The 144179-nt window shown below is 43.3% G+C and overlaps 1 protein-coding gene across 3 annotated transcripts; it reads right to left on the bottom strand.

The window, feature by feature from the left end:
* Nucleotides 1-42856: 42856 nt before the first annotated feature.
* Nucleotides 42857-140325, bottom strand: DPY19L1 (dpy-19 like C-mannosyltransferase 1). Of its 3 annotated transcripts, none has more exons than XM_006269102.3 (23): nt 140018-140323; nt 139390-139458; nt 130521-130545; nt 129016-129103; nt 128119-128256; nt 124212-124332; nt 122209-122302; nt 104472-104529; nt 96875-96966; nt 95705-95804; nt 92880-92957; nt 89304-89390; nt 87031-87090; nt 84589-84669; nt 81356-81457; nt 79471-79542; nt 78674-78723; nt 74122-74146; nt 73242-73361; nt 67107-67281; nt 49893-49992; nt 45615-45740; nt 42857-44918 (listed from the first exon to the last, which is right to left on the bottom strand). In XM_006269102.3, exons 1-23 carry the CDS (start codon nt 140241-140243, stop codon nt 44762-44764), a joined length of 2244 nt encoding a protein of 747 aa, XP_006269164.1. In that variant the 5' UTR covers nt 140244-140323; the 3' UTR covers nt 42857-44761. The 3 variants fall into 3 exon arrangements, 2 of the variants coding, with proteins under 2 accessions (XP_006269164.1, XP_059584671.1); XR_009462542.1 differs by lacking the exon at nt 42857-44918 and adding an exon at nt 47151-47252 and having other exon boundaries at nt 45662-45740; nt 140018-140325; XM_059728688.1 differs by lacking the exon at nt 89304-89390 and having other exon boundaries at nt 140018-140324.
* Between the last annotated feature and the right edge of the window lie 3854 nt (nt 140326-144179).

Raw genomic sequence — 144179 nt, 5'->3', positions numbered from 1 at the left:
TTGGTGCAGGGGTTTGGGGGGAACTGCACCCAAATTCTTGAAAGCAAAGCTCATGTCACGTGTATGTATTAAGCCAAAGTGGGGTCAAAACCACAGGGGTGGTAGCCCCTGATGAGGCCACAAAGTCTGCCAAATTTCAAGGTGATAGGTACAGGGATTTGGGGGGAACTGTACCTCAAGCTGCTGACAGGCAAAACTCGTGATATAGATGACCCTGTGTGTGTTAAGGTGAAGTGGGCTGAAAACTGCAGGGGTAGAAGCCCCTGCTGAGGCCGCAAAGGCTGCCAAGTTTCAAGGAGATAAGTGCTCAAGCTGTGGACAAGCAAAACTTGTGACATGGGTGCTTGTGCAACTGTGTCTGTCTTGGGGTACTGGAATGGGGGGAACTACTGCAGGTCTGGCTGCTAAGCTACTGTGTTACCAGTTACCAAGTAATCATGATTCACTCAGGGGCCAGCTCAATACACAGTACCTAGCTACTACATAATGACTTAACGAGCATGAATTAACACTTACAAAACCACAGACTAAGGTGAGGAAATAATCAATACAGACAATCAACTGCCCCAAGACAGACACAGTCAGTTGCACAAGCACCCATGTCACGAGTTTTGTCTGTCAGCAGCTAGGGCTGCAGGGCCCCAGAACCCCCCTGCACCGATCTTCTTGACAGCTGGCAGGCTTCGTGGCTGCAGCAGGGGCTAGCAGGCCTGCAGCTTTCACCCTGCTGCGCCTTAACACATGCAGTGTCACCCATGTCAAGCGTTTTGCTTGTCCGCAGCTTGAGGTGCAGTTTCCCCCAAACCCCTGCACCTATCTCCTTGAAACTTGGCAGGCATTGTGGCCTCAGATGGGGCTATCATTCCTGCAATTTTTATCCAAATCAGGCCAGAATGACAACGTTATAGGCTGTTTTCAGTTTCCCCATTATAGCCTATGGGCGAAACATCGAAACAGCGTTGAAACAGCAAAACTGTTTCAACAAAACAAAATGGAACAACGGTTTAGAATTGAAACAAAATTCAAAATGAAACGCTGTTCCATTGAAACGTCGAAATGCAAGTCGAAATGGAACGGTGCCATTTCGCACAGCCCTACTAAGACCATCACTATATACGTAAAGACGGACAAACTAGTAATGGTATTCCTGGATCACTGAGGGCACATCTTTGTGCATTAATGTGCCATAGGTATTGTGCATTAAGGTTAGCTCCTGAAATAACAGGTACTAACTGAATGCTCAGTAACTGGCGCAACTGCGCAGTAGCGCTAGTACATGCTTTTTTAGTGACACAACTGCGCAGTGGACTAATTTTACTGTGCATTAGTGTAATAGCATGGCTTCTGCCATGACATGTTAATGCACAATGGAATTAGCCTACTGTGCATTTACATCTCATATACATGCACCCAGCACGTACTAAAAGATATTTCTTGCAGGAACTAAAGTCAATAGTAGGAAATCAATGTCAATCCTTACTGCACAGTAATTAATTGATTGAGACTCGCCCCTGAGAAATTTGAAGATACTGGTTTGACTATGTTCATGAGGCCTGGAAGCAGTGGCAGCCCAACGTGGGGGGGAAATGGGAGGGGGCCATGGGTCCCGGGTGCTGGTCTGTGGGGGTGCGAGCCAGGCCCTTCAGAGTTCTTATTGCATGGGTAGTGGCCACATCTGCCGTTTAACCCACCTGCCCACCCTGAGGTTTGGTGTTTACTTACCTGTTCTGGCTGGAAATTCAGGCTGCCACCCCTCCCCCCCGTATCCGATGTGCCAGGACTTTCATTTCCTTCCCAGCCAAAAAAGGTAACCAAACAGGACCGGTGGGAGAGGAGGAGTTTCTGGTGCAAAGGATGCCATACAGAAGACCAAATACAGCCTAGTAGCAACTAAGGAGAAAAAAGGATTTTTAAAGAAAAGGATAAGAGGGCAGACAAAATGGAATAAGATCAGGATCCACTACTGCTTCCCTCCTTCTGCCCTAGAGCCTGAGCCAGGTGGTATCCCCTGGTGCTGCTCTGCTCTGTGCTCTTTTTGGGGTATTTTCTGCCTTTCCCCAGGTCAGCCTCCCTCCACAGCTTGGTACCTGTGAGAACCTGGAGTAGGAAGCCTCAGCCACCTCCGGGTCTGCTATAGCTCCTTTGGGAGCGAGGTCATCCCCTGGACACCGGTGCTGATCATGACCAGTGCGGAGTTTATTCTCTGCCACTTGGGGTACCTCTCCCCAAGCATTATCTGCCCCCTTGTACCGGGGCCGTTTCCTGCCAATGCAGACAGCCTCTGCAGCCTCCACTGCTGCTCTCTGGCCCAGATTCTTTCCTTCATGCCGGCACTGTCTGTTGCTGGCATGGAGAGCCTCCACAGCCTCTGCTGCCTCTCCCGCTCTCTCCGTTTCTGTTATGGCACTCCCTTTTATCTTTGCCGGCTGGTGATTGCTCCTGATGTCACTCACCAGCTCCAGCTGTATATAGGCACGGCTCGTGAACCATGCAGGCTTCACTCTTTATTCTTTCGGTGTCTGGTGTCCTGTAGCTGGTAAGTAGTTTCTTTTTTTTTTTTTTGGGGGGGGGGGGGTGTTCCCACAGGGTGTGTAGCCCCCATCCCAGGGTCCCCCGAGGGAAGGGTCTTCAGCTCCCCTGTGGTTGTGCCCCTGGGACATAACCCCCCCCCTTCAAGATGTCTTGGGGTGCTTCATTTTCTTGTTTTGGTATCCTACCTGTCATCCCTGGCATTCCGTTTGATTGGTGTTTGACGTCACCATGCTTGGTCTCATTTCTACATCTGGATAAGAAATCTGCCGCTATGTTACTTGTCCCTAGTCAGTGTAGTATGTGGAACTTAAATGGCTGTAGTGCAAGGGCCCACCTTGTAATCCAGGCATTATTGGTCTTGGCAGTGCTTAGCTATCATAAGGGAGCATGGTCCATTATCAGCCTAAACTCCCCCATCAGGTAGTACCTGAAGTGTTCTACCGCCCAGCGGATTGCCAAACATTCCCACTCTATGGTCGCATACCGTGTTTCTGCAGGCAGTAATTTTCGGCTGGTGTTGGCGACTGGCCGCTCTATTCCTCCATTTTCTTGGGTTAGGATGGCCCCGATGGTGGTCTCTGATGTGTTTGTCTACAATGTAAAAGGTTTACAGAAATCAGGTGCGTGTATCATGACATCTTTGCGAATGGCCTTTTTGAGCAATTCAAAGTTCTGTGTCATATTGATCGTCCATTTTATGTGTCCCACCTGCTGCCCTTTTAAGGCTTCTGTAAGAGGCATCACTAGTTTGGAAAATCAGGGGACAAACCAGCGGTAATAATTGGTCAACCTCAAAAAGGATCTAAATTGTTTGCTGGTTTGGGGTGCCTTAAAGTTGCGGATGGTTTCCACCTTGTCAGCTAGTGGCCTGATTGTACCTCGTCTAACCAAAAATCCTAGATATTTGGTTTGCCTCTGAGCCAGCGTGCATTTTTTTGGGTTCACTGTTATCCCTGTTTTTCTTAGTTCTGACAGTACGGCCCGGAGAGTCATCTTATGCTGAGTTCAAGTTTGCATGAACACGACAACGTCATCGATGCAGTCTGCAGCGTATTCAGCGCGTGGTGCCAGGATCTGGTTCATTAGATGTTGGAACGTCACGGCTGTCCTATGAAGCCCAAAAGGCATGCGAACAAACTCGTTTAGGCCCCAAAGCTGTCTTGGGCTGGTATCTGTTGGCCACGGGGATCTGCCAATACCCCTTTGCCAGGTCAAGCGTTGCAATCTATTGGGCATTCCCAATGCGTTCCACTAGTTCTGAGATGTGGGGCATAGGGAATGTGTCAAAGACTGCCATTGCATTTAATCCTCGGTAATCAAGGCATAACCTCAAAGATCCATCTGGTTTTGGGACAGGGACCAGTGGGATTCACCAAGGACTTCTGGATAGGTGTATGATCCCTTGCTCTAGCATCTTCTCAACCTCTTTGCATATCTCTCCAGAGAGGTGGTGAGGCACCGGCCGCCATCTCTCCCACACTATGGCTCCTGGTGGTGTCTGTATTGTATGGTATGTGCCCTGGACCCACCTGGGTTCTTCTCGGACTACATCTTTAAATTCCTTAACCACAGCCTGCATCTCATACCTTTGTGATGTTGACATTTCTTCCCCTATTTGGACTTGGTCCTCTATTCTAATCATCCCTTTCTCTTGGGGTGCTCCTTGGGGTTCCAGGTCTTCTGTATCCACCTTCATAAAGGCTGCCCATCCCTCTGGTTCCTGCCATTTGTGCAAGAGGTTGACATGATATATTTTTTCTCACATAAATGGCCTGGTCGGTGAACCTCATAGTCCACTGGTCCCACCCTGCAGGTTTATCTCAAATGGGCCCTGCCACTGGGTTAGCAGCTTACTCGAGGACATGGGCAGCAGCACCAACACCCTGTCCGGGTTTGAATTCCCGCTCTTTGGTGTGCGCATAATACCTCTCTTTCTGACGATGCTGTGCCTCCTGCATGTTATCCTTAGCCAGGTCTCGGGACAGCTGTATCCTTTGATGGAATTCTTGCTGATCAGTAATTGGATCTCTCACATTACCCATATCTTGTTCCCAATCTTCTCTTAGGGCCTGTAGTACGTCTCTTGGATGGTGACCTAATACTAGCTCAAAGGGAGAATATTTAATCAACTCTTGTGGAGTGTCCCGAAGCACAAAGAAAACTAATGGAAGAAGCAGATACCGTTTTCGTGGGTCTCCTCTTATAGAGCATCGCAACATTCTTTTTATTGTCCCATTGAGACATTCTACCAGGCCATTAGTCTGGGGGTGGTATACAGATGTACACAGGTGTTTTATCCATAGGGTGCAGCACACCACTTGTAACACCCCTGACATGAAATTACGTCCCTGGTCAGTGAGGATTTCTTGAGGAATCCCCATCCTTGCTATCCACTTAATGAGTTCTTCCGTGATCCGTGGAGCCATTACTGCCCGCAGGGGCATGGCATCCGGGTATCTTGTGGCATAATCTATGAATAGTATATTTTGGTGTCCTGTGCTGCTACGGGGATGTGGTCCAACCACATCCATGGCTATCCTTGAAAACGGGACATCAATGATAGGCGTGGGTCGAAGTGGGGCCCTTGGCAGGCAATCCTCTCTGGCCTTTTGACATTTGGAACAAGCTGTGCAATGATGCGCAATATCTTCCCCCAACCCTGGCCAGAAGAACCACTGGGACACTCTAGCGGTGGTCTTACCTCACCCTAAGTGTCCTCCCATGGGGTTGGAATGGGCCAATCGCCAAATGATTTGGCAGAAACGAGTGGGCACTACCAATTGTGTCCTTTCAGGCTCCCCTGCCCTTCCGGGTTCTACGCAATATAAGAGTTTGTTCCTTACCTTGAATCGTGGGGTTCCTTCTGATGCTGATGTCTGACTGGTGGTGGTGTTCAGGATCAGTGATCTAAGCCCCTGAAGTCCAGGATCTTTTTCTTGGGCCTCCCAGAACTGCCGGCTACTGGCTACATTGTGGAGGTCAATTTCGTCCGTCTCGTCTGTTGACTCCTCACTTTCCTCGAGTTCACCGAGCCAACCTTCACCGTTCTGGATCTTTCTTCACTCAGCCTTTGCACCCTGGACTCTTTCCAGCGTATTGTATATTGGTGTCCAGCCTTGTCCTAGCAGCATGTCGCAGGTTAAGTGGGGCACTACACCCACCAGTAAGTCTCCCTGGTGTTCCATCACCCTGAGTCGAACCCACTGGCAATTTACTTGTTTGGTCTCCCCATGAAAACAGACCACCTTCACCGGGTCAGCTCTATGATCATGCTGAGGGGTGATGAGATCCGCCCTCACCAGGGACTGGGCACACCCAAAGTCCAGGGTAGCCTGAATGGGGCGATTTCCATGTTGCATGGGGTATATTGTCGGACCCACCATTGCGTACGTTCTCTCAGGTCATTAAGAAACTGCTCCAGCAGTACCTGGTTGGCCAGGGCGTCTCGGTCACATGACGCAGGGTTTACCCATTTATTAAAGAGATCCCACAGCAACTGCAGTAGGAGCCTGGGCTGTTTCTCCTCCAGTCCCTTCTTCACCCAGAACAGCTGTCTATAGGGCTCTGGGTTGATTTCTAACCTATACAGGATGATAGTTGCGAGCCTCATCCCTTGGGAGGGCCTGATAAGCTGCCTGGGGTTTACCCACAATGAGGGCTCCAAGTTGACTGGCCCAGTATCCTTTATCGAGTCCTGTCATTATGGCATGTCATTCAAAGGCCTTGATATAGGTCTACGGATGATCCTCTCACATCATCTTGGGCATTTTAAATGCAGCTAAGCTGTGACACAACCAATCCTGTTGCTGATCCATCACTTGCTGCTGGATATCAAGAATCTGTGTCAGGGCTTGTAAATTCTGACCTAGTACATCTGGAGGGGTTGTGGCTGTGGGTTGCCTGTTGGGATGCTCCTCTTAAACCGGGCTTTCCTTTTGGCTCCCGGCCAATGCACCACTTTGTGCCCGCCTCGCTTTGAATATCTATTCATGCACTACCCTAGTGCATGAGCCTGGTGGTGGGTGCGGTGAGGGTTTGTGTGGCCACTGAGAGGGACCTCAATCATCCCGGAGAAAGCCCCTAAACTCACCTGCCATGAAATTGAATGTATTTCCAGTGGAGGGGTCTTCCTCTGTAGGTCCCTTGGGGTCACTCCTCCCGGCGGATATTCGTGGGGCTCCACCTCCCCCACGTCTTCCTCACACCAACCTCCAGCAGGCCACTTGATGTTAATGTGGCCGTCCCTCCAGTTTAGATGACCTTTGATCTGCACGCCCTCTTTGGGATTGGTTATTAACTTCATTTCTTTGATAAGCTATGGGCCTACTGGATAAGCTCATCTTGTATATCTTCCCCATCATCAACGGCTATTTGCTGAGCCTCATGATCACCCTGGTGGTACGGTGTCAGCCAGCTCCCCCTTGAGGCAGACCTAACCACAGAGGCACCCAAAGACTAAAAAAAATACAGACCACAACTGCCACACAGAAGACCAAATACAGCCCAGTAGCAACTAAGCAGAAAAAGGGTTTTTTAGAGAAAAGAATAAGAGGGCAGACAGAATGGATCCACTACTGCTTCCCTCCTTCTGCACTAGAGCCTCAGCTAGGTGGTGTCCCCTGGTGCTGCTCTGCTCTGCACTCTTGTTGGGGTATCTTCTGCCTTTCCCCGGGTCAGCCTCCCTCCATGGCTTGGTAACTGTGAGAACCCACAGTAGGAAGCCTCTGCCACCAACAGGTCTCCTATGGCTCCTTTGGGAGTGAGGTCATCCCCTGGACATGGATGCTGTTTGTGACTGACATGGAGATTATTATCTGCCACTCAGGGTACCTCTCCCCAAGTGTAATCTGCCCCCTTGTACCGGGGCTGTTTGCTGCCAAGGCAGAGAGCCTCTGCAGCCTCCACTGCTGCTCTCTGGTCCAGATTATTTCCTTCATGCTGGCACTGTCTGTTGCTGGCACGGAGTGCCCCTGCAGCCTCTGCTGCCTCTCCCGCTCTCCCTGTTTCTGTTCCAGCACTCCCTTTTAACTTCGCTGGCCGATGATTACTCCTGATGTCACTCACTGGCTCCAGCTATATATAGACACAGCTCGTGAACCGTGCGGGCTTCACTCTGTTCTTTTGGTGTCTGGTGTTCTGTGGCCAGTAAGTAGTTTCTTTTTTGGGGGGGGGGGTTCCCACGGGGTGTGTAGGCCCTGTCCCCAGGGTCCCCCGAGGGGAGGGTTTCCAGCTCCCCCATGGTCATTCCCATGGGACGCTGACCTAACAAAAGAGGTTATTTGACTCAAGTTAAAAACTAATATGGCAGTGTGACCAAGAGTAATAGGCCCTTTGAGAGGACTTGAAATATTTTAATTCTATTAAATAAGGGTCTCTATGCACAACCTGGGCTATTACCATGTAAAAGAGAGATTCATATCAGCTGTTTATTGTGTTGATACATTTTTTTCTGAAACACTTTTCTTTTGAATTAATAGCACTTTACTTCATGAGATCTGACTGGTCAGTGACTCATTGTCCCCAGAAGAACAGTATTACAGCTGCTAAACTCAAGTTAGACCTTTCTTAAGTTATTCAAATGAACCAAAGGGGTTCTTTCCCTCTGGGTGCCTGCCTCAAAAAAAAGGCAGCCAAAGCTTGTGGCCATCAGAGCATATGACCATTATTCCCAGTTTAATTGAGGCCTCATTGTGGCCCCAATCCTTTAGCTGCCAAGTTTTTTTGAAGATACATGTCAATCTCTTGTCCTAAATTTTGGCCCTTTTGGACCTGGGTTAGAGAAAGTCTGAAATCTAAATTTTGGCCAATTTCCTCTTCTCCTCCTCCATGATTGTAGTAAAACTACAAACAATATAACCTCCTTGCTAGTGTTATTTGAGATAGTAACCACTGCATCACTACAAAGTGCAGAAATCCATAGAAGTCAAACCAATATCATCATACTGGAAATCTCTAATGGAAAAACTTACTACTTGCAGGTTCTTCCACTTTCATTCTCTTCAGTCTATGGCCCTGGAACTGTTCCTGTTGCTTTTGGTTTTTTAACCTATTTGTTCAGCAGAGGATGTTACGAAGGCACAGATATCCTCTGCTATGATTGTTAGCTGCTCAGTGCTAAGACTTCTCCATCTGAAAATCTGATGGTTTAGGATGACTCTTTTAGGTGGTGGGTCCCTCAGTGACACCAAGCGGAGGACTTGTTGGTGTGTTTTATGCTTCTTTCATTTACAATAAGTGTTTTATATTCCCCTTCACTGAAATTTTAATCTGGATATAAGATTCTATATTCTTAAGAGCCATGCAAAATGTATAGAGGGAGGAGAAAAAAAAAATCTGTGATGCTGAAAACATGCACTCATATCAATGTATTGCCCTTGAGACCTAATAGGTGAAGTATGGAAGACCAGCATGGAGAGAACAGGCAGTAGGTAAAATTGGCTGTTGGTTTAACTACATACAAGACAGTGAATTCTGAAGCTTGGGTCCAGTTCCTATGAAAACTCTGTGGCCTATACATAATTAATCTTATATTGCGTAGAAGACCTCATCAGTTTGAAGGCATCAAGTGTGAGAGGCAATCACTCAGGTAGCAAGAGCCAGAATCCTGCAGGGCTTTGAAGAAAAAAAAAAAAAAATCAGTACATCGAACTTGAATTGGATTCTAAGGTCGTGTCCACATGAGTGTAGACTTTTGTTTCCCCAGGGACAAGAAGCACTAGCACACCTTGTGCCACTGCTTCTTGTCCCTGGGAAATGCCTATGCCATGCACCCTGTGGCACATGGCAGATTACCCTGGGTGGGAGAGGAGAGGCTGGGGCCAGCACTGGTGCCACATACCATACCGTTGCACTCATCTAGACATGGCCTAATTCACTGAGGAGTCAGAATAGAGAACAGTGAACTGGGGTTATTTGTTCTGTTTATAAGCAGATAGTTGGCATTCTTGACTAGCTGTAGCTTTCTCAGGACACTGAGATATGGTTTCAGCTACATGGCATTGTAGCAATTGAGGCTGGATGTTACAAAAGCATGAATCTTTGCCATCAGATCAGTGCCCAATAGGAACAAAAAAGTCCTGTGACTAAAAACAAATGGCAGGAAGTAGGAGCTGACCAAAATTTGTGCGTGGAAAATTTTGCCTCTGAAATATAGGAAAATGCCAGTTCTGAGGGAAAATTTCAGTTTGTTCTGGCAAAATTTCCAAAAAAAATGTTTCGTCTTGAACTGAATCAAAAGAGTTCCAGAGTAAAAAACAGTATTTTTATTTTTGCAGATTAATAATTCAAAACAGAATTGAAAATAGGACTATAACATGCAAAATTACTGTAGGAATAAACCAACTATACCACAGCTACTGCTCCAGGAAAGTGGTGACAGATATTGTCTCTGTAACTAAAATAACTTATGGGGAATTATGACCCCAAAACCTCTCAGCATTTCTTAAAACTTAATAAAATAGATAAAAGGAAACCCCTAAGCAATGAGCCATATCTCCATATGCAGGCTTCAACAGATTTACAATCATCTGTTCTTCCAAAGATTAGACACTGGGTATGTCTAACACATGCAAAAAATGCAGATCAATAAACTCCAGTGCTTATTGAGCTGGAGTTTATTGCTCCCAAGTACACAGTTTGAATGTGCTCTGACCTGGCTCAATATGTTGCAGAGGAGCTGGCTGGGGCATGAGGGTGCTCCAATGCAGGACTAGTCAGTGGGCAGTCCTTACACTGAAGCACCCTTGTGTCCCAGCCAGTCATGTCAGCATCTACAGGTGCGGTGCTGCAGGATAAAAAACTCTGCAGCAGGATACCACTTGTATTTATAAGTACTATACTACTGTGAAGTTTATTAGTTTACTCCAGCCTAATAGCCCTGCATATGTAGATACTGAATATTTACTGCGGAGCTCATTAATCAACTACACAGTAAACATCCCATGTAGACATGCCCACTGAGAAGGAAATAAAGGTATTTAAAACTGGAAGACTAGCAATAGCTCTAGCCCTTTAAAAAGATACTAAAGAAAAAGCTTCTTTCACAGAAGTGCCCATGCAGCAGCTGAGCTGGATCACTACCTTCAGGTCAGAAAACTATTTGCTGCTGGCAACTTAAGACCAGACATAGGCCTTGTTAAATCTGAAATAAGTTACAACTAGCCACTTAACTCCCTTCTTGTTCCTGGGAGGAAAAAGGGAAAGTGAGTGTTCTCTTTCCATGCTCTCCATTCAATGTGTTTCTTGTTCTTATGTTTCCCAAAGCAAAACCTGTTACCCATAGGAACATATAGATGTCATTATTAGGTGGGTTTTCTTGTTGGAAAATAATACCTTGCTGAATCACAGTGTTTAAATGGGTTTCTAAAAGCAAATATATATGAGCAGTATTTTGCTCAAAGAATCAGATCCTGCCCTTTTAAGAGACTTTGCTTTAAGTATGTAAGGAGGTGCTAATTTGTGGATTAAGGTCTGATTATGTGGCTTTTCCTACAATACTATGAAAATCAAGACCATTTTAAGTACTGTTATATAACTGGTAATTCTAATGAACTGAACACTGACATCCTGTTTAAACACAGCAGTTGCAGAGTAAGGCATCTGTGAGGAATTAAACACTTCTAAGTTTGGAGTTAGTTTGGGCCTGACAAGTGTGCGTTGAAGTGCAGGGCTGTGTTTAGCAGATGCCTGCCCACAAGCACCACAAGATATCTACTTTTGATACTTCCTGTACTAATGCCAAGGCTACCTACCACCTGGAACAGTGAAACAATTCAGAGGGAGAAAAAACTTCTCAGAAGCTGAACCCAGAGGGTGTGTCCCCAGGAGCAGGAACATGAGTTTCTCCGGGGACAAACTGCAATGGTACAATATGCGCTGCTGCTACTTGTCCCCAGGGAATGCCTGTGTATATGGCATGTTGCCCTGAGTGGGGTAGGGGAGGCTCAGGCCAGCACCTGGGCTGGACCCAACAGGCTTCCTTGGGATCCTTTGGTGGCTGCAGTTGCAGCATTCCAGCAGTAGGGAGGCTGGCCAGCAGCTGGAGTGTGCCTCCACCTGGCCAGGCTCCCGTTTCAGGCAGTGCATGCTGCCACCACATGCTCTGCCCCACTTTTCTTTAGGTGCAAAGTAGCAGTATACGGAATGTCTTTTTTTTGTCTTTTTTTCTTTAAGGAAATGTTTTCATGTTCCAAGCCAGATCAGTCAAATCCATTCTAAATTCATGAATCATTCAAGAATCATATATGGCCCTATTATTGGCAAACATCCTCCACCCCCACCTGGGGCTTCAGATGTTTCTAAATTATTTGGCAGGCATCCTATGTGCAAGCCCAGAGACATGGGGTTCAGATGCTCCCAGGTTTTGCTTACCTGCATATGAGGCACTGCAGACAGGTCTGCCATGCCACATGTGCACTCTTGTCTGGACATACCCAGAGAGTCCATCTGGTTAGCAGAGCTGTGCCAAAGTTTGCCAGATGTTTCATTTTGACACTGTTTTGACTCATTTTGAGCTTGAAACAGTGAAATCAAAATGAAATGAAGGGCTTTGAAACAGCCTCGAAACTAAATGAAATATTTCATAAGTTTCAAAAGATTTTGAGTTTTGAAGCAGCCAGCAGCCAGGTGGTGGGAGACAGGGGAGAACCAGGGCTGTGCTCCCAGTGGCTCCACAGCCCCATGTGGCTTAGCCAGGAGTGCAGCCCTGGCTCTTGCTACTTCCCGTGGACAGGCTGTGGGAAGCCGATCGCAGCACGGGGGAAGGGAACTGAGTCCAATTGCTCAGTTCCCCTGCCCAGCACTGCAATCAATCAGGCTGGGAAAGGGAAATGAGCCCAGCTGAGCTGAGTTCTCCTCCCCAGTATTAGGACTGGGCTGGGGAAGGGAATTGAGCCCAGCTGAGCTGAGCTCCCTTCCCCAGCCCAATCCTAGTGCTGGGGAGGGGAACTCAGCTCAGCTGGGCTCAGTTCCTTTCCCCAGCCAGATCAATTGCAGCACTGGGGAGGGGAATGGAGTGATCAGGCTCAGCTTCCTTCCTCAGCTCACTAGTCCCAGGTAGCAGCACCCGGCTTCCCTCACTCATCTGGCAGACAGATCAGGGCCCCGCAACCCCGGGAGGACTGGCACAGCCCCCGCAGCCCTCCCAGAGTTGCGAGTCCCTGATCTGCCTGCCAGATGAGACAGGCTGTTTCGAGCTGTTCAAAAACAACGGTTTTGAATCCAAATGAAATTTGAAACGAAATGCCGTTCCCTCGAAATACAAGTCAAAACAGAATGGTACCATTTCACACAGCCCTACTGGTTAGTATAACAGTGGCGCTGCAGGAAAAGAATCTCAGACTGTTTCCTGAATATACTGTGAATTGGAGCTATCAACAACTGCATTTTATGTACTGCTTGTCACAGGAGACAAGATGCAATGCAGATTTTCAGATTTTCTCCTACCACAATCCCTTTCTTTGTAGCTTTCCTCAGTGATGCATCTTCTGAGAGGCTGCTAGAAAAATTGATTTAATGGATTGCTATTGACTGACTTGTGTAGTCATTCACATCAGTGCAGAATGACTGGGAAATGCAATCATTCTGATATGGGGCATTTTAGACCATCTATATTTTCTTGGCAACCCTATAAAATATTTCTCAAAGGTGTGAGACAACAGAGCTAAGACTACCTACTCTGCTCTTATCAGAAAGCTTCTGTTAGACAATGCAGAAAGACTAATGATTTTATACAGTGACTTCCATTTCTCCAGTTAAAATATTAGATCATATTTTAAAGAAATCGTTGATCTTTTAAAATGTCATTTTATTCATTAAAGCAATTTGAATTACTAAATTCAAAATATTAAATACTATTAGAAATGAGTCTTTAGCTTTTTTTAAATGCCATTTTAGTAATTCTTATTCTTATTTACCAATAGTCTTATTTACCAGTCCTTGAATGTTAATTTTATTTTCAATATGATGGATCAAAAAAGTACAAGTTCTGTCCAGCTCTTGGAACTCTTATTATCTATCATCATTTCCAGGGACTACATTGTATTTTTTTTTCATATGCTGTTTCTCTCTCACAGTATTTGTTTCTTTATTTACATGTTTAACGTTAAATAGTAAAAGGGGTGAAATATTGTGATTACTTGAGTTTATTTGTATATTATGCATACATGCATGTATCTAAGAATACACTGAATAAAGCACAAAATGTGCCATGGAAAAGCAAACATCCTTCTTTGGAGAGAGATTACAAATTCTATTTCTACTCTGGGTTTAAAGCAATCCAGGTGAAGTACCGGTGAGTAAACTGACTTCAGTAACTGAAGCTTCGGGAAGTGACATGGAGGAGGAGAGGCTGGGACTCCAAACAGCTAAAATTCAAACCCACATGAATTGAGAAAGTTACTTCAAATAACCTGATATCCACAAGAAGGTCCAAATCTTTGCCATGAGCAAAACACTCAGTCAAGAGGGATTTTAAAGATTTGTTTCTAGATGCTGTTGGCAAAGGTTTAAAGCTTATTTTTGGAGTGCTTGACACAGTCTTTCAGTGTTCTTCCTCTTTATTTCACTTTGGAGTCTCTCTCTCATGGCTAAGCACTAAATCCTGTCATGGGGGACTCAGTGCCTTCCATCTGTGATTCTTTTAATGAATTCCCAGCAAAAATCAAGCCAAGTAACTGTGATTATGGGAAGATTGCCTGACTCATGAGACACTGAACTGTTCTTAATCAGTTCTTCCAAGTCCTTGAAAGTGTCAATTAGCTAGGTTTATGTCCTTGTGAAGGAAACGCTTGTCATCCCCCTCCTGTTTTTTTCTCTCCATATTTTATAGTCTTTTCTAACAAGACAGCTTCTTTTCCTAACTTACCTAAGAAACTTAAGAAAAGGTATGTTTATCAATGCACAAACTATATTGCATCAATAAACACTTATGCTAACATTCTTATGCTAAAACTACAACATCCACTGTGTTTGGGTTATTTATCCCAAGGTTTTCTTGCAGGCTTTTTTGCTTGATTTAAATTGTGGAGTGAAGAACTGCTAACTTGGTAGGATTGTCTGTGCAATACTCAGGGTCTGGATGGGGATTTACAGTTATTTGACTGCTCTATGGTTTCTCATATGTACTCGTTTGCCACACAATAAAAGAAAACTAACCTTCAGTTCTTTACCATTTAACTCCATGGGGGCTAAGTTACTGGAAAGTAGCTTTCTTTTATGGTGGTGTAAGATCCTGCATAATGGGAGTTATCACCGAGCACACAGCTGACTCGTGGTAAATCATTGCCATTGTTTAAATATGCTTCATTTATGTGCCTATGCCCTAAATTACATTAGCCAGCCAGCTAAAAGGACAAACCATGGTCCTTTAGCAATTTTTCTTAAAGCTTAGAGAAAATTGTACTTCATTTGGAAGATGTATAAAGAAATGCCAAGGTAAAAGGACACTTTCTGGTAAAAAAAAAAAAAATATTGGTGAAAAATAGACCCTAGAATGGTTATCTTGTTGCAGACTAAACCATAGAGCTGCAATTGACTGACTCCATAGCTGGGTTTCCTATCTACATTTCACCATTTCACCTCTTTCAACTTCTGCAAATTACATATCTGATGTGTGGATCCATCAATATTCAACTCACACCCATAGCACATTCAGAGCATATTAATTGCTTGAACCAAGGAGTTAGAAATGACTACTGGAAAGGGAAAATTGTCATATTCCCAAAGGGAACTTTTTTCACATTTACTTCCAGAGATATTTAAGACCAATTTAAAGAGGTTTTTAATTTTCTTTACCTTTTTAGCACTGGAGAATTGGATCCGTGCAAAGACCTTCTTATGGAGGAAAATAGATGGAATTATCTCAGTATAATTTTAACTGCCATCTAAAACACTTCCAAAGTTTGATTTTTCCGTATAATACATGCAGTATGAAAGGAGTACATGAGGAGTAGTATAAATAAAATGCTTCAATGAACAAGCCATTAGAATTACTTATATAATTCAGGAATTGATCCACCGTTATGTAAAGAAATGGATATATACATATAAATTCATCATATCACATCCAGAAAACTATAGAAACTTGGAGCTCCTATTCACATGCAGGGAGGCTGCTCCAACGCACTGTAACTCGAGCACATCAGAGCAGACTCTATTAACTGAGTCTCCTGGAGCGTAGAAATTAACGCACTCCAGCAGCCTCCTGCATCACGTGTATCAACATCCCTGCACTTAAAAGTGGTGGTGGGACACTTTAAACTGAAGCTCATTTGATGAGCTTTAGTTCAAAGCACCTCCCTGCCATTTTTCAGTGCAGGGACGCTGATACACATGATGCTCCAGGCACTTTTAAGTAGCATGGCTCTTGGAGTTGCACTAATTAAAGCACACGCCCTCCTTTCCCCCCCACACACACCTTCAGGAGCACTTGTATAATTGCCCATGAAAGTTAAAGACATACTCCGAAGTTAGGAAGTGTCTGAATTAAGATTGCCCATGCAGTCTTAATTTGATGCCTTTCGTTACATGATCACGTCATGTCCCTACATCCTGCAGTGCACAGGATGGATACTGCACACAGTGAGAGCAGCCACCGAATATTGCGTTTTGTTTTCATTGCTCGGTGTGCGGCCCCATGCCACGCTTCCTACTTGATATTCAAACCATGTTCTGAACACAGAATCAATTCCCTCATGCACTTTTCTGTAGCACTCATTACTGTAGCATCAATACACATCACAAAGACTAATGAAATTATAATCATAATGTGCCTGAAAAGTAAAAGGGGCATGACTATTCCCCTGTTACAGATGAGGGACTGAAATGTTGATGTTGAAAGTTGCTGTTAAATAAGTACATGTAGAGCACAGCTCCTACTGACCTTGCAGCTGTATGTGTTCAGCAGCTCCACAAATCAGATTCTTGTCATTTCAAAGGAGGCACCCAAAAAAGGAGGAACACACAATTTGTGACCCCCTTCAAAAAATGCTGTGACTTATGACTTATCCAGCATTACACAGGAACTCTTTAGCATAGGTAGAACCAGAAATAAGGTTCTCCAGACCAGGTAGAAACACCAATAATTCAGCTTGCCTGACATTTTCTGTTTTCACTTGCTCATAACCTTGCCAAAATGTAACTGTCTGCCTTGACAGGCATGCAGCAGGGGCTTGTTTCAGCTTGTTTTATTTAGTGAGCTTAAATTTCAACAAAATACTTTAACCTTTTCCTAGAAAATGGCAATGAAATAATACCCTCTTTTATCTCCTCTCACCAGTTCCATTGAGAAGTTTTAGCAGCTCCGTGCTTTGAAGCAGGGATTTGAAATTTGACAAGAGATGACTTGGTAGGGAAAGGTCATCAGGACATAAAGGATTTGAATTTTGACATCCCTGTGAAAAATGAGCAAAATTTAGCCAAATTATTAGCTTTGCAAAATATCTTGTCATTCCACATGCTTAGTAGAGACTTGTTAGATTTTGTCAACTAGGTTTTCTAAAGATCCTCTTTCTCCTCAGCATGCTCCATCCCATGGCTGTGGTGGTTGAACGTGACTTTCCCTGCAACTACTGTTCCTGTTTGCTGAATGCTACTACAGTGCCAGGGAAATGTCCTCTCCAGCATTTGATGTGTAGGGAGGGCACGGTGGGGCTCGTATGCACCGAAAGCGAGTGCTCCGGCTGGTAGGGGGGCCACAGAGCGCTTGTGCCCCCCCCCCTGCAAATTGGCTCTGCTGGTGGGACATGCTGGCCATCCCCCTGGTCGCTGGCTTCCCTAGAAGAGGAAGATGTGCAACTCAAAAGCAAAGATCTGCTGAAACCAAGACTGGCTGATCAAGAAGGCTGTCACAAAGATCATGGCCATGTCCAGATGTGCAGGGGCATATGCTTGCAGTAGCAAAAATGGTAGCAGCACAAATTTGTGTCACCATTGTGCTGCAGTACACACCCCTGCACGTGTGCTTTGGGGAGAGACAAATTGTCCCACTTCAGAAAAACTGCCTGTGCCTACCTCCTCCTGGCTCCCAGTGTGCTGGAGGAGCCAGGGCATAACTAAAGAAGTAGAGACACTCTGGCCAGCAGCCAGAGCATCTCTCAGGGGGACTAAGCCTCCTTGTCTTTGGGCACACACTTCTGTTGTGCACGCCGCATTTTTTCCCCAGCGCTTTTTTTTGCTACCAGGATTCCCTGGTAGCAATTTTTGCCCCTGCTTTGCAAGTTTGCTGTGCAGGTCAAGTTTTAAAATTTCCTGAGTGCAGTTGGTGGTGCCACAAAGAGGTTTGTGGTACCACAAACTGTACACCCCTGCTCATCTGGATGTGGCCCCTTGTGAAACTCACTAGCCCAGAAAACCTACATTCTGACATTTTCTAAACTGTTGTATGCTTGACTTGGTAACCTTTGTGCTCTTTTAATGTAACTGTGCAACACAGGCATACATGTTAATTTTAATAAGCTACATTGATTTACATCAGCTAAGGATCAAGCCCTATACACTGTAACACTAGATATGTGGTATCATTACCTCTAACTTATATGTTGTAACAAGCTTCCACTTTTATACCGACCCATCTGCATGCTGAGGTGAGAAAATAACATCTTCTGGCAAAAAACCATGCATTCATTTGTTTTAAAAAAAAAAATCCCTCCTACTTAGCAAAGCTGAAGACTGAATTGTAAAATAACTGAACTGTAAAAACCTTAAAAACAGTAAACTACATTTAAGATCTCATGCTGACGTTTGCATTTGTCACTAATTACCAGATTTAAACAAACCTTTTTTCTCTCTCAAATGATCTGCATTCATGTTATTTTTAATTGCTTGCCTCATTTAGGAAAAAATGAATTCATAACTTTTGCTCCCAAAAATGCAACTCGGACTGTTGCATTTTCCATCAGCCTTTTAAGTTGACACTGAAAAGGGGCAACAGACTATATGTGTAGAAAGCAACTCCTTTTTATTAATGTGTTCCAGACCATAGCTGCTATGGTTCATCAGTTTCTGGCTATCCCTAGGGATGATAGGTTGCCACAGGTTGTTGAAAGCAGGCACATCTGGGAAGGTTTAATTTATACACCTCAATGCTCCTCTAGAAATAAAACCGTCCCAAACTGATGCTCTAATCTAAAAGTATGCCAGCGTCACTCAGTTGATGGCTTTGAATCCAAGTGCCAAATGGTCATTATTATCAAATGAAGCCAAATGCCATTCAGCATTAATCACTAGGATCTATGCTGTCTGCAAGCCGCACAGGTTGTTTGGAATGGCAGCCACATTACAATGCTCCCTGGGCGGTATTTGGCTTGCCCCTTTTATGCTGGCTAACTGCTGAAAGAAATCCGGTTTATTACAGATGGATGAACCCAAATGGAGGACAGTAGGAAGAGCATGTATGGTCTCTCTTCCATTCACTGTCTACCACAAAGCCCAAGTCTCTCCTGTTTCCCTCTCATTTGCACCCCAGATCCTCTCCTCACCATAAAGGAAACAAGTTAATGCAGCTACATTCTGCATATTGAGAGTTTAAAATGTATGGTATCAGCCGTGCCCTGCTGTCGGCATAGAAGTCGGGGTGGGCACGTGCCTATGAAATGCCTCACACCTACATTCTGCCTGTTGAACCCCTAGTAGCAGTGATCGTTTCCATGGCATTCTGCATATTTCTAGCTTGACTACATCTTGTAGTCCTTTTTCCTCCTGTTGTTTCCTCTCCAATTCTGTAGATGCAAAAACTAGCGTAAGGGGCTTATCTGAAATAGCACACACACCAAATATCTCTGCATTTGCAACTCTACTAGCTTTCATACAAGAAACACAAAGAACATCAGAAATAGCTCAACACAAATGCTGGCTAGGAACAGTCTCCCTTTTGTCTTTCTTCATTATAAATAGCATTGGAGGAAACTGTCTCTATTCGTGAAGCTTTGTTTGTATAAGTTGTATAGGGCTTTATGTTTAGTTCTACCCCCCACACTTCAGAGTGAGGAGTGAGTCAGAAAAGGAAGTGAGAATATTTCCAGGATGGTGATAATGTGCAAAGAACATAGGAGTGTATAGAGCAAAAATTTCCAACGAGACATATTTGTTTCATATACATTCAATTTAAACCCTTCAGCCACATGCTCTCTGGGCTGAATTATCTAGTATTCAAAAGCTTTGAAATATTGCAATGGAACAGGCAGCATGACAATAATGTGATAATTAAAGATGAAGTGGAACATTGCAACAGGTAATATGGAACACAGTGATCCAAAAGCCTCATAAAATAATGGACAATAGCAGCAATGTGCTTATGAAGATAGTGTTTGCCCAGCAAAATCCATGTGGTCTGGGGGATTTATGAGCAAGTCAAAAAGTAGACTGATTCTAAATAGATGACATGGCTAAGCTGTGAAATACTGCTTTTGTAAGATAGCTCTTCTAGCAACAGCTAATTTAACTCATTTTATTCAGCAGCATTTTGTTCATGTACCTCATCAGCTGCAAATACAGTAAAACCAGAAGGGAAGTTTTCAGAGTCCTTGAGTTCCACTAGTATAAACCTATTATAAAGTTTGTCTGAGTATTACTAATCTCTCTAACTAACTACATGTATAAAAACACAGACTCTTGCTTCTGCATCAGCCTCTATTCCAACTTTTCATGGTCCTCTTGGACTAACTCTGCCCCGGGCAATCATTTATAAAACCTGATGTTACAATAGACTTCCTTTAAAGGGAAACCTTTGAGATGCTCTCAACAGATCTAAAAGCATGGCAACCTTCTCCAGCCCTTAGGCTGCCTCCAGACAAACACGGCTGTGCAGTATGCAGCACCACAAACACATCTGCAGCACCACATGCTGCACATTCAGATGTTCTCCATGCTGCAAGGGAGCACTGCCTGTACATGCACTGCTCTGTTGTTTTTCTTCCTCCACACAGTTTTTTGACCACTGGATATCCAGGGGTCAAAAAATCCCGCAGAAAAAAAAAAAGCAGAGCAGCACATGCACAGGCAGTGCACGCCACTCAAAAGCAGAGCTGGGCTACCAGGAGCCACGCTGTGGCTGCTGGCCAGGCTCTGCATGGCAGCATCGCTGCTACTGCTGCCCTAGGAGGCCCTCAAGACCCCAGATAAGACTGTGGGGGCCAGCCCAGTGCTGGCCCCAGCCTCTCCTACCCCATCCCACCCAGCCTCACAATGCACCAAAACATGTGTGGCATGGGCGTTCCCTGAGGACAAGTAGTAGCAGCACAAGGTGCGCCGCTGCTACCTGTCTTTGGGGAATCAAATGTCCATGCTAGGGTGCATCTCCATGAACGCACACATGCATTTCCAGTGTGCATCTCCATGAGCACGCATGTGCATTTCCCAGCAGCTAAATAGCAGCGGCACATATTTGTATTGCTGCTAGTTGTCCCTGGGCATGCCCCTGCACGTGCATGGGGAAAATTGCCCCGGGTGGAGTAGAGGAAGCTGGGGAGGTTCTCAGAGCCTCCCAGAGCAGCAGCCAGTGATGCGGGTGTTCAGAGCCTGGCCAGAAGCCAGAATGTAGCTTTGGCTGGCCGGGCTCCCTTTTTGGGGGTGCACACTGTTGTGTTGCACCGGGTTTTTTTGCAGCTTTTTTTTTTTTTTTTTTTTTTTTTACACCAGGATCTCTCTGATGCTAATTAGCAGCGCGGCAAACACATACACATTCACTGCATGTTGTTTGCTTGTGGGGACATGCACTTAGAGCAGGGGCGGGCAATTATTTTGGGCAGAGGGCCGCTTACTGACTTTTGGCAAGCCATTGAGGGCTGCATGACAAGCAGCCCAGGGCAGATAAATATTAATTTTCTATCTTTAGGGGGCCCGTGGGCCAGATAGAATGGTCTGGTGGGCTGCATCCAGCCCCTGGGCCGCATTTTGCCCACCCCTGCCTTAGAGTATCATAGAATCATAGAAAGTCAGGGTTGGAAGGGACCTCAGGAGGTCATCCAGTCCAACCCCCCCACTCAAAGCAGGACTACCCTGAACTAGATCATCTCAGCCAGGGCTTTGTTGAGCTGAGCCTTAAAAACATGCAAGGATGGAGATTCCACCACCTCTTTAGGTAACCTGTTCCAAGTGCTTGACCACCAAAACAAAGGAATAAAAACATACCCATGGTTCTTGACTTAACACGCAGGTCTTTTGCACTGACATTTATTCCCTATCACTTCCTGCAACTTTTCAGAGATCTACTGTAATTGTATTGGATAAATGACATGAAGTGGGCCATCGGTGGCAATGCTGGATAACAGAATTCTAGATACAAGATTCATCAAAAGTGGGCTAGTTTGAGTAACTGGATTGGGCCAGCTTAAAAGGATGCAGTGTTTTGTGCAATTTCTGAAAAACAGGCTTGTCGAAAGTATCCCGAACATGTAAATCCAAACATGGAGGCACTAAAAAATCATCAGTCACTTGAAAATGTTGTCCCTCTCTCTTCTGTGCTAAGCTTTGTCCCAATATTCCTGAACAACAAACCACATCAGGAAACTGTTCACCCTGCTTTTGTGTACTCTCAATGAATAATTACATTGGCAACCATTTTAAATTACATTGTCATTCATCCCAGGTTCTTTTCATAGTAAGCATCTGCAAAGTATCAGCCACAACAGAAAGTCACTGGGCTCCAAAGCATCTCTTCAACTACCTTCCTTTTTCTTGCTTTGGTGCATCACATTTTTGGCTTCCATACATTCTCTGTGAAGGACTGCCAGGTTATAGTGTATGATTTTCACACTCAGGGCTCTGGAGTTGTAAGCAGAGTATCAGGAACTTTAATCACTACCAACCCATGGCACACATGCTGCAAGTGGCACATGCTGCTGCTGTGTGTGGCACATGAAGGCTTCTGGGAGTGAAGGAGAGACAGTTGGAGGAATGGTAGAAGCAGGGCTGGAACAAGGCTGCAAGTAAAGAGGGGAGGGGAAGACAGGGGCAGGGTCTGCACTGCTCATGTTGACCTGTTTGGTTGGCCCACAGTAAACTCAGCTCTGCTGGAGAGGCTGGGGGCTGTCCAGCCGGAGGGGCCAGGTGCTAGACACAACAGTAGCAGTGACAGCAGCTGGGGTCTTTGCTTTCTTGGGAAAGATCAGACTGGAACCACCCTTCCTCCCTGTCCCCACTTTCCAGTCTCAACAACCCTCCCTCCACCACAGAGCACAGCAGAGTTTTGCCTAGGTTGCAAAACTTTTAGTCGTGCCTCTGCCCTGGTCCAGCCCAGCCTGGCAATTACAGCCCAGGACCTGGATGCCCACAGCAAGCTCTGAGTCTGGGGAGCCTAAAGCAAGACTGGCCCTGCTTACTGCCCCTCACCAAGCCCATTGTGTTGGGTGCCCCACAAAACAGGGCAGGACACTACTTCATGTAGCCCCATAGACCCTGGTGCTACCCCACACTGAACCGTCCATCCTGGGTGCCCCCAGTTACATCCAGATCCAGGGTTCCAACATCACTACCCCACACAGAGTCCCAAGACCAAGATACCATGGGGTGACACTGCCCCATGGAATTGCCTGGACTTTAAGGTACAACTGGGGGCAACCCCATTAAGGGAGTTCCCTCTGAAGGGATGCCCAGTGAGAGGGGAGTGGGCTGATCCAGGAGACCCCAGTAACAACCTGCAGGCAACCTCTGGCATGCAGTTGCCCAAGATGCCCGGTCAGTGTTACGGGTTCTGAAAGTGCCACCTCATGAGGCATTGCAGATGTTAGAGTGCTGCTCCATCTGCAGGCCTTGCTTGTTGCCATGGGCAAAGTGGGCCATGAAGCTGTCCCAGGGCACATGGCAAACCAAGCACTGAAAACATCTTAGCTGCAGCCAAACAAAGTGCCTCAACTGTGGCTGTCAGAGGGTAAAAACACCTGGTACTGCTGTGGCTATAAAATAGTAAAGCTATCACAGCAGATAAAGGACATGGACACCCCCAGCCCGGAGACTCCCTTGACAAAACCCTGTGCACAACAGATGCACAGCAGTGGCTTTCCAAACCTGTTCAAAATGTTTACAAGAAATGCTTTTACTTTATTTTTATTTTTCTTTTTCTTTCTAAACCCAAGAAATGCAAAACAATTCAAGAGGGGTGGCCAACCCACAGCACGTGCGCCTCAGGCAGCCACTGTGAAAGGCAGCATGTGAGCCCCTGCTGCTCAGTAAAGAGTAAGCTGGAATGGAGGCAGTGGGCCTCAAACGTCTGGTGCATGGGGTGGAGAGATGGCAAGTGGTGTCCCACCAAGAACCGGGTTAAGACTTCTCTGGTCCTGCTGCTGCTGCCAAATTAAAGGCTTTGGATCTGCAGGAACAATATAAAATTGCAGTGTTTGCAGAGACAGGGAAGGGTTAACCTGGCTCTTGGCTATGACACCTCCGCATACACCAGTATCCTACCATTGCACCTCTTCATGGGGCTGAAGACTCAAGCCCCCTGCTGCTGTTCTGGTGCCCCAGGGTACAAACTGTCAGTATCTAGGGGCAGGGATCAGAGTAGCACCTTGCTGGTGGATAGAACAGGATGGGACAGGACAGGAGGGGGGAGGCGGGGGGGGGGAGGCTTCAATTGTGATACACCCACCCAAAATGTTGGCCACCACCGTGCTGTAGCATCCCTTCTGTTGAAAGAGAAGTTTAAAATAAAACTTAACCAACACAAATCTCCAGTGTCATTTATTATTTGTTTATATCACCACCAAGTTTAGGCCTTATGTAGTACTTAAAAATTAGATCTTGCCAAAATAATAGTCCAAGAAACACATATGGAATAGGCAAATGCACAGGTTTTTGTAGAAACACATATTTCTCTTTCAGTTAGCCAACACTATCATATACATTTGGACATCTGTTTCATAGGTATTTGTTTAATACTTGTAACCTGAGGGGAATCAAGAAACCTATGATATGGAGCCACCTACTGAGGCTGGAACTAATTCCTTGGTAGTTCATAAAGCTCACAGATAAAGCTCTGTTCAGACCATCAGAAACAGGCTTAAGACTTACTGGTGAATAAATTTATACACAGAACTTATTCATTTTCAGGTCATTCATTTTTGTAAAAACCTTTGCCTCCCATTGATACAGTGACGACTATCAGCCACCCAAAAATAACATGGAAACCATATTCCAGGCTGATCTTAAGAACATGCTTCCTGTAAATAAATTATGATAGACCTTGAGCTTGCACATTTTTAATTTTTTCCAATTCTTGCTACTAACAGGGAATTGATTGCTTCACCATTTAGTATGCCAAATTAGTCAAGACAATACACATCAGCAAAGACAAGTCCATTTCTCTCATAAAATTCAGTTCTGAATTCATTAAAAGTTCAAAGGAACACAAGCTCCAAAAGTAATGGCATCTTTAGAATAACTTTTTAAATAATGCATAAACTTAAAGGATAAATCCTGCTGTTATCTAGGGAAATAATAAAGAGCTTATGAGTTCAAATACTTACGCAAATTCTGCCAGTTACGCTGAGTGAGTAACCCTACATAAAACCCCATTGATATCAAAGCTTCAAAGATTTCAAGGGGAAGTAGAATCTGAACCAAAGAAGGTAAGTTGCTATAAAGAACATAAGAGATTATAGTAGAAAATCTAATTTGACATCATAGTGTGTTATTTCTGTTTCCAAAATTATTTGGTCAACTTAAATTGACAAACACTAGATGATAGGAGAAGCAGCTTCCAAGAAGTTAAGAGAACACTAAACTATGGTTAACAATAGGTCTGTGAGAAGTGGCAAGTATTCGCTTTGGATTCGGATTTGGCTGATTCAGAGGACAGCGATTCGATTCACTGTCTTGATTCGATTTGGCCGAATCAGATCTGAAAGATTTGGCACCGCTTCAGAGATTTGGTCATAGACTAAATAGGCAGCTGACACAGCTGCCTCCAGCTGGTAAGTCTGTTGGGTTTGGGGGAGGGAAGGGGCATGAGGGAGAGAAGGATTGGGGCCAGGACAAACTACCTAGCTGGGGCGGGGGGTGCGTTAGTTGGGAAGGGGGTGGGGGGACGCAGGATGCAGGTGCGGCAGCGCTGGGAGCAGGGACTCTGCCCTGCTTCCACTTGCCCAACTGGGGCGGTGGGGGGGCGGGATGCAGATGTGGCTCACTCTGAGTGCAAGGGGGCAAGTGGCAGCAGGGCATAGCCCCTGCTTCCAGCGCTGCTATGACCACATCCATGCCCCCCCGCGCCAGCTGGGGGGGGCAGCGCTGGGAGTGGGGGCTATGCCCTGCTGCTGTTTGCCCCCTGCTGCCTAGAGTGAGCCATATCTGCATTGTGCCTCTCCCCCCATGCTGGCAGGGCCAGTGGCACCAGGGCAAAGCCCCTGCTCCCAACACCCGCATCAGCGCTGGGAGCAGGGACTCTGCCCTGCCACCAATTGTCAGCTGGCATAGACAGGTGGGCACTGCTGCTGCTTGCCCAGTTGGCATAGTGGCATAGGAGGGTGCGGGGAGGGGGGGCACTGCCACCCTATTGCCCGACTGGCACGGGGGCAGAGTACTGCCGCTGCTTGCCAACCAATGCAGCATGCGGGCACAGCAGTTCTGGGAGCGGGGGCTCTGCCCTGCTGCCACTTCCCCCATCCACCCAGAGTGAGCCATGCCTGCATCCCACACCCCACCACCCTGGTTGGGCAAGTGGCAGCAGGACAGAGTCCCGCTCTGAGCACTGCTGCACCTGCATCCCATGCTCCCCCACCTCCCTCCCTGAGTCCCGCATCCCCTGCTCCAGGTGGGCAACTTGTCCCAGCCCCAATCCCTCCCCCACCCATGCCCTTCCCTCTGTCCTCCCCCCAACCCCAACAGACTTGCCAGCTGCCTGTTTAGTCTATGGCTGAATTTCCAAAGTGAAGCCAAATCTTTCGGATCTGATTCGGCCAAATCGAATCGGGACAGAGATTCCAATCTCCAAGTCAAATCATCGTCCTCTGAATCAGCCAAATCCAAATCCAAAGTGAATACTTGCCGCTTCGCACAGACCTATAACGCTAATCAGCAGGGCCAACATCCAGTATTGGTGCCACTCTAGGCAGCTCTGGGTCCATACCCGCATGTAATTGAAGCAAACAGTGGGCCTGGGCCCAGGCAGATGGAAGCAGACGCATGGCGGGGGCTAGGTCAGGGGCTGCTGCAGGCATGAGGCAATGGTGGACCTCCTCCCAGGCCCTGGCAGGGGCCTACTTTGGGGCACAAAGAGCCTGATGGAGGACCTGCAGGGCTAGGGATGCAGGCCAGGCTGCGGGCAGCGGGCAGCACAAAGACGACACCAGGCCCTGGACACTGTCCAGGGTCTGATGGTCATCATGTCACCTTCACTGCCTAGCCTAAGATGATGTTCTGCTCCCACAGGACCTGGATTCACTCCTGATCCAGGGCCAGGAGCTTGCCCCAGAATGCCAAGTCCTCCGCCTGCCACCTGTCCTGGAGGGCCAGGTCCTCCTCCCACCACCTCAACTCCTGGGCCAGGTCCTCTTCCCACTAGGCCTATGCAGTCTCCTTCCACTCTTTAGTCACCACCACCAGCTGCTGAAAGAGGAGGGTCCAATCCTGTGTGTGCTTCTGGCACACCTCCACATCTGGTACAGGACCATGAACTACAATGGCATGGGGAACAAGCTCAGGCTGCCCCGAGCCTCTAGCCTCCACCTGGAGGGCTACCTATGTCAGTGCTACATGTCCTTGCCCCCCTGCTGCCAAGGAAGACATTGCTATCAGCATTGACACTTTCCTCAGGGTGTGAGGCCTGTGGCCACCTAGCTGTGGAGTATGGGATGTTCAATAAAGTTTTGCACTGCGTCCCACCTCTCTGTGTATTGTGGGGAGGAACCCAGGGCCAGGGGAGTACAGGTGGGCCAGGCAGGGAGAGGAGACTGGGGTAGGATCAGGGAGGGCCCTCCCCCCAGTATGGGAATTACCACATTGCCAGGGCTGGCGAGGCTGGCAGCTCAGCATGGTCCTCCCCATTGGCAATAGCATCCAGCTATGCCCATTGTCCTGGGTGCATGGTGTACAGATGCCTGGCTGGGGGCCCCACCCAGGGAGAAGCTGGCACTGCTGACGGCTGGTGATGACATGAACGGCCATTCCTCATGGCAGGGTGCTGGCCAGGGCTCCCTGAGCTGCTGGCAGACTATATTGCTGGGAGGCTAGGCAGGATGGGATGGTGAACGTCCGAGAGTCCCTCCCTCGGTGATGTCAGCATAGAGGGCAGGATGGGATGGGGGCTCAGGCAGGCTGTCTGTGCTAGTAAAAAACAAATAGTTGTGCCCTGGGTCCCAGGATGCCAAAATGCAGGTCAGGTGCTGCATAAAGAGCAGGATCTTGCGGACACAGTTGGATCAACAATTGTGGTAGGTCATGGCCACCCACTGTGCCCACAAGGCTTTGATCTTTATGTGGCACTGCCACACTAACCAGTCATGCCCATGCTCCTGTATCCTGCTTAATAGGGCCTTATAAATGTGGATATTCAAGCACCCACCCTACTCAAATCGGTGCTGTATCTCTGCATTGCTCCAGAGTGCCACAAGGTCACCAACCTCTTTCTGGTTCCAGTTGGGGCCCCAGGTGAAGGGTATGGGTGTGCACATGTGGGTGATGCCAGACCTGAATGGGGAGGAAGAAACCATCGTGGGCCTTGCACCAGCTCTCTGGGTGCCTCCATGCCTGTCCTGCTGATCCCAGCACTGGGCAGCTGCTAGGAGTCCCCAGCACAAGGGCACAGCCCAGGACTGGCAGCCACATAGCAGAGGCTGACCTGCAGGAGTTGCAGGTACAGCTTAGGCTGCTGGAGGTCTACATCAGGCCCCAGGGTGCTGGCAGGCTGGCCAGGGGCTGCAGAGCCTGCAGCAACTGTTCGGCACCCACCTGGCCTGACAGCAGTACCCTGGCAGCAGCGAGGCTGTGCAAGGCCAAGCAGCAGTAAAGGACTTCAAAAAGGCAGGCACAACTCAGCGGTGGCCTGCCCAGGTGGGGACACAGACCCTGTACTGCCCTCAGGTTGCCTGTGATGTGTGCCACAGGGCTCAAAGTGGCCGCAGGCTTTTATAGCATGCAGATAGGAGCTGTCAGAAGCAGCCCAGCCCTGGAGCAGGAGAGGCTCCTAGGCTGAAACCCTGGGGCTGGCCTCAGGCCAGCTCCCTAGTGGCTGCGCAGACCCAGCACCAAATTTGCTGCTCGGTTGCATCTACACATGCATTACTGCACAGTTATTAATTGTGCTTAAGTTTGCTACCTGCATTTGCAGGTAGCAAATTTAATTGAGATTAGGGATTTTGACTGCAGCAAGCACACACACGTCCAGACATGCATGCTTACTGTGCAGTAAACTAGGCAACAGCACAGTAAGCATCTTGTGTAGATACACTCGCACACCCATTCACACTCTGCACACAGCCTCCTGACAGTCCTGAAGCCTTGGCCCTCCAACCCCTGTTCCCCATAGACTCACTTGTATCCAGATACCAGGGCTGCCCCATCCTGCCTGGCTGTATGCTGGCCACATGTGTGCACACACGCACATGGCTTCCAATTGTTCTCCTCCTGCTCCCCTTTACAGGTTGGAAGGCTGCCTTCAAAGGGGAAAATCAGTGTTTTTCTCCTTCAAAGGAGGAAATCCACATTTTCCTATGGAAAACCCAGATATAGAGGAGACAGGACAGAGAGGAAAGGTGGGGGGGTTGTGCTGTATGTCAAAGAGCACCTCACATCATCAAGGATTAGCTTTGGGTTAGAGGAGGGTCGGGCAGAGACACTGTGGGTCAAACTACAAGGGGGGCGTGGTGAAAGGGACCTTACGGTGGGTGTCTACTACAGACCACCCAACCAGGGGGAAAAGCTGGACCAGGACTTCTCCAGTCAGCTTATGGAGGTGGTTAGGTCAGGAGATGTTATTGTCATGGGTGACCTAAACTACCCAGACATTTGCTGGGAGGAGCAGACAGCCAGGTCTGACCGCTCGTGTAGGTTCCTGGCTGTATTACAAGACCTTCACCTTATCCAGGAAGTGCACAGCCCCACTAGGGGTAATGCCTTGCTGGACCTGGTCCTGGCCATGGGAGATGATTGGTGAGGGGACTGCAGGTTCTTGACCACCTGGGCAATAGCGATCATCACCTGCTGGATTTCACTATCCAACACAGGGTGTCTAGGGCTTACACCAAGGCTAAAGCCCTTGACTTCAGAAGGGCCAACTTCAATGAGCTTAGGAAGCTAGTGGGGGAGGCACTGAGGGCCCAGAAGATAGAGGAGATGGAAGTCCACGAGGGATGGTCATACCTTAAAGGGGCAATCCTCCAGGCCCAAAGGGAGAGTCCCTGAGAGAAACAAGGGGGTAAGAGTGCTCTGAAACCCCTTTGGCTCAGCAAGGGCATTCAGCAATGCCTGAGGACTAAAAGGGGGGGGCGTACAACCAGTGGAAGGGAGGAGCTATCACCAAGGAAGAGTACTCTTCCTCGGCCTGGGAGTGTAGGAGGGCTATTAGGAAGGCCAAGGCAGAGATGGAGCTCAGGCTAGCGTCCAGGATTAAGAACAACAAAAAGTCCTTTTTCAAGTACATTGGGAGCAAGAAGAGGGCACCAGGCAATGTAGGGCCCCTACAAGATGCAAACGGTAATCTTGTGGCTATGCCAGACAAAAAAGCTGATATTTTTAACAGTTTCTTTGCCTCTGTTTTCTTGAACAGGGACTGGGATATCCCACCTACCAGAGGTAGGGACAATCTTGGGGATAGCTCTGTCAGGCCTTCAGTCAGTGCAGATATAGTTAGGGATCTTCTGGAAGGGCTATACATTTTTAAATCTGCAGGTCCAGATGCCCTCCACCCAAGGGTGTTGAGGGAACTGGCAGGGGTCATTGTGGAGCCCTTGGCCCGGCTGTATGAGCATTTGTGGTCATCTGGCCAGATGCTGGGGGATTGGAAACTGGCTAATGTGGTCCCAATTTTCAAGAAAGGGAGGAAGGACCACCCAGGTAACTATAGGCCTGTAAGCCTCACCTCAGTGCTCAGGAAGATCTTGGAGAGAATCATCAAGGAGCACATCTGTGGGCAGCCTGCAGAGGAGATCATGCTCAGGGGCAATCAGCATGGGTTCATCAAAGGCAGGTCCTGCCAGACCAACCTGATTGCCTTATATGACCACGTAACTAAATCCTTGGATGATGGTGTCGCTGTGGACGTAGTCTTTCTAGACTCTAAGAAGGCCTTTGACACTGTCTCTCACCCCATCCTCATCAATAAATTAAGCGACTGTGGCATTGATGCCTGCACAGTTGGATGGGTAAAAAAATCGGTTGATGGGGCGCACCCAGAGAGTAGCAGTGGACAGGTTGTACTCAACCAGGCGAGATGTGAGCAGTGGGGTACCCCAGGGCTCGGTCCTTGGGCCTACACTGTTTAACATTTTCATCAGCGACTTGGACAAGGGGGTGGAAAGCACACTGTCCAAGTTTGCTGATGACACTAAGATGTGGGGCAAGGTGGACACACTTAAAGGGAGAGAGAGGCTGCAACTAGATTTAGACAGACTACAAAAGTGGACAGATGAGAATAGGATGGGGTTCAATGTAGACAAATGCAGGGTGCTGCACCTTGGGAGAAGGACTCCACAGCATACATACAGGCTGGGGAGTTCCCCTCTTGAAAGCACAGAGGCGGAAAGGGATCTTGGAGTCATTATTGACTCCAAGATGAACATGAGCTGCCAATGCCAGACTGCAGCCAGCAAGGCCAGCCATACCTTGTCATGCATCCAAAGATGCATCACCAGCCAGTCCAGAGAGGTGATACTCCCCCTCTATGCGACTTTGGTCAGGCCGCAGTTGGAGTACTGCGTCCAGTACTGGGAGCCGCACTTCAAAAGGGATGTGGCCAGCCTGGAGAGGGTTCAGAGGAGGGCCACCCGCTTGGTGAGAGGGCAGCAGGACAGGCCCTACGAGGAGAGACTGAGGAACCTGTTCAGCCTCAGCAAGAGGAGGCTGAGGGGGGACCTGGTGGCTGCCTACAAACTCATCAGGGGAGATCAACAGCAAATAGGTAGAGCCCTTTTCTCCCCAGCACCACCTGGGGTGACAAGGAACAATGGTAATAAGCTGATGGAGAATAGGTTTAGGTTAGAGATCAGAAGGAAATATTTTACAGTTAGGGTGGCCAAAATCTGGAACCAACTTCCCAGGGAAGTGGTCCTCGCCCCTACCTTGGGCAAATTCAAGAGGAGGTTGGATGATCACCTGTCCAGGGTCTTGTGAACCCAGCATTCATTCCTGCCTGTGGCAGGGGGTCAGGCTAGATGATCTGTTCTGGTCCCTCCTGACCCTAGCTACTATGAAACTATGGTAATAATAAAAGAAAATGTCTGCCTTTATCTTTCATATAGCTTTGATTTTCTTCAGCAAAGTTAGCAAAGCAGAAAAGCTACAGATACAGACAGCTCTGAAACAGCATTACTTGTCACATCTAGTGCCAGTAAAACACCTGGGAAATGTATGAATTTTCTTAATTTACTATACAAAGCATTTCCTCTCTCCACAACCAGCATTTTTCTCCTTACATGGCATCTCTACAACTGGAAGCTTGCAACCTCATCTGTCTATTCTGCAGTCCTCAGTTAATTTCTTTGTGAATGAATACCTGCTTTGTTCTGCCCATGACATCATATCATCCAAAGATATTTCCTTTATACCTCTACATTTCTGTTTCATCTTTGAGTGTTTGCAAACATGCAGAATTAATTTACCTCCTCAAAACAGATGCAATGCACTTGCCTTATTGAAAGGAGAGATGCATGTAATAAAACACTACATTTTAGGGAGTTTTAGCATTACCTCGATATTGCATATTCTCTTGGCTATCTAAATAGGGGACAGGGGGCTCATCAAAATTTTCAGACAGCAGTTAATAAAAGCTGGGATTTTTAGAATTGATTGGTGTGTGAGTAGATTTGCCCAAGTTAGCCAAGGTCATGAGGATATAAGCTCCCCGTGAGATGAGATATCCAGTTAAAGGACAATGTAATTTAGGGATTCAAGAAAGCCAACTTTAATAATTAGGAAAAAAAATACTACCATCTAGTCCCCATCTAGTTCTAGTGGAAGGCAAGAATCAGCACTGTCTCTATAGTGAACTCCCCTCTAGTCCCTAGAGGTCTTGGCTTCCCTGCTGACCCTCCACAAGTTGCCTCTGTCCCATCAGTCCAGACTTTTCAGTCGTAGTCCCCATGTGACAGACTCCCACCATCTCCACTATCTGGGGGCTCCCATAAGCAGGCTTCCATGGACTCCAGAAGGCTGCAGGCTGGCAGGCACTTGCACAGCCCTGCACAGGCACATGCGCTTTCCGGTTCCCCTGCTGCTCTCTCCTTCCTCAGTTTCTAGAACAGTGATCACCAACCAGTTTATCACAGAGCCTCTTCCAGTCAATCTGAGGCTAGGGGTGGAGGTGAGCATGTGTGTGCATGCACCCCTCCTCCCCCCCAGCCCAACAGGTCAGTCTGCAGGGGAGGGAAGGGGCTGGGGCCCGATCAAGGTCCCATGGTGAGGGACAGAGTATGGCACATGCAGGAGCCGGGGCTAAGGTGAGCAGGGCCCTAGCTGGACCAGGTGGTGGGAGGATGGGAGCCCAGGAAGCTTGTCCAGGGGCACGAGGGGTTTCTACCACTGCGTGCAACCTAGCGGAGACCCAGGGTGGGCCACGTGCCACATCTGTGTGCAGGGCAGATGCAGCTGCTGCTGCATGCACCACTTTGCACCTTGAGCCCTACTGCAGCTGCCTCAGAAGCCACATGATGCCACATGTCCCACTGCTGAGTGGACAGGGGCGAGGCTCAGCCCAGCAATAGGACACACGTGGTGGCACATGCCCCCCCTCAAACATGGGGCAGCGCAGGTGAGGGAAAGGGCGCACACAGTGATGAGAGGGAGTAGTACTACGCCAGGCCTACAGGGCAGGGCTGCAGCCACCCAAAAATTTGCGATAGCTCCCGCAACTCTCCCTCCCAGTGCAACAGCTGCCTGCCCTGAGTGCAGCATGGCCCAACCCCGATGCTGGGAAGAGCCCAGTGCAGCCCCTGAGCCCCAGCCCGCAGTTGCAGCCCACCCTGCCCCTACACCTTGCTGGTGTGTGCGCAATGGCAGAAGCCACCACCCCCTCCCTGTGCCGGGCACCCCCAAACAAGCCGCTCACAACTCTGTCCCGTGTTCCACCCCTGCTGTGCAGGGCCTGCCCCTGCCCCACTCCCTCCCTTACTGCTGTGGGCGGGGGCCAGACTGAGGCCCTAGCAGTGAGGGAGGTTGAGGGGCAGAGGCAGGAGCAGGGGCTGGGATGAGTGGGGCTCTGGCCAGGCTGGGTGGCGAGACAAGCAGGGGCCCAGAGTCCTACTCACCCCAACCCCTGCTCCTGCCTGTACTCCACTCCCTCCCTCCCTCGCCACTGGGACCTTGATCTGCCCCCCCACCCCCACCCCATGGCCCTTTCCCCTTCCCTCACCTTCCCCCACAGACTTACCTGCTGGGGGGCGGGTGCCCCCAAGTAATTTGTTCTCCCTCAGATTGACCTGCTGGGCAGGGGAGCGGTAGCAGCACACGGTAGATCCTGGATTGCTTTTTAATTCAAAAAGTGATCTCCTACTTAAAAAGGTTGGAGACCACAGATTTAGAAAGAGCCAGAGTTCTTGGGAAAGAGGTACTTTTCCTGCACCATCCAGAGGTGAGAGTGCAATTTCAGCCAGGCTATACCCAGCCCCTCTGCAATTCTGCCACTGACCCTTTCCCTGCCAGAACAAAACCCATTAAAAAAAATGTTCAACATATAAACATCAAATCAAATAATCAAACCACATAATCATCACAACTGTTTATTTAAGGTCCTCGATTTCAGTCGTCAGTGTGATTTTCTGAGCCTGGGTTCTTGGCCCTTTCTAAAAGTCAAACCCCATTAACACTAGGCATTTCTAAATCGCTAATCACTTAGGAATCTTTTAGTTGAATATGCATCCATGCAGTTTCCTTGACGAAAGTGCTAAGGAGCCAGCTGCTCACTTGATGAGAAATTGAGTTCTCAGCGCTTTTAGGTAAATCGGGCTACTCCAATAACAAAAATCTAGATTTATTTTGGGCACCTAATTTGAAAACCTTGGCCAACAAAACAGGATTTACTATATTAACTTGCCCCTTCCTGAAAAAAAGATGGCTGACATGTGGCTGAAGTGTTCCGATTATATTCTCTGCATGAATTGATTTGGATTTTAAGCTCAGCATTTTGAGATTCTACTGTGTCAAAAACTGGATTTCCCCCTTCCAAACAAAGCAGCAACATGCAATTTGGACTCAATAGACTTTTGCCTCTTGTCCCTTAACAGCAATAAGGGACTATAGCAAAATGGATGACATTGCACTTTTTGGCATGAATGGGGAGGACAAGTCTCAAGTAGCTTCAAGAGTTAACACTGAGGGCCTGATTCAAAGCCCACATAAAAGATGGTAAGGACAATACTTTAGACATCAGGAAGAGACAGACTACAGGAAAAGCTTACTTATAACCTCACAGATCAGCAGCCAAACTGAAGGTTTACCGTTTCTTGGGCAGCCACTAGCTGCTGTTTCTAGTTTTATAGCAAATCAACTGCATTTCATGTAGCATGTTTTCCTATTTGTAACTTCACACTAGATCTCTTGGCATCTACATGTTCTAATTGGAGATAACAAAGCTGTTGAACTTCCCAATGATAAATCCACTCAAACAGCTGGTCTGTCCATTTTGCACATTTCTTGCAGCTCATTTACAACTGAAACACAGCACAGGTTGAGGAACAGATGCCTGTTTACTCAGATGGAGCCTTTGAAACTGGCAGATGTATTTTCAAATTTATTTAGATATCAAGTTTTGTGTTCAAAATAACTCTGTATAATGCTCTATTCTTTAGGGAGAAAAACACAGCTGGGTAAGCAAGACGTTTTTCAATTGAGAAAATTAAAGTCTGATTTTTTTGCCACAGACACACACACATGAAATTCTTCCTCCCTCCCCACCACTGTAGCTCCTTCCCTGTTCCCCAAGATGACTGCATCACTTTGAAGTAGCCATGGACTAGTGTGTGCTATTAAGCAGAAATAGGATCTATTCCAACGTAAGAACAAATGATGGATTGAACATTGTTACAAAATGAATGGAATATAATTTTCATCTAACATAGGAGGGATGGTCTAAATCAATATATATATATATATATATATATATATATATATATAGTTGAAAAAAATCATGAAATACAAGGAAAAAGATAAAAGCAAAGAATAGGTCATATGATGACCTACAGACAGTCCCACAAATGGCAGAACCATTCCCAGACATTTCCTATATCTCAGGTGGTAGAAAAGGAAAGAGAGGATCCACACATTCAAGGAATAAGTCAATTGTTTCTTTAGTAGACTTTTCAACAGTGCCCAGCACAATGCAAGGAGGGGCCTCCAGGGGTCTCTTGTAATGTCAATGGAAGTTTTTCTATTGACTTTAAAAGGGCAATGGATCAGACCCTGGAAGGAAAATTAAAGATAATGTCTTGTTAGTTACTCTAAACTATAAAATGGATTTTTCAGGAGTAACTGGGTAAAATGTAACGGCCAGTAACACAGATCAGAGTAAGTGATCTAATGGTTCTTATATCAAATAAAGCTGACTGAAACCCAACATTTCTTGTACAATACTTATCACACAACTTGCCCAAGACATTTAATATTTTGACTAAACAACGGGTACAAATAATGTGCATTTATCCAATCTTCCTGTACTGCAGGAAACACATTCTTTTATACTACAAAGGACAGTGAAAAACTGAGTTAAATCTACAGGTTGTCCATAAAGTAGAACAATCATGTAAGACTATAAGGAATTATTTTTCTTTCTTCCTTCAGCATACACTTCCTTGATGCATCAGTATAGCACAGATGGCTGTTTATTAGATGCATCAGGGGACAGCACATGTGACTAAATGAAAATGGCTGTTAGCATCTCAAAAGGGTGCAGATTTAAATATCAGGATAAATTTGTTTATAATTTGATTATATTCATAATGCTTCAGTAGTTTGCTTGCAAGGAACAGAAAAGCCTTTACATTTAAATGAATCATTTTACTTTAACTGCAGACATTGCTTCTGTCAATACAAACTGAACAAGAGTTCTCCAAGGCAGGGAAAGCTCTCAGCTTCCAACGACTTGCATAAAAAGTATTCTGTACCTTGCAAGATAAGGCGGTTAAATCCGCAACATGCAAGACATTTTTATTTACCTCAGACTCAATAAATGTAAGACACACATACATGAATGTGTGCACGTTACTCTAGAGCACCATAGTGTGCACACACAAATACTTTTGACATAATGATATGAAATGATTACCTAACTGAACAATGATTGGAATAGCCTCAATTCTGCATTTTTGTGCATAAAACTGCTCATTAAAACTGGTGGAACTACTATAAGCACCACTACTGGTGTTCAACAGGATTGGTCTATGGTTTCCTCCTAAATCCCTCGCTTTCAAAATTGAAGAACAGAACAAATAATCTCAATCACATGGTCAAAATCAGCAATACTTCACGTTGGGTCAGTAATACTGAACCTAAACCCACTTGATTAAAAATTTAACTAACTTGTGGGTGTTTAAAAAAGCTACAAGAATTGTAGCTGACCAGGAACCAAGAATTCTTAACTATACTGAGACCTTTATACCACACTCCAGCAATACCCAGAAGGCTTGAAGTGCCTATTTATTATTTTACATCTGCCTTAAAGACCCGTGGTAAGTGCCAAGCCATTGCCAGGGCCACTCTGTAATTAAGAATCAAATTCCAAGACCCCAACAAAGCTCCTGAACATAGGTTTCATTCAGAAATGGACACTCATGCTGTAATAGGATTCTACAAAATGATATATATTCTCATGTCATGGATGTTTATCTCTATAGATTTTTCCCACAGTACCACATCCTTATTTTTCCATTATGAATCCAGTATTAGTGTAAAAGGTTTAGGTATTAGATTAAAATAATTCATTCAGGTATGAAATCCTTGTCTCCAGAAAGGCCAAAGAGAGAAGGTAGTTTAATAAAGGATTTCCTTGTATAGCAGTCCATCCATCTGACATCAGTCAGTGATTGTGCTTGACCAATCCTTTGAATAACCATTGTTTGAACTCTGTCTAAGAGAGAATGTGATAAGTAGTAATGTGACCGTAATTTATATGATGGGCAAATTTACTTTCAGAGACCATTCACTTTCAAAAGATGTGGGACAGAACATTTTCCAGTGCTTTATTTTTCCATGGGAAATTTTCCATTTCTAAAAATTTATTGTTTCATAAAATTCATTAGTAACAATGAATGGATAACAATACAATATTAGGCAAGCTTGGCAGTTTCAAAGTAGTAATTAATGTTTTTCAGGTGATTATCCCTAGGAAGTGACAGAAACAGAGAGCGCACGCATATATATTTTATTGATTGTAAACAGGAGAGTAAATACACTCACATAATAATCCAAACCAAAAATCAGGTTATGAATTCACCTAATCGGCTGTGCAGGTCAAATCAAAACCATAGCTAAAATTCTTATTTCATCTCAGACTGCAAGTGAAAGCAAAACCAAAACTAAAACTGTGATTAATTTTCATTTCACTTTCATTTCAGCAAACACACAGAGCAGTGTCTCATTCCTTTTCTTGAGCTGGGGAAGTTGGAAGTGTTTGCATAAGATCTGCTGTTTTTTAGTGCTTTTGATTTGAAGTAGTCATAATAATGCCTAATCAGAAAAAAACCACTGTGTGGCATTATTATAGTGAAGTTCAAGCCACTAAAGGAAGAAAGTTGGTAGATGTAAATATCACAGGCAGGGGTATGCTAACAACACAACAAGAATGAAGAAACCTTTTATAACATGTAAAAACTGTCCTGAAAGGAGTACGAGTCATATACAGAAAGCTAATACAACCAAGTGGTGGAACATCATCTGAGAAAAGTCTATTTCAGGAATCCTACATAAATAAACAAATTAATACGTTAAACAACACACTATATAGACTAGCATCTATATTGTTTTAAAACATTATACAATTTTAAAAGTTGTTAATGCAACTCTGGACTATTATTTATTTTATTGATTGATTTAAAATATTTGTATCCTGCTTTTCTGCTTGCACTAAGCACACAAAGTGGCTTAAGCTTAATAATATATATATTTTTAAGAGTACATAAAAGATAAATAGTTAACTATTTCAACCCAGCAGATTGAACTTAGTCCTCTGGCTGATGGCAGAGGCTAAACTATGCTTCCCTTTGACTCTGCAGTCCCAGGGCAACCGAGCAGCAGTGTTTTTTCTGGCAGGGAGGGGAGAAGGAAGCTCCCTGCTGCTTCTCCTTCTCCTTCTGATGGATGAAGCCAGACTAGAATAGGCTAAAATAAAAATATTTTCTCCCTTTTGTTGCAGGAACTTGGTAGCTCAAGTGAAATAGCCGATTTGCAAAAAATGGAAAATGAAAATGTTGAGTTCCCAGGTCTGGGGGAAGAACCAGCAGGATCCTTGCTTTCAAGATCACAGTCACCAGGTATGTGATCCACCATGAGTAGCTGTTCAAGACAACCAAGCTTTTTATCAAGCTTTGTGGACAAAATGTCAAAAAGAAGATCAAGAAAAAGCAGATGAGACATTAGCTTGAGCTATATTTGTAAGTAGTACACCTCTTTCCATATCTGAAAATCAACACTGAAAGGAACATTACAAACTAATTCACCCATCATATAAATTAGTCACATTACTACTTATCACATTCTCTCTTAGACAGAGTTCAAACAATGGTTATTCAAAGGATTGGTCAAGCAGAATCACTGACTCTGATGTCAAATGGATGTACTGCTATACAAGGAAATCCTTTTTGAACATTTTGTTAGCAACACCTGAGCCAATATTCCTGAAAGCAATTAGCCAAATTACTGAGTCAAGAGATTGAAAGGGCAGGTCCCTCCAGGGTACAAGCCCTTGTAACTGATAATGCAAGTAATATGAAAGCTGCATAGCAAAGTATCCTAAAGGCAAAGTATTCTCATTTAATAGTATTTGGCTGTCTTGCTCATGGGTTGAATCTTCTGGCAAAGACCATAGTAAGTGTGAATACAATGAAGATAATATTGGCAAACTGCAAAGCAATTGTGAAAGTATTCAACAAGCATCATGTTGCTAATCAGACTTCGAAGAAATTACAGGAAGAGAAGCAGGAGAAGGAAAGTGAACTTTTTTTGCCAGGAGAAACTAGATGGGGCTTAGATATAGAGTGTTACATAGTTTGCTGCACACAAAGAACTGTTTGCAGCATGCTTCAATAGATGACACAATATCCCAGATCATTCCCATGAAGCAGATTCTCAACAATGATGTGTTCTGGGTTTGAGTTCAAGGAGCATTCAATTTGCTACTACCAGTTTCAGTGGCTATCAAGAAACTTGAAGGAGATGCACCAAGCCTGTCAAATATTCCAGAGACATTCAGACAACTGAATGAACATCTAATTGAGCTTTTGCCTTCTTCACCTCTATCCAAAAAAGTAGGAGTAGTAAAACAAATGTTTTACTAAGAGACCTGAATTTTGCTCTCATCCAGTTAGTCTGGCAGCAAACTTTTTGGATCCTCAACACAGAGGACATTTATCAGAAGATGAATTATTGACTGCTCCCGATACAATTATGGTAGTTAAGAATGTCCCCAACATCTACGAAATAACTGTGATGACAGTCATTGCCGAATACCACACAAAAGAAAAACTTTGGGGCAAAGACATTATTTGGCAGGCAGCAGAAAATGTCTCCTCTCACATGGTGGAAGGGATATTGTAACACCCGACTCTTGCCCAGGATTGGTCTAAGGATCCTAAGCATTCCACCAACAGCAGCTTCTTGTGAATGGAACTGGAAGGCTTTCAGCTCAATCAAGACAAAGAAGAGGAATAGACTAACAAATGAACACACCACTAAGCTCGTTTCTATTTCTCAAAATCTCTTGATTCTGGAGAATCAGTCAGAAGCACAATTAGTGAAGAAGATGCATTGTGATAAGTTGCCATTGCCCATAGACCCATTAGTAAAACCATTCGTTAGTGAAAGAAAATGTGGTTCAAGTAGTTCTGAATCAGATTTGCCTCGATCTGATTCTGAAATAGTTTCATAGTTCGTAGGGTCAGAAGGGACCTGAACAGATCATCAAATCTGAAACCCTGCTGTGGCAGGAAAGGGTACTGGGGTCAAATGTTCATCCAGCCTCCTTTTAAAGACCCCCAGGGTAGGAGCCAGCACCACTTCTCTTGGAAGTTGGTTCCAGATCCTAGCCGCCTATGACTGTGAAGTAGCGCCTCCTGATATCTAGCCTGAATCTACCCTCTGCCAGCTTGTGGCCATTATTTCTCGTCACTCCTGGGAGTGCTTGGGGGAACAGGGACTGCCCCAATGCCTGCTGGTACTCCCTGACTAGTTTGTAACAGGCCACTAGATCCCCCCCTCAGCCTTCTCTTGTGGAGGCTGAACAGGTTCAGGTCCCTTAGCCTCTCCTTATAGGGCCTGCCCTGCTGACCCCTGCTCATGTGGGTGGCCCTCCTCTGGACCCTCTCCATGCTGTCTACATCCCTCCTGAAGTGCAGTGCCCAGAACTGGACGCAGTACTCCAACTGCGCCTGACCAGTGCCGCATACAGGGGGAGGATCACCTCCTTGGACCTGCTTGAGATGCATCTGTGGATGCCTTCCTGACAGCATCCCCACATTGTCAGCCCATGTTCATATTGGCCTCAATAATGACTCCTAGATCCTTCTCTGCCTCTGCACTGATGAGAAGGGAGTTCCCCAGCGTGTGGGTCTGCTGCTGGTTCTTCTTCCCCAGGTGCAGTACCCTGCACTTGTCAGTGTTGAAACCCATTCTGTTCTCTTCCACCCAACCCTGTAGCCTGGAACTAACAAGTAGTGCAAGTGATTCTACAGATCGTGACAGTGAAACTGGAGGTGCCGCAATGACATCAGCGGAAGAGTTAAGCTCTGCTGAAATAGATGAGTGGACAACCATGGCATATCATGCACAGTTCTTTGGGTGCTAAAATTAGTGTCAACAGTTTTTAGTGCCTTCGTGTTTTTTCCTTAAATTTAAACAAACAATGTAAGGGAAGTACATGCTATTGTGTATGGTCTTCACATTTTTTTTTCTTCACATTTTTACAAGTATTCCAAGAAAAATAATTTCTTTCTACATAAAGCTTTAAATTTGTTTGACTATAACATTTAAACCACATTAAATGTGCTGTATTTAATTTTGTTCCTGATCAAATATTTCAGTTCATACAACTGTGGCTATTGGGACATAAAATTAACATGGGGGTAATTTTTAGCTGTTTACCAAATATAAGTAAAATAAACATGCTAAATCAGATCACACTCTATTAAGGGCATTGGAAAAATTTCCAGAAAACGTACATCTCTGTTCACTTTCAAAGAAAAGTATACCTCAATAAAAATAATGCCTGGGAATACACTCATTTACATCTACAACTGCCATTACCAAATGAGTAGGGTCTTTTACTGAAATGTACAGAATTTTTGAAGACTACGTTTTCTAAAATGTTTCTTTGAAAGTTGAGCACAAGCATCGATAAACAAACTGACTGAACCTTAGGGTTTAGGAACAAATTTCCACAAAAGCAAACCAAACATTTTACACTGGGCTCAAGACTGTTTCGCATCTACATTATCAGGCCCCATGTAACAAAACTGAATATAGTATCTGCTAAAATATCTTACTACCTCTGATTATTAGGATTTTGGTATGCCTCAAATCACCATTTCACAATTATGATCCCCCATAGCTTCTAACAATTCTGTTTAAGCACACAAGTTAGATGAACATTTAAAATAATATTTAGGTATTCTCTAGAAAAATAAGTTCTCAACCCCAGGCCAGCATGTCTGATCCGGCCCGTGGAATCATGTTATTCAGCCTGCAGGGATCCCCGTGAGTCCAAAAATGTGGTGGTGGAAGAGCGCAGCTGCACTGTCACTCCTCTGCTGCCAAATTTTAGAACCCCTGGAGGCCAAACAGTGTGGCCTTGCATGCTAGATTGGGAACATGAGGCCCATCAGAGGTGGTGCGAGGCCCGACCCTGGTGTGCACACTAGCCTTGTACCATTCATCCAGCCCATAGGCCCAAAAGGTTGAGCACCACTGATCTAGAAATAAGTCATATCCGTCGTGATAATCATAACATATTTGTAGTAACCTATGTACAGTAAAAATATGAACACACTTTCAATTATTTTTTTATTTAACCACATATAAATACATCACCAATTGGCATAAACTCCATAAAAATACAGTATTTATTTGTGCTATAACACTGTTTAGTCACAATGTTATATAAAGATATCCTTTTACCACTTTCTTGCATCTCAAGAACTTTTAAAAATGTTACTTCCTCCAAGCCCTTTAATGTGATAGTTTCCTTATAGAAACTTTAAAGTCTTTTTTGTAAAAGTTAAAAAAGTTAACCTATGTATTTTCAACTCTTCACCTTCACCCTGACAAGGAGGCAGATATTAAAACTGGCAAATACTTATTATAGTGAACAGTTCTCTTCAAACTTTTTTTAAACATATGTTCACATTCTATTACTACTGTCACAGCTGTAGATTTTTATTTCTACACCATCCACTACCACTAAGGTGCAGTCAAGGCTGAATATGCAGTACAGGCACCTAGATCACTGTCCTGTAATTTAGCTGCTGACTGAGCAGAAAAAATAAAAACACTTATGACATTCAAATAAGCTATCAAATATTATAAACTAAGATTAATGCAATGCTTTCCAGGGGCAGTAACAACACACAGAACATATATGTGCTAATCGCCTTTATAAATTTCTTGCTGAAATAAAGGGAAGTGAAGACTTCTGGGAAATTAGAGCCCTGTCTATCTACGAAGTCAGGGCCACATTCAGATGACAAAAGTATCAGCAGCAGGAAGAATAACTATACACTACCTGGTAAGACAATTCAAACAGAGTATATTTAAACATTTGTTGTAGTGATTATATTTACATAATTTCTGACCATGCTCATACCACAATCAAGTTAATTTTATTACAAAGTTTTCTTCACTATTGTTTAAAGGATTTTTTTCCAGCAATTTTAACACAAAAGCATTATTTTAATGAAACTAGATGAACAATATATAAGAAAAATCAAAGAGGGCTTACATCACTGGGAAGAAAATATGACATGAGCTAGGAAAGATTTTTTTTTGATACTACGTTAGTCTGTAGCTCTCGTTAAGGCAGATTAGGGTTTATTCTAGTACTTTAATAAGGCTATACAAATATAAATGATAGATTTTTCCTGAATATTCCCCCCTTTCCATATAAAACTTCATATGTGTATCTGGTTATTTTAAATGCACATGGATGCTAAAAATTCTCAGACAGCAAGATGCTAAACTATTCCTCAGGTGTGAATATTCCTCTTAATAGTCTAACTTTTTAAAATAATATCCAAGTTAAGGTTCCAGTCCAAGTACATGCATTGTGTACACCTAAATGATAATGTTTAAACATTGTTTAAAAGCCTTTCCCTTAGAAGGCAAGTTTAAATCATGACATGTTTTTAAAAGGGATCCAGGACTGGCAGAGACCTATTTGAGCTTCTCTAAAAAGAAAAGAAAAATTCCTTCATATAGGCATGGCTAATGAATTGGTGTCACTTCTTTGGAAATACGTGATCAGTATCATGTTATCCAAAAGGAAGACTGGGGTGGTTAACATTATTCTGTGATGGTGATGGGAAAATCTTGATGCTATAGCACCATCCCTTAGCACCAGTATTTTAAATAAGCTTGCTTTGCCGAGACATACTGACAGCCTTGTTTCACAAATTCATTGGTTTTGAGAGTTGTAGTTGCTTTCTACAGTCATTTTAAACTTTTTTTGGATCAGTTTTAAGTAAAGAGTGTATAATCATTTGCATAGCAAATTGTTAACCCTAAAACAGAAACCCACACTGTCAGGTTTGAGCACTTCTAGAATCAGAATTTGTTTAAAGTGATAAAAGAAAGAACACAGATCTTCTCATTTTGAGTCTAGTATAAAAGACGTTTCTAACAAGGATTTTTATAAAGTTACCAGCTTAAAAGGTTGAGACAGTTTTTTGAACAAAAGTTAGTCCTTTATTATCTTCAACACTCTATAAATACTGTTGTGGAATACTGTGATGAAATATGGCCTGGGATCTTTACTCATCATGTTACATAAGGGAATTTTTCCAACATTGACAGGATCTTCCACATCCCAAATTTCAGGCATGCTGCAACCAGGCCTAGAAAATATTTGAATATATAAACAAAAATAATGTAACAGTAAAGAAATATAATCAAGTACGTGTAATTAAAGTTTACAAAGGGGTTAAATGCAAGAGACATTCCTAGGAAGTCTGGTGCCACAACACTAAATACAGATATTTGCTGTGATGGCTGCCTCCCCTCTAACTCAAAGCCTAGGGCATCTACCCCATTCACTCCCCCCCTCACTGGCAAAAATGTCTCAGAAAAAATTCCCAGAAAAAAAAGTCTCATTGTTTTTGGTTCACCCAGTACAAAGGTATTCATGTAGGTTGAGGGTCTGTTTTATATTAAATCAAGCACTTCACACATTTCAAGTTTAATGTACAATCAAAAAGTATCTATTCTGATGAGTACCATAATTCTATCATCAACTTGACACTTTGAAGATAAGATGTAGGTTATCTTAATTTAGATGTTATAAAGTATACTGATATACAGAGACGACCCAAGCAGAGTGTGGGGCCCGGGACAAATCAGCCTGTGCAGGACCCCACCCCTGGACGCGAGGAAGCCAATGGCAGATTTGGCGGGAGTGCGGGTAGGTGCCGAGCAGCCGGACATGAAGCTGGCGGCAGCATGGAGTTGCTGTGGCCACTCTGCCCAGGCCCACAAAGCAACGGGGCCTGGTGAGGTTCGCCCCCGCCCAGGGACAGCCCTGCTGATATACTCACTTAGCTCTTCTTATGCACCATGACTCTTCCAGAACGTAATAATTGACTCCCAGTTTTAACAACCCTTCCTTCACTTCTTTTGCTGGCTTTCGACTATACATGGAATATACTATTTTAGTTCTGGCCCTTTGAAAAGAAAAAGGTGTTAGCAAATAGCATGGCAGACAGGACAACATATTTCTTGACAACTGTCAATCTACTGGATCATGGTATACATGTAAGCAGTCTATGCAACCATTACACCAAGATCTTCAGAGCGTACATCTAGGCAAGAATATAGAGTGGAGGCTGCCCTAGATCTACCAGCCCTCCTCTAGATCATCCAGACAGAATCCAAAGGCCAGACTGAGTCTGGATGTTCAGTGCCTTGATGGTTGTAGCTTCTGCCAGAGAGCAACAGATTAGAGCTGTTGCTGACTCCCTCAGCAAGGGCACATTTCTGTCAGGATGATATCCCTTAGCTTTTCTCCAATCAAGGAGTACCCACAAGGCACTGGCGGCTAGGGGTTTCAGGTGCCGTATACTTGTCTTACACTGGAGGCTGCAACACTGCGGTATTTTATAGGAGCTACCCCCACCATGTTGCCACCCAGTCCTCCAGTCAGATGCGGTTTACAGTCATACCCATGACCAACAAGATATTAAGTATGATTAAAATGAAAAGCCTAAATACTACAGTGACAGGCTTATTATAATTAGGCAAAGAACAGTGGATAAAAAGGCTGTAATAAAATTATATTGATGTCGTTTATGTAATTTGGCATAATTTAAAATAGAATAGCAAAAACAAAAGACTATAATGTGAATTGTGCACCAGCTGGATCAACAAAACTGGGAATTAATTCTAAGATAGACTTTACACAGGCACATGAAAGCAGAAATGGCAAATAGCAAGCAGATGTTAGGCTGTAATATAAAATGGCTACAAAAAAGCCAATAGGCTAAGGAGACAGATACATATCACAAGAAAATGGATTTGAAATAAAGCTTATTAACCACAAAATGAACATGGGCCACCAATGCAATGCCATAGCTGGCAGAGTTCATCAAACACTGGCACGCATCTACTGAGGCATCTCGAGCGAGGCTAAGAATGTCATCTTCCTGCCCTACTTGGCCTGGTGAGATCACAGCTAGAGTACTGCATCCAGTTCTGGGTGCCGCACTTCAGGAAGGATGTGGAGAAGCTCAAGAGAGTCCAGCGGAGGGCCATACACATGATTAGAGGCCTAGAGACTACGTCTTAAGAGAAGAGGCTGAAAGATTTAGGACTGTTCAGCCTGGAGAAGAGAAGACTCAGAGGGGACTTGGTGGCAGCCCATAAGTATATCAGGGGCGTACATCAGGGCCTGGAGGAACATCTATTCACCAAGGCCCCCCAGGGGAGGACAAGAATTAATGGGCAAAATCTGATTGAAGCTAGACATAAGGAAAAATGTAATTACAAGTCGAGTACTGAGGGTTTGGAACAGGCTCCCCCCAGAGGTAGTAGAGTCACCCATCCTGGCAAACTTCAAAAAACATCTTGACGCCCACCTTGCTGGAGTCATCTGATCCCAGCAGTCTTTCCTGCCCAAGTGCAAGGGGACTGGATCCGATCATCTGTATGGTCCCTTCCAGCCCCTAACATCTCTGAAACTATGAAATATGACATCTGAAATTCCCCCTTAATTTATATGGCAAATTCTTCATGACCATAAAAGTTATTGAGAATACTGTACCCAGTTGTCCTGTCTTTGAATTGTGCAGAGTTTGTTTCCTAGAACACAATGAGAAGCCTTCCTACAACTTTGGGTGCCTGGATACCAAACATGGGTAGCTGTGAGCCCTTGCCACACACACAGATCTGGGAGGCAGCCTGACTCCCTTCCTCACTATGGAGGGGCCTCGATCTGCCCCCACACTCCTTCCCTCCCCCTGCTCCTTCCCCTTCACAGACTTACAGGCTAGATGCTGCTTTCCAAGCTGCCGGCTGTACACCTGGCCAAGTGCATGCTGCAGCTTGGCACATGCACATGGCATTTATCGGCAACATTATTGGCCACATCAGCCAAAAAAGCCGACTGAGATAATGTCAATTTTCCTTTTATCAGTGCCGATATGAACTGGAGTGATATATCAGTGCACCTCTTATGTACCCCTCCTGCTACTGCATTCAGCTACTTTTAAAATCTATAGCTCTTGGGGATCCACATGCTAAACATTTCAAGTCAATAATGTTTAATGTTTAACAATCAATATTCATTGGCAGGAATAAAAAGGAAGTGTATCAACTTGATTCTGGAAAGTTTCCAAAAACAAGAGCCCATTCTTATGGACATGATCCAAGGAAAATTACAGCCCATTATTTCACACCTACTGTATTATCAGTGTTTTAAGGGAAGCAATTATCTTCTGGTAAAATTAAGCCTATTCTTGCAAATATGTTCAGGGAAGATTTCATTCAGGCATCTTGTTTTAACTTCACTTAAATCAGGATGCATGCAAATTTAGATAAATTTAATTTTGGTTTAATGAAAGTAGAATTTGCAAGTCCATGTTAGCAGGAAAATGAATTTTTTTTAGTTTTATAAAAAGAAACCCCAATTTTAATTTCTTTCCTTTTCCTACTAAACTAAATTAAGATCATGTTAAATTCAAAGACTAGAGGGTTGGGAGATTACCACTAAAAAGCAAAGCCTACATGTATGGTCCTTTAATATACTAGATTTACATATATAATCATGCAACCTTACGGAACATACTTCCCATATAAAAAGCTTGGTCAATGGCCAAAGATACAGAAACCATTCAATAATCCATTTAGAATGATCTCCACAAAATCCTTACTTCAGTTCTGTGCTTATCATTTTGTAATCAAGGAATAAAGAAAAATAGTATTTTGAGGTTTTTCTCAAAATGTAATTCTGACACCATGCACAGCTGAAAGATTAAACGGAGAATCCTGGAAGTAATTTATATGCGTTCAGATAGTTTGCCTTTTTTTTTTTTTTTTTTACACCATACCATAAATAACCCAAAGCAACTCATATGTTCTCCAGTTCAAATAAACTCCATCATGCTCTGGTTAACCCAAATTCTGGAGATTATAATTGTAGCATGCACCTCGTCAACTGAAAGCATCCAATACTGCATCTGTATTACTTCTAGAAGTGGAAGTACACAGCATGCATGTCCCTTGTCACCTTCCAGCTGACTGTGTAAGGCTGGCAGGAAAATAAATATGCAGATGCTTACATGCAATTATCACTAAACCCTTATCGTCTCTCCTCAAGATAAAATTACAAAGCATTGTTGTCATTCTACTTTGGCATAACATAGAAGTTTATCAACTTAAGCAAAAATAAGTGAATTAGACACACATTTACAAGAGTTCAGATTTTTTTAAATTCCACGAAAAACAAAATAAGACTTCAAAAGCCACGTGAAATGATCTGGTAAAAAAGAAATTGCAAAATTGCAACCACTGTAAGCATTTCCCAACTTAATCAACATTGCTGTAAGTGAAGGCAATATCCAAAGCAAAGTAGTCTTTATCATAATTATACCTCACATGTTTTTGATTGACAAGTCTGTAGCAAAATCCTATTATATCCACTACCCTGCAGAGGTCTATCATTCTCTAAATTGTTAATAAGTCTGAATTCTGAAAGAATGACTTTAAAATAATTCTAGAACTTTGTAGGACTAAAAAACCCCAACAAATAGAACTTAAGAAGTGTTGTATTGGCTCAAGACCAACAGCCCATATAGCTCAGTATCCTATCTCTCAACAGTGGCAGAAGTGGATACTCTACACGGATAGCTTTGAACTGAAGACCTCTGGAGTGATCTATCCCCTATTCCTTACCCTCCCTGGCATCCACCACTTATTGGGTTAAGAGATGCTAGAGGAAATATCTCCAACCAACCTGTCCAATAACTATTAACTGATCTATCATCCATGAACTCATACAGTCCCTTTATGAACCTGGCTATGCTGTTTGCCTCCACCACCTCCCGTGACAATGAATTTCATAAGTCAACTACATGTGTAAAAAAATACTTTTTCTTGTTCGCTTTTGACTTATCACTTACTAATTTCAGCAGTTGCCCTCTAGATCAAATACATGAGACTTCACAAACAAGCTTCCTATTCACTTGATCCATACCTTCGTGATTTTATAGACCTCCATCACATCCTAATTAAATTAAAAATGCTGAGTATGATTTGCATTTCTACTGAACATTATAAAAGTTAATTTTAGTAGAATAAATTGTATGAATTTTGAAATTTACCTCAGCCCCACATCTTCATAATGGGGATGATTTACAATAGGGCGAAGTGTAGACAACTTGATACTTGCCATTGTAGGCATTGCTCCTGCAAAAACAGCATCTGAAACATATATATTTAAAGAAGGATAATGAAGTAGTAAAAAATAGAAAGTGAGAAATGCAAGTGAGAAAATTTGCATTTTAAATACTCAAGATCATATAAACGTAGACCAATATAAGAAAATATAGGGAAGAACATAAAGTTGCTTTTTTGCTTAAGGAATTTCTTTGGAAGGGGACAAAGTCAAGCTGTTGGGCAATACAAACTGCCTGTAAGGAGACACTCTAAAAACATAGGTCATGATTTTCAAAACTGAACTATGATTTTGGATACCAGGTACCCTTTAAAAATGTCAAGTAGGGCACTCAGAAGAACACAAAAATAACAAGTTATTTTTAAAAACCTTGACAACGTCAACCTTAAGTAATTAAACCACGACATCCATAGACTTAAGATGTTAACTAATACTTTCTGTCAGCCTTAACCTTCCTATTTTTTTCTTTTGCTCATGGAATCAGGCACACCCTGCAGCACCTTTGAAGGACTCTGGTCGAGAATGACTGGACTAGATGAAGGGCTTGTAAATGTACATATGTAATTGGTTGGATCTTCATGGTCAAAGAACAGTCATAAATAGCTCAATATCCAAGTTTGGAGAGGTATCAGATGGGGGTTCCCAGGGGTCTGCTCTAGGCCTGGTATTATGTGTCAAATTATTACTGAAAATACTAAAGTGGTGCCCATCTCACTAGGCCCCATGAGCCAGATGAGTAATAGAGCCAGAACCAGCCTGCAACCAGGGAGTCAGCAAACAGGACAAGAGAGAAGCCTGGCACCAGATCCTGCCCAAGAAAGGGAAGTGATCCAACTGCCTGTACCTTTGTTTTTTGCTGAGTGTTTGGTGGGTTGTGTCTGGGGTGTGTGATCTGAGAAACTGGGAGTGACTGCTGACTGCTGAGTGAGTGCTGACTGCTGTGTGATTGCTGCCTGGGTCTGGCAGAAGCCCAAACAAAGGGGCTAAGTCAGCCCAGGCCCAGAATGGTATAAAAGGAGATTCTCCAGGCGACCAGGGAGCCTGTGACTCAGGGAGCCAGCAAATAGGACTGCAAACAGGGGAAGCAGTTCGCAGGCCAGTCTGTGGGTAGTAGCATAGCCTATTACCACACAATTGCTCTCAGCCATGGCGGTGACTCGCCGTACCTGTTGGCATCCTGGCATCACTGAGACCTTCACCCAGAGAGAGCCCAAGGCCCTGGACTGCCGAGGCTGTCTGGCATGGTTGCTGGCAAGTGAGCATGGGGGCACCCCCATTTGTGGGGTGTGCTCACTGGTGGAATCTCTGGAAGGCCACGTATGGGAGCTTGAGGAGGAGATACTTCAGCTGCAGACCATCAGGGCCCACAAAAACTTTATTGATGGCTACTGCCAGACCCTTCTCCAGAAGGAAGAGACGGAGATGGTAGCCAACGTGATGGCTAACCAAGAAAACCCACCTGGAGTGACCTGGAAGACAGTTACCTCCAGGAAACCCAGGGCTGCTTCTCCTCTGGCCCTGCACAGCAGTATGTTCCCCTCCCCACACATGAGGAGGCTCCGAAGGTGACACCAGGAGAGGAAGGTAAGCAGCTTGCTGCCACCCACAAGAGGCAGCGCAAGGTGGTGGTGGTGGTGGTGGGGGACTACTACCCCATGGCTCCTCATCCATGTGGAAACTACTGACATGGCCAGGAGTAATCCAGACCAGGTCATAAGCAACTACAGGGCTCTGGGTGATGGGAGCCCAGGTTTTCTTCTGTGCTCCGTGTTGCAGGTCGTGGTCCCAGAAGGACAAGATGCATCGAGGAAGTGAACCAGCAACTCCAATGCTGATGCCACTGAGAAGGCTTCAGATTCCTTGACCGTGGTGCACACTTCAGGGAGAGGACTCCTGGGAAGGGATGGCATCCATCTCATGAGGAAAGGTAAGTCCCAGTTAGCCAATCTTTTGGACAGAACTTTAAACTAAGATTGCTGGGGGACTGGGATATAGAAATTCAAGCATGTCCAGGGACCAACATACAAGCCCAGTAGATAGGGACACTGGGAAAGCCACTCTTGCGGGAGCTGAGGGAATAGTTCACCATCAGCAGGACGGGAAGACAACAGCCTCAGTAGTAGGCATGAGTCCTCTATACTAATGCCAGGAGCATGGGGAAACAAGCAGGAGCAGCTAGCCCTCCTACTCTCCAGTGGGCATTATGACCTAGTAGGGATTAGAGAGACCTGGTGGGACTCCTCACACAACTGGAGTGTAGCTATAGAGGGCTACACCCTGCATAGAAGGGACCGGGGTAGGGAAAAAAGGTAGAGGCATTGCTCTTTATGTGAAAGAGCAGTACACCTCCTTGGAGGCCAACATCGGCTCCAAAAATGGACAGCATGAAACCCTTTGGGTCAATTTGCAGGGAAAAAGGGGGGGAAGGGGGGGGGGGCATGGCAAGAGAGGCCTAACTGTAGGTGTATACTACAGACCACCAAACCAGGGGGAGGAACTGGATCTGGAGTTCACCTGAGAATTGACTAAGGCTGCGTGCGCACATGACATGGTCGTCATGGGTGATTTTAATTATCCAGACATCTCCTGGGAGGAACACTCGGCCAAGATGGAACGGTCGTGATCCTTCCTGACCTGTGTTGAGGAGTTCCTCCCAACTCAGGAGGTGCACGGGTGAACCAGAGGTTCTAGGTTCTGCTAGACTTGGGCCTGGCCAAAGGAGACAACCCGGTGACCGACTTAAATATAGGGGGAAGTCTGGGTGACAGCAACCATGATGTTCACTGTTCAACGTAAGGCAGACAAATCAGATAGCAGGACTGAAGTCTTGGACTTCAAAAATGCAAATTTCAACAAGCTTAGGTCACTAGTAGGGCAAATGCTACGGGACCAGGGACCGAAGGTGAAAGGTGTGCACAAAGAGTGGTTGTTTCTTAAGGACATGATCCTTAAAGTACAAACGAAGTCCATTCCCGTGCAGAGAAAAGGTAACAGAAGGGCTGGGAAGCCCTCTTGGCTAAACAGGGAAACTGTGGTCCTTTTAAGAAAAAAGAAAGAGGCTTATAAACAATGGAAGCTAGGGGCAGGCCCCAAGGAGGACTACTCCACAACAGCCTGCATCTGCAGGGAACAGGTAAGAAAGGCTAAAGTAGCAACCGAACTTAGATTAGCAATGGGAATCAAGGACAACAGGAAGCCCTTCTTTAGGTACACAGGGAACAGGAGTAAAACAACTGAGCGTGGGGCCACTGCTCAACAACTCAGGAGAGCTGGTTACCAGCACCCAAGAGAAAGCTGAACTTCTGAATGACTACTTCGCCTCAGTCTTTCACCAGACCAAGGGGAAAACCACGTCAGGTGGAGTAGAGGATGAGCACAGTAAGAATACTCACCTTCCTACTCTTGCCATTGAATCGGTGTATGACCAATTAATAAAATTAGATGTATACAATTCAGCAGGACTAGATGATCTTCATCCAACAGTGCTAAAGGAGTGAGCTGAAGTTACAGCGGAAACCCTGGCAAAGTTGTTCCACAACTTGTGGAGATCTGGAAAAGCCCCTGAGGACTGGAAGAGGGCCAAAGTTATGCCCATCAACAAGAAAGGCAGGAGGGAGGAGCCGGGTAACTATAGGCCAATCAGCCTAATTTCCATCCTAGGGAAAATCCTAGAAAAGTTCATCAAGGCGTATCTGTGATAAGCTTGCAGAAGCTAAGATTCTGATCAACAGCCAGCATGGCTTCATCGCAGGCAGATCTTGCCTTACCAACCTCATATCCTTCTATGATCCAGTAACTCACCACCTGAACACGAGGGCAGGTTGACATTGTATACCTTGACTTCCAAAAGGCCTCTGATCTAGTATCCCACAATGTCCTCGCGAGAAAACTGGAGGACTGTGGGCTTAACTCCGAGACCCTCAGTACTTTTCAACATCTTTATTAACGATTTGGATGTCGGGGTGAAGAGCTGGCATGCAAAATGATACAATTTTCTTAACTCTGCATTCATCCATGCAGTGCAGAGTGGAATAATACCTTCGGGTATTGCATGATCTGGGATACAGGAATGGCATGAAACTTGCCTTTTTTTTTTCTTTTGTAACAGGACCAGTTTATTAATTCATACATTGCAAGGCTGGAAGGGACCTTGGAAGATCATTGGGTCTAACCCAGTGCACCAAGCAGGAAAGATAACTGGGGGTCAGGTGACCCCAGTAAGGTGACTGTCCAGTCTCCTCTTGAAGATTTCCAGGGTAGGTGATTGCACCACCTCTGCAGGGAGCTTATTCCACAGTCTGGACACCCTAACTGTGAAGAAGTGTTTCCTAATGTTGAGCCTGAATTGATCTTCCAAGAATTTGTGGCGATTACTCCTGGTTTTCCCTTCAGGTAACCTGGTGAACAGTTGCTCAGCAAGCCCTTGATGTACTCCCCTAGTGTAGGGGGTAAGCTGCTACCAGGTCCCCTCTCAGCCTTCTTTTCCTCAGGCTGAAGAGTCCCAGATCCCTCAGCCTTTCCTCGTATAGCTTGCCTTTTAAGACTCCGATCATACGGGTGGCTCTTCTTTGGACTCTCTCAACCTTGTCCACGTCCTTGTTAAAGTGTGGTGCCGAGAACTGGATGCAGTACTCTAGTGGTGGTCTCACCAGTGCTGAGTAGAGTGGAAGAATCATCTCCTCGGCTTTGCTGGAGATGCATCGATTGATGCATGCCAGAGTATTATTTGCCCCACTGGTTACAGCATTGCACTGCCAGCTCATATTCATACTGTGGTCTATTATGATCCCCAGGTCCCTTTCATTCGTGGTGCTAGTCAGTTTGGTGGCACCAGCCTGTAGATGTGTTGGGGGCTGCTCGTCCCGAGGTGGAGCACTTTACATTTCTCAATGTTGAACTACATCGGGTTCTGATCCACCCAACATACCAGCCCATCTAGGTCCACCTACATCTGCAGCCTATCTTCAAGCGTGACCATGCTTCCCTATAACTTGGTGTTGTCTGCAGACTTGGCCAGTAAACTCTTCACTCCCATATCCAAATTGTTAATAAAAATGTTGAAAAGTACTAGACCAAGCACCAATGCCTGCAGGACACTGGCTGCCCACTTCTTACCAGGATGACACAGATCCATTCCCTACAACTCTCTGGGTCTTATCCTGCAGCCAGTTTCTCACCCACCTCGCTGTCTCGGAGTTAAGCCCACAGTCCTCCAATTTTCTTGTGGGGACATCATGGTGTAAGGTTTGACCTAGAAACTACTATGCAAAGCCTAAGCAAAAGTGAATGTTATGTGTCGAATGCCCATCTGCAATGATAAGGAGCAGACAGTCTTAGATAGAGGAAACCTGAAAACAAAAAACAGAATCAGAGGTACTGAAACAAAGGGCTCATTATAATACTAAAAATCACACCCCAAGGCGGGGAAGATATATGCTAATGGAACATATATGTACGTTAATAAAATACATAGCAAAAACACAGGTATAGAAACATGCTCAGTAAAGAACTCCTTGCGTCATTCCTTTATAACCAATTAGCAAACAAGAATGCTTATGAAAATTCAACCTCTGGTATATAAGGGGCTCAGTATTGAATGTGCTTGTGCTTGTCTTGTAAAATTATTCCGCTTGCACCTTTTATTGCTAGCAATAAATCTTTTTTATACTTTCACCCCTGGTATCTTTATTGGCCTTTGCATACCGGGCACGAACCCAGACTTGAGCTGGGGCCTAACAGTTTTTGGCGACCCAGACGGGACTGCCGTAGATAGCTTTGCCTGGACTAACTGACGACCAATTTATCTGCTTTTTCTTATCAAAAGTCGAGCGCGCCCCGGGATTTCTTTTCCCGGTGAGACTTTTGTTTCAGGAGGAGCTGGATCGCTGAGGCGGCAGTAGCCTAACGGTGCAACGCCATAGAGTGAAAGTATCAGTAACAGACACCTGGGTGAGAGGGTAGAAAGGGCATAAGGCCTACCGTCAGTACGTCTGCCTGGGATTATCTCTGTAAGTATTCTGTCTGGCCCGAGTCCAAGACCAGTGATTTTTTCCCCTGTGAGGACAAGGACTAAAAACAGATCCCTGGATCCCAGGTAAGTCGGATGGTTAGAACCAGGAAGGCAGTCCTGAAATGGGTACTATTAACAGTAAGGTTAGGAAATGTACCCCCCTCTCTTGTGTGTTGAGACATTGGGCAGAGTTTGGTGAGGATGCTATGACTAAGAAGAAAGCTAAATTCTTCTGTGAAACTGCGTGGCCACGCTATCAGCTAGATGATAAAGAATATTGGCCTTGGGAGGGAAGTGTTAATTATAATACCATCTTACAATTGATTTTGTTCTGCCGGCAGAATGGTAAATGGGAGGAATTGATGTATGCGCAAGCGTTTATGTCTCTTTGTAGAGATAAAAAAGTTTTGGAGGAATGTGGATTGGGGGAGGGGGTTGGGATCTTTGAGATGGTTGTGGCTCGACCAGCTGCAAATCCTGTCCTGGACTGTCCAGAGCCGGAGGCTCTTCCCCCTGTGTTGCCTTTACCTTATCCTCTTCCTCCTCCTCCTCCTCCTGATTCATCTGATTCCTCATTGGCATCTGCTCTTCCTGCTTCTTCCCCCCCTGAGGCAGAAGTTGTAAATACCCCCCAACATAGGGATCTGGAACAGCGCCAACCATGGCCGTCAGGTGTTTGGCAATCTCCAAACTCCCCGACTTCTCCTGATATAAGCCCGGGAGGAGGATGGAGAGTACAGTTAGAAGCAGACTCCGGGGTTAAGGGAAAATATCACAGGGAATCTGATTCTGGCCGTGGGAAGGGAAATGGGGTATTTCCCCTAAGAGAACAAGTGGTACCCGGGCCTCTCGAAGATGACGGTGAGCCAACCTACCGTCGAACCTTTGTGCACATTCCTTTTAATACCTCAGATTTGTATAATTGGAAGAACAATAACCCCAGCTTGAGAGAAAATCCTGAAAAGCTACAGAACCAGTTTAAAACGATTTTCAAAACCCATAACCCAACTTGGGCAGATGTTCAGTCTCTTCTAGATATCTTGTTGACACCAGAGGAAAGGAGAATGGTAGTGAACAAAGCGCATGAGTACGTGGAAAAGGAAATTATTGCAGGGAACCTGCAAGGAAATAGAGACGATCATGTCCCCATCCAGGAGCCAGATTGGAAACCAGACCAAGATATGACCTCCATCCGTGCCTATCGAGAATATATCCTCCGAGAATTGAGAGATGCTGTGAAAAAACCTCAAAATCTCAGTAAGGTGTATGAGATTCGACAGGAGGCTAATGAGACCCCGAGTGCTTTTTTGGAAAGAATTTACAATACTTTCAGGCAATACACTCGTGAGGATCCGGAGGATGCATCGAACGCTTGCATGGTAAATATGATCTTTATGGGTCAGAGTGCACCAGACATTAGAAAGAAGTTGCAGAAGGCAGACGGAGCAACAGGTATGCCTATTTCCCAACTAGTAGACATTGCTTACCAAGTATTTACTAACCGAGAAAGTGTTCAGGAAAAGAAACAGGACAAGAAAGAGGAGAGAAAGATAAAAATGCAGGCAGCCCTAGTGGCAGCTGCAATCATGAGAAAACCTAGAGATGAGGGATCCTGGAGACAGCCGCAGAGACGGGGTCCATTAGAGAAAGATCAATGTGCCTTTTGCAAACGAAAAGGACATTGGAAGCGGGAATGGCCTTATCGAAAAGTTGGGGAAGGTGAAAAGAAGAAAGAGGAGAGCAGTGGATTGTTCGCTTTTGGAAGGGATTCAGATTGAAGGGGACCGGAGGCCCGGGAGGGAAAGATAACCCAGATCCCAGTGTCCCCTGACGAGCCTCTGGTTAAAATGCAACTAGGGGACAGAGATGAATTGGTAGATTTTCTTGTAGATACAGGTGCTGTCCATTCTGTCTTAACTCAAAAACTGAAACCTTTAAGTAAAAAGACTGTGCCGGTGGTAGGGGTTACAGGGAAGGCAGTAACACGATCCCTTCCTACAGCCAATGACCTGTAATATTGGGCAGGCCGAAGTTACCCATCAATTCTTGTACATGCCAAACTGCCCCGTTCCCCTTTTAGGGAGAGACCTCCTCTGTAAACTGCAAGCTACGTTGTCATTCCAGGATGGGCAAATGTTTTTAACAGTGCCTCCTGAAAAGGGGTGGCATTTACAGGCTTGCCTTCTCGGCCTTCTCCAAGAGGAGAGTACACCGGATATTCCTCAACCCCTGCTCGATGCTGTTGTTCCATGGGTATGGGCAGGTCACCGACCCGGGAAGGCTAAAAATGCTGACCCTGTGAAGATTCAACTTTTGCCAGGGGCCCAGCCTCCATGTGTGAAACAATATCCAATGCGGATGGAAGCCAGGAAAGGACTGAAGCCGTTAGTTGAACGGTTCCTGGAGTATGGTCTTCTCCGTGAATGTACATCAGCTTTTAACACACCCATCTTGCCTGTGAAGAAGCCTAAGAGTAATGAATATCGTTTCGTCCAAGACTTGAGAGCTGTAAATAAAGTGGTTGTGAGTATATACCCGGCCGTGCCTAATCCGTACACCTTGCTATCTGCTTTGAACCCAGATCATAATTGGTTTACGGTTATTGATTTAAAAGATGCTTTCTTCTGTATACCGGTAGAGAAGGGATCTCAGGAAATATTTGCATTTGAATGGGAAGACCCAGATGCTAGCATTAAGACTCAGTTGTGCTGGACTGTTTTACCCCAAGGATTTAAAAACAGCCCAACCTTATTTGGCAATGCATTAAGCAAGGATTTATGCAGGCTAGAATTGCCACTGTCCTGTGCTCTTTTGCAATATGTAGATGACTTGCTTTTAACAGCCACCACTGAAGCAAGCTGCCTGGAAGGAACAATTTGCCTCCTTAATTTTCTGGGTCAACAAGGGTATCGCATTTCCAGGAAAAAGATGCAGCCCATATCCCAGAAAGTCACATATTTGGGATTTGAATTACAGCCTGGTCAGAGAGCCCTGTTGCCTGAAAGAAAAGAAGCTATATGCCGGCTGGCACCCCCAATAACAAAGAAACAACTACGAGGATTTTTAGGTACAGTAGGTTTTTGCAGGATTTGGATTCCAAATTTTGGGGTTATTGCAAAACCTCTATATGAGGCAACACACGGAGATGAAAAGGTACTTGAATGGACTGAAGAGTGTGAGCAAGCATTCTGCCAGTTAAAGCAGGCTGTCATTGAAGCACCCGCCTTAGGACTACCGGACACGAGTAAGCCTTTTTCCCTTTTTGTGCATGACCGAGGTAGGGTAGCCGTGGGAGTCTTAACACAGAAATTGGGTAGCTGGCAACGACCAGTAGCATATTTTTCAAAAAAATTAGGCTTTGTGTCATGTGGATGGCCTGCTTGTCTCCGGGCTGTTGCTGCTACCTGTCTGCTAATACAAGAAGCTGAAAAATTAACCCTAGGCCATGAAATGATTGTATATATTCCTCATGCGGTACTTACAGTCTTGGAACAGAAAGGAGGGAACTGGTTAACTCCGGGACAAATGGCTCGATATCAGGCCATCCTCCTAGATAAGCCTGAAATAAAATTAGCCATTTCTCGCAATGTAAATCCAGCAACACTGTTGCCATCTATGGGTGACACACCAGATCTTGTGCATGACTGTTTGCAAACATTGGAAACTGTTTATTCTTCAAGACCAAATTTGAGAGACAGACCTCTTGAAAAAGCTGACCTGGAGTTCTACACTGATGGCAGCTCGAGTATAGAGAATGGAATTCGAAAATCCGGATATGCTATCGTGACTGCACAGAATGTGATAGAAGCAGGACCTTTAAACCCATCTGTTTCAGCTCAAAAGGCTGAACTCATTGCTATGACTCGGGCTTTGCAATTGGCGGCCAACAAAACTGTCAATATTTATACTGACTCTAAATATGTTTTCCTTGTTTTACATGCTCACGGAGCGCTATGGAAAGAGCGAGGTCTACTTGATTCAAAAGGAACAGGCATTAAACATAGCAAGCAGATAAAAGCCCTCCTTAAGGCAGTCTGGGAACCAAAAGAAGTAGCGATAATGCATTGCAAAGCTCATCAAAAGAAAAATGATGATTCATCCACAAAAGGTAATCGATTTGCTGACGCTACAGCAAAGAAAGCAGCTAAAAAACCTCAGACAGACTTGCTGCCCGAAGTAAGTAATCTGTTACCTCTCCTCCCAGACTTATACCAGCCTGTGACACCACAGTACGGGGAAAGAGACAAACAATTGATAAGAGAGTTTCAAGCAAAGAAGGGGGAGCACAGGTGGCTAGTAGCAAAGGATGGCCGCATTATCATCCCAGCTGCCTGGGTTCATGTGGTAGTGAAGAGCGCTCATCATGGCACCCACTATGGACCCAGGGCCCTGATAAGGTGGATCAGTCACTATGTAACTGGAGTGGGATTGAGAGAGGCTGCCAAGAAGGTATCAGAGACATGTGAGGTCTGCCAGAGAAATAACCCAAAAGGAGGGAGAAAAGAAACTTCAGGACATCAGAGAATAGGCAATGGGCCAGGAGAAGAATGGCAGGTGGATTCTACTGAGTTACCCCGGCAACAGGAGATGAGGTATCTCCTTGTCTTTGTAGACACTTTCTCTAATTGGGTTGAGTGCTTCCCATGTCAGACTGCCCAAGCCCGAGAGGTGGTCAAGGCACTCCTACGAGAAATCATACCTCGCTTCGGACTTCCAAAAGGAATAGGGTCAGACAATGGCCCACATTTCATTGCACAAATTACTCAAAAGGTTTCTGAGTTCCTGGGAATCAGCTGGCATTTACACACCCCTTGGAGACCCCAGTCCAGTGGAAAAGTGGAACGTATGAATCAGACCTTAAAAAGACACCTTGCAAAGATTTGCCAAGAAGCTCGACTCAAATGGCCAGAGGCCCTACCCTTGGCCCTGTTGCGAGTAAGGGTCGCACCACATTCTAAATTGGGATTAAGCCCATTTGAGATAATGTATGGTAAGCCTTACCCTCTGAGTCTGCCCATGGGTACTGAACAACAGTTACATGTTTTAGGAGAGGGAATGATTAGAGAATATGTATGGTCTTTGGTTTCTGTTTTGTCTTCCATCCATCAGCAGGTACGGGACGTGCTGCAGACACAGAACCAGTCTGCTACCCCGGAAAATCGATTATTACCTGGAAGTTACGCTCTTGTGAAAGATTGGAACGAGGAACCACTTCGAGCCAGATGGAAGGGCCCGTATAGAGTACTTTTAACGACCCCAACAGCAGCAAAGCTTGAAGGAATCAAGACTTGGATACATTCCAGTCGCCTAAAGCCGGTGGCTAAACCAGAACAAGAAGAAACTCCTGCAAACTCTGGGACCGGAGGCAGAGAACAGTGGAAGGTGGAGCCAATAAGGGACTTAAAATTCCTATTCAAAAGAAAGGAACTTTGAATAATTTGTCAATCTTTGATCAAGTTTTACAAGCCTTATTATGAAATTGTTCAAGGTTTTAGTGTGGGGCATCCTAATTTGTCCACTCCTACTTATAGGAGGGGAAAATCTTTTACCACAAGAATTTGACCCTCAGGAAAATGTCTGGATTTATCTGGCCCAGGAAATATTAAATAGAACAGACTTCTGCTTGGCAGGAGGGATCAATGCTCATCTGGTTTTTACCTCATGCTTAATTGCAGTACCTACCCCTTTGAAAATTTTACAGAATTATACTATGCTAAAAGATGTAAAGAAGGAAAATACATATCAGGATATATATAAGTGGGGGACTATTGTAAAAGAGAAAAGCAGAGACATGTTTTCTGTACGGGTTCAGGCAACAGCTAATGCTTCTGAATGTTTCTTAATAGTGAATTGTACCAGTAATTGCTTTAAATTGAACCAAGGTAGAAAAATCTTCTGTAATAAGACCAGTCAAATATCCTATGTATATACACATACCATCCTTCCTCGAGGATGGTTTCTGGCCTGCAGGAGAATGATATATTCATACCTTCCAGCAAATGCTACTGGGGGACCATGCACCATTGCCCGGGTAACTGCAGCTCTTCCAAGGAAGTCTGACCTAATGCACACTGAACAAACCCCTCTTGGTGGGAGGTTTAAACGAGCATACACTACTCTCACTGCTGATTGTGACGAGAATGATTCCCCTGGACTATTATCTAAGGCAGAATACATAGCATTAGCTGCATCTATGGTGGGGGTTCCGGGTCTTGCTGTAAGTAACAGCAGAAATCTTAATGCAGTAGCCTGTGTTTTAGCAAAAGGACTAAATGCTACATCTCGAGCGCGCTCAGCCTTGAATGCTGAACAAAAACAACTAAGGGATGCTGTCTTAGAGAATCGAGCCGCTATTGATTATCTCTTGTTACGACACAATCTGGGGTATGAAACCTTAAAAGGAATGTGCTGCTTCAACCTCACTGATAATTCTGTGCTAATTGAAGACAAAATTGGTGCCTTACAACGATTAACACAAACATTGAAAGAAACATCTGGCTTAAACTTTTCCTGGTTAACTTCCTGGCTTCCCAATTTTGGATGGTTGAAGCAGTTGTTTTGTATGGTTATTCTGTTTTGCTTTATAGGGATTATAACCTGTTTCTGTATCCACTGTATACCGGTTTGTATCGCATCTATCTTCAGGCCTAAGGTAAATCAAATGATTTTGCAAACGAAGAAAGCTGAAAACACTAGATTTGTGTTAAGTCAAATTGAATGGAGCAATCATAATTAATAATTATAAATGCTCCAGATGAGGGAAATGTAAGGTTTGACCTAGAAACTACTATGCAAAGCCTAAGCAAAAGTGAATGTTATGTGTCGAATGCCCATCTGCAATGATAAGGAGCAGACAGTCTTAGATAGAGGAAACCTGAAAACAAAAAACAGAATCAGAGGTACTGAAACAAAGGGCTCATCATAATACTAAAAATCACACCCCAGGGCGGGGAAGATATATGCTAATGGAACATATATGTATGTTAATAAAATACATAGCTAAAACACAGGTATAGAAACATGCTCAGTAAAGAACTCCTTGCATCATTCCTTTATAACCAATTAGCAAACAAGAATGCTTATGAAAATTCAACCTCTGGTATATAAGGGGCTCAGTATTGAATGTGCTTGTGCTTGTCTTGTAAAATTATTCCGCTTGCACCTTTTATTGCTAGCAATAAATCTTCTTTATACTTTCACCCCTGGTATCTTTATTGGCCTTTGCATACCAGGCACGAACCCAGACTTGAGCTGGGGCCTAACAATGGGATACCAGATCAAAGGCCTTTTGAAAGTCAAGGTATACAGTGTCAACCTACTCTCTCATGTCCAGGTGCCGAGTTACCTGATCATAGAAGGAGATGATGTTGGCAAGGCAAGACCTGCTCGTAACGAAACCATGCTGGCTGTCAATCAGAATCTTACCTTCTGCAAGCTTAATCACAGATGGACTCCTTGATGAACTTTTCCAGGATTTTCCCTAGGATGGAAGTTAGGCTGACTGACGTATAGTTACCCGGCTCCTCCCTCCTGCCCTTCTTGTGGATGGGCCCAACACTGGCCTTCTTCCAGTCCCCAGGGACTCAGTTTGTAATTCACTATTAGCTCTCAGATCCCTTTACCATACTTTTATCTAGCTAATTATTTCCCATTTTGCATCTGTGCATTTGAATTCACCTTCCTAAGCATGCAACCTTGCATTTATCCTTATTAAATTTCATCGTGTTGATATTGGATCCTCTCTCCAATTTATCAAGATCATTTTGAATTCTGAGCCTGTTTCAAAACTGCTGGCAATTCCTTCTAGTTTAATTTTATCTGAAATTTTTATAATCAGTGGTCTACATTCCATGATTTGAGTCAGTGGCAGACAAACTTTTTGCACTGGCAGGCCAGATTGACCCAGGTTGGACCTTAGGGCACCTGAGTCACTGACGTTACTGCTGCTTCTCCCTGTCACACCACAAGCAAGGCTGCCCACCTCCCAACCACAACATGACAGTGCAGATATAAACCGCTGAGGCTGGAATGTCACCAAAGCCCCACCCCCAAGTTCACAGGCCATGGGTTGCTGACCCCTAATCTAAATCATTAGCAAAAGTGTTGAATAGAATTGAGCCTAAGATTACGTCTACAAAATCCCACTTGAAATGCCCTCCCAGTTTGACAGTGAACCGTTAAGAACTACCCAATGGTTTTTCAAGCAGTTGACACCTACCTTATAGGTATTTCTAAACCCTGTTTCTCTTACTTTGTTTGCAAGAACATCACATGGGACAGTACAAATCCATAAAAATTAGGGGTGCACTGACAGATCTTGAGGGCCCGATACCGATAGCCAATTTTTAAGGAGGCTTATTGGCCGATACTGATCCAATTTCCAATGCACAGCCCAGCAGCTTGAAAAGCTGCAGCCAGCTGGTAAGTTTGTTGTGGTGGAAGGGAAGAGGGAGAGAAGGGGCATGGGGGGGGGGGGACAGATCAAGGCCCCTGCAGTGAGGGAAGAAGTAGGGCTGGGGCAGGCGCTGCCCAGCCAGGGCAAGGTAGGGTGTGGGACAGAGCCATGGCTTGTCTGGGGGACATGGAGTGGGGGGGGGGTGGCTCCCACTGCTGCGTGCACCCCAGGAGGGCATGGGAAGGAGGGGGGCTGCCCCAGATCTGCATGGGGCAGACTGCAGCTGTGGACTGGGGCCGGGGGGGGGGAAAATCAAGGTCCCTGTGGTGAGGGAGGAAGTGGGGCTGAGGCAGGTGCAGTGCAGTGCGCACACTTATCTGCACTGAGCCCCAGCCTGCAGCAGCAGCCCACCCCACCCACGCCCCAAGCAGATTCAGGGGCATACACCCCTGCGGTGCCCTCCCAGGGTGCACACAGCAGCAGAAGCTGCCCACCCCTCCCCACACCCCACAGATGAGCCACAGCTCCTTCCTGTGCCCAGCCCTGGCTGGGCAGTGCCTGCTGCAGCCGCAGCCCCAGCTGCACTCCCTCACCATGGGGCCTTGATCTGTCTCCCCCCCTGCCATCAGACCCCTCCTTCCATCCTCTCCTTCCACCACAACAGACTTACCAGCTGCAAGCAGCTCTCCAAGCTGCCAGGCTGTGCTTCGCACCCCCTACGTGCTGCTCTTCAGCTGCTCACGTGCACGGGTATTTACTGGCCAAATTTTCAGGTCAATTTCTGATAGGCACCGATATAAAGAAAATTGACTATCTGATATTGGACCGACGTTTTGGTGCACCTCTAATAAAAATATGTACAATATTTACTCAATTCCAAGATGAAGTCCTGCCCCTCCCTCTTTAACATGGGGGGAAAAGATCCCTCATCATGGAATTGAGTATGAGACCAGGGGAAGCAGGGGGGGCGGTGGCACAGAAGCAGCAGGCAGCTGCTGTGGCTATGGCTGTGCCTTGACGAAGTGTAGGGGCTAGAGCCACTACTTCCTTCCCCCCGCAACTGCCTCTGCACCTTACCATCTCCACCCCCACCTCCATCTTTTCCTCCTCCTCCTGCAGCCTCTACTCCCCTCCCATCTCACCCCCTGCCTCTTACCTTCACTCAGGCAGCCTCCATCCCCAGTGCAACCTGGAGCACAGAGCTGGTATGGCTGCTCTGAGGCTGGGCTGTGTGCGCTCTGTGCCCCAGGCTGCATTGGAGACAGACCTGCCAGCATTAGAACAAGGGGGAGGGGGAGGGCCAGGTGGCGAGCAAAGGCTGTGGTCGGGGAGAGGTAAGTGGGGGTCCTGGAGACTACAGAAGAGGCAGCATCAGGAAGTGGTGGGGAGAAACAGCAGTGACCAAACTTTTTGACCTCTCTGCACCTCCTACTCCCCCCTCTACCTCCACACTGCCTCTCCCCCTGCAGTAAGAGAGAGAAATTTAAGGCCTCCAATAATTAGGTTTGACTCATGGAAAATTATAACAAATTTATAAATGTTTCATGTATAAAATCTAATTAGTGGGGTGCTGTCTAAATAAAGGTCATCATGGATTTGGGTAAATGCAGTGCATAGATAGATACATGTCCCTCCAACCTACTAGTTCCCCATTATTCACCTAAGAGGAAATTAGATGGATTTGTCAGGAAAAGATCATGTCAAACCAAGGTTGGCTGCTGATCACCTTGTTATCCTTTAGGTGCTTATGAATGGATTCTGGAATAAATTATTAAACTATCTTTGCTGAAATCAAAGCTAGGCTGCCTGATTTGTAATTCACTGGGTCATCTTTTTATTCTTAACTTTTTCTTATTCTGGTCTGCTCTTCTGTTTCCATTCAAAATTCCACTTGCTTAAAAATGTATCTGATCACTATGAATCTCTCTGTGAAGACTGAAACAGAGAAGATACTAAAATACTTCAGACTCAGTTTTTATTTTCTCTCCTTCCTTATTTAGTAATTTGTCCATACTTCTCTTTTTTCACCTCTTACTTCTAAACGTATTTTATAGAACCTTGCTTGCAGCCTTTAAATTCCTTGCTAGTTTAAACGTCCAATTTTGCACCTATATTCCCAAATTTATACCATTCCTTTAATCTTATCTTAAGTGACATACCTTTGTTTCTGTTTTTGTACACTTTTTTTTTTTTTTTTTTACTTTTTGTGCTTAAAAGAGTTTTTTGATGCTGCCCTAAAGGCATCTTATTAAGTTTCCTATTCTTCCCTTCCCTCTATGTTGGGATGACCTGACATTGAGCATTTAATATAATTTATTTTAGTAACCAGCTCTCCTCCACTCCTTTAACCCTTAGATTTTCTTCCCAAGACACCCAACCCAGGATCCTGAGTTGTGAGAGTCAATAGGTTAATGATCTTTTTTCTGCTTCTCCTTCCTTTTGTTTAAATAGCGAATTTATCATTCCATGATCACTTTCACATTTAGATATTTAAATAGGCCCTCTCTGCTAGACAGAACCAATTCTAAAAAATGGTAACTTTCTCCACCTTCTGAAACAAAAAGTTGCAATTCAGATTCTTGGAATGTGCTGAGAACTGTTAAAGACTCAATGTTTTAACAATGGCCTCTACTGAATGTACTAAGACAGAAAAGTCAATAAATGTTACTGCTAAATATTCGTTCAGTTATTGCTTAAAGCTCAATAGGGTTATCATACACAAAAAAACAGCTTACCTTGTCTAGTATTGATTTTTATCCATTCTAAAAGTTCTTCCTGTGGCAAATTGCTAAATTCTCCCACAATGTTCCATTGACTCTGAAGGTTCGCTGATCCTTCTATTGCCATTAATGCTAAAATGCCAAAGATCAATGTTTTGGGCTGGATTTTACAAAAAAGCCATCCAAACAACTGAAACAGAAGAACCAATGAATTGCCAGATGAACATTCTGTAATACAGTGGACAAGCCTGATACTTATTTTCAGTAGAAATATGTTAATGCACATTACAAAAAAAAAAAGTCGGTTGTCAAGTGTCTCGTGCTACTTTTATTGACATTAGCAGGAGTCTTGCTGTCAGCTTCAAAAGAACTAGGCTCTTTAACTGTTTCTTTGTTGACTAGCGCACACTACACCCTTCTTTCTTACAAAATGCAAAGAAAACGTAAATAAGTAGAACCTTAAAAATTGCACGTAAAATAAACTCGAGCAATGTACCAATGTCAACTGCACCTACACAGTATTTTATCTTCTTACCAAATTAAGTGCTTAGTATATTCTTGGATGTTAAATGGATATGATAAAAAAGCAACACTATTTTCAGAACTTTCAAATGCAAATCAGAAAGTGTAACTTTTATATTGCTTTATATCTACTTCCTCCTTTGCTGTGCTGCAAAAAAACTGACTTTACATTAAAATGACTAAGGTAATAAACACTGCAAAATATTATTTTTAATTCTCTATTGTTTGGTTTGACCAAGGACAACTTAATGCAGACATATTTCACCTAAATCCGAGTTCCCGAGGAAATATACCTTGTAATTTTTATCAACTTGTTTAAGTATAAAATGTAAAGCCTTTTTAAAAAATTTACAACACTTGCATTCACTAAAGTTATTCCCATTAATCAGAATTTATGAGGATGCTATCCTCTTGCACCAGGGCTGTCCAACTGGAGGCTCATGAGGGATCAGTTTGCAGCCTCCCAGGCTCCTGCCCGGGCATCAGTCCACCTATTCTTTTTGCAGTGGCAGCCAGGATCCCCTTCCCTGTTCTGGGTTCTAGTTCCAGGGGGTGGGGTAGCACAGTAGAAAGGGGCCAGGCCAGGCTGTCTGCTGCACGCGCAGAAAGGGATCTGTGTGAGCTGCATGCTTGGAAAAAGAGGGAGCCAGGCTGCCCATGCTGCAGGTGGGCTGGCTGCCTGTGCAATGCACAGGGCAGGGGACTGAGGGTGCTGCATGCATGGATAAGGGGAGCTGTGCTGGCACAGACAAGCGTGCAGGGTGTGAAGACCTTGGACTTCTGTCTAGTGTTGTGTGTGGCCCCAGGCTGCCAAGAAGCTGGACCCTGTCTTAGACCATAAATTGAACTGACTCTCTCCAAAGAGAAAGCATTTTGTCCTTCCACTCTGCAAATGAACAAGTTCAGTAGAACTTGAAGCAAGACGAAGTACGCAAAACAAAATGTGCTACTGAATTTTTTCTATTACTGAGAATATTAAAAAAGTGCCACCCAGTAATCAAAACGTTGCATCCTACAACCTTTGCTGTATTAATAAAGGCTTTCTACAAGGGGAGGTTTGCGAGTGGTGGGCTGCACCAATGTAGAGACCTCCACGTGTATGCAATGTTATTTCCAGCAAAATTACTGTGGTGTTTTTACTCCTGTTGGAATGAACAGTAAATTCATCTAACAGTAAGTTACAGGGTAGTAGCAAAAAAAAAAAAAAAAAAAAATTGGCTTCCAAGTGCGGTCAACTACCTATTATACTGTGGTGAGCTGGGCAAGTTTTTGACATGAAAAGCCGGAACTGATCTACATTTAATTTTCAACAGGAGCAAAACAAGGAGAATTCCACTTTGCTTTACAAAGCTGCACCTGACAACAAGGAGCTGTTTGATGTGTGGGAGCCCAAAGAACAGCCCAGAGATAGACATGAACATCCAGTCCACCAGCCCAATTGCTACTCAGTTTTCCACCCTTGAAAATGCTCAAGCTGCCAGAAGCATTGCAGAAGACCTCATTACATATGCCTGATAAGTTACTGAAACACTTGCATTTTATTTCTAGAGCTGGATGCTGCCATCTGATGCAAGGTACTATTGCAAGTTTTACTCCTTTTCTTTCCTGGTTCCCTCCTTTCCTATTAAGTTATCTTCTGCACACTCAAAACAGTGACTACAGTCAGCAAGAATGTAAAACCCAGCCTGTCAGGCACTGTTCCCTCTCTCCTCCTTCAATTCAAGTTCTCTCTCATATCCTCCCTCCTGGTATAACTTCCTCCCTCTGGCACACTTAAAATGGTGACCACACCAATGTATGCCCTTCTGCCAGCTGCCTCTCCTTCTCCAACAGTGGGCTAGCTACTTGCAACAGTGTGTATTCACCTGCTGACTACACAGATTCAAAAGAACACCTTACAGAAGGTAAATTATGGAATGCTTGGTTCTCAAAGAATACCATTCTTTTTGATCAAGCAATTTATGTTCAGACAGTATGTACAGATTATCAGTACAAACTTTACTTGGGCATATGTTTCTCAGTAAAAACAGACTAAAAAGTTACATGGCAAAAAGAAGCAATAAACAGCTAGAAAACACAGGGCATGCCTACATGTGATGCTACATGACCATAGCAACATGCTTCGGTGACAAAGTCTGCCAGCATCTACACATGACCAGCAGCTACACTGCCATAGCAACATTCCCCTGGTATAGCATGCCACTATGGGAAAGTAGCTACTAAAAATAACCATGCATCGCGCATACAGCGCAGTATGGGCTGTTACTACGTCACGATTTAGTACTTCCTTCCTATGGCAGTGGAGTATCGCGTGTAGACACGTTCTGTGTTTCCCAATTGTTTATTACTTCTTGCTGCCATGTAACTTTTTACTCTGTTTGTACTGAGAAACATATGCCCAGGTAAAGTTTGTGCTGCTGGCAGCCTTTTGGAAGTACTAAATCATGGCACAGTAAAAACATCACCATAGTGGCACATGTAGATGCACCCACAGAGACATGGTACCAACACTAATTCCTATGTCGCAGCCCTACTGAAAAGCAGTGTTAATGGCACAACAGAACTTTGAATAGAACCAAAAGAGATATCAAGTGGCATTTTAGATGCAGAAAGTGCTCCAGTAGGGCTCTAATATCACATGGCAGGCCATCAATCTCCCTCATTTTCAAATACATATCTCTTCCAGCAGTGCAGGACAACTCAGGTATATAACAGCAAGAGATTTCTTGCTGGGTTCCCCTTGGCCTTTGTAAATAAGCAATTTCTTTGCTGTCTTGTCACACAGATAAAGAATATTTTCTAAAATTTATGCTGCTTGGGAAGTGTGACTACGATCACTAGCTGGCTCTCTCAGGTCCCTTCTCATTCCTTCCAAACCTATGCTCTGAAAACACTGAGAATAAGGGTGCAAACAGACATAATTCTTGTGCCACAATAAACATTTTTATGGCGGCACAGGTTGTGGGCAAACAGATATCCTAGCGCCTCCTCACATTTCAAGTGCCCAAAAACATTTGCCATGAACAAAGGGAGTTGCAATTTGTGATGTCTTAAGAGAAAAGCATCCATTGAATTAGTGTGTGCCCTAGTAATCCCTTTGCAGGGGATTCCTGCAGCACGTATATCAGGCTGCTGCACGCCGACTTGGGGCACATGCTGGCAAACAGGAGAAGTCTCATGGGGTCACAGGATTCCATGGGGATTCACCTGCTTGCAGATGTCTGCCATGGAAATATCCTGCAAGGGATTCCTGATATGCATATCTTGCTGCCAAATCCCAACCTGAAGTATTGCACTCTAGAACCATAGGATCAGGCCCCTGAAGCCCTAGGAGAGGCAAAAAAAAACTGACCCTCTGGGGCAACAGCCCTGGATGACAGCTGTGAACACCAATGAAACAGATCAACTTTACCAGAACACATGCTGGCACAGCTGATCCCACTTCCATGATGCTTGTTTATACCTTCATCAGTAACCTAATTCTGTTAGCTCTCTACAGTGAAAAGCAGGGCAATCCAACATGCCCCATAAAGTGCAGTTGAACAGCTATTTAGTGGTAACAATTTATGTAAGCTAGGGAGGTTCCCTGCATTAGTTTTAAAGTAAATGGGAAAAAAGGAGGAAAAGGACATCTTGCCAGAATTACTCAATGAAAAGCTCTGAGGATGATCCCTCAAAACTGTCAGGTGAAAGCAATTAGTTACCCAGAAAACTGCAAAAGGACCAACTGGTTGTTAAACTGCTTGCCTTAAGCATTCCACACCTGAGGTGTCCAGGCCCTCTAAGACACACTGCCCAACATCTGGCAAAATAAATATTTAACTAAAATGTTTAGTGACTTGGCAGATGCTTCTGAAAAGTGAGTTCAGTCAACTCAGTTACAGAGGTTCTGAGAATGGAAAACTGCAGGAGAGAGGCCAAAATGGAAGGTTTCTCAGTGACCAGGAGCTGGCAAAGCAAAACTTTGCTGTGACCCAGGAGACTGCTGAAAAAGACAAGATGATGCAAAAACACAATGAAATTAAGGGGAAAGGTTTCTACAATTTTGGGTGCTCAGTATGAGATGACTTATTTTCGGAGTATGTTGCATGTTAATAGTACTGCGTGTGTAAAGCAAAACTTCCATCAGCTTTAGCTGCAACCATTAGCACTCACCACTTCTGCAGATCAAACCAAAATTGGGCACCCAGAAAAAGAACAAAATTAATTAACTCACCTGAACTGCTCTGGTCTAAGTGATTTGCACAGCATTCAGACAAATACCAGGGACAGAACACAAGCCTCCCTTCATCTCAGCCTCACACCTGCCCATATTGGATTTTAGTCTTTTTGTCTCAGTCCCCTGTTATCATCAGCTCCACATCTGGTGTCAGTGTCCCCTGCCCCACCACTTTATTCACCCCTCACTGGCTCTCAGCCCCTTGCCTACCCTATCCCAGTCTCTGCCTTACTCTAGGCTCCCTGTTTACATGCCAAACTAGTCCCAGTTCATCCAGAAGTAAACACCTAATTCAGAAAGTCTCAGCCCTTAAGGTTTGGCAAAGTTATAAGCAACTGTAAAGATGGTCTTATATTGAGACTTGCCAGGTCCCCTGAGCACTACATACATAAAACCAAAGTAGTGTAGACTACGCAACTTTGTACACTCTATACAATGCCGGAGTGAAGTCTATTTACTACAGATTTTTCTATAATTCTCAAAATTGTTGTTCTCTCAGGTTCATTAGTGAAAAACCTACAGTGTTTCTATGCATAACCATTTCTTGCATATATTCCATATCTGGGGAAAAAAATGGTCAATTTCTTACAGGAGGGTATAAACAGATGAAATGTTCTCCTCCAAAGCCTTTTGTTCTGGGATCCTACAGATGTTCCAGTCCACTGGCTGGCTTTAAGTGCTTGTGAAGTATATGAAATAAAATATGCTAATACTTTTTTTCCTGGGACAATGCTGTAAATTAATTGCAGCTAATTCAAGTTAAATTGCCAGTTACTCTAGGGATAAGCTCATTAGGCTGTGTTCTCTCTGGCCACCTACTGGTAGAGAAGCAGTAATATAACTTGAAAGAATTACATAGCATGCCCTGGGTTTTGACCTGGATCAATCAGGACCACCTCAAATGAGACAGCTGTTTATAGCCTGAGTGATTTAAAACTGTAAGTTATATCCTTATTTCCATCAAGGTTTGTCTTCAAAGAAGCAAAATGCTTTCAGCTTCAAGCTATATTCCCAAATTAATAATAAATTACATTAGGTGCTTGAGTAAGTGATTCTAATATTAGAGAAAAATGGAATAATTCCCAAATATTAAAATACATTTAAAAGTTGATATAAACCTGCAATGGCAATGGAATGTATAATTTAAAGTTAATGAAAAAAAAGTACTTCCTGTCTTTTTATAAAGGAAGTTGAGTAACAAGATACAATTAAGTAAACATTTAATTAAATGTTAATATCTGCTTGGAGACTGGATTTTTATTTACTACTTCAGTATTTGCCTTTAAATGCTCCAGTCAAAAAATTCAGCAGTCTTCAACCTGTATACTCATATGATTTTAGACAATATATTATGGTAGCATCACAAGTACTGAGGAGAAGGCTTCAGGGTTAAAAAAAAAAAATCTTACCTGCTTTGAACATATCAAGGAAGCCATAACACACAGGTGAGGTGTCAGAAATAGCTTCAGCCTCATAATTAAAATACCAAGTACAGTAAATGCCACTAGCTGCAATACATGGTATACCAGCTGCAGAGAAACACACCACACAAAAGATAAGCAAACATTCCTATATCTTTTCATTCAAATAAAAGGTTATTTTATTACAATTCTTAAACTGGACTCATTTGAAAGCTTGTCTTTCTACCAAAGTAAAAAAAAATCTTCCAAATTCAAGACAAAGTGTAAATGAGTTTCCTTTTCCTTCTGCTCAGGTTAAGTATGCTTAGATGTGGATGAAATACATAAATGGAAAAAAGGAGGAGGAAGAGCAGCATGAAAAAGATTGCTAGAGAGGTGACTTAGTATACGGGAGGGCATGAAGCAAGACAGGTAGCCAATAATGTTTGAAATGTTTCCTGTATAAGTCACTTAAGTCTCTCTACTGCTTGCAAAGTTATTTAAATATTGGTTATTGGATCGGTATTGGACAATATGGCTGGTTAATAATTGGCTATCAGTATCGGCCACAAAAATCTTTATCGGTGCACACCTAAAATCTAATACTATTGAAAAGGGTACTCTTCAAGCAAGGGGCACACATCAAGAAAATACTGAAAGCTAGACTTTATGGTGGCTTATTTATATTACAAATATCTTTTTTTGTTTCAGTAAAAGCATATAGCTATAAAAAGTCACTCTGGTGACATATGGAAAGCAATACTGAACAGGGAATGGGGAATTAGACATGAAAACTTAGCTTTGAACAAGCATCCAATCATACAGAGATCATCCTGTTTAAAAAAACATTAGGAAGAAGCACATCAAATCAAGCAGATGGAAGCCTTACCTCACCATCATTAAAACGTTCCTCTCTGAATAAAAAGAAAAAAAATATTTGTTCACATTAGAATAATTAATAGGAAAGCAGAAGTTTTCTTAAATGATTTGTGAGATCTATACAATTAAACAGAACTAAATCAATAATACTGGCACAAACATGTTTTTGCCATAGATTTCATTAAAACCAGGCAGAAGGGAAGGCAAGGTGGTACAGATTAAGTCATTCAAAGAGCCATAAGCTTCTGTACACAACAGCCTTTTTGTCAGACGCTATGAATACCTGTGAATACTATGAATAGCAGCTGACAAAAATAGGCTGTCACTTACAAAAGCTTCTGCCTCATGAATTAGTCCCATCCTGCCTTGCCTTTTGACTAACTTCAGACTAACAGTTGCATGCAACTCTTGATACAGTCAGATAACTATTTTCTCTCCATTACGTATTAGTTTATCTTCAAAGGATGAAAAATGAGCTTTACATGTTTTCATGACTATGAATAATTTTACAGATTTAAGTTCTTGGACACTGAACCTAAGCTCATGAAGTAAATATGTTAATTATGACAGTCAGTACTGATTACAAAAAAGTCAATCATTTATACAGTTTCTGGCTCATTTGGAGAAAATGATGGAAGTTGTAACTTAGGTCTCAGCAAAAAAGTAATCATAGAAGAAATTAACTTTGCTACTGAATCACTGCAAATCTATTTTCACAAACTAATCCATATATATATATCCATATAGATACACACACACACACACACACACACACTATATGTATAGCTACTGTGCTCATAAAACTGTGAGAACAGAATCTTGAATCTCATATTTGTTGAAAATTCAATGGAAGACTACATCTGCTAAAACAAACACAAAAAACCTAATAGCAGAGAAACAAAAAAGGGACCACAGTGGGGAAGTAAAAAATTTCTGGTTGCCTAGTTCATCACTGTTGAATGTTGGAGTCAGTGACAGGTAACAAAACAGACTTCAAAATAACATACAACTAAAAATGAAGATAAATGCGGTGCTGGGTAAGGCGGCAGTAATTTGTCCAGATCAAACACCAGCTGTATAGTACAGCTGTGCAAAGCTTTGGTAGCTGGTTTGATTCAGATAAGATTCGCCCCAATTCGGGGACTTAATCTGAATCGAATCGGGAGACCAATTAAAAACTCCAAATCAATCTGGAAAAGCTTTGGCCGCTTTGGAGATTTGGCCATAGGCTAAAAAGAGAGCTGACACAGCTACCTCCAGCTGGTAAGTCTGTTGGGGTTGGTGGGAGGAAAAGGGCGTGGGGGAGGGACTGGGACAAGCTGCCCAGCCCAGCCTGGGGGCAGGGGGGGAGGATGCTTAGGGTTTGTGGCACAGCCCCCACACACACAGTGGGGGGCAGCAGGGAATACCCTAGCCGCCTGGCACCCAAGCAGCACCTGCCCCATGGCGTGTGTACCACGCGGCTCTCCAGGGCGCCGCACGCTGTCTGGGAGCTGGGGCAGCTCCATGCGTCAGCCAGAGCCTGGCAGCACTCAGCCTCAGGGGCCCCAGTTCCCAGGCAGTGCACGGTGCCCTGGCGAGCCACATGGCACCCATGCCATGGGGCAGCTGCTGTGCGGGTGCTACGTGGGGGGGAGGAATGATCCCCACTTGCCCCCACTGCTGCAGGGGGGCTCTGCCACAAGCCCTCAGAGGCTTCAGTTGCCGCTACCAGAGCCATTGAGTGCAGGTCTTTTTTAAGTGCTGGGACTAGGCTGGGACTGGGTCAGGCAACCATGGGGGCTTCTCCCGTGGCTCCCCCTTCCTGGGGAGAGGCAGGCACAGCTGGTGGAGCTGTGGGAGAAGCTGCAGCTGCCCGGCTGTGCCTGCCTCTCCCTGGCCAATCCAAAATCACCGAATCTCTCCGAACCAGCACCGAATCCTTCAAAGCAGGTTCAGCCAAATTGATTCAGGACAGTGATCTGAATCTCTAAATCACTGTCCTCTGAATCAGTCAAATCCAAATCAGAATTGAATACATCCCTGTTTGCACAGGCCTACTGTCTTGTATTTTCAAGATATGCCCAAGCGATTCAGGGACAGGATGAACGCTAGGATGCTGAAAGAGAAGTCCATCACATCAAGTATGTTGCCAGCTGGCTGGCTCTCAAACTTTGAGTGTGTCTACATGGCACAATATGATACCATGCAGAGATGCTCAAGATATGCTACTTCTGGGACTCAAGCTAGGTAGTTCAGGTTTATACATTCACAGCACTGCACTCCCCAATGCGGCCACGCTTTATACCAAGCAACTTCTTTTCCCCACAGGAAGTATATATTTATTGCTGTGGAATAAATCTAGCTATATAGGAAATAAAAGGAAAACTAAATGGGAGTGTGGGGTCACTGCTCAATGCCTCAGGATAATCCAGTCACTGCCACTCAGGAAAAAACGGAACTCCTAAATGACTACTTTGCCTCGATCTTTCACAAGACCAAGGGGAACGACATGCTAGGTAAGGCACAGAATGAGCAGGGTGGGATTGACACTGCTCCCACCATTGCCACAGAACTGGTGTACGATCAATTAAAGAAACTGGACTATATATGTCAGCAGGACCAGATGAACTCCACCCAAGAGTGCTGCAAGAGTTGGCTGAAGTAATTGTAGAGCCCCTGGCAAAGATCTTTCAAAAATCATGGGCCTCTGGAAAAATCCCAGAGGACTGGAAGAGGGCCATTGTCATGCCCATGTTCAAGAAGGGGAAGCGTGAAGACCCAGTAAACTACGGGCCAATTAGCTTAACTTCTATTCCAGGGAAAACCTTAGAAACATTCATCAAAGAAGCTATATGTGACACGCTTGCAGAAGACACGATATTGAATGACAGCCAGCATGGCTTCATCACAGGCAGGTCTTGCTTGACCAACCTCATTTCTTTCTATGATCAGATGACTCATCACCTAGATGAGAGAAAAGCGGTTGACATCATATACCTTGACTTCTAGAAAACCTTTGACCTGGTATCCCACAAGGTACTGATTAGAAAACTGGAAGATATTGGGCTCAACTGTGGGACCATCGAGTGGATGCAAAACTGGTTGCAGGGTAGGACACAGAGTCCAAATGAATGGATCGGTGTCATCCTGGCGAGAGGTGGGCAGTGGCGTACCCCAGGGGTCGGTACTTGGTCCAGTGCTGTTCAATATCTTCATCAACGACCTGGATGAGGGGGTGAAAAGCCCACTGGCCAAGTTCTCAGACGACACCAAGATATGGGGTTGTGCAGACACACCCGGCAGATAGGCTGCAGATACAAGCAGACCTAGATGGCCTGGTATGTTGGGTAGAACAGAACCAGATGAAGTTCAATGTAGAGAAATGCAAAGTGCTGCATCTGGGAAGGAAGAACCCCCAGCACACCTACAGGCTCGGCATCATTAACCTGACCAGCGCTACAAACGAAAGGGATCTGGGGGAACAATAGACCCCAGAATGAATATGTGCCAGCAATGTGACGTTGTAGTCGCTAGGACCAATAAAACTCTGGCATGCATCAATTGATGCATCTCCAGTAAATCCAAAAAAAGTGATTCTCCCGCTTTACTCAACATTGGAGCAGCTGGAGTATTGCATCCAGTTCTGGGCACAGTACTTCAACAAGGATGTGGCTAAAATTTGAGGGGGTCCAGAGAAGGGTCACCTGTATGATCAAGGACTTGCATGGCAAGCCATATGAGGAGAAGCTGAGGGATCTCAGACTCCTCAGCCTAAAGAAAAGAAGGCTGAGAGGGGACCTGATTGCAGCTTATTGCTATTATCAGAGGCATACATCAGGGTCTCGGTGAACAACTGTTTACCAGGGTGCCCTGGGGGAAAACTAGAAAACGGCCACAAACTCCTGGAAAATAATTTCAGGCTGAACATTAGGAAAAACTTCTTTACAACTAGGGTGTCCAGACTATGGAACAAGCTCCCTCTTGAGGTGGTGCAATCATCTACCCTAGAGGTTTTCAAGAGAAGACTGGACAGTCACCTGGCTGGGGTCAGCTGACCCCAGATACCTGCTCATGCAAGGGGCTGGACCTGATGATCCTTTGGGGTCCCTTCCAGCCCCATGGTTCTATGAAATATATTTATTGCTCCATCCTAAACAAAGAACGTAACTATAACAAACATTGTCAAAGCTGAATTCTCTGTTCTGTATCTGAATATCTTGGGGTTTTTAAATTGAGCATGATAATCCAGAAGGAAGAGAGAAAAGGAGATGCTTGTGTTTGTGGGAGATGGAGAGAAAGACAGAAGAGTAGAACAAAAAAGTAGAAATTAGTAATCTAAATGTGTATGGCTAATAGAGAGCTCAACATCAATATCTGCATTGACAAAATATTACTTGTACGTATTTAAATACAGCTCAGCGCAATAAACTGCAAATATTTTACCCTCAAAAACAGTTCTCCAATCAAAGTTACTGCTTAAATTATTATTATATAAATTATTGGCATGTCTCAAGTCAAATGAAAAAGAATACTAATATTTCGTTTACAATGCATAAAGTTTAACATTAAAAGATATTTACCTTTCACAGAGATCTTTCTGAGATAAAACCGAGATGATGTATTTAACTGCCTGAAGAGAGTGAAACTTAAGATGAAGTTACATTTTTAGAAAGCGTTTTCAATATCTGCAACTTATTTTAAGAGGGCAAAATCCCAATCTGAGACAGTGAAGCTAAAAAAAGATGATCTGCATATAATGTTTCAGACAGACATGCAAAAAAAATCTAATTAGGCAAGCAGCTTGTAATTATTCCATCTGTTCTTGTGTTAATTAAATTGTATGTTGTTTTTACACAAACCATAAATAAATCAATATACAAAAACAATTAGTTATAAAAAATATGTATAGTCTGTCAATCTTGTACAACATATGCTCCAAGTAAAATTATAGTACAATTATTATTATTAAAAGTTTCACATTTACATTGCTGTAATTTAAAAATGAACAGGAGAATTAGATTTAACTTTCTATACCCACCCAAAAAGTTTAAAAGAAACAAAGGAAGCTCTAAGAAAGATCAATTTCTAATGTTGCAAATTAAATATGGAAAAATATCCCCATATTCACGCGCACATTTTTTGTTCAGTTGCTTTTCTCTAACTTTGTTTTTTTCCCCCACATGAAAGATCCTTGTGTTTCCAGTAATAACAGATTGAAATTTAGTCATTTACTTCAGCTTATGAAAAACTAGGTCCTTGCTTCCAATCTTCACAGAAAATAATTCAACTTTTTATGTATTTAATAAACATGAATATCAATATATAATTTCCCCCAGAACATACCAAGAGTAATTAACCCACTAAACAAATTGCATACCTTCTTGAAAATTACTCCCAAAATCACAAGAACAACTGGAAGTAGTAGCGTCTTCGTGTACCTTAAAGGAGTCTGAAATACAAATAAACAATTTGATTTGTTTCAGTTATAATTCTGTTTATTAGTCAGCTTGAAAGCTGCTATACTTGATACTTCAAGTAAAATATTCTTCCTCAAGATAACCAGAACTTTCAACATTAGCAGAAACAAAGTTGGTTGAAAACAAGATTTAAGAACGAGCCCCACCCAGCTATCCAGGGGGCTGTATAAATACTCACGTGGCATTAAATTAGGCAACTACGGTATTTATTTGAATAGAAGACGACCCTGATTATAGGATGACTTCCCAATAACACTCCACAACACCTATGAGCAGCACTTTGGTACCTACCTATGTGTAATACAAACTATGCATGTTATTAGCCCAAACCCAAAGGGATAAGCAATTTACCACATCATTTATTGGGTTAGGCCTCAGCAGAGTCAACAGCATGTCAAGTCATGATGACCCCACACCACAGCTCAGCACTGTTTAGTATGTGCGTGTACTCTAAATACCTCTCACAAAGGATTTATATGCCAATTAGGCCCCATTCATGATTAGAACTGGGTATTCTTGTCACCCAGTGACAAAAATGTATATGAAGATGAGGGGCAAGGCAACCTGGTCCAGCTTCACCTCATGAAAGGTAGGGCCATACTAATCGTATAAGTCAGGCTGAGAGAGGGGGGGTGGCAGAGGGATTCTGAATGAACTGTTTAGGGCCCCAGTTGGTAATGTTTGTCAGGCTTTTAAGGCTGGTGCAGAAACAGGAATAATTGGAAATGGAAAAGAATGGCGCAGCTCAACTGTGAGAGTGAAGAGGAAGTTGAAAACATATACAGTGTAGTGGCTCGCTACGATTTTAAAAGAGTTGGCAATGTGGGAGACCGCACTTAATGGGTACTACTGTGTCTTTTTTTCAAATGGGCTGCACTAATCTATCCTTGTGGTAGGTTTCTAACAGCACGTTTGCCCAATGTGGGCTATGTGTTTTAGTCATGCTTAGTGTTAGCTACATTTAGTCAATTTCATAACTGGTTTTCATTGCTGAACACATGCTATTTTTGGCAGCAGTTTAACGATAGAAAATGTAATAAGTGAGATTTCCTTGGATGCAATAACAAGACAAGGGGCTTTTTCCTAATATCAAATGGGGGGGAAGGAGGCATTGTTATGTATTCAAGTAAATATGGTAGTCCTCTGAAGTTTTCAACTTCTATCTTACAATCCCTTTTGGAATCTTTTTTGGAAGTTTCAGTCTTATCTCAAAGCAAGCTGTTATAATGCCAGAATTGGACAGTAGATCACTTCAAACAGAGTCACTTTAAACATTTATAATGTATCATTGCTCTAAGGCATATCTTCAGAACAAGCTTGTTTCTCCTAAAAGCTTATTGACTAGCTTGAACTATTTTCTGCCTAGAGAGCTCAGCAAATGTTTGACCTTGAGATGCAGCTGTAACCAAAAAACTTCATGCTCCTCAACATTTTACTGAGGATTACATAAAACAAAAAAGCTTCACTAAATTTAAAGTCAGCATTCCTAAATAAGTACTTACGCATATGGCAAGTCCATACGCATACGTCCATATGCCAAGGCGCTTTAAATAAAAACAAACATCAAACCAATTCTTTTTCTACTTTCAGAAGGATCTCCAATGGATTTCAGTAACTTCACTGAGCATTTAAAACTGCTTTAAAATATGGAAAGAAAAGTCTTGTTTATAACAGTATGAAGCTATGTGGCTCTCAGATCTGTTGGGGAAAAGGGACAAACTAAGAAACAAAAATTATCACTAAGTTATCACCTTTTTTAAATCATTTTTTCCCCCTCAAAATTACCTCTTTGTCCATGAAATCAAACTCCACAGCACAGGTGTACATCAGTGTATCAAAATCCTTGTAGCCAGTAAATTTTGATTTCAACAGATTACTTATATGAGCCTGGTATAAAATACAAAGAAGAAATGTAATGAAAAATCCGAAATTGAATATTGTAACAAAGAACTCTACCATAAACACTCTACTATTCTGACAAAACCTTAGGAATTATTTTACTACTGTAAATGCACTAAAATGCTATTTAGATAGATTAAGTTAAAGTTAAACAAGGGCAAAAAATGATAAGTGCTTCTACATAAATGCCAGAAGCCTAAAAAAAACAACAGATGGGTGAACTGGAATGCCTACTATTAAATACTGATGTCTGACACAATAGGCATCTCAGAGGCCTTGTGAAAGGATGATGATAATCAAAGGAATATTGTCATACCAAGTTACAAACTATTTAGGAATGACAGAGTAGGATATGCAGGTGGAGGTGTGGCACTGTATGTTATTGATAGTGTACACAGTAACACCATAAAAATCTCATCTAAGAGGAAGACTACCACAGAATCCCTGTGGGCAGAAATTCCATACTTGAATAAGATACTAATGGGGCTGTACTGGTGACCACCTGACTGGGAGGTGAAAGTGATTACAAAATGCTCAGGGAGAATAGAAAAGCTAACATAGGACACAAAGTAATAATAAAACTTCAGCTACCCTCACCACAGACTGGGTAAACACCTCATCAGGGTGTAAAGTGCAGATAACATTTTTGGATGTAACAAGTGACTGCTTTCTAGAACAACTTAGCTTGGAAACCACAAGTGGAGAAGCAATTGTAGACCTAATTCTGAGTGACACACAAAACCTGGTTCGAGAGGTATCTGTTGGTGAGCTACCTGGCAACAGCAATTAAAACAATCACATTCAATATTCTAGTGGGAGGAAGTAAGCCAAAAAGTCCACCACGCCGATATACAACTTTAGGAAAAGTACACAAAAATGAGGAAGATAGGTAGAAAGAAGTTTAAAAGGAGCAGTCAAAACTGTAAAAGGCCTGCAGGAAGCTTGAAAGCCGTTCAAAAATACCATATAATAATAAAGCATGAACAGCATGTGCCCCCAGTGGCTGTGGGGGGCATGGCTGTGCTGGCAGGGCACGGCTGTGCTGGCGGTGGCAGGAGCGAGTTGGAAGCTCCCGCAGACGCTGCTGACACTGTCAGTGGCGAGGGGGAGGGGTGACAAGGGCCGACCAGGGGTTGGTAACCACCCACAGGTGCCACCGGCAGCGGTAGCGGCGGCCAGCGGCGATCATGGACTGCCCGCAGATGCCACCGGCAGTGTTACGAGCGGTTACTGCCCGCAAGTGCTGCCAACACTGTTGGCAGCGTTTTTTTTGCAAGGGGTGCACTGCCACACTTAAGGGGTGCACATGCACCCGTGTGTACCCCCTGTGTGTTGCCCCTGTAATAATGAATAAAATCAGCAGCCATGTAGACAAATAGGAGCTGGTGGGGAAGAGTCAGCTTGATTTTTGTACAGGGAAATCATGCCTCACCAATCTGTTAGAGTTCTTGATGGTATCCCAAGCAAGTGGAAAAGGGAGATCCAGCTGATATAAATATATTTGGACTTTCAAAAAGTTTTTACCACCCTTCACCTCCCTTTTGACAAAATCCCTCAATAAAGGCTTTTAAGTAAACTGAGTTGCTATGAGATTGGAGGAGAGGTTCTTTTGAGGACTGACAGCTAGTTAAAAAATAGGAAGCAAAGGGTAAGACAAACAGTCTCTTTTCAGGATGGAGGGAAGTCAAAATCAATATCGTGCAGGGATCTATGCTAGACTCAGTTTTCTTCAACATTTTCATTAATGGTCTGGAAATAAGGGTCCACAGCAATATCTCCAAGTTTGCAGATGATACCAAATTATTCTTGGTAGTCAAATCCCAAATTAAGAGAGGAGCTGCAGAAAGATCTCACCAAGCTAAGCAAGTGGGCATAAAAATGTCAGATGAACTTCAATGTCAACAAGGGCAAGGTAATACACACAAGGAAAAATAACCTCAACTATATGTACACAATACTTGGTACTGAAGTACCTGTTACAACTTAGGAAAGGGACCTTGGAGTCACTGGTAGCTCTGTCTCTAAAAATGACAGCACAATGTGCATCAGCAGCCAAAAAAGCCAAATGTTGTGATCTTAAGAACGGAATCAAAAAAAGCTGAGAACATGACTTAAGAGGAGACAACCCACTCACAGAACTAAATTTCAATTGAGTAACCTTTTTTGCATCTTTGAAGTGGCTTCCACATAATATTTGGGATAAACATTGGAGTCTACATAGTACGAGTCACAAGAAGATAAGCTGAACAGTGCTAGTTAAATAAGCGTTTCAGAACTGCCTTAACCAAAATGTTTCACAAAAACAGTAAAAGAACTTTCCTATGGGGAGTTGAGCAGTTAGTTCTAATAAAGATTCTGATTCAAGACAAGCACTGAAAGCCTAATGGCAAAGCCTTTGTCGTTAGATGAAAATGAAGTATGAATCGTCTTATGATGGCACTCGGAACCATATTCTTGAGGGATAATCCATAATGAATAATTACAGAGGAGGAAATGGGTATGTAATCCATCTCCCATTTCTGCCTAGAGTAATCCTGACTAGTCCTTGGAGTCTCATGACTATTTTAGATCAGGAATTTATTTCCCAATTTACTTACTGGCTCCTCAGTGGTCTGAATCTAAAAAAGTATCAAATACAGTAACCTCAATTAAGTTACTTCTTACCTTTTTATGTAAGACAAAAGCTTTACTGATAAAATAGGAGTGTAGAAAATGATAGATTGTAAGCAAAATTTATTAATTCAATGGTTTTACAAAGAACCTTTTTTTCTTCAGTTCTGAAAATAGTTCTATTAAATTGTTTTGCACAAACCTGTCAGCGACAGGTAAGTAAAGCTCTGCTTTTTTATGCTGAATCTATCTCTCTCTCTCTCAATATTACAGTGGCGTGATTAAAACAAGAACAAAATAGCGGCTTAGTTTCTAGTTTAAACACTTGCTTAAATGTCTATTTCAATCAAGACAAAAATATAGAATAAATCAAAATCTTAAATATTGCCAAGTTAGAATATTTTATTAATAGAGAAGAAAGTATGTTTTAAAAGGTTAAACAAAATATAAAATAAAAGTAAAGATAAAGGCTATAATAGCTGACATTCAAAAAAGGAAAAAGCACTTACATCATCAGCTACTCCAAACATTAGAGAAGTCAAGCATTTCAAGATCACAGTCCCAAAAAGCCAAGCACATCCCTCAATGAGCTAAAAATAAACAATATAGTCATATTGAAGGAGAAGAAATAAGAAGGTTTTATTGAAGTTGATCAAGAAGTTCAAAAAAGTAATTGGAAGGAAAAGTATGAAAACTGAGAAAAATTATAACTTGAAGTGTTACCAAAAGATTTTCCTATTGGGACTAAAAAAATACAGTGCTTATTTCTGCACATTATTTCAGTGCTTAGTGATGTCCACTACACAGTGCAGTTTAGTAAATAATATCGCTGCACCAATAAAAATTTTTTTGGACGATATCAATGGCCATTTATTAACCGGCCATATAGGCAAATACAGATCCAATTACCAATATGCAGCCCAACAGCTTGGAAAACAGCATCTGGCTGGTAAGTCTGCAGGGGGGAAGGAAGGGGAATGCAGGGGGGCAGATCAAGGCCCCCACAGTGAGGGAAGGAGTAGGGCTGGGCCAGTGGCAGGTGCTGCCCAGATGAGCCAGAGCAGGGAACGGGACAGAGCCACCGGCAGCTTGTCAGGGGAAAGCGGAGGGGGCAGCTGCTGCATGCACACCCATGGGAACCCATGGGGGTCTGGGCACAGAGTGAGGGTGGGCTCGGGGCTGTGTTGGCTTCTTCCCAGGAGAGGGTCTGGGCCAGGACTACACTTGGGGCAGGCAGAGGTGGCGCTGGGAGGGGTGGGCTAAAGGGTGGGCTACAGTCACCCCAAAGTTCTCCGCAGCCCCCCCCCCTCCCAGAACTGCCACTGCCCACCCCGCCCCCACTCATCCTGAGCAGAGCCCCGGCCCAGGCCCCAGCAACAGTTCCCCCTCACCTGGTGCACAGATCCAGGGAGCATGTTCCCCATATACCTCTCCTGGGGGTGCACGCAGCAGCTGGGAGCTGCCCCACGCCTCCACACACCCCAGATGAGCCACCCGTGGCGGTCTTGAGCCCTGCCCTGCCCCAGCTCGGTAGTACCTGCCATTGCCCCACTCCCTCCCGCACTGTGGGGGATCTTGATTTGTCCTCCTATGCTCCTTCCCCCCGCCACAGACTTACCAGACGAATACTGCTCTCCGAGCTGCTGAGCTGCATTCCTGACTGTGTGCATGCTGCGGCTGCGCACATGCACGTGGCATTTAATTGGCAACATTATTGGCCACATCAGCCAATAAAAAAAAGCAGATTGCCAATAACATCAATTTTCCGTTTATCTGTCCTGATATGATACGGACAGATATATCAGATATAGTGCATCTCTAGTAAATAAATATTGGAGCTAGATTACATAGCAGAATGAGTTAGCTATGGTAGCAGGGAGCTCCACGAAGAGTAATTTACCCTGCTTCTCTGCTATGTCCACACTACAGTGAAGTGTACCCTGTTAATGTAACTTTAGAGTGAAGATTTCCTCTTCTCTTTTAGTACTTTAAAGTATGCAGTTGATAGAAATAAGATTTAGTTTCCATAACATTATTTTATAATCTTCTGAAATATTAATAAAAGTCCTGAAAGGATGAACAATATAAAAAAAACCCAAACAAACCTGAACAGTGTTGAGAATGTGGAATGCAAACTGCAGTATGCATGTTTGAATTTAAAAGCTCATTCTAATTTTATAATCTATCCAAGTTTGTTCATCCTTTATGAAAAAAGCTTGGTAGTCTTACAAAAATGGAATTTTTCTCATTTCTCCTGTCCTTGGTAACTACCCTCCTCAAAGGGCCATTTGGCTTTGCAATCAAAAGGATGAAATACATTTACTGGCTGTGTTCAAATGGAATCTAAACAGATTGGCTATTTTCAGCAAAATCAAGACATTTCCTCAACCTCAAAGTAGCAGGAAATTGCTATTATTTTTCAATCAGACCAAGTTTTTAGGAATGCAAGGTAAGTAAATATTTTTTTTTTAAATGATACAACACCCCCCGCACCTGAATTATGATGAGTTTTCTTTACTTTCTTTTGCAATATGAGTATGGTAAAAAGCATTGCTTTTCACTGGTAGTTTCTCCATGATGGTGAGGTTGTATTATTATAGTTACCCAATTCTTTGAAGAAATTTACCAATTTCACATCCTGTTCTCAAGCTGAACTCACATTGTCAAAATGTTTCAGTAGTAAAAATATGTACAATTTATGCTTATTTCAGATATTGGATCATCTGGATTGTATAGTTATTGCATGTTTTCCTTGCTGTACATATTTTTCTTTTTTCACCAAATCTGGCATAATTTCTCAGATGTTGGGCTATTTTACTTGAAAATTTTTAGTTCTTATAAGACTCAGTATTTTAAGCACATTGAAAAAACCTAGAGATTATGTGGCAAAAAAGTAACTAGTAGCCCTTTTATAACCATTGGAGGGAGAGGGGAACCAACACAACACTTACCCATAAAATAATTCTGCTTCCACTCATTTTCATAAATTTGGGCCTCGCTTTAAGAACACCCTAAAATAACAATTAGAAGTGAATGCATATATTTTATAGAATATATCCATTATACACAGTAGCATGCATTTAAAAAAATTTGTTTTTTATATGACACCATATAAATGTCTGTAAAAATTAACTTTCAAACCACTATAATAATTTGAAAATCATAAAATACAATGGCACAGTTTCACTGATACTCAGACCCAAAGATATAGAATCTACAATAACTGTTCTAGTAGTATATTGTGGCCACTCCTTTTTGTTAGATGAAATTCCCTAATCCCAAAAATCATGATTTTGGGATCAGCAGTAAGCTGACTGAGATCTGTTCCTTGGCCAACAGGGACCACTTCAAGATGCTGCCTTTCAGCAAGTGAGGACTGCACCAGGGCCAGTTGGAGAACCCAGAGCAGTCCACTTTGTTATGGATTCAATTTAAGGAGCAATGGAAGTCAGCCACAAAATTATTATGCGTATTTTGTGGAATAATTTTGTCACTCACTTCCTGTTTTACTGAACCATTAATTGCCCAAATGTGTGGCCAGGTTACTTTGTAAAATGTGATGAAGGCTAGGGACAGACATTACACATAAACAGGTTTAAGTGATCAGAAACTGGTTTAAACCTGTAACAGAACAGATGTTCAGGGCACATAAACCAGTTTGAAAGTGGCTCAAACTGGTTTGATAGAAACCTGGTTGAATGTAGTATCAGATTTAACTGGTTTGGGTCAAACTGGTTTATGCAATGTCCAGTCACCTGCCAGGCTTCTTTCTGCTAAACAGGGATTATTCACACCCCCGCCCCTCTGCTTTACAGACACCTCTCAGCATTAGCTAGCAGACCACATGCTGGCTACAGTTCATACTGTGGGAGATAACAAAGAGAGACAGGCTTTTTGAAGCTAATCAACAGGTAGCTGATGTCCCTCCTTGACAAAGCTGTTTAAGAAGAGCTTGAACTAATAGAAAGAGGCTTTGTTTTCTTAATGGGTTGCTAAACACTGAGTTAGGGGGTGATAAACATTCCCTACTGGGCTTCTCAGGAAAGGAGGCGGGGAGCACATCAGAGCGTCCTGCCAGGGCCTGGCCGTACCCACTTCAGCTCAGTACTGTGGAAGGGAAGGGAGGGCTGCTCTAGCACCTCCCAGCTTTTAGCTTGAGCAACTGCAGGCATGTGACTGAATTTTTTCAGTCCAGAGGGGATATCCGTAGAGTTACAAACCAGTTTAGCCTAGCCATGTTAGACTAATCTACAAAAGACTGAATCAATTCAGGCTCAGGCTTTTTGAATGTCTGTCCCTAGCCTAACTGGTTAATGACATCTTAAGTATAATGTCTACCTGGGGCCTTACATTAGTATTCATTCTGTTCTGTATCTGTGACTTTTACCCAAAAAATCTTAAATAGAATTAAGATCAAGGGGTTTTGTTGTTAATTTTATACTACTTGATCTTCAACCAAAAAATTACTTTAAAAGGGATTCTGTAGCTTACTCATGTCATGTAAGTTAATCGTGATTTTCTTAACATTTGATAGTTATTTTCCAGCACCTAAATAACCAAATACACTTCAAAACATGATTATTCTTTATAGCCTCATACAAGTTTCTATTTTTTTGTGCAAAAAAAACTCAATGAAACTAAGCAACCTTTTTTCCCCCCCCTATTCCCCAAACACCTTAAAAATTCTTTGTCAGTTACATGAAAACAATCTCTCCTTCTAGTTAGTGAAATCTAAATTTTCCATTTTGTGTATCAATCCATAAAACTGTGCAGCTATGTGCTCCTACTGCAGCAACTCTCAACCAGGGCACTACAGCAGGTGCTGAAAAACATTAGGTATGCAAGCACCTAGATACAAGTCATTAGATAAACCCAGAGATTTCCGATAGGAATCCAGAGTCTCAAAAGCATTCTGACTGGTTAGTGAGAGTTCTTTGAAATGGAAGAACTGCTCTATTATTTTTTGTAGTAAAAAAAACAAAAAACAAAAAACACAAGTGACAGCTAAAAGCTAGCCTTTTTCCTGGGGTGCCTCAAGTCTAATGAGGTTGAGAACCATGGTCCAAGAGCAGCAATGCTCAGCCCGTAGCCCACACACCAATTAATACTGCCACTGCTCATCAACCACCAAATTTCCAGGCCTGTAGGGAGCCCCAAAGCCTAGATGGGTTGGGAACCACTGTCCTAGAGTATCTCAGATGAATTCTCTTCTGAAATAACTTACCCAGATAACTACTAAAGAAGCAGCATAATATGATGTCAACAACATTGAATTCCCAAACATAAAAATGAAACAGAGTAAAAGTGATACCTGTAAGAAATACAAACAATCATTAAGCTTCCAAATCATTCTTAAAATTTTGCAGCATAAAACTTGATAGCAATACTTATATTATGGTTTTAAATTCTGCATCAGTATCTACCTACTACACAGGAACTCAAAACTAGATTCCTAATTTACAAGACTATGGTATGAAAGGTTATTTATAAAGGTCCAAAATGGTGGCAGCATAGTGAGCATGTACTAGTGTAGAGGTGATGAACCTCTGGCCCATGGGCCAAATGCAGCCCATGGAGCCATTGCATCTGGCCCGCGGGACTCCCCCTGGGTCCAGAAATTTGGCAGCGGGGGAGCAGTGGCTATCAATATGGCCACCCTCCCCCAGCCAAATCCCCAAACCCCATTCCCTGTGCAGCCAGTCAGAGCAAAGCTAGCCAACTTCCCCTAAGGCCAGGCCACACCCCACAGCTTCTGGATTGGGGTTAGGTTGGGGCCTTCCCTCACAAGGCTGAGCCATGCGCCTTCCTCCTGTGGGGTTGGTTAGCACTTGGCCACATCGCCCAATGCCAGGCCACACCTCTTTCTCTCTCTGCAGGGCCAGGTTAGGACCCAGCTACACTCCCTCCTTCCCCTGCATGACCAGGCCATGCCCTCTTCCCTCCTGTTGGGACTGGGCCATGCCCACTCCTAAATTTTTGAAGGCAGCACAAATGAGAAATCATATGATGTCTATTCCCATCCTAAGGGCTAAATCTGTAAGAATCTATTAAAATTCATTGGATGGAACAACAGGACAAAGTTAAATTCAGAGAATGAATAGGAGACATGTGACAATACTGGGATCCTTATCCCAGTAAGCACAGGCACAAATAAACAGTTATTCCACTTAAAAGGTGGGGAGAACTTAACACAACACAACTACATCTAAATGCAACTGTTGTATTTCCATTACTATCCCATGATGGGGGAAGCTGAACTGCAATAACTTACCCCATTTCATTCAGAGCTAAATTACTGGGATTTTGCTTCACTTACTGTGGGACAGAAACTGATAAACTATGCAGTTACACTATACTGAGTAACATACAGTCACAAGTGGTAAGTCTCTCCCCACGTTTAAATGATATAATTATACCTATGCTCATGCCCAAAGACAATCAATTGTGGGGAAGAAATTGTAAAAATGACAAAGTACCATGTAGGAGAAGGAGAACCAATTGAAACTTTTTTTCGTCATAAACCTATATAGTAAGTTATTCATCATTCAAGTGGATGGGTTATAGAACTTTTGATTCTAGGTAATTTTCCCTAAACCAGAATATTTTTAGAGACTGCATTTCTTACAGTATAAAGATGTTTAATGTAACTAGAAGACCATAACAACCTGCAAATTCCATAAAGTATTAGAGTCAGATGTTTCTCGAAATAAATACAGCATCTCATAACTACACAGCCAGTCCCTAACAACATAGGAACTCATCTACTAAAACAAATGCAAAAAAATAAAAATCACTTGGGGGCGGGGGGGAAATCAAGGTCACAGCATGAATTTCACCTGGTATCTTGATTTTTGATATGCTTATTTCTTTTTTTAAAAATATCTGCCCATCAACAGGTGAGCAAATTCATCCCATTACTTCTCCTATATATTGAAATGATTTTGATATAATGAATAATACCAGAAAGATTTTGCAGTTATTGTATTGTTCTAAGTCTACCTTCTTTCCTTCCAAAAGGATGATAAAAAGTCACTATAGACATTAGGTCAACCTATGATTGAGTCCCTGAGGTGCTGATTTGTGTATCTGCTGTCTTTGTGTGCGCAATAAAGAGATCAAAGTCAGATTTTTTTTTTCAGTGCAGTTCAGTGGAAAATCATTTACTCTTCTTGGGTGATGATCTATAGATGAAGTGTCCCTATTATGCCTCCTCAGTTATAATTAAGAATTCTTAAAAAGAATATATTTTGTATATTTTCAAGCAATTTGGTTCCAAACTCATTGCTTGTAGGCAGTCTAAAAAGCATAAGCCTACAACACAGCTCTGGGGAAAAAATGTAATGATTACAATTCTTCAAAGATTTAATTTCCAGCTTCCTCTGTGATATTTAAGTAACCTTTCACAGCATCAGGCGCCAAGCTTTTGACATTATGAGCACGGACAGATCTGGGGGGAGAGGGCGAGAAAAAACAACAACAACAAAACTAAACTAAACAACAAGTTCCATCAGAAGCAGCAGCATATTACTTCGACCTAGCTCCACAGCATCTGTATAGATCAGGCAGCTCAGTGGGGCTTTTTGGCCCTTTTAGCTAAAGTTGATTCAATCAGCTATTAGATAAAGCACACAAAAACCCACTAAGGTGCCCAATCTCAACAGACATAGGGAAAGCCAGGTACAACTAATGCACTGCCTCTTCTGGGCATGTGCTGGATTTGGCATGGCAGTGCACTGATTTTCAAAGTAAAGCGCTATTCGGGGGGGAGGGGGTTTCATGTCTGCAAGCAGACTACAATTATATTCTGCAGTGGTTCCTCAGATTTTAACTTTGATTATGCTGAACCTTAATAAAACTGTCATGTTTTTTACTTTATTTTGATGTTTTCTTGCCCTTTTATCTTTTTTGGCAGAAATCAAAACATTCTTGTTCAGAAAAATCCATGCTTATTTGTGATTTTTTGCTCCACCAACATTTAAAAATAATTCAAACCACAATACTTTTATAAAATTGAGCTTCTCTCTTGAAGGACAATCAGAACTCATCATCTTCAATGACACAGAAGCTTTGAGAAGATGTTTTGATTTGTTAGTATTTCATTTTTGTTTTAGCTGAAACCATAAAATGACTGATGATTTTTCAAGATATTTACCATTTAAACTAGCTTATTATTTAATACATTTTCTAGTCTTCAGAATTTAAGACTTCTCCCTCAGCTGCAGGAGTGGAATAAACAGGAAGAAATCAACAGGTGCAGACAGGAAAGACGGACAAACATTTATTTGATAATGCCTCTATGATGACAAATATATTAGAATAAAATACCCAGAGTCCATAATAAGTTGGGGGGAGGGGAGGGAGGAAGAAATCAGTGGACATAAGAATTTAGAATTTTAAAAAAGTTTCTATTTAGGCATTTCTAAAATCAGTTATTCATCACAAGAAAAAACTGTTAGCAACACAGTGGGGAAAAAAATCTATTTGAAAATGCTGGTTTACCAAATCTGATAGTATTTTTTTTTTAAACCAAGGTACTTCAGAAGTAACTGTCAAGGACAGATATTAATATAATACTCATCAACATCCTATTTCTAAAAACACTTATTTTGCAGTTCAATATTATTTATAGGCATTATATCTCCTATTCTTCTGCACCTTACTCACATTTTTAGAATCAACTCAGCATCTACTACGTATCTTACATTTTTGGATTAGTTCACTGGTTCTCATGACGCTCAAATTGGTTTGACTGAATTAATTATTTTAAGAATTATTAAAAAGAGAAAGAGAAATCAATTACCATATGTGCACACAGTATCTTCTGTAATTTATCTGAGTCAATATAACCCACAACATATATGGCAAATAATGAGGCGATCTGGAATCAGAGATAGAAGATTAGTTAAACCAGTTGCAAAGGATGTATTTCTTTCCAGAGAGACTATACTTATGCAGTCAAATACATTATGCAACTAATACATTCCAAAATTCTCATTCTTTCAGAATAGGGAAATGTTCATGCACTTCACAAACTCTTAGCTGGTAAGAGGTGTGCTTCACACTAGGGCTGTGGAAAAACAACTACTCTTCTCAAGTAAATTTACAAGTTTTAGATTTAGCAGCCACCTGCAAATACTCTTCATTTCTGCAGCAACAAAATCTGCCCACCTCTTTTCAGAATGTTTGTTCCAGAGCATCTGATTTAAGCAAGACAGGAGAGAAGGTAAACAGACATGTGGGATGGCTTAAATGATCCAGGCAGCAATATTACCAATTTAAACACTGATGAGGAACATTTGCTTGCTCCCTGTCATAGAGACTAGGTGTTTAATTGATTCCTACAGGGACTTGTATCAAACCATTTGATGCAAACCCTCCTCTGCCCACTTTTAACCTATACTCTTCTTGCATGGGTGGGAAACCTGAGTCTGCAAATACTTCTGTTCTTCTTTCCTATAGCATGAAGGTCCAAGAACAAAGTATCAGGTCTTGCTTACCTCTGTCCTGAGCTTATCAATCTTTTTAGCTACGCTGGACAATAGCCACACTTTGTGATAATCTAACATTTTAATTTTCTGCTCTTAACCTTTGAAGTCATATTGTCATCAACTGAAATATGCCTTTCTGAAACTGTAAGGCAGGCAAAAAGTACCACTCGGACTTCTTGCCAATTTGGCCCTAAGGGAAAATTCCTTCTCAAATCCAAATAGGTAAATCAGTCAGATCAGCAATAACTTTTAAGAAACAACTTACTACAATTACTGAGAGGAACAATGGGAGAGAGGAACAAAAAGCTTTAAAAAATCTTGAACAAAATTAAAAAGCACACCAATATCAATGTTAATTAGCTAGACTAATCTTCCTACTCTTGCCAACAGCAAGGCAGAAGGTCAGTGAAAGGGGGGCCAGTCACAATCCTTGTCCTATTATGCATGCTCTCTTATGCAAATTAATGTGCCAATGCTCCTCTGAGCCAATGGGATTGCTACAACAAATTGGTGGAAGAGGTCATTTAAAATGCAACAGCCCCAGAATAAATGCTAAGCAGCAGCATCCCAAATCATCTGGAAGCCTAGGTGGGCAAGTAGAGGAGCATCCTTGTTGTTTTTTTAAAGATAAATAGAGATAAGGACAAAGAATTAACGGCAGAGAAGTACTTTAGAAAATGCTCTGTTAATTACTTCTGTACACACTCCTCATCGAAGTACTCCTTCATATCCCAGCGTATGGACCAAGTAAAAAAAGAGGAGTCCAACAGATCATACACTTAGACAAGTACCCATCCCACCATATCTAACCTGCAATCTAGCTTTTTAAAGCTTGTACTGAAGTAGTGGTTTGCCTGCTACAGGCAGATACCTATGCCCAAGGGCCATTACTGCTGGCTCCACTCTTAGTTATGTAAAGGTCTGAAGAGAAAACAGAATTCTACTGCCAACACAGAATGTGGACTCAACTAATTAAATCACAGCAAATTACCTAACATTAGTAATTAATTTGCTATTACCTCCCCTTCCCTTTTTTGAAGAGTTAAGTGATTGCAGCAGCCCTTTAAATTAGCTTATCAGACAGAACCAGATGCACAAAGAATAAACTTTTCCAAAAGTATAAGTTAAAATTTGTGTAATAAAGCATTAGACAGCTTTCTATTTGGGAAAGCAAGCGATTACTTTTCCTTTATAAAGGCAAATGTTTATCTACATGTGTTTGATTGAAACTTTCATATAAACTAGGATTACAGAACTTTTTTGTGCTAATTTGAATTTGAGGTCTACATTTTTCTCTAAATTAAATGCATAAAGATGGGTACGTGCTAAACATAGAATTAGTGTTCTAAATCTCTTTTAGCAGTATAAGTTGTATGAAATGTTAGGTGTTCTTCGACAGCAATTCCATGCCTTTATCATTAGGTTCAAACTGAACATTTCAAAATCCTGTGAGTGTCATGCAAGACAAGGATGACAAGTGAAAAATATCTAATTAAAAGAATGTTTTAGCATCATATCACTTTCAGATTAAGTGTTAAATCTATTACTGTTATTTTTTTTTTTTTTTTTTACACGTCAGTTTGCACAAGTTAAGTTTCTAAGCCACCACAAGATATTTTCATTGAAATATTTTATTTTATACCACAAAAAGAAATATTCGTTTTCCTATGTAATTTTTCAAAACCACCTGCAGAGTTTGAACCACCTTCCCTCTCTCCAGGGCAGAGAAATCTAGGAAAGGCTCAAAAGGGTAATTCTGCATGTAGAACTGAAGACCAAAGAAGAACATTTTTAAATAGTTTTGAAATTGGTTAGAAATCCAGTAAATGGGATGGTATGACATGAAACACTTTCCTGGGAACAAGAGTGAAATTTGAGTGCTACAAACTGATGGCTAAAGAACAGTAATTAAAACAATTCTGCATCTAACAGATTCTGTATTGCCGACGTACTGAATGACAAAAAAAGTAGCGAGGCCTTTTTAGCCACATTATTAATTCACCTGTTAGGCTATAAATAAATCTATTTCCTTAAGAAAGAAAAGATTTTAATTGAATCTGAATTACACATTTGGCTTAACATTTTGCCTACAAAATACTACCATAAAATCATATGTCATTCTTAAAAATTATCTTACTTGTGTCAGAAGAACAAACTGAGCAAACTGCCAGGGAAGCATGAAAAAGATATTAGAAACACACAGTGCAATCAAGCTTCCTCTATTAACATTCGGAATCCTTGGGAAAAAGAAATAGAATAGATACCAGTAAGTTACACTATAATAGCTCTTCGTACTTCATTTAAAAGAGCAGCAAAGAATGGAAGCAAAAAAATGAAAGACTACCCTGCAACTTGACTTGCAATATAAAATAAGCAACACTTATGAAGAGTGTGGTTTAAAGACAACTCATTTGTTCATTTCTGTAAGAACATATAAAATAAGTTTCAGAACTGCTGATTTTTGTAATTCAAAATGGCAGCGACTTGCTTATATATAAATGAAACTTCCAAAGCTTTTAATCCTGACAGTGGGGGCCACCAATTAAAAGTGGCAAAGACCCACATATCAGATGTTCAAACAAATGGTATTATGATCCATTAAATGACTTAAGTACCCACAATGAGATTTAGGTAGAATTTAGGCACTTAAGGTCAAAAGCACTATCCTTAAAGCCTTGGTGTAATTTTTTATTTTTATTTTTTACCAGTAAAATTCCAAAGGAACCCCAAGTTCCACTCCTGTGCATTCTTGTCAGTCCCATGTAATGGTATAATCTGACTCATGGCTAAACCCCTGCAAAGATCTACAAACTTGTTTTTCTACCTGCCTCCCAAGAGATCAGATATAGTAGGCATACTCATAGCCTGTAAGTGCTCACAGCATGCTCACAACAGGCTTAACACATGGTAAGTCCACACCACAACACAGTAAGGGCTGTCACTTTTGTTCAAAAACACAGCTGGAAGAGTCCTTCTATTGTACACTAGTCTAGTAATTACTGCACTCAAAAGTAGAAGACCCTGGTTCAATTCCTGTGTCATCCTGAAGAAGTTAATGCCTATCCCCCAGAAGTGTCTTCGCCATCAGACTATATGTGATTCTCAGGTTCTGCACACTCAGCCCCTATGGTGGAAGCTTTTTCACTTTGCAGGGGAAAAAAATTGAGCTAAATTCCCTATGTTAAATAGTATCACTTTTGCTCCCAGTTATGGAGTTGCATTGGTATTGGCAAGAGTGGATAATGTTTGAAAAAAGCCCTAGTGTATATGATGAATTCACTGTAACCAAGTGCAAGTTAGAAGTTACCTGAGAATATAGGTCAAAACCAACATCTGGAGCACATGGAATGGGTATGAAAAACTTTCACGCAGAGGTGGTGTCCACATCACTCTTGTGCACTGAAAGAATTAAAAAAGTCAGTTCATAGTGTTCACTGGTTTGTTTTATAGGTGTTTCCATAAAAAATAATGCATTTACAAGTAACATGATCAACTGTAGATATGGCAGAACTACAAAATAATTGCTTGAAGAATCATTCAATAAGTCAACAAAATTCTGCATCCAAGAATAAAAGGAAGGAAGAAGCATGTATCATGAAGAGTGACGATTCAGTTTTGGTGCTGCAATCTCTAAGATATGAGGCTTTTTTAAACCACTACTATTACCCAGTTCTAAAATGAGAAAACTACTGTGAAAAAGCAATCTCTCTCTCACAAAAATAAATGCAACAGCTTGGGAGCTGATCTTTCTAATAAGCCTCAAAGATGCCTTTTACACATGTTCTTTTACTTTCTCCCCATTATGGACACATCTTCAAGCTCCTTATTTATAAAAGCAGCCTTCCTGAAATCAATTACTCATGTAATAAAGGACCATTCACAAAAACAGACTGCGACTCATAAATGTAATTACACAAGAGAAATGTGTGGAGGGAGGAGGGATAGGGGCACATAACCTGTCCACTTAGAGGTCCACACACACTTGTTACATGCAGACATAGCCATGCATCCCTAAAAAGTGAAGAGTGTGTAGCTCTTGCATCTGTCCCCCAACATCTATGCAAGTAAAAATGAACCAGTGAAGGTAATTACTGTACACCATTTTCAGCCCCAACCAAACCACTGACTTGAGTTCTAATTTCACATGGTTATTCTGGCTCCCACTCACTTCAATAACAGCCGCTATCACAGCAACAGCTCTGGCTGAGACTGGGTCAGGGCTGGGCCAGAGCTTCAACTGAGGGTAAGTGGTGGGAGAGGGAGGGGAGGAGAAGAGGCAAGGAAGTAGAGAAGGGCAAAAGCATTGGGGATCAGGTGGGCAGGGGGAGAAGGAAAGCGGCGGTTTGACACAGGGCAGAGGTGAGGGGGTCGGTAGTAGAGGGGACAGAGGTAGCAGGGGCAGGTGGAGGCAGCAGCTGCAACTCAACCCCAAATACGAGTAAGGGCCGGAGCCACAGAAGCCACCTGCCCCATGCTGAATGAAGGAAAAAAAACCCTTGTCTTGGATTTAAGTAAATATGGTAACATCCCTTTAAGGTAAATGATTCCCCCAAGCAGCCTGCTGAAGCAAAAAATTAACATTTTTTCCAAAACTTAATGACATCTGCATAATTTGTTGAATTTGTGCTTCAGTTACTAATGGCTACACTGCACCATGCAAGAGGGAGGATTTATAATTATTTTTGGTACTTAGTACTTAGAGTAGGAATACAGTAAGACATTGGAAGCTGTGCATGTGCAGCAGTAAAGTACCTAAGAATAATGACTGAGAAGAGAAGCCTGCCTAGGTGGCATCTTTAGAGCATATTTTGAAATTCCATTTAAAGGTATTAGCTGTTTCACCCCTCCTGTTTTTATTTCATGTTTAGAAGGCGGCTGTCAAATACAAGTCTGACTCGTATTATCAGCAAGTTAAAGAAATATGAATACAATTACAGAGTTACAAATATTCAAAGATGTATGCGTATTCAGTTTACTGAACTGAAAAAAGCAGAAATTGCAACTCTAATCGCAGCCATATGGCCCTAGCGTCCATCTAAACAAGTAACAAAGTCAGTCATATCTTTGTCAATGTCAAAAAGCAACATGATTAAAGTGAACTTGAACAAAAAACAGTTAATTTACTCTTCCAAAGCACAAGAGATAAGCACAGTAATAAAGTACTGTATTTACCCAAATATAAGCTGACTTCGAATTTAAGACAACCCCTAATTAAAAATTCTACACATGGATAAATTCTACAAATTTGTTATTATTTTCCACTTATAGATCTAATTAGTGGAAGGTCATCTTCAATTAATCTCCACATTGCTGTGGCAGGGGTTGAGGGGACAGATCCTTGCCTCTTATATTCCCCATATCTGCCCCCCCCCCCACCCAATCCCCACTACGTGCCTCCCTGCTGTGTGCCTTCTCCCCTACTCCCTCGCTGCCCCCTGCCTCCACACAATTTGCCAGGGTGGGAGCGCAGGTTGCAGGCAGGAGCAGGATAACAGACTAGGGAAATCCCTGCTCCCATTTGCAGCCTGCTCCTCCCACACCACGCACCTAACAGCAGCCTGCCCCCACCTCCCCACAACACTCTGCTCCCCTCCCTGCCCACCCCCTCCTTACCTTCTGCTGTTCTGCTCCAGATTGGGGCATTCAGTAGCAGCAGCAGCCCTGTCCAGCACTAGTGCAGCCCTGGCCAGGGAGAAGCAGCAACAGCTGTCAGTTGGGCTGGGTCAGGGCTGGAGGAACCAAAGCTGGAGCAGAAGATAAGGTGGGGAGGGGACAGCTGGGCTAGTGGGGGTTGGCAGTAAAGAGAGCAGGAAATAGGTGCAACAGGGGTTGGAAGGGAGCAGGCACAGGGTGCAAAGTGTGGGGATGTGGGCTATAGGTATTGCCCTCCCCACAGCTGCATGGCCAGCCATTCCTCCAAACAAGCCTTTCCAGCTCAGGGCAGGCTCAACTCCAGCTTCAGCCCCAAGTCTGGGTTCAAAGCCAGAGCTGAGCAGCCATCTCCCCCAGGCCGGCACTCAAATCCAAGACCAGGGCTTTTATCCCCCCCCCCCCCCCCCATGATGACAGGGGGCAAGAGGGGATAGAACAAACAAACAACTTTGTCTTGGATTCGAGTAAAATACAGTACAAAGGAAGAGAGAGAAAAAAGAAAGATTGGCTTTTGAATTAAACCAGCTCTTTCTAATATGTATAGGGCTTTTTCTTCCAAAAGTTTAGCTTTCAAATCCTGCAAAGATGTAGAGTCATACAACTCTAGTAAATTAAAAGTCACTATACCGATAGACAATTACCTTAAACTCAACGTGTGTTATAATTCATGACCATCAGTTAATTTATACTGAACATAAAGAAAAATTGGTCCCTTGGTATACTTTTGAAGTAAGTCATGTCGACAGAATTACAAGACAATACATTTGCTGCCCTTTACAACACAATGCAAGACATTTTCTTCTCAGGCTAGGTAAGTGGAGGACCTGGAAAAACACTGGTGAAGAACAGTCATGACAGAGCTTTCACTGTCTGTGTTGATACAGTGTGTATTCTTGAGGATATAAAAACACCTGAGATTGCAACCTGCAGTTTTACACACAAAGAAGCACTGTAAATATAAGAATGCCTATCTAGGCATTTCATAAATAAATCCATGCAGGACTCTAACAACTATATTTTCTAAGGTGTCCTGGGATCTAAAGATATCCCTTAAATAGGCACCTAGTGGAGATTTCAGAATCATCTGTGCAATACACCAAACAACACTATACTCAGTATAAGCACTTAATATACCACCATCTATATATTTCTAAGCAACACCAATTATGAAATTAATTTATATAGCTTTCCTTTCAGCAACAACAGTAACTATACAAGTATATGTTGAAAACTTGGTTCCAGTGAAACAAATTGGTGGAGGAATTCAGGCCAGGCCTCATACCACAGTAGGAAGGATCAAGACAACGGGCAGCAAGAAGCAACGGGTGGTGGTGACTGAAGACTCCATTCTGCAGAGAACAGAGGGAGTCACCAGCCAACCTGACCTGTTGTCAAGTCTGCTGCTTGCCCGGAGCCTGGATCTGAGGATCATCCAGCCCTCTGACTACTACCCCATGCTGCTCATCCACATAGGTATCAATGATACTGTGAGGGGAGACCCTGAATGTATCAAAAGCAACTAAAGTGCTCTGGGTGCAAGGGTGAGGGGGTCTGGAGCTCAGGTTGTGTTCTCATGGATCCTTTCAGTAAAGGGAAAGGGCCTAGGCAGCAGCAGGTGCATCCTGCAGATCAACACCTGGCTGCACAGGTGATGTCGCCAGCAGGGCTTTGGGATGTTCTTCCAAGAAGGATTGCTGGGAAGAGATGGGATCCACCTGACAAAGAGAGGGAAGAACGTTTTTGCAGTCAGGCTCACTAACTTAGTGAAGAGGGCTTTAAATCAGTTTGCCAGGGGATGGAGACCGAAGCCAAGAGGTAAGTGGGGAAGCGGGAAACCTGGGCTTAGGACAGACATTTAAAAAGCTGGAGCCTGAACTGATTCAATCTTTGCGGGTTAGTCTAGCCTGTCTAGACTGAACCAATCTGCAAGTGAACAGACATTCCCTCTAGACTGAGAAAGTACAGGCACATGCCTTCAGCCGCTTAGACCAGGCACCAGGGGGCACTAGGGCATGCCCTCGGCTGCAGGGAAGCTATGCTGGGGGGAGGGGGTGCATGGCCAGCCTGGCAGTAGCCTGGTGTGAACTGGCTGGGGAGGGGGCTTAATCCCCCCCTCTGTCCCACCCGCATGGACCCAAGCCAGGGTCTGCCTGGCGCTCACCCCTTGCTGTTGCCAGACGCCAGCCAGCATTGTTCCGTTACAGGTTTAAACCAGTTTCTGATCATTTAAATCGGCTTATATGCAACTTCTGTCCCTAGCCCAGCAGGAAGAGCGGGGGGGGGGGGGGGGGGAGTCTCATTCTTCCTGAAAAATCAGTGCAATCAACTAGTTACCTTGGGTGCCTGTAAACAAATGCTCGGAGCCTGGGAAATGAGCAGGAAGAATTGGAAGTCCTTGAACAGTCATGGCACCATGACATGATTGGAATAACAGAGACATGGTGGGAAAGCTCATTTGATTGAAGCACCGTCATGGATGGGTACAAACTGTTCAGGAAGGACAGGCAAGGGAGAAGAGGAGGAGTTACACTTTATACAAACAAGCCATAAGAGCTTTGAGCAATGAAGTATGAAATTGGGGATAGGCCTGCTGAAAGTCTCTGTGTTAAGGTTAGAGGGGACAGCAAAAAGGTTGATGTCATGGTGGGGGTCTGCTATAGATCAGACTAAAAAGAAGTGACAGGTGAGGCTTTCTTCAAACAGTTAGGAGAAGTTTCCTGATCACAGGCCCTGGTTTTCATGGGGGGCTTCAATCACCCTGACATCTGCTGGGAGGGCAACACAGCAGTGTGCAAGCAATCCAGGACAACTTCTTGGTGCAAGTGCTGGAGAGGCCAACTACAGGCCATCCTCTTTTAGACCTGCTGCTCACAAACAGGAAAGAATTGAAGGGGAATGCAGTAGTGGATGGCAATTTGGGCATCAGTAACCACAAGATGATTGATTTCAGGATCCTGATGAAAGGAAGGATGAAGAGCAGCAGAGTAAGGACCCTGGACTTTAGAAAAGCAGACTGACTCACTAGGGGAACTCATAGGCAGGATCCCCTGGAAAGCCAGTCTGAGGGGGAGAGGAGTCCAGGATAGCTGGTTATACTTTAAAGAAGCCTTACTGAGAGTGCAGGAACAAACCATCCCGATGTGCAGAAAGACTAACAAATATGGCAGACAGACATAGCAGGAAACTCTTCAATAAACTAAATAACAAAAAGGAAGCTTATAAGAAGTGGAAATTTGGACAAATAACTAGGGAAGAATATAAGAGCATTGTTCAGGCATGCAAGATGAAAGCAGGAAGGCCAAAGCACAATTGGAATTGTAGTTAGCGAGGGATGTGAAGGATAACAAGAAGGATTTCTACAAGTATGTCGGTAGCAACAGGAGAATCGGGAGACTGGTGGATGTGGTGTACCTTTATTTTAGCAAGGTTTTGATACAGGTCTCCCACAACATTCTCGTAGGCAAGTTAAGGAAGTATAGGTTGGATGAATGGACTCTAAGGTGGATAGAAAACTGGCTGGAGCATCGGATGTAGAGCATAGTAATCAATGGCTTTATGTCTAGACGGCAGCTGGTATCAAGTGGAGTACCCCAGGAGTCAGTGCTGGGGCTGGTTTTATTCAATGTCTTCATCAATGATCTGGAAGATGTGATGAAGTGCACCCTCAGGAAGTTTGCAGATGACACAAAGGTGGGGGGAGTAGTAGATACACTGGAGGATAGGGCTAGGATTCAGAGTGACCTAGACAAATTGGAGGATTGGGCCAAAAGAAATCTCATGAGGTTCAACAAGGACAAGTGTAAAGTCCTGCACTTAGGACAGAACAATCCCACACACCACTACAGGCAGGGGCCTGACTGGCTGGGCAGCAGAAAAGGACCTGGGGGTTACAGTGGACAATAAACTGAAGATGAGCCAGCAGCGTGCCCTTGTTGCCAAGAAGGCTAACAGCATACTGGGATGCATTGGTAGGTGTGTTGCCAGTAAGTCAAGGGAAGTGATTATTCCCCTCCATTCAGCATTGGTGAGGCCACATCTGGAGTACTGTTGTCAGTTTTGGGCCCCCCAGTACAGAAAGGATGTGAATAAACTGGAGAGTCCAGCAGAGGGCAACAAAAATGGTGACGGGGCTGGGGCACATGACTTCTGAGGAAAGGCTGAGGGAACTGGGCTTATTTAGTCTAAAGAAGAGAAGACGGAGAGGATTTAACAGCAGCCTTCAACTACCTGAACGTGCATTTGAAAGAGGATGGAGCTAGACTGTTCTCAGTGGTGGCAGATGACAGAACAATGAGTAACAGTCTCAAGTTGCAGCAAGAAAAGTTTAGGTTAGATATTAATTAGGAAGAATTTTCTCACTAGGAGGGTAGTAAAACACTGGAACAGGTTACCCAGAGAGGAAATGGACTCTGCATCCTTGAAGGTTTAAGTCCAGGCTAGACAAAGCTTTGGTTGGATGATCTTGCTGGGGATAGTTCTGCTTTGAGCAGGGGGGTTGAACTAAATGACCTCCTCACGTCCCGTCCAACCCTAATTTTCTATGATTCTATGATACTGGAAGCTTGCCACCAACTTCAAAGGGGATAGGTTATCATTCATTGTACCTTCTTCATGAGTACAGTGTTGTTTATACTTACAGTCTAACCAAGTTAAATCTGGAGCAGAGATGGAAATAACTTATCTTCTTGATTTTTGCACAATTACAATCTCAACCTTTACCAGACATGTTAGAAGTAAAAAAGGTAAACAAAAGAATATTATTCAAATAAAAATACTACATTTTATTAAAACTTGCATGAGTAATTCTTGTGAGGAATAAAAACACAACTCTTCCAGGTTCAATTTAACAGCATGAGAATAAGCTGAACAAGAATAAAAAGCTACCTTCACACAACAGCAAAGCCTGGATAATACCCATTTTATTCCAGTTTTAAACATTTACTTGAACCTAACTTTTCTTATTAAAAAAAAAATCCGAGAAACACTCAAGTATGAAGGAATCTAAAATAGGGAATACATATTAAAGACTGTCTTCACATAGACAATGATCAAGTTCTGTTGGGGGAGGAGGGGGGGAACCTCTCCTACAGTGGTACATTTAATGCCACAAACACAAATCTTTTCATTAAATATGTGACTTCTCCAAATTTATGAACCCACACTGAAATAAGTAAAATGTACATTGTTGAAGGAAATTACATGTACCTCATTTGGTCTAAAAATCAAAACCTGAAAAAGATTGAAAGACCTACCTCCCCATGGTTGAAAAAGTAGCACAGTACAGTTACTAGGCCTCCTAGACGGCTCCCACTGTAAAAAGAATATGACAAATGAATGCAACAGTTTAATACCATTCAGTAATATCTTCTGAAAAATCATATTCACAAGCTTTGCCATGTTAAATCAAATACTGAATATCATTTTAAGAATAAAGGAGATAGAAATATATATATATTTTATCTGAACCTGGAAAGAAAAAAAAAAAAAGTGTAAACCAGGTAAGATATTAGTTGGGCAATGAATGTGATGTTTAAATCAGTCTACCCTCTGCAGAGCACCTCCTCTATGTCTTCCTGAAAACCTTTCTGAATTTGCTATGCCTTTAAAATGAACATCTACTGGTTTGCAGAGCTGCTATATGTCTACATTGCTTCTTCACAACTCTTGGGAAGAGTGCTGGCACCCAAGCTTGCTTTACCCACATACACACGTCAAAGAAAGAAATAAGGCTGCGAACCTGTATTCAAGGTGTCCACCACCCAGCAAGCAGAAAAGCTCATGGAAAAATATTGCTGTAACCAGTAGTCTTGGCTCCACACAGTCCAATGGTCATCAGGCTGACATACTGCATAAGCAGCAGCTCTGCAGACAAGGACCTAGGGGTTACAGTGGATAATAAGCAATGAACCAACTGTGTGCCCTTGTTGCCCTGAAGTCTAACAAGCATACTGGGCTGCATTAGAATCATAGATTAGGGTTGGAAGGGACCTCAGGAGGTCATCTAGTCCCTGCTCAAAGCAGGACCATCCCCAACTAGATCATTCCAGCCAGGGCTTTGCCAAGCCAAACCTTAAAAACCTCCAAGGATGGAGATTCCACAACCACTCTAGGTAACTTGTTCCAGTGCTTCCCTACCCTCCAAGTGAGACATTTTTTCCTAATATCCAACCTAAACCTCCCTTGCTGCAACTTGAGACCATTGCTCCTTGTTTTGTCATCTGCTACCACTGAGAATAGTCTAGCTCCATCCTCTTTGGAACCACCCTTCAGGTAATTGAAGGCTGCTATTAAATCCTCCCTCAGTCTTCTCTTCTCCAAGCCTCTCCTCAAAAATCACATGTCCCAGGCCCTGAACCATTTTTGCTGATCTCTGCCGGGCTCTCCCTAACTTGTCCACACCCTTTCTATAGTGGGGGCCCCAAAACTGAATATAGTATTCCAGATGTAGCCTCACCACTGCAGAATAGAGTGGAATAAATTGATATGCTGGCAACGATCCTACTAATGCAGCCCAGTATGTTATTAGCGTTCTTTACAACAAGGGCACACTGCTGACTCATATCCAGCTTATTGTCCACTGTAACCCCCAGGTCCTTTTCTGCAGAGCTTCTGCTTAGGCAGTCAGTTCCCAGGCTGTAGCAGTGCATGGGATTATTCTGTCCTAAGTGCAGGACTTTGCACTTGTCCTTGTTGAACCTCATGAGATTTCTTTTGGCTCACTCCTCCGATTTGTCTAGGTCACTCTGAATCCTAGCCCTATCCTCTAGTGCATCCACTACATCCCCCAGCTTGATGTCATCCACGACCTTGCTGAGGGCACAGATTGTTAATAAAGATACTGAACAAAACTGGCCTCAGGACCAACCCCTGGGGGCACTCCACTTTATAACTGGCTGCCAGCTAGACATTGAGCCATTGATTACTACCCATTAAGCCCATGTTCCAGCCAGCTTTCTATCCAACTTACAGCCCATTCATCCAGCCTGTACTTCCTCAGCTTGCCTGCAAGACTGCTGTAGGAGACCGTATCAAAAGCCTTGCTAAAGTCAAGGTTTATTACATCCACTGCTTTCCCTGCATCCACAGAACCAGTTCTCAACACAGAAGGCAATCAGGTAGGTCAGGCACGACTTGCCCTTGGAACAGTCAGCATGGATTCACCTAGTCATCTTCTCCTCCAACTGCTTAGAAATGGGTTCTCTGAGGACCTGCTCCATGGTTTTTCTAGGGACAGACCAGTGAGTCTCACCTCAGTAGTTCACTGGATCCTCCTTCTTCCCTTTCTTAAAAGATGAGCACTATTTTTGCCCTTTTCCAATCATCTGGGACCTTCCCAAATCGCCACAACTTTTCAAAGATAATGGCCAGTGGCTCTGCAATCACATCAGCCAACTCCCTCAGCACCCTTGGATCCACTGTATCCAGCTCCATAGACTTGTACATGTCCAGCTTTTCTAAATAGTCCCTAACCTGTTCTTTCACCACTGAGGGCTGCTCACGTTCTCCCCAGACTGTCCAGCCTGGTGCAATAGTCTGGGAGCTGACCTTGCCTGTGAAGACCGAAGTAAAAAAAAGGCAATGAGAGCACTTCAGCCTTTTCCTCATCTGTCACTAAGTTGCCTCCCCCATTCAATAAGGGCCCAATCACACTTTTTCACCTTCCTCTTGTTGCTAAGCAGGAGCACTGCCAACAAATCAAGGGAAGTGATTATTCCCCTCTATAATATTGTGTACTGTGTCCAGTTTTTGGCCCCCCACTACAAAAAGAATGTGGACAAACTGGAGAAAGTCCAGTGGAGGGCAATGAAAATGGTTAAGGGGCTGGGGCCCATGGCTTATGAGAAGAAACTGAGGGAGCTGGGCTTATTTAGTTTGGAGAAGAGAAGACTTAGAGGGGATTTAATAATAGCCTTCAACTACCTGAAGGGTTGTTACAAAAAGGATGGAGCTAGACTGAGTCTATGATTCTATTATTGATTTTTAATTTTCTATTATTCTATTATAAAAATATATATGGAATAACTGCCACCTTTTTTGCTGAGCACAGTCCATCCAGTGCTCTAAATGCGATGGGATCCTTTGTAGTACGACAGGACAAGAGAAGTATGATCAGGTAATTCCAGCTTGTCACAAGCATGCTCACAACTACTTTAGGATTACACAAGACTACTTTAACTGTGGCGTTTCATAACTTCGAGTATTTGACTTTGAAACCTTATTAAGAACATTCTTTTTAACGGTTTTTCTAAATACACTATGGACAGGTTTAAAAGGAAAGTGGCGTAAAGCAATATAAAACTATCTGATAGTTATTTTCTCCTAGCAGTAACTTACCACATCGGAGCCTAGAAATAAAAATTGTACCAAGTCAAAAGTCAAAACAAGAAGAAAGTGCAATTTCTTAGTATGTTGTAAATATAATCCTATTGGTGACTGATTGGGGTGGGGGGAGGACAGGACTAAGCAATAAGATGCAGCTCCTTTTTTTATCTGCAAGTTTTTTTACAACAACACGATAGTGTTTTACAATATAAAATACTGGTAAATCTCAAAGTATTCAGTATATAAAACTATTTAATGTAATCAATACTGCATGACCAGGAGAGCTATAGAAAGAAGAAAAAACAAGCCAATGCTACCTCTTTCATTTTTGTCCATTTTTGGACACAATCTTCCCTAAACAAACTGCTGAAGCCTCTTGCAACATAGTAATTACAGGCCCAGAAACCAAATTACATTTGGATTACAAGTCAGACACTTACACATGTAAATACATCAAAATATCATTTGCATATGTAACTGCACATACAAAGTAGTTGCTTGCCAAAAATTAAGCCCTTGACATAAAATCTATTCAGCATGTTCAGTAGTTTATAAATTATTATAGGTCCCCGATAAAGGTAGCAGTAATGAAACCCATACTAAGGGCTAAAAACACCTAATTAGAATTTTTAACATAATTCTCACTAGTCAGTATGTCTGCCCCTTGAAATGTTATGACATTTAGAAATGTCTGCCCCTTGAAATGTTATGAAAATAGCATGGTTTGTTCAAGATAGAATATTCAGAAGGTGAGCTATGCTTTGTAAGTGCTAAACACAGTAAACCGGGAACAGTTTTCCCTTAGAAGTAGACTCAAAACAAGCTTGTTACATATTTACAAATGACTACAGGTTTCCCTCGCCAACCACGGTTTTGAGTATCTCCCGTTAATATTCTGTATACCATACTGGCTACTACGGTATACAGTTCTGAGTAACCACAATTTTCTATGGCTGCGCATCAGCCCGCCAACCCCCAGGCCCTGCTCTGCATCTCCTTCCCCCCGCCACAGCCCCTGCTCCCCCCGCCAGAGATGGCCCCCAGCCCTGCCAGAGGAGCACGCAGTGGCAGGGAGCTGCCCTACCCACAGTGGTAGGAAACAGCAAGCCCGCTCGTCACTGTTCCCTGCTGCCTGGCTTCCCCTCCCCCGTGACCCAGTGCAGCAGGGAGTAGAGAAGCCACCCGGGGATCTCTTTGCCCCACGATGCCCCAGCAACGGGCCTCCTGTGCCTGCCGCTGGTTTGAGGGGTGCAGCCCTGTGCCGCTGCCCTGGTGACATGACTCCTGCATGCGGGGCTGTACTAAGGGCAACGCAGGGTGAGCAGTGGCAGTAGAAGAGATCTGGGCTGGGTCATGGGACAATCTGAGCCCAGCGGGTTGTTCACATGCACGGGCATGCAGCTGCTGCTGCCACTGGGCTTGTATTGTACCACAACCCAGCCTGGACAGGGCTGCTGTTCCCTGCCGCCCTGCTTCCCTCCCCCACAACCCGGCACGGCAGGGAACAGAGAAGCCGTGTGAGGATCTCCTTGTCCATCATTCAGACGGGTGGGGAAGCGCCACGGTGTACACTGCAGGGCCAGTCGGCGTGTCCCTCTCCTCCCCTTCCTTTTCCCCCTCCCCCAGGTAAGAGATGAACGCACTGGGGAAGACACTGCCACCATGCCCTGGATACGCTCTGTCCCCGCCCGCTGGCGCATACCCCTATAACCTGCCTAAGTACCCCTAGGGGTATGCCTACACCTGGTTGACCACCCTGTGTATTAAAGCCAAGTAAAAATGATTTTTATACACTATACTGTACAGTACCCACGTCCCTAACCCCATTTATTCCGTAAGCCTTTAGTTTTACCAACTGCAGTTTTGCCAGCCACGGGAACTTTCCGAAACCTAACTCCCACGATTGGCAAGGGAAACCTGTTCAGCAGAAACCATAGTTCAGGTGAAACTTTCAGTTCAGAGAACAATAAATTTTATTTGCACTTATGCTGGCAACCAACATACCCTACTTAATATAATGGAGATCAACACAAAAGTAATGATGTTAAAATGGGGAAGTGTTCTTTACATTTGACATGTAAGGTTTGTTTGTTTGTTTTTTAAAATATTGCATCAATCCTTGGATATCTGAACAGGATACCTGGTGCTACCTTAAAGGTGTCCACATGGAAAACAAAACAGAGGTCCTGTTTCTGCCCACTTCAAACAAAAGAGCACAAGATAAGGATAAATTACTGACATCTTCATAGTCTGCAACATAAAAAGACTTCTGCAAAACACGTCTGACACATCTATAAAAATTCAAGCTGCAACCCATTACTCATTCAAGCCTATCCTTCAAAATTGACTAGCAAGATGCTTCTTTCCAGCCTTCCTAAACGCTTCCCAAGTTCCTAAGAAGCCTCAAGCTAATAAACGTCTAGTAAATGAGAGCAGGGAAGTCTGCTCCTGAAGCGAAAAAAAGGCCCCTGGGCTCCTACAAGCCAATGTCTTGCTATTTTCTGCCTTGTTCCACAGCCTCCTCAGTTATAAGGAGCACATCCTCATCATTGTACACACAAACCTCCTAATCTCCATTTTATGTCCTCTCATCAATCCCACTGTTGCATACAAGCTTCTGAATAGTTTCTAGTTTTAAGATCTATAAGAAACAGCAGGTGATTTTAAATTGTGCCGTTTTGGACACAGACTCTTGTCTACACAAGCTTCAAAAGTCTCCTGGAGATGAACAACAGCAGCATTCTTAGTAAAATCAGTCTGTAAAACCCCCCTAAGCTTGTCTCTGCAACCATAAATCCTGCACTTTTTAAAAGAAAGCTTAAATTCTGTAAAATTAGTGGCATGGATACTTCTGTATGCATTAAAGTACATTAAAGTTGTCTTTGGTAATATTTGATACAGTTTTATCTTATAAGATTCAAGGTAACAGAAGTACAACATCAGATTTTATGTTCAAAGTTCAACACATGAATTCTCAACTTGGAAGTGAAGTAAAAAAGGTGCAAGGCCACAGTTTTTCCAAGTACATATATGAAAATGAGACAACAGATAATTCAAACGTTGCCACCTAGGGGATTAGAGGAACAACAATAACAATGCAGCCAAATGAATTTCAGTATTAACATTGTTATGTCACTAATTCCTGGTATCTAGAAACCAAACAGAACCAAAGCTGCAATTAAATTCCTAACAAGTAGATTACTTTATTCCTTTTCTAAAATGTACATTTCTCTGATGCTGCACCTTAAACTCAGGATGAATAAGGAAACCTTTAATTCTGCTGCTACAGCTAAAGTAGTGTCAGAGAAGTTGCAATTAATCAGTTATCTAGCAGCAGGAATACTTTAATGAACCTGAACTTTGTCTCTAAGAATGCCATTAGTTCAGCACAAGAACTGAATAGATACATTGTGCTACCAACAATTCACTTAACCAAAGTAATTCAACTGAAGTTATATCCAGTGGTTTTAGTGGAGTTACAGCAGTATACAAGTGGAACAATTCAGGTCATACTGCATATTCACTATATATTATAAGAGCAGCCAAACTGTGGTTTGTGGACCACATACAGCTTCCAAACAGTTTGAATGCAACTCCTGAAGAACTTCATTTAACAAATTATTACCTGAGCTGGGGCACTACATACAGAGCACTGGCTCTGGGACACTGTCTCAGGACACACACAGTTCTGTGCTCTGCAGGTCTGAGGCAAATCAAGACTTAGTTCAGGCTTATCAGAAGCGCCGGCCGCATGATGCCGCTAGCAGAAAATAGCGCCGAAAGAAGCGCAACTCATCCGGGAAACCTGTAAAAGAGGTGCGGAGCTTCAGAAGACCCGGCGGGGATCCGCCTAGCGCCTCCACCCCCTGAGGTGACGTCGTTCCCAGCGGCCCCGCCTCCTTGCCAAGGGGAGGGGGCAATGGGAGGAGAGATGTACCCAACGCTCCCAGACGAAGAATTTAACTCTTTCTCTACCACAGCTCACCCAATAGCTGTGATGAAGCATGTTGCGGATGAAGATGGTGCTACACGTACCACTGTTATCTCACGCACACACACCTGACCAGAAATTCAAGAGCTTTGCAAGGAATCTAAAATAAGATCAGAAGAAACCTTGGCAATGTGGTTAGGACGGTTAATAGTGGAATTTGGATCTGACACCTTAGACAAAGAAGAAGCGAGTGACTTGACCCGACAAGCGGCGTGGAGCGGAGGACGTGCTACCGACTTGAATGTGGTCACAGACAGTGCCCACTGCCCCATCCCGCTCCCGGTGCTCATAGTGGGACAGGTAATCCACAAATTTCACACCTGGCACGAAGGTCGTCCACAGAAGGCTACTGCAGAGCAACTCCTCCTGGCTGTAGTTGGGGTGTCATATCTCTCATGGAGCCCGAGAACAAATCCAGTGGGACTAGCCGCCATGCAACGAAAAGAGAGATGGGCTCATCGCCACCTATCGGACCCTGGGGCAATCCCAACGCCCTTGGAAGCTATAGATGCCTGCGTGGAGGTATATGGAGGAGCAAATGCCGTTATACTCCGACTCTTCTTGAACCCAATGGCAGGTCAACCGGTGGGAAATCTCTTAGGCCATCTCCCACATCTACAAGCACTTATGAGGCAAGGTGAAGAGGCTTCTGATAATATAAGGGACCGACCTTCAGCATACCTAGCTGAAACACTGAGACCTAGACGGCAAGAGTACATCCCCCGGCGAGAGCTAGGGTGGTCACCTCCAGGAACCCCGAAGGAAAGAACCCTGAAGGAAAGAACCATGTTTGGTTTTCTTCTCTCCCGCACCGGACTTACAAAATCTCAGTTGCGAGTTTTGGGAGAACGAACCCAGTCTCGTCTGGCCGAAGCATTAGGATTTAAATTCGAGGACCCATCAAAAAACAAGTGATGGCCAGCGGCTCCGCCGGCGGCCTTCTCCAGTTCAGACCTGACCCTACTGATTCTCGACCATACGCTGAACTTACTGTTTACAACCCTACCGATCCGGATGACCAACAACAAGCATTCTTCCTTCTCGATACTGGGGCTCAAACCAATGTGATTACCTCAATGATACCTCACCAAGAGACCACCAAAACGATCAAGGTACAAGGGCTTAACGCTATCGCCGTCACAACGAAGGTCAAATTTTGGGTCCAAGGCCACCGATACCCCCTAGAGGCTGTCCTAGGGGGCATCAATATTTTAGGGATCCGGGGGATAAAAGCGCTTGACCTTAAAGAACAAGTGCTACAGGCATTACCCATTATTATCCCAGAACAGGATTGGCATCGACCAACGCTTCGTAACACCTCCACCTGGAGATATCGACCGATTCCAACTAAGGGTCCTCTAAAACAGTCCCTTATTGACCTCCTGCAGCGACTTGAGCGACGAGGCTGTATTAAAACCGTAACAGCTAGCACCTACCTGTCATCAGGATGGGGAGTAGCGAAACCTGGAAAACCTAATGAAGCCCGGTTGGTTGTAGACTATAGAGAAGTCAACAAAAGGTGTCAGGTACTTCAACAACCTAATCCTTCTACTCTGCCACAATGTATGTTTGAGATGGCACAGTTCCAACAAAGTAAGTGGGTTAGAGTCACATTGAATCTAAAAAATATGTTCTTTTCCATCCCAATAACTGACCCGGAAGGAATACTAAATATGTGTATTGATGGCATCATGTACAGGTGGATAGTCTGTCCACAAGGATATCGTAACGCTCCATCACTAGCCACTGGTGCCATGAATAACACCCTAAAGAATTTTCAAGCTTCATACTCTCTTCACCCAGAGAAGGAACTAAAAATTTGGAGTTATGTCGATGATATCGCCATCATGGGTCGTGATAGTTCCGTAGTTACTAGCATAGACAATCAACTAGTCGCTCACCTCAGAGTGAGGGATGGACAATCAACGAGGAAAAGTCGTGTTTGCATCCTGTAGATGACATTACTTTCCTTGGTACTCGATACATCGGTTCCATCCGCCACGGAATTTCGCATGAGGGTCCTAACATCGATCCATTAAAAACATTCTTCCCTACTACTAAGAGGCACTTTCAACAGCTTTTGGGTCATTTGAATTGGTACCGGCATTATACTGGACCTAGCGATTTGGCACTCCTCACTAAATTGCAGCAACAGATCCGTAACAAATCCCGAAAGTCCACACCTTGGACAAAAGGAGATCAGCGGAACCTGCTTCGCCTGCTAGCCACGGTTAAAGATACACAACTCCATGCCATCGATCTAGGTGAGTCACTAACCGTAACCCTCGGGTTCACCACCAACCACGTGTGGGCTGTCGTACATAGCCCTCACAATAAGCTAGTATATACATCCCATAAGACGCTTCAAGCGGCACAACATCGATATGGAGCTATAGGAAAAATCCTTCTAGCTGAGCAACTGGTGGAACCTTTAGCAAGGAGGCATGGGACGTTACGCGCTCCCGGTGCCACATTGTTACCCTTGCTGGATGCGGAAAGAGTTGACCCACATTTTCAGGGGGAATCTAAGACCTGGAATACGCTAGTGCTTACCCACCATTACAACTGGCATTGCTGGAGGTTGGAAGACACAGTACCTGATCCAAGTCCAGAAGATGAGGAGAAGGTCCCTACATTGTATGGAACTTCTGCCCCGGCATGGATGGCCTCAGATGGAACCTCCCGACATGGCAGAGGCTATGGGTATTATTGCAAAGCTTGTAACAATAGGAAAATATTTCAAGCCGACCCAGATGATAATTCGGCCCAAAAATGTGAATTATTAGGATTCCTCAAGGTACTAGAACATTGTTTAACACATCATAACGATACACTCCCCGTTCCAATTATCGCAATTGATTCACAATACATTTATAAAATTCTTACGGGCACAGCTTTTCCCTCCGAAAATCTGAATGATTGGCAAGATATCTGGGAAACGTTAACTAAATTTGTGCACCTTCCGTTGATTAGGCACACTAAGTCCCATCGTCCAGATACCAATCCAGTACATGAGGTCATTGATAAGCTCTTAGAAGATCCACTCCGGACCAACATAGTCCTGCCTATTACATCTACCTCCGGTCCTGAAGTAAATCCATTCCTCGCGTGGCTTCATGAAAATTGGGGTCACCCGGGACCACGAGCTAGCCATCAACGTTGGTGCCGAACCCTTACGGAGCCGACTTCATACGGAGCTCGGCGTGATTGGGAAAAGGTAGCTCAGGCCTGTGAGATATGTGCTAAAGAAAAGTGCCATAGAACCAAGCATCAACTCGGAGCTTTCGATCCTTCACAGTTTCAGGCAGGAAAAGTTTGGCAGGTGGATTTGCTAGGACCCCTCCCAGGGTCTAAGACACCAAATAAAGGACTAGCTGTTGTCGACTTGGGAACAAGACAGTTACAGGTTGTCTCCCTACAGAAAAGTAATGCCACTGCTGTCATTTCTGCTTTGACTGCTGTATTTGCTACCTGGCAACCCCCTCACGAGATTCAGTCTGATGGAGGACCCCTGTTTAACTCTAATGCTCTAGACAAATTTGCTCGTCTTCACAATGTAGCCTGGCATCTTCATTTGCCGTACCACCCGCAGTCCAATGGTGTTGTGGAAAGACACATAGGCCTGTACAAAGAACAACTTCGCCTCAGAGGAGGAGGGACGTTTAAAAACTGGACTAAATTCAATCATGATGTTCTCATTTCACTAAACACTGCTAAACCGTTATGGGACGAAGCTAATGTCCAGAAACCTCCACCTTGGGAGCCCAAGTTCCAACCAGACGAGTTAGTGTGGATTTCAATACCGCACCCCCATCAGTCTCATCCACAGGTTCACAAAGGAACAGTTCAACGATCGGGACAATATCCTAATACCTATTCTGTCCAATTAGAAGAAAAGCCTGATCGTCCTCCTATTATCGTTCATCACAACTGGATGACACGCCGTCCTGACGTTCACCCAGTATCCTTACAGTAAATTTAACTATAAGTCTCTTTTGTTTTGTGTTGTTGTTTTCTTTCTTCACAGGACTAACCCCAGAAAAGTAATAATCCACAATCGCCTGATTGTGAGATTCGTCGAGCACCAGACTGCAGTTCGTTCGAATCAATAGAGTGATGGTTATGAAGGAGACACTGAGACGGTGACGTCCATCCGCTCAGGACATGCTATAACACTATTTTCTCATTTTATTAGGTATTTTATTGACATTGTCTATTGGTAGGAGAGGACGGACTGACTACCAGACGAGGAGAGTCCCAAGCAGATGTTTTCCAATCAGACGATGATCAACAGTTGTTGTTATATGTTCAAAGTTATTGTATTTTGTAACTTGTTGAAAAGACCGGTCTATCAAGTTGTTTGTTTATATATATATTGGTTGTTAAAGCTTTGCCTGGTCAGTGAGTCCCGAAACAAAGATGCCGTATGATGAGCTCATGTGTATAAAATTCCAGTTGTGCCGTCGGCAAGGGGGCATGTCACAACCCAGGGATTTTGGTGCCTCGGCACAGTGGAATTTTCCCGCCACATGAGAGCCTCTTGCAAAGTAAAGGTTTTCTGTTGCAGCAGAAAACCCCCGGTGCAAGAGTTCCCGCCATTCGAATGCAAATTTGTGTCCCGCTATTAGCCAGTTCTAAATTATTCCTACATGGTGGCTAGTAATTGGCTTGCTAGCCGTTTAAAAATTAGTGCGACTTCCGCCCAAGTCGGAGAACTTTGAGCACGCTGCAGAGTGCCTCTGGAGAGATCTGACTCGTGGCTGAGCTGATCACCTATCGATTCTTCTCCCCGTCGCCGAGTGCAATCCCAGACGTATCATTTTCCCTGCCGGCCTGATTTGTGGACGGACATGCTGGCCTGAGCCCTGCCAGCTGGAACAACTAACGTAGTTGTTCAGACGACTGGACCGTTTTCGTCGCAACCACAAGCGACGTAAGTAAAGTTTTACAACCATAAAGCTTTCTCAGCCTCTCTATTCACCAGCCCGCCTGATGAACGAGCAATTATTAAATCACCTCGAGTCGGCTTTGGCCGTCCGAGACAAAACTGTGGTCCGCAGACCACCACTAGTCCACGAGCTCCATTCAGGTGGTCCACAGAAAGGTGACCTAAAGCTAAAGTTGACAAACATTACACCTGACTCCCCAGAACTTTGCTCAAAAAACAGGCATATCCATCACATTAGAAAGGTAAGACAACTGATATTAAAATATGAGTTGTGCGCTTTGATTTGTAGAACAGAAAAAAGTTTATTAAATAGTCCGCCAAGACCCTCAGCAATTTTCAAGTGGTCCACGAAAAAAAAGTTTGAGAACCACTGGGCTGGAAGAATTCGAAGGGATGGCCACATCTGGCACAATGCCTAAAGCACTGTTGCATTGTATAAATATAGGAGGACCTCAAATGGATATGTTCAAACCTATTATACTACAGGGAAACTGCCAATGCTCAAAAGAACTGAGGTTTCAAAATGGTGCACATTAATTAGCAAAGAAAGAAATACTGCTATATCCAACATGGAAGTTATTTCAGCTGAGAACACTTATTTCTAGATGTAACAGGCTCCTGACACCACAGATTAGCGTTGCAGAGCTGATACAAACAACAAAAATAACTCATCTCAGAGCATCAGGGAGTACTGATCATTGCATTTCTTGTAGAATTAACTAACATCACTAACAAGTTCATTTCCAAAAAAGAGCTGTAATTAAGCAAGCTAACAAATGCATTTGATAGTTTATGTCCACGATCACATCCACATGAAACGACTGGGGAAAGGTGAGGGAGGTAAAGACTAAAATATTATTTTTACAGCGGGAGAATATTATATTGAAAACTTTAAAATATGGCAACAAAGCAAACGGACTCATTGTTTTAGTCGTAAGAAACTGGGTAGTATGCTATACTTTGCTCGAAAGATGAAGTTACCGCAGGACTGCTCTCATGTTGTTGTACAGGTCTAAGATTTTACTATTTCACTATAAAAACATGTTTACTACTCCACAGTTTAGAAGTAGAAATGTATAAAGTGCCCAAGACACAGGAAGGTTTAGTTCTGGAGTTCAAGATTTTTTTTTTTTTTTTTTTTATACTAATACTGTCTGTATTAGTTTTAGTAGGACTAGAATATTGTTGTAGACATGATAGTCCATAGCACAGACCTGAAGGGCCTTTTATACCCAAAAGGCTGTTTAACATCTCTCCCAACTTATACATTTGGCATAATAAAAAGATACCACCAAAAAAGGCCCTTGCCTCTAGTACATTAGTTCTGAAATTCTGAAAAAGAAAAAGTTATTCTAAATTTATTTTGTCCTTATATGACTTTGATATTAAAAATATAATTTTTGCAAGCTAGAAATTAAGTTCATAGCATGTTCTTCAGTTAACAGTTGTTAAAATCCTCAGAACAGATAGGATCTTTACACAAAAATGGCTATTTATTATGATGGGATAGGCAGGCATGAATCCTAAATTGCTACCTTTAGCAACATTTTTGCAGACAAATTCACTGGGATATCCCCAATTACAGAGGAGCATAATGTCAGGAAACCATCTGTTCCACCTTCATGATATCCCCAGAACTCCTGAAGGCTGAACCCTACAGAAAGAATTTCACAGAAATGTTTTCCTTTCCACTGAATGCCATAGCTTTCTTTATTTCATAGCTGGGATTCACCCAATAAAAGTTCTGTCTGCTCTTATGCAGTGTATTTAATAGAATATCAAATATTCTGTTATTTGTAAAAGGAAAAAAAACTACTGAAAGAGAAAAAAAGTTTCAACGCTTTTGTAAATTTCACATCATTAACGTCTATGGCTTCAGCTCCCCCTGAAATACTTACGTAAAGTAGATCTATGACTTAGTTGAGAGAAATTTTTAATAATGTTTAAGTTTATTAGGAAGCAACCCTAAGTTTTTATTTCTACATGTTGGTGAACTCAACTAGCCAGTAAATAAAAAAAAAAAGAAAAAGATAATTAGCATGCATACAAGTGGTTTCATTTTTCTTCCCTGTTTACAAGAATACAAGCCTATCAAGTAAAACAAAATCTGTAAGCAAAGAATAAATTACAAAAATGACGACATTAAGAAAACACAATACTCTCAAAAAGTTAATTATTCTTATTTTTTAAGGCTAAAAAGGACAACAGAATATAGCTGTTTAGCAATATATGGGCAGCAGTAACCGAATTTTAAAAACAGACTGGATAAATACCGCAAGATTTTTCACCCAGGAAAAATAAAGAGGTCAGGCAGAATCAATGAGTTCCGGGTACAATTTAAGATAATTAAAACATACCAACTGGGTGCTAAGACAGTCACCATGGTAAATACACAGAACTATTCACTGCTGCAGTTAACATAAAACCTTTCCCTTCTACTAATACAAAAATATCAAGATCAAAACACAAAAATAAATTAAAAGAAACAAAACTCTTACATTTAAAAAACAAAGAGTACAAATATTTTAAGTTAAGGTCAATATAGTTTGAGAAATATGGTAACAGCAAACAATGTAGTGATGCAGTCCTATATCCTAAACACTAGCTGCATTATGCATGCTGTAGTGCTATATTAGCCTACGGGGAACATTAGCTTACTACATGAGAAGAGATCAGAATACCAAAGCACAAAATAGCGAAGAATATCTGGTTAACTGTTTCTGGGAAAAAAATGCTGGGCGCATCTACACAAGGTGCTTTGAGCACAGTAGACTAATTCTACTGTGCATTAGCATGGTAGGCAAAGCCTGTACTAATACACTGTAGATTTAGTCTAATGCGCAGTAACATCACAAAAAAATTCATCTAAACTAATGCACAGTAGCACCAATTATGGCGCATTAAGTTATTACAGCAAAAGCTTTGTTATCCGGCACCCATAGGGAATGGGGGGGTACCAGATAACAAAATATGCCGGCTAATTGAGAGGCCCGAACAGGCGTCTTTGCCTGTTCGGGCCACTGCTTCTCCAGCCGCATCGCCGCCCCTCCCGCAAGCCCCAAGGGACAGGGAGGCAGGTCCCGCACAGCCTGCTTTGCCCCAGGCCGTGGGGGCTCGGCGAAACCGGAAGTGCCACGGTGGGCAATTCCAGTTTTGCTTTTACCTTACAAGCCAGCATGCCGGTTAATGGAGCATGCCAGCTTGTACCTGTCATTACCGGTGCTAAGCTTAATGCACCATAATCACAGAGCATTAATGAACATGTAGACTTGCCCACAGCATGTTAAGTTGCAGGAGAGTATTCAGTGTTGTTTGATGACAATAGTGCCATGTAGAAGTGAAAGAGATAAAGGAAGAGAACACATACATGCTCACAAAAGGGGAAGTGGGGGGGAAGGAACCATACCACACCCCTTGTAGACCTCTTGATCAAATATCATACTAATAGTACTGAAATACAAGTACAAAATTTAAAAAAAAAGAAGATTTAAGATTTCACCCTCCAGTTGACAGAAACTAAATTTCAAATTTTTGAGTCTCAGACTCATAAATTAAATCCTACTTTGGACTCTTCTACATTCAAGTAACACTGAAGCTTCAGCTGGCCACATGCCACACGTCAGCTGGTCACATGTCAGCTCTGGATGAAGGAACTATTAGTTTGGCTACATAGAATATGCGCACTGAAAATTCCTAAGATTACACCAGCACTTACAACATCCAAATGCCTGCCCTTTCCAAGAGCAGCAACGCAAGACAATGTTTTGATCAGATTGCTAGGAAATCAAGAACAACGTCAACAGATTCCTTCCAAGATCTTCAAAGTCTGGAGCATCCTAAAAGGTTTCTGTATACCACTACATATGATGAGCAAAACTGGCTTAGAACATAAGTAAACTTCTGATGGCTTAGTGGGATTTTGAAATTTTACCTCATCTATCAACCATAGTTGTGAGGAGACTAAAAAGTATGCAACTTGTTTAACCTAACAAGATGAAGACTTAGAATGCACTCTCTCTAAAATAGGGTGAACAATGAAAGGGAGATTGATTATCTATTTAAACTACAGGATAATGCTGGCACACAAGAACAAATCAGAATAAATTTAACACAAACAAATTTAGACTGGAAATTAGAAGAATATAACCACTTTAGGAGCGCAATTCTCAAACAGCCTTACAATAGCAGTGTAAATCACTTAACTAATTTTAAGACAGCGCTTCATAAACTTCTTATAATATTAACATTTTTTTAAATTTATAACTGCTTGCAATAGCAAGGGAGGTGCCTTCCAGTTTGTGTCATCAGAAAAAGTTAAAATAAGCTAGGACAATTCAATGTTAAAAACGCATCAAAATGTCTGTGCTGCCTTTTGATTTGTTTCCCTTCATATTTCATGGGGATGTCCAAACCTCCCCAGTCTCCTTGTAGTCAAGGATTATAAGAACAAGCAAAGACACAGAACAGATTGCTGGTTGTCAGAATCTGGTATGCCATCTGAAAATGCTTCAGAAAGAAGAATAAGAGTTCTTACATACAAATAATGATATCACACCCTAAGAGGTTTCTTCAAAAGTTTATTAGATAGCTAGTAGTTGGCTTAGGTCTTTAAACACATGGCTTTATGTCACTTCAAACATATGGCTTTATGTTAATCTTCATCAGACTACAAATGTCTTATGTTTAAATGCAAATAATTTCAGTACTTGATTTTTTTGAAGGATTGATTCATCCAGTACAATGTAACTGAGGAGGGAAACTGCTGAGAATTTAGGACAATCGTTCGCGCGCGCGCGCGTGCGTGCGTGTGATTTACCAAGAATACAGATTCTACATCAAATAGCCTGCTGTAAAACAGGCATCCTTGGTATATATAAAGGTAATCTATTGTCACAAAATGTGTAACATTTGGTGATTTAAACAGAAAAATGTGTGGGGGCGGGGAGGGAGTGGGAAAACAGATGCGCCCTACTCAGGCACAAGAAAAGCCACCCTCATCCCTGTAAATATCAGCTGGACTAAACTTCCCTATTTGAACCGCTACATTTAGTTTTTATCCACAATATGGTTCTTCTAACTTAGAAAACCTAATAACCAACACGGCTACAACCAACAACCCAAAAACCTAACAACCAGAACATATTCAAAAAAAAAAAGAAAAAAAGATGGAAGAGGAAAAAAACAGACACACAGTTTTGTAATTTAAGGCAATGCACTCTCCTCCCAAAAATGTGCATGACAGCCCAACAAAAATAAAGGGAGCACTGAGAACACATTTATGCTTCTGTTTTTCTCCTGAACACTTTGTTGGAAAGGGCATTTTGGTTATGCTTATTGATAGTGTAAAAAAAATTAGAAATACTTAGCAAGAAGCAGAAAACTGGTTATGTTTTCATTAAAAATATTATGGCTTCTTTTTTCATAAGCAAGGAGTGCCTTACAACTGTAGCTATAGTGTGATGAAAGTTCTACTTTTAGTTAGAGGTAAAATAAAAACTGTAAAATTTAAAGAGAAACCATGATGTCATGATATTGTCAGATACTGTAAAGACAGGTATTATGCTACATATTGATTTCCAAATACTACCCCCTTGAAATCTGGGGGAAAAAATAATAATCATTTGCACTTTACTTTGTAGTGTTTGTAAACATAAGAAGAAACTTTCAGTTTAACTAAGGGCACAAACAATTGTTATCGCTGAAAAAGACTGGTGCTTGATGTTCTTACCTTAGGTATGTCCCATATAAGAAGAACACTGACATCATTACTCCATTTAAAAGAAAGATCACAGCAACATAAAAAGAAGCAGGGTCTCCTAATCCTAGGAAACAAACAGCAATTAATACATACATTGACCAAAATAAACTAACAAGACAAGGTCTATCATATTATATGCTTATCTATTCTAACGAACACATCAGCATAACAGCACATATACAGAAAGGAGCAAAGCAAAAGAGTTAAATTTTCTGACTGCTTATTATCACCAAGCTCACCAGGAGAGTCAGTAAGAGGAATGTACCCCCAACAATAAGAGAAACACAATCATAACCCTCTGTTTGCGTCTCCTGCACACAGAGTACTATTACTGGGCAGAGAAAGCCTATTTTCTACTGTAGTATCTGTATGTTATCTTTATTTTCTATTTTTTCCCCAATTTTAGATCAGGTAACTCAGCCAACCCAGACAGACATGTTTCCAACACCGAAGTCCACTTTCCTGTGATCAAGATAGGCAGAAAACAACTTTATCTCACTTTAACCCATTTTAAGAAGATGCTTTCACCTTCATCATACTGCTTCTCAGTTTCCCCTCTTGTTCATACTGGTTGTGTCACACTAACAGATAAAGGGAAAACACTTCAAAATAAAAAAAGCAGTACTGTAAAACCACATAAGACAGTAGGGCATGTCACGAGTAAGTGTAGCACTGACAATACTTTCAGACTTCATTTCAAGTTTATCTTATCCCTTTAAACAGTTGTATGGTGATCCCTTTTCTTCTTAAACCTTCTCAAAATCACTATTCTTTCTCTTACCCTTTAAGCCAAAGTTCTCCTTCCATTATTTTATAAGGAGCCTTGAGATCCTCCACCAATACCTACTCACCTACTCTAATGATCCTGGTATTTCTATGCCCCTTATTCTTCTGTTCCTCAGTATGCACATCATCTCTTTATAAACTTCCCACCTTCCCAAAATGACTTGCAATACAGGCAGCCCATATTCACTATTCAAAGATTAACAAGGAAAAGATGACATATGGGTCTGCAAAAGTTATTATGTGCTGAAAAACTGTTAGGTGGAGGGGTTACCCAATATAGAATGAGAAACCATCAATATTCTATCATTAAAAGCCAGGACCTTCTGTCAAATGAAAACAGCCGAGATTCTGAATAGAGTACTTAAACTCTTTATGTAGATTAGAAACAGTGAAATATTAAGATTGCTTCAATCCTTTAAAGTAAGTGACAAAATGAAATATAATTCTACAACATATTTGTATTTATGTGCGTAAAAGACATCTTTCATTACAAAAATCAACAGAATGTTCCATTGGCAATGATTTTTTTTATGACAGTATCTAGTTTACAAGCTAACAGTTGGGACATGTCTCCAGATTTGTAATAGCACAGAGTAGAAGTATGAACATCCAAGCTTGGCAATAAATCACAACAGATGTGAAGTCCTCACATCCAGTCAGGTTCCTCTTTAAAAGTCTGAATACCCAGAAAATTAGCTGCAAAAGGATTCTCCCAGCGGTATCATTGCAGAAGAAAGTATTAAAAGCTCCTTTCTGAGGCCTCTTGAAACAAGTTTTGGCACGGGGTGGTATGCAAAGGGAAGATCAGATATTAATTCTGAAGTTGTTTTGAATAAGGCACTCCAGGGGAATTGCTATAAAAAAAAAATTAAACAACTGCAAAATTATGTATACGGCACTTCAGGCTTTAGAAGAAACAAACTCAGAGGTGTCAAAATCATCTTAGTCTACCCCTGCATCTCCTTCCTAAAATGAAAGTTCTGTGCTGTAACTAAAACACAAGGAGCAGAATCGCACCTTTAAAAACTCCTCCTCCATGTTTTTCACACATTGCAGATTTGCTAAAACATAGGCATGTAAAAATGAAAATGAGCCAATAATAAAACACCTGAACATCAATGCTTCTGAAATGTACAAAACCAGAAATATATGCTTGGATGGATGTGGTGGGGGGATAGTAACCCTACCTTCACAGCTTTCAATAGGTCTAAGCCCTTCTCCTCTGTTTACAGTCCAGCATGTCTTGGTCTGAATACCAAGAAAATCCATTACTGCTATGTATATGCGGTACCAGCTGGCTAGGACCACCTGTGTAGAAAACAGGATTTCAATTTTCTAACATGAAAATTTGTCTGTGATTAATATAATGCCCCAAAGAGCCTTTCATAGCATTCTACCAGTTTCTGACAATTTAAGATGTCTTCAAGGCTCTAAACTTTAACCTTTTATAAACCTAAGCAGTTTAGAAAATGATTCATTCATTTGGGAAATGATTCATAATGTAGCCCTACTAATCGGCACAGACTGAACATTATCCCTGCTTAAGTGTAGGAGTCTATTTATCCCATCAACCTAAAGTATTCAAAACCATGGAGAAATGTGATATATTTGAACATTTTATGTTAGGAGCTCTTAGCAGATATCCGAGAAGGTTACAAATATTACTCATAAGGCATAAAGAAAACAATAATGCTTACCCCACTAACTATCTACCCAGACACTTACAAAGTGATAGTTAACACACAGCTCAGTTATTGATAAAATGTGCATCTATGTGGCCATGATGAACTCTGTGGTCTGTTTGGAACACAGTGAGAAACAGAACAGGATAAGATACCTCCTGGACTGATGAGAGCAGTGGCAATGGCCTGAATCATGAGATTGCACCTCTAAGGTAAGCCGAATTTTCTAAGCAATGAGTTCAGAATGTGACATAAGACCACACTTCCACAAAGCCACCTTCCATCCAATTTAATACATTTTGTAGGGAGTAATGAATTGAGTCTGAACACCTGATATCAGAAGTATTACCTTTATTTTAGAGATGGAGAAAATGAGAGAGAAACATGCTTTGATCACTCTCACACAAGAACCTAGCTGACCTAAAATACCATATTTTCTTGCATACAAACACACCCCCAAGTAAAATATACACTTTGTTCTGGAAGACAAAATGTAGAAAAAAAGTTTTCCAGAGTCATGATGTTATCTCCTGGGATGTTACACTTCCTGGACACTTTGGGCGTATCCAGATGAGTGCGCACGTGCTCGTTGTGGTGTCTCAAACCAGTTTGAGGCTGTGCACCATGTACAGACCACAGGTCAGGCTGCGCCATGCCACCATGAGGCTGTGCTGCAGCACACATGGCCCAGCTGGATGCTGCTGCCACAGGGAGTGGCAGGGGCAGGCGTGTGGTGGTCCCCTTCAAGCCCCACCAACCTACACACAGTACATCCCCCTCCACATCCTACCCACAACCCCCACATGAACCACCCCCTCCCCACCCCAGACACACATACCCCTACCCCCCTACGCCCCGGTCCTGCAACCCCCTCCCCAGCAAACCCCCGCCCCTCTATCTCACAATCTGCATGCCCAGCTGCCAGACAGGATAAGACCTCCCGACAGGAGTTGTGGCTGCAAGGGCAGCTGTCCCCACATCCTGGTTAGCCTAGTGGTATGGGGGAACTCTGATTTTTCTATGATAAAAAACCAAAAGCAAACACCAAAGCAAATAGATATTTAGAATTTATTTTATTATGGTTATAGAGGCACAGGTAGGCTTCCAAACTGCTTTAAAATTGTAAATATATCAATAAAACGTTGCCCAACGTATCTCTCTCGTGCTCTCTCTCTCTATATAGAGTGGTGTTTTGTTTTAATCATGGAAGAACACAGATTTGGGGGTATTTTAAAGAGTAAATTTGAGATTTTTGGGGTTTTTTTTTCAAATCAGAGAACTTGCCATTTTTATGCTAGTGAGGCAAGTAGCAGGACCCAGGCAGAGGAACCTGCCCAGGGCTGGCACCAGGGACCCAGCTGGAGGGCAAGGGCAAATGAGGTGGCTGACTTCCTGGCCATTTGGGGCCAGAAGGACACACTTTGACAGTTTAAAGTAGGCCATCACACTGAGAACATCTTCCAGGTGATAGCTGCCCAGACGGCAGGGCAGGGGCACACATGGTAGCAGTGCCGCACAATGACCAATTGTGCAGCCACAGCCCATTAGCAGCTGGCCCAGAACTGGCTGTGCTGCAGTGCTCATGCCACAGCCCAGGCAGCTGTGCAGTCCCTAGCTAGGTCTTGCATGCACGTAGCCACTGGGCTGCAGGCCCAAGGGGGCAGATGCTGTCACATGTGGCAGCAGGTCATAGTCAGACAGCAGTCCCTGCTGCCAGACTGCTGCAGGGGCCACTCCAGGTAACAGCTGCTGCAGCAGCCCAGCTGGCATAGTTTCCCCATGTGTCAACTGGCCGGGCCTCAGAAGCTCCTGAGAGCAAGTAGCCCTGAGCTGCTCGCCAGGGTAGCTTTCTATACTACTGGGGCCTGCACATGTGCTGGCCCCAACCTTCAGTTCCCCCTGGCTGCAGCTCCGGGAGTAGCTGGACAGGTTCAAGTTGTCCCTAGTGGCACAACTTGCCCCACACCAAAGTGCATGTTCAGGCATGCGTGCCCCAGCACAAATCTCCAGTACAAATTTGTGCCGCTGCTATTTGAGCTGCTGCAAACACATGTGCCTGCATGTGTGGACGTGCCCTTTTGTTTTCAGGACTATCTTATGAGGCAACAGGAACTTCATGGCATGGCAGAAGATGCCTACTGCCTCACCAGATTGTCTCCTGGGATGCCACAGTTCCTAGACACACTGTGTTCCCAAGACTTACTCTATTTAACACATGATTAGGCCCCAGACCGTTGAAGAGGCAACATAAAAACTTACTGAGCCTAACAAGTGGCAGCCATCTTGGCCGCTACATGGCATACAAGGTGTCTCCAGGCATCTTCTTCCTCAGCGAATAAAACAGCTTCCCTGCTTAATACACACACCCAAATTTTTTGGGAGGAGAGGAAAGGTGTATATTATATGCAAGAAGATATGGTAAAACCCACCGTACCTTTGACTTAGATCTGTACTTGAACCACAAAGCCATCCTTTTCCTATTTCCATAACAAAACAGCTAACCTGACTAGAAGAAAAAAAGTGCATTAATAACAGACCTGAGATTCATATCAATGAGACCAGTGATGCAATAGAGACAATTGGGGAAAAAGCATTATTCACAGGAAGAAAAACCCTGCCCTCCCTTTAAATCAGTGCAAGTTTTGCCAGTGGAAACACATGCAGGCCAGATAACCCTCATGTTTCCTTTCTTACTCTGCCATGAACACCCAGAAGAAAAAAATCAACTTAAAATTCTGAAGTAAATGTTTCCTCTTTTCAGCATAGGAGTTGTGCAAATATTAGTTTCTGTAGGATACATCTACATCACACAATTATGTCATCAGGCACTCTGCATTTGGTCCCCACACGCTACCTGCCAAACCAGAAGTAGTTGAGCCACCTTCATGCAGCATTGCACACATCCTAACAGGTGCCGCAAAGAAGCATCAAGCCCAGAGAAAACAATACGATAATTATACTAGATGTAGTTCTTATGGAGAGCATCCATATGAACATACCCTACCTACCAAGTCAGACATTTATTAAAGACCTGGTGATGCGCAAAAGCAAGCAACATCAGCCTCACACTTTTTGAACGAAGGCAAAAAACGAACAGGAGAAAAATAAAAGTAGATTGCAACTACAGAGTAAGAAAAATTAAGATATGAAAAATGCCAGTTTGACTGCCACCTGCTTGCTGTGGATCAGGTAAACGCCAGTTGCAAACAAATCACAATGTGCAGGACAGCTTCAGAAAGAGAGGACAACAGAATACAGTACTTAAGCTTAGTGTTATTAATGACTGCATATTTCAGGGAAGATTTCTTTCTGTACAACATACAAGCACTTACATTTTAAAACAAATATTAAAGTTAAGTTAACCAGGAATTTCTTTCACTGGTACAGGCATTTCTTTCAAAACATAACTTACCTCTGGGTAAAGGTTGAACCTTTTTAATGTGTTAATCACCAGAGGGTGTTCAGTTAACTTGTCATTCATCATCTCCCATACTCCATTCAAAAAAGATGGTGCCTCAATAACAGTCTTGAAATAGGAATAATAAAGACCCTACAGGGAGGACAAAATTTCAGTGATTAATCAAACAGTACCTTCTAATATACTGTGCTATTATGCAAGAGCCTTTCTTTTAAGTGAAATTCTGTATAACAACACTAAGACAGCTTCTAGGTTTCACTGTGTTAATACTACTTTGAAACATCCAAAAAAAACCAAAAAAACAAAAAAAACTTTTCTCAAAAGAAGTCTAGAACGTTATGAAACAGCTTATTTAAAATACCCTATTTAGCTAAAACACTTTTTGTAAACAAAGATGCTCTCATTTTTAGATTGCAGGTAATACCAGATTAAGTTTATGCTTCCTTACAGGTCCCAAACAGCAATGTAGTATACAAAATGTTTTCCAATTTTTGGTACAGAATAAGACTGCAGTACCAGGGAAAGTTAGCTATGAGTTAATTTCCACTTCTGATTTGTATTTAATTATGTAACAATATTAAACTTAAAATACCTTTTATATAAGTCTTAAGTTTTATAAATGTTATAGTACCATGCATTTAAAAGTAAAAAACCTTGACGAGCCAATAAAAATGATGTTCATGTTCACCTTCAGTTTATAAATCAGTCAACATACTGGTACCTCAAAATCATCATATAATATAAAGATACTTAAAGCTTTCTTTTTCTTGCCTCACCATTTTTGCTCATTGTGAAATTTAGGAAGTTACACAATCATTCTGGTGCACGCAAAAGCATCCAGGCTAAATACCACTTTGTTTAAATAGTTGAGAAATAGAAAAAAAATCTAACCATTTCAGTACGAAAAGCCATTTCTCTTTCCAGTGTCGAGAGATGAGAAAAGTGACGGTCATTTTCAAAAATAGTTGTTATGTGGTACCTGCAAAAAAGATTAATAAATAAATAGAGTCTCAAAAATTAAACTGAAGTTTACAAACCTGTATCAATATATACAAACCAAGAACTCCTTGGTACACATTTTCACATCAGAAAACACCAGAGATCTAATGCAGCTGTAATTCAGTCTGGTTTCATACATCTGATTAGATTCCAGTCTCCTTTATTCACAAAATCCTTTTTAAGTGTGTTAATTGAAAAATATATAAATGCAAATTTATAAGCATCTCTCTTTCAATACTCCAATAAAAGAAATGCAGAAACTTAAAAATCAAAGTTAAGTGCTATTGAAATCAGCACATTTGTCTTTCAGGAAAGAAAATAGTAAAGTATGCCTGCCAAATCAATTAATGGAATGGATTAAAAAAATTAGGCAGACACTGAAATGAATATGGAAGTATTCTGTGTCAATTATAGATTAGTATAAAAATATGAAAAGATAAGTTTATCAACAAATAAAGATACAGGTCTTGAAAATCCCTTTTGATTGGGTAAATATTATGACTTCTGCCAGTATGCTATGTAGGGCTGGAAGAGTGCTGGCCCCATACAGGGAAGGAAATGAGAGAAAAGGAACAAAGTAGGCCAAACATCAGTGTTCTTGTGTTGTGGGGTGAGAAGGCTGCAGAAAACGCTTTACAGTTCTAAAAGTGTTGTTGTTTTGGGCTTTCTTTTTTGAACGTGGTGCTGATGGCAACAGAACAGCTAAAGCTGCTACTTCCCTTCCTAACTAGAACTACTGCACCCTGTTTTTTTCTTTTAAATACAATTATTGCTCTTAGGAGGGAATGGGTTGAGTTGGAAGATGGAGCATATGGATCATTAGATATATCAGAAGCAGTTATCTATATTTTTAAGGTGTACATCCTGCCTTATGCAAAAGGCTCAGAGAGGCTTGTAATAAGCAAACAACCCACAGGAAACACCCCAAACACCACCCAGGAAACCAGAGGTCTACCTGTGCACAAAGAAGAGGAAAGACTGAATTTCTGCAATAGAAATGGAAAGGAATGCAAAATCCAGGCATTCCTTTCTTGGGCAAAATTTAAAGGTGAACCTAAAGGATAACTGGAGGGCCCTGAAAATCAATTGAGATTTTTCCCCTACCATTCAGTGAAAATGACCATCTTTGGGAACATAGTCCAGCAGCAGGTGTCTGTCACCCATATAGTGGAAATGCCACTTGATCAAAAAGTTTTGGAGAAATATTATAAGCCCAGGAAAAAAAACAAAAAAGGGGATTCCTGTGAAGAGGAAGGTTCTCCTTTGAAAGAAAAGTATAGAGATAACAAATAAGTCTATCACATCTGTAACTTATTCAAATGAGATAATTCAAGTTGTTTTAAAAATGAATGAGAAATATTACTACAATATTGATATCAAACAAAAAGTAACCTTACCAGTGTAAAACTCCTGCAAGAGCAGCTGTAAGGAGGAAAGACAAAAAAAAAAAGGAAGAAAGAATTTAGTGACAACACTGTTAAGCAGTCCAATTTAAATATTGTTATCAGGATTTAGACATACTGTACAGAAGCATGTTTCTCTCTGGTACACAGAAATAAGGCACAAGATGCTCCTGTTCTACCATGCTCCCACTCACCTATCTAGGCTACCAGAAAAACCAGTGCCAGACAGCAACTGCCACCACCAAATTACAAGAGCACATGCACACCCACACTTTCTGGCCACTCTACCTGGCCACACTCAACAACTGTCACAAGAGCATAAAGTGTACCCTGGGAAAGCACCTGCTGCTGAAGGAAGTGTGGCAACCATCAGAAGACTCAGTAAGTATCTAGCCTCACTTTCTATCAGATGCCAAAAAGTGGCTGTTAAATAGAAATATAGCCTCAACTCTGACATGGCACACTTCAAAATATAGCAACATGGCAACACAAGTCATTCACTTACAGACACTGTACTATTGGTGTTTTGTACTGTATAAAATCCAGAGAAAAAACAGAAAAATGAATAATTAAAAGGAAATTCTAAGCATAAACAATATCTGTGTATAATGTTAAAGAAAAAAAACTATCTAAAATTACAAGTCTGCCTAGGACTAAAAATTGTACATTTACCTTTCCCCTCCCCCCCAGCAAACAAAACATAGCTGAAATGCATCTGTGCCAGTAAGTACACACTGCTTTTGAAAAAGTTTTCTTAAATAAAAATCCTTATTTTAGAGTCACAGAGTAATTTATACAATTATAAATTGTATTTCTCCCCTACCCTGAAGATTGCAAATCAACCCCTGTTCTTTTCAGTCACTGGTCCTTTAAAAAAAGGACAATAAAGAGGATGGAGAGCATAATTCATACTATGCTCTTAAATGTAATACATTTGAGATTTATACAAGCACATCTGGAATTGGCTACATACAAAAATTATTCAGCATAACAGAACCCACATTACATTCAATGTCATGCTCTAGAATCATAGAAACATAGGGTTAGGAAGGACCTCAGGAGATCATCTAGTCCAACCCCCCTGCTCAAAGCAGGACTTAACTAGATCATCCCAGCCAAGCTTTGTCTAGCTGGGTTCCCCCCAAAGATGGAGCTTCCACCACCTCTCTGGGTAACCCGTTCCAGTGTTCTACTACCCTCCTAGTGAGAAAATTCTTATTATTATCTAACCTAAACTTCACTTGCTGCAACTCGAGACCGTTGCTCCTTGTTCTGTCATCTGACATCACTGAGAACAGTCTAACTCCATCCTCTTTCGAACCCCCTTTCGGGTAGTTGAAGACTGCTATTAAGTCTCCTCTCAGTCTCCTTTTCTCTAGACTAAACAAGCTCAGTTCCCCCAGTCTTTCCACACACGTCATGTCCCCCAGCCCCTTCATTTGTGTTGCCCTCTGCTGGACTCTCCCCAATTTGTCTACATCCTTTCTGTAGTGAGAGGCCCAAAACTGAACACAGTACTCCAGATGTGGCCTCACACGTGCTGAATAGAGGGTAATAATTATGTACTTTCCGACCTACTGGCAACACACCTACCAACGCAGCCTAGTATGCCATTGGCCTTCTTGGCAAAAAGGGCACACTGCTGGCTCATATTCAGCTTACTGTTCACTGTAACCCCCAGGTCCTCTGACACCCCCAGTGCCAAAGGTTTTTGTACTGATGATGTTTACATGCGATCTTGTGACAAGGTTGAAACTTTCGATGGCAAGAAAAGGCAATAAAAGCTGAACACAGCTCTGGGTAATCATATTAGCTGTGTCAGCAACATAAGAGCTAATATTTAATTCATCAACTTTAGGTTTGAGTTAAATGTGCTTAAAGAAAGGAGCTGTTCAAACCCTCTTCTGGATATCCCTTCAGTCTGTTTGCAGGGTCAAGTTTTTCGCTATTTCATATTTGGAAACTTTTTAGGTTCTCTCCACAACCACGAGAAATAATGTTTAATAAGAAAGCTTACGTACTGAAACACAATTACATGACAAAAGTAGATTCTGTTACAAATTCTGTAATGCAGCAGACTACAAAGAGTTAGACCCACTAACTTTAAAAAAAAGCCCCTTTACCTAACATGCCTACAAATGATAAATATGAAAAGATTCATATAATTAAAGACAACCTGTAATTTTTTCACAATGCATTAAATATGTAGGATCATTTTGACTGCATACATATTAAAAGCAAAGGACTGAAATCACATTTGACTTCATTAAGAATAGCATCTATATTTCATAAGGCAGCAATATTTTAAAATGTGTTCTTTCATTGTGTAGAAGTTCTACTGAAATTAGTTTCTGAAGTTAATGTATTATTGGTATTAACTGAGGATACATTCAATTAAGTTGGTTCTTACAGAAATTTCTTAGAGATTTTTATAAAGCTTCAAATGTGCCACTCTTCATTATATGCATGTAAAAAGAGTAATTTCTACTGTGTTACAATCTTTCCTTAGTATTTACAGATCAAGAAATAACAGGAGAAATTCTGGTCTGGACTAGCCAGAGTCTGGAATAATTTCACTGACTTTAGTGTAAGTCTGGACAAATTTAATAGATGTAAATGGAAAACATATGCTCTTATTTGGAATATATACCTAAAGCCCTTTTACACACATGCTTGACCTTAGAACAACTATTCATTTGCTTAAGAAAACTCACATACTTAAATATAATATACTGACACATGTCCCCCCTTGGATGTGGCCCAATTATGGTGCAAAATGCAACTGTAATTTCAGATTTTATTGTTTTGCCTCTGGATTTTATCCTATATAAACAATCTATTTCAAGAAGACCTAAGTGATATACTAGAAACAGTCTACTAGAAAAAAGCACAAAACAGTTTTGTGACTGAAATATGATAAATGAAAGAAGCCATTCTTATATAGTCATATTATATTAAACTGATCTGTCAAGAGAATAGCAAAGGCTAAGATGTCATCATGACAATCAATAAAACTTTAGAGTGGATGCATCTATACAAGATGTTACCGTGCAGTAGTTACTGTGCATTTATTTAGTACTTGTATTAGTGAGTACTAAATAAAAGCGCAATAACCGGAGCTACTGTGCAGTAGGGCCAGCTAACATCTTTTAGGTGACACAGTGCATATTAGCACTGTCCATGCTGTGATATGCTACTGCGCAGTATTTTTCAGCTACTGCATAGTTAGCATCTCGTGTAGATATACCAAGTAGGTAATTTACGCCTTTACAGATTCTAGAAATATAGTATACTGCAATTCTGTCTTTAAATGTAATGGAAAGAATAAGGGCTCCCCTACAACTGATGCTAAACCTATATTTAGGAAAGATTCTAATATTTTCCATAAGCTGCATTCCCAAAAAGCAAACTAAAAGTAGCAATCAGTTTTTTTAAAAGCAAGAATGACTAAAGCTGTCGGCTGGTAAGCACTCAAATCTAGAAATTTCAGAGGGAAAATATTCTTCTAGGGGAAAGAACTAAACAAACACAGCACACTATTTCCAGTTAAAGTGTTTTATAATTTGAAAGTAGGTCCTTAAAGATTACTGTAGCCAAAGCAGTTGTCAGGTATTTGTATAAAGCAGATGTTGATGCAACCAGAAATATTTACAGTGGCATGGATATTTTATAAGAATAAATAAGTATAGCAATTACACCTCAAAATTCAATTGTCTGCCTGTCCTGTTGTCATGACAAATTTCAGCTCTAAATATTACATGCTGCCTGCCTAATCTCCTCTGAAGTTTCAGTGGAACAAAGTATTCTTAATCCCTGATGTAATGGTTGTTTCAAGTTGTTATGTTTTTTACATAGTTGTTATGTTTCAGTTTGAGAGGATCCTGCACGTCAGTGGCCACATGTACACATCTGCTTTACTGCGGAATAGACTAGCTGCAGAGTAAAGCATCACCATCCACACATGCAACAGTATTAGGTCACAGTATACAAATTTATATCACAGTAAAATAGTACTTTCGGAGACAGTTCTATTTTATGCGGGGTATAAATTACAGCGATTAAACACACGTGTAGATGCTGACCACAGGTGTAAATTGCACCCAGTCAGCTCAGCCAGCCAGGGGGCAGACTCCTGCCTGCCTCCTAGCCTGCCACCTAGACACATGGCCCCATACTTTCAGCACCCTCGTGCCCCAGCCAGCCCCTCCCTCCAGTACCCAACAACACCACCCAGAGCAAGCGGCTGAGTGGCCCTGGTGTAAACTGCTCTGCCCCGGCTCAAACTGTTGCTGTCCCATGTACATGCTGTGCCCAGGAGTAGTTTATTCCAGCTCAAACTGCTCCGAGTTTATTGTTTCACATTAATTGCACGTGTAAGATGCACCCAGTCAGGAGTAAAGCAATTCCTGGAGACTTCACTTTTGGATTAGATTTTAATAGGATACAATTTTTTAGCTGGTATTGCAGGGGCTAGGCTTTTGCATATCCTACTTTCCACATATTTAAGCTTGCCCACTGGCCTCTTGCTTCCCATTGTCCATCCTATCCCCTTGGCCACTGGTTGCAACAGAACTGTTTCTTATGAGGTTTTCAGTTTGACTAATTATCTCTTTGAGATCAAGAAGAATTTCTTCTTGTTGGACATCCTCAGAGTAAGATTTAACTGGTTCTTGTATTAGGGAAATATAACTATTAGATCACCCCAACATCCAGCTTGGGTAAAAGCTGAAGAGAACTTCCAGCGATAAAACAGAACCAGGAACTAGTGCCCAGGCTGTTGCCTATGAAAGCTTATACCTCTCTGAACAAATTAGCCTCCAAAACAATAAGCACACATCTAATTTGAGAAGGGCCTGATTTCTCCAGATCAGATATCCAGATCAGGGCTGTCCAAGTTCTAAGCCTGGGAGTTGCACGCCACACAGACTGCACCAGATGAGTCATGGGCCTCCAGGCTGCATGCTGTACACACACTCCCCTCTGCTGCTCTGCATGTCCATGCAGACACACACACACCCACCACTGCATCAGACATACCCCCACTGCTGCATTGCACAGGTGGGATTCTCCCATCTCCCGCTACAACATGGAGCCCGCTCTCCCCCCCATCCCTGCCTACAGATGCCTCCCCCTCCCTACACCTTTGCCTTGTGGAAATGCAAGCCACCATGTGGTTTGGACTTGCCCTCAGTTCCCTGCACTGCCACATTGACCTGCCCCCTGAGCAGAGGCAGGAAAAGGTAGCTGGAGGGGAAGGGAAGCCCAGAAACTGTTGCAGCCAGAGCAATGGGAGAAGCAGTGGCTAGGTGTGAGCCCAGAAGCCACAATTTAACCTTCACAGGCCACCAGTTGGACAACCCTGCCCCAGACCATTTACACACATCACTCTTCCAACTTGCACTGCTGTTCCTCTGTCAGTAGGTGAGAGTGAAAGCATATCATCTAGCCAGCTTGTCCCTAGAATAACCTGAAACAGCTCTACATACGCAACCCTACTGCCTGGGAAAAAGCATTAGCACATTTTATTCCAAATACTTTGGAGGGACTTGACTTGTACAGAAGGCTCTCTCCCAGAGCAAATGAGACACTTACAGTCTAAGGTGCCACCCTGCCCTGCCTTCTGCCTGACTTCAGACTAACACAGCAAACTACCTCTTTCTATTTGTGCCAATAGCAAGAACAGATCTGTGGTATTTGCAAAAATCAAGGTTTCTTCTCAACCTTCATAGTTTCTGGCCCTACTCAAGAGTGGGTACAGGAAGAATCAGATTAAAAAGGGGCTATACCAAGTTATGCCTTCCCAGTGTTTATAGTTTGAGGTGCACCAATACATTGGTCCATATCATATCGGCACCAATAAAAGGAAAATGGACATTATCAGCAATCGGCTTTTTTTGGCTGATGTGGCTGATAATGTCACTGATAAATGCCGCGTGCATGCGCGCAGCAACATCACACAAAGGGCCAGCCTGGCAGCTTGGACAGCAGCGTCTGGCTGGTAAGTCTGTTTGGGAGGGGGAAGGCAGATTGAGACCCTCACAGTGAGGGAGTAGGTGGGGCTGCGGAAGGGGCAGATGCTGCCCAGCCAGAGCGGGGCAGGGCAGGGCGTGGGATGGAGCCACAAGCAGTTTTTCCAGGAGGCATAGGAGAGGGGTAGCTTCCACCACTGCACACAGCCCTGGGGGAGGCAAGGGAAGGTGTGTGCCCCCAGATCTGTGCACAAGGCAAGGGCTGGGCTAGGGCTGCACTCGCGGCAGGAGCACTGGAAGGGGGCTACGGTAAATTCTCAGGTGGCTGTAGCCCCCTCCGTAGCCCCTCTACAGTGTCACTGCCCGACCCAAGCACAGCCCCAGCCCAGCACCCCCACCGGGAAGGGCCCAGCGCTGCCTCCCGGGCCCAGCCCACAGCAACAGCCCATCCTTGCCCCATGAGCAGATCTAGGGGGCACATGCCCCCCATACCACCTGCTGGGGTACACGCAGTGACAGGAGCTGCCTCGCCCCCTCCCCATGCCCCCCCGGATGAGCCACGTGCAGCTCCATCCCACACCCCAGCTGGGCAGTGCCTGCCCCTGCCCCACTCCCTCCTTCACCGCAGGGGCCTCGAGCTGCACCCCCTACACCCCTTCCCTCCAACAGGCTTACCAGCCAGATGCTGCACTCCAAGCTGCAGGGCTGCATATCGGCAATCTGATTCGTATTGGTTAATATGGCTCATTAATAATTGACCCAAAAAATCTTTATTGGTGCACCCCTAGTTATAGTATACTTTTTACATTCATCCCACACATCTGTTATTCACCTCCACCTACCCTGCACAAGGATAAATATAAAGACTCATGAGTGGTAAATCATCTTATTTTAGTAGAAACTATCATTTTACAGGTAATATTAGTACACATCTGTCTGGTGAGACAACAGATTTGTGACCAGCTTGCTGACCATCTGCAAATGGCTTTAGAGCCCAATTCTTGAATGACAGTCACTTCTGTACTTATACTATGTGAAGTTCATATCTAACAATCCTGACTGAATGTGAAGTGGGTTTCCTCCTGATATATGTTAATATATTAAGAGATGCATCTTGGTAAGATTAAAAAAATAGTCTGGATTATATCCAGCAAAATACGTAATTGTCACAAAAATACACAAATACACCGCATAATTGTTGTCAAAAGTATTAAAAAAAGTTTAAATAAATTAGGAAAAATATCAATGCAATTTTGTTAATTTGATGTTCATTTAAGAGAATCTGTACTGTGATGAATCTATGTACAACTATCCGGTAATGCAGTCAGCACACAAACATTACCAGCTTCTAGGGATTATTACTGGAACTCCATGCAATCATTGCAAGCTAAACATGTGTTAGAAGTTATTTATGAAATAGTTACTGCTATTTGGGAGAAATAAAATTCCATTAAACCATATGCAGGCATTATTCTAGAACACAGGAGTAAAATTTCCAGATTTTAAATAGCCAACCCAAGTAAGAGACTTTTTACTATTCAATTAGATTTCTCTAGTTTAAAATATATTCTCTTTTACCACATCATCATATGTGGATTGCCAAAACATTCCCTGTTGTTACTTACACAACACTGCTTCAGGCTTCAAAAAAGAACTATGCACATCAAGTAGTATTATATACGTCCCTGGTACGTTACATATAACCATTAACTGGTTAAATTGTGCAATAAATTTAGACTGGCCACAAATGCAAAGTAATTATCACACCATAAATATGACTAATCCGACTATAAAATAAACCAAACAACTATAAAGTTAATGCTTGAAAATGTGTAACAAACTCTATAGCTGGTTTCTATCCAGCTTGAATTTGAATGTGTAGCAGGGCCCTTACACTACATTTATGACAGGTACCACGTATGACATTTTAAACTGTTGCCATTTGTTAATGTTTGTGTAAATTATAAAATAAATTAAAAGGTCTCCGTTTGTCCAAATCTTAGTCCTCTGTATGACAAATACATAGCATTCCTATTTTAGATAAACTGATCTAAAGCCACGTCCTCTGTATTTGGTATTACTGAACCTGTGAAGATCACAGGGCAAGAGGCACAGGACAGGGAAATTTTCTAGTGATAAGGAACAAATACTAGTCACATGAACATACTTATTTTGATACTTGTAAAAATTTTACCTTCAGCTTAACTCTTATTGTCCAATGTTTATCAATCCAATGTTTATCACAGTTGGAGCCAACCTTTTTGGCAGGTGTGCCACAAATTAGCTCCACATCCACCCCAAGTGGCACTCTGATCCCTTTCCTTTCCTGATTTGCTGCCCTGCTTTCTGCCCTATCTACCACTATCTCCCCTTCCCCAACCTGCTGTGCATCACACATAGAGGTTACCCACACCACCAGTGGCACCCATTCCGCAGGCTGGCAACCGCCAATTTAGTATTTCCTGATACACATGTGCAACACAACAGGCACTCTCATACTTACTCCGCATATGCATACTACCTCATTTTCAAAACGACATTGCCAATACGTTCAAATCAAGTACAGTACAGGAGCAGCAGGGCCCAGCAGAAAATGAAGGTATTATTTATTAAGGACGCTACCATCACCATTTTTTACCCCCGAAGCCAAGTTGCTCCACTTAATTTACTACTGTCGGTACAATTTGCACCTCCTTTGGACCAGCAGGAGTAAGGCAAGTGTGATGGATGAAAGGCAGAAATAATATCGATTGAAATAACAATCAGTCATTTACATTTACCTTCTATAATACAAAATATTATTCAGTGCCCAATATTAGTGTTTGAATGAATGTGAAGGCACATTAACCATTCAAATCTGTAGAGAAATTTTTCCAGCCGGTTTTCCTCCTTACCAAAGACCAAAGCAACCCAGATCTTGCTGTCCGCCTTGACGACGAAGGCCTTTTGGTCTTGGACAAACCCTGGGAAAAGAAAACAACTCTGAGCACCAATGGTGAGGTTTTAACATGCACCCAGTGACAGGCAGTGTTTTATTTCTCAGCCCAGGGTGAAAAAAAACCCAGGGAAACTGGGAGAAGGGAGGAGTCAGGGCAATACACTCAGGCTTAAAAGAAATCCAGGTGGCCACCCAACATGCCTCCGAGGGGGGGGGCTCCCGAGCTCAGAGGATCAAGTGTCCAAAAAGGAATACCTCAAACCAAAGCAAGGGGTCAAAGGGCTTTCTAGCCATCAGCCCTCCAGTCGGAGCACTCGTTTCTAACGCCCAGGGCAGGTTCACAGGAGATGGCTACACCCCACACAGCACATACCCGGCTTCTTGGCTGCGGGGTGAGATCAGCCCCGTGCCTGGGGGGTTATTTCCTGGCTGCCCCCAGGCTGAGGCGGCGCCGGGCGGGGGCGCAGTGGCCTGACCCCGACACCCCGCAAGCGGGAGGGGAGACTGCGCTGCCCCCCCACGAGTCCCGACGGCGGCGGGAGCCGGGACTGAAGTAGGGGGAGGCTGCCCCCGGCGGCGCTCACCTCGCACCCGAGCCCCGCAGTCGCGGAGCAGCCCCGCTGCGCAGGCCCCCAGCACATGGCGCAGCCGCTCGGCCAAGGCGGCCGGGCCGGCTCTGCGGGGCTCGCCGCAGGCGCCCTTCCTGCCGCCGCCCGCCTTCCGCATGGGGCCGGGCGAGGGTGGGGGCTGGGGGCCTGACGCGGCCTTGAGCGGCGACTCCTTGTATCGGGCTCGGGTCTGCACGGGCATCTCCGCGCCGGCAGCCGGGCCCGGGCGGGTCGGGGCACACGGAACTGGCGGGCGACGGGGACGCGGCGGCCGCTGCCCCGCCCCGGCCGCGACGTGCGGGAGGGGGTGGGGCCACACGCCACGCCCCCGCCCAACAGCCCCCGCCAACTGCAGCGATGGAACGCGGCACCCAACGGTCACCGCCCCTCCCCCCGCCACGTGCTGCCCCTCAGAACCTCGCCCCTTTCCCGCCAGCCCGTATGCACTTAATGGCCCCCGTGACGGGGGTGGGAGGGGTTCTAGCGCTACTTGGTGGGCTTTGGACCACATCCAGTGTTGCTGAGTCCGTTTATAAGAAATCCACTTAAAATAAGCGGAATTGGGCTTGTTAGGTTTTTTTAAGTAACTTTAATTTTTTGGGAGTCCCAGATTCATAAGCACCCCTCTCTTTGAAATGAGTTGGGCTTGGTTTTAAAGGCAGTGCTGCTTCCCCTCTCCCCACAAGACTTGGCAACGCTGCCTACATAATAGAATGGTGTATCAAAAGGCATGGGTGACTGGTGCCTCCCGAGTCTGGGGGGGCACCAGATCACCAATGAGGGGGCCCCCAGCAGCGGATCGCCAAGCTAGCAGCAATACTGGAAGTGCACTTCCGGGTTCACACCTGGCGCTTCCAGGGGGTGCACGGCTGATCTCGGGGGGTGCGCGTGCACCCCCTACACATCGCCAATGTCAAAAGGCCTCACTTGCCACCACCTTCTTGCCTCTGCAGGGCTTATCTTTGGAGGCCTGTCTATGGTCTGCATGTTCATTTCGCAAAGATCATCACTTCCGAGCCCTTCCAGCCCATGGCCATCTGGCCTTGTCTCCTGCAGGGGGCAGGGTGATGAGCACCCAGAGCAAAGCTGCTAGTAAAGGGGCACTGCCCACACACTCAGCACCTGGAGTCCCATTTGCCACTCTTTGTCATTTAAAGACCAGCCAATTACCTGTCAAGGATGACCGGGCGGGGACAGAGTGCCACCCACCACTCACCACCCCGTGCCGCCACTACCTCCCAGGAGTAGGGGTGAGAGGAAGCTTGCCCTCAGTCTCCTCTGACCCCCTCCATTAGCACCCCGCGCCACCACCGCCTCCAGCAACGCTGGCCTTGCTGTCCCCTACCATCCCCCCCAGCTCCATGGCAGTGCTTTGCGCTCTGACTGGCTGTTTCACTAACCAGAGTGCTCCAAGAGCAGTGCGGAGAGACGGACAGATGGACTGAGCCCTTTATTGTATAAAAATGGCAGTCAGGTCCTGGCATTAAGTCCCCAGCTAAGTTCCACCCAAGTCAATGGAGCTCTGCAGATTCACACCAGCTGTGGGCTTGGGGCACAATGTCCCTTGCTATTATAACAAAGGGTTATTATTTTTTTTGCCAATAGGCTTCCGAGAGACATTTAGTCTCGCTTTCTCCTCACTTTTACTTGCACGTTGTAGTAGCGTTGTAGGGTGTAGTCTGGAGGGGCTGATGGGGGGGCGGGGAAGGGGGAGCAGGATGCACTGGTGCCCTTGCACTCTGCTTTGATTTCTGCTCCAGAAGAATGAGTTTTAAACAGCATCAGTATTCTGGGCTTCTGTTCTAAGCAGCCTGTACCAGAGATGACCGTCAGGGGAAGAGTATTACCCAGCACAGAGTATATAACTGGTTACAGCCTAAAAACATGGATAGCACGACGTCGTGTCTGTTGCGCTGCTCTGTAACATGTACCTCTGGTGCCTGAAATCCTCTTTCAGAAGTTTCTAAAGCAGTCTTCTTCCATAAATCACAATAACTGCTGCATCACTGCAACACCAACACTAACAAATAGAATTACTGATATAGATACAGCACCACTCATAGGCTGTAAGGCAGCACAACGCTCTTAATCTCAACCAAGTTTATTCGGTCAGGGCACTGCTGAGGTCAAACAGGATCTAATTTGGCACCTATGCTAAACATATGAATTGAATTTATGTTTTAGAATGGTTATAAACTATAGCTTCTTGCCACACTTACCTCTCTTTGCAGAAATGTTTTCTGTTCCTCTTGTTTCCTCTCTGCCCCATTCTCTGTCATCTGACTTTAAACTCAGCTAGCTAACCTTTTAATTCCTGTTCTTCTTTCTTATTTCTCCAGTCTTTTTTTTCCTCCAGTCCCCTCTTTGTTCTCTGTCCTTCTCCTTCTGAGTTTTCTAGTCTTGTGAATTTTCTGAGTTGTCTTGCCTCTTGCTTTTTTTTTTTTTACCCTGACTTTTCTGCCCTTTTTTACTCCAAAATAGCAGCTTTCTTGCCCTAAAACTTACAAAGCAGATTCAGTTTCTTTGTGCATCTCCTTCCTAGGATCTTTTTTGTCAGCTGACAACCAGGAGGCAGGGTTTCAAAATGATGGAGCAAATATTAGCATATTGTTCCATCAATACATAAAGAAATTTGCAGCAAGAATAAATGATTTTGGCCTGGGGCTAGCTATCAAGATAATGCATGTATTATAAGAACATAAAAACAATAAATTCATCAGAATATTAAAAAAAAGAAGAAAGGTAGTAAAACTGAGAGTGGGGGGTGGGGAGATTATGTGGTTTACCCACGTTCATGGAGGAAATCTGTCACACTGGAGGTGCAGCCCCTGGTTTTCAGTTTATTTTTGCCATTGATGGGTATTGATGGTTGGCATGTGTGCAGATGTGCCTATGTTGATGTAATCTCCAGAAGCTGCTGCAGTGTTTTAACTTTTGACTTGAAGGAAAAATCTGCCCAGTGATATTAGTTGGAGCACACGCACTTTCTAGAAAGAAGTGGCAGGAAAGTGCCAGATAATTGACAGCTACCTGACTGAGGTGATCTGAAAGATGATTGGGGAGAGAGAGAAATGTATGATGGATGTATGATTGACAAGCTGATTGATAAGTAAGAAAGGATGATGATTGGTTAACGAATATGGTGTGATTGAGTAGTATAAAAGATGCTGCCGGATGCTCTGTCTGTGTAGGTTTCTGTGATTCTTGGTGTGGTCTGGTTATTGTCATTGACTAAACTTGTGATCCTCAGCGATAGAGAGGTATCAGAGTCGCTAGAGCAAAGGCTCTCACTCTCCCCATTTCCTCGGAGGCTGAGTGCGATCTAAAAGCGGCGTGGGAATCTCTTGATAGTTTTGAGACAGAGAGTGAGCGGTTCTTGTTTTGTATTCATTCCATCCTTATGTATGCGTGTAAAACTGTAAGCCCTGGTATTTGGATGTCAGTTGCACTCGGACTTGCATTTTTGTTTGTCTTGGCAGTCTTTGTTGTGGTTTTGCCTCCCAGTGCACATTTTTGTCCTGTGGCAGACAGAGTGAATCCATGTATGAGTGAGTGAGCCTGAGTGCCATTTTTAGTTGCCTGGCAACAGGCTGCTGTGTGAGCAAGGACTGCCAGCACAGATTCTCCTCCAGAGGGTTAACCTGTTGGTGATAATGTATCACCCTTCCTTGGAAATGGCCTTCCATATTGTTAACTGCTTTCTCTCCTTCCTTTTTTATGTCTGTATTTTGACATTGCTTTATTACCTTATAAATAACCAGTTATTTGTTCTTTACTTTTGTGTCTGATGCAGGGCAACATTTTTGGGCAGTGCCAAAAGCACCCTACACCTTGACTTGTAAGATGTTGGTGTGCCAGCGACGGATGACAGGGGAACCAGGAGGGGCCCAATCCTTACTGTAGCAGTGCAGCCTTAGCCCCTTCCCTGCTGCCCATGCCGAGGCACGTGTGCCAAGCAAAATGCCTTTGAGTGCCACACTCTGGCACCCATGCCAGGGGTTGCCAGCCCTTATAAGCCAGCAAACCAAGCTGGGCTTCTAGCCAGCATTAGCTTGTCAGCTTGGGCTAGCAATAGCTCTATGAAGCCATCCCTTTCATGAGAGGTCTAGTTGCTGGTTTTGGTTAATTCTGTGGGCCC

The sequence above is a fragment of the Alligator mississippiensis genome, chromosome 5, assembly GCF_030867095.1.
Source record: "Alligator mississippiensis isolate rAllMis1 chromosome 5, rAllMis1, whole genome shotgun sequence".
Taxonomy (NCBI): domain Eukaryota; kingdom Metazoa; phylum Chordata; order Crocodylia; family Alligatoridae; genus Alligator; species Alligator mississippiensis.
This window is presented reverse-complemented; position numbering and strand designations above follow the sequence as displayed.

Coding starts and splice junctions, on each gene's coding strand:
- DPY19L1 (XM_006269102.3), bottom strand. CDS start 140,243: ATGCCCGTGCAGACCCGAGCCCGATACAAGGAGTCGCCGCTCAAGGCC. Junction 45,741..49,892: donor TATGAAGATGTGGGGCTGAG/GTAAATTTCAAA, acceptor TTCTTTTCAAAG/GGCCAGAACTAAAATAGTAT. Junction 44,919..45,614: donor TGGTGCATAAGAAGAGCTAA/GTGAGTATATCA, acceptor AATATTTTCTAG/GCCTGGTTGCAGCATGCCTG.